The sequence below is a fragment of the Molossus molossus genome, unplaced genomic scaffold (assembly GCF_014108415.1).
Source record: "Molossus molossus isolate mMolMol1 unplaced genomic scaffold, mMolMol1.p scaffold_m16_p_3, whole genome shotgun sequence".
Taxonomy (NCBI): Eukaryota; Metazoa; Chordata; class Mammalia; order Chiroptera; family Molossidae; genus Molossus; species Molossus molossus.
Window position 1 is genome coordinate 31,266,964 of NW_023425366.1, and position 144,179 is coordinate 31,411,142.

Consider the following 144,179-nt stretch of genomic DNA (forward strand, 5'->3'; position numbering starts at 1 on the left):
TCTTGTACTGATGAAAACCATTAAGCTCTGAAGTTGAATTTCTTTTGTTATCCTCTTGTATGTTTTCATTACTATCAGATATTTACTGAGAGCTTATTCTGTTGAATATGCTGTCTTACACCTGGGAGATAAACAGGTCCAGCAAGTGAAAGACCTGGTTCCTGTTGCCAAAGAAAATTAGCATTGAATTAGGGACTACTGCCTAATTTTACTGAGAAAGAATCTTTTTTACCATCTCACTTGGAGAACCCATATAATGATTGCCATTACGAGTGCTCAGATGGAACTTTGAAGTCTAACTATAATTTCTGGATTTCTTAGGTTTACATTTTCTTCTGGACAATAAGTTAAGCCTATGTTACTTTTTGGGGCCCGTGGGTGCTGTGTTTCTACTGCTGCCCCCTTTAATCCACTCACCACCCGGCTCTGAGTCCAGACTCTGACACTTTAGTTCATAGTTACATCAACACAATTTGACATTGATCCTAATAATATTTTAATTTAAATTTTTGAGCAGTTATTCAAAAGCTCTAAAGTAACACAGCTAACATTGTCCAAGCACTAGCTGAGTGTCAGGCGCTGTTCGAAGAACTTGATGCATATTAACTCATTCAACTCTCAGCACTCGATGAGTAGGAGCTGAAGAGGAAAACACTCAAGTTCAGTGAGTTACCCAGTTTCCACACCTCAGAAGTAACTGCACTCAGTGTCTGGCTCCAGGCTGTGCTAGGAACACTTCTCAGGTCACAAGAGAAACTTTAAGTTTCCATCAGAGGTGCACTGCTCCCTGTGTTTCTGAGTTTGATGGGTGTTTAACCTCACCTACCCCTCTTGATGCTCCCCATGTCCCATTTCTTTGGGGGTAGGGGTAAGGCTCACAACTGTGTCCCTACTCTGCACAGTGCCTCACCTCCTTGTTAGTAAGACCATGGGGACCACTCCCTTAACCTGTATAACTTCCAGGTAGTCACTGAGAGACTGAATAGGCAAATGGACAAAGGCCAGACCATATATGACAACAGCACTCTGACCCACAGTGTGCTGCAACCAGCCCAGAAAGCCAGACCACAACCTCTGCAGCAATTGGCCCAGAATGGTCAGCACTTAATAACTGTCAGCTTCTTTAATTTTTGACTGTGCTTCCAATTTAGGACCAACCAGAAAAAGACAAATGTGCTCCTCCTAACCAATTACTAGGATGCCCCTCTTCTAGTTAGCTGCTTCAGCTTCCCCAGGCCAACAGCCACCAATCAGCACATTTGAAGCCGTCCCTTTTTCCACTACGAAGCTTTCCCCACTCCTTTGCCCACCTTTGAGTCTCTGCCAAACAGGAGAAAGGGCTAACTCCTTTTATTTAGCAAGCTCTGAGTAAACAGACTTTGCTGTTCTCATTTGGGTGGTCTTTTTAGTTGTCACTGGTCCTCATATCTTTCTGTAGTGCCCTGCCCACCCTGCCCTTCAGATAACCTTCAACCATTCTCTGAGCCTATCCCCACCTCATCTTCAAATCTGTCCCATTTGACAGGAATGACCCTGCCCAACAAGCATCAGCTTTTTCCTGCAGTGACTCATCAATTTCCTCATCAGGCCACTGTGTTCCACCGCAGGTGAGATCTCCAATCACTGTGGTGACACCCACAGAGCCTCATTTTAGCCCCAGCACCGGGGAGCAGTTGCCATAGGGATAGATGCAGCAGGCGGGCGAGAAAAGTGGCTCACTGCAGCCAGCCCACGTCAGGGAGAGGCCGGGCCTGCTGCTGGTCCTTGCTGCTCAACGCCCACCCCCACGTCCTCCTCCTTCCCCTCTCACCTCCTCCCAGCTCCACCCTCACCCCCCAGAGCAAAAAAGGGCTGGGGATTGTCCACGTCGGTCTGTCCCGGATCCTTGTCTTAGCACATCCCCCACGTAGCCTGCTACTGGTTGTCGTCACTTGGTTGTGCAGCTCAGACTCTGTTGCTTAGCAACGAAATAACAAACAACGTAAATCGAGTCTCTGTTGAATCGGCGTGAATGCCTTGTTAACGTCTTCTCAATCTCAGTGCCGCAGCGCCAAGGTTGGGGTGGGGGTGGTCTAAATCTTTTAGGATTAACACATACTGTAAAAGTGTACAAAGCCTAAACGCACATCTTGATAAATTGTAACACCCAGGAACGCACAGAATTCCCTCCGGCACTTCCCATTCAATACCCAATCCCACGGATATTAACGTGACTTCCATAATCATCAATTTGTTCTGCTTTTGAACTTCGTCTGAATGGAATCAAACAGTAAGGACCTTTGGCGTCTGACTTATTTCAATCATCGCTACAACCTTTGGATCCCCTCATTGTTGCCTCCTGCTACACATGCAGCACGCCTCCACCAACTTTTTGTTTTTCCCTGTAACATATTTATAGGTACTGGGGATTATAAGGTAGACATCTTTGGAGTGCCGTTTATTCTGTCACAATGTATTTTGTATATTGTTAAATAATAAACAAATTATTTTGGCAGTAAAAGATGTGATAAGACGGTCTAGATGGACAGCCTCTTGTTCACCCCTGAAACTCTTGCAGGCATCTGACACCAGCCCTTGAAAGCGTCCCTGCCACTTTGGCTGGAGGGCAGCAGAGGGAGCAACTTGTGACATGGTGGCCCAAGGAAGCCCCAAAGGCCAGCCGCCCGGGTGAATGGCTCCCGAATGGGCAGGGGGCAAGATATCCCCTATTTGCCTGCCTCTACGATTCCTGCAGCTGGCACGATTTTTAGAGGCAAAACTAGGACAACCATGGGGCACCTGGGATGTGGTTTCTATTCGAGTAGATGGATTGCAAGCACTCGGTGTTGGTGTTGAACCCGTCTCCGAGCATCTTATGCACGCAGCATCTAGAACTGCTGCCTCCCTTCGAACCCCCTCCGCTTCTTGGCGCACACCCAGCCTGCCCTGCCCACGTTGCCCACCTCCCGGGGCGCGGGTCCCTGGAGATCCCGCCGCTCCCTCTTGCCACACTAGCCCTTGGCCGCCTCGTTTCTGCCTTTTCCGCGCCCCTCTGAACCCCTGCTGCTCCGACACTCTCATTTGCTTTTTTCCCTAACAATAATATTTCGGGTTTTCAAGCCTCCCACCCCTTGCGGTCCCTTTGATTCTGAGCCAGGTCTCACTCGGAGAATCGGACAGATTTCGCTGACTCGGCACCCGGTGTTAGTGCTCCGGATTTCTTTCCCCATCTCCCCCCCTCAGTCTCGGGGGGGCCCTTTGGGGCATCATGCCCATCCAAGGACACCTCCCGTCTTGGCCCTCGGCAGCTCCCACTACCCCCCCCCCCCCCCCCAAGCCTGAGGTCGGCAGCGGCTCCAGAGGGACGGGATCCAGGTGCGGGGTGCCCAGTGGTGGAGCAGGCTGAGGGCCACCACCCTTGGCCTCTGAAACGACCTCTCTGGTCTGGAGGTTCGGTTTTGGTATGTTTCAGAATCTTCGGAAGTTTCTGGGGTGCGTCAGACCCCAACAGCTCCGTTAGTGTCAGGTGCCACCCTATCCCGGGACCGCAGCCCCTGGGAGCTGAGCAGTTGTGCAGGCCCACCCCACGTCTCGCAGGGTCGCCTGGGACCTGTCCTGGCCGCAGGTGCGCATCTCCTTGCGGGCAGCCTTCCCTTGCAGTGGGCAAGAGGCTCTTCACCACCTCCTGCAACTCTGAAAACTCCACCCTACCCTGCTGGAAAGGGGAAGAAGAAGGGGAAACTGAAGCTTGCAGAAAGGGCGGCAGGCCGAGTGCCGGAAGCGTTTTCCAAGGCGATTTACTTGCGCTTAGAACAGAAATGACATACAATATACGGACCTCTGGATACCCTTTGACAGTGCTCAAAAGATTTATTTTTGACCTCTTTTTGGAGCTATAACTTACATATCATAGCATTCAATTCAGTGGTTTAGCATATTCACAGGGGTGTGCAATCATTACCACAAAGAAATTTGAGAACGTTTGTCTCTCTGTAAATATAAACCTGTACCCATTAGCAGTCACTGCTCATTTCCTCCTCACCCACTAGCCCCTAAATGAAATCATATAATATGACATTTTATGGCTGCCTTCTTTTGCTCAGCATAACGTTTTCACAGTTCATCTATGTTGTAGCATGTATCAATAATTCATTCTCTCTTTTTTTTAACCACCAATAATAGCATTCTATTGTTTGAAAATAGCATTTTATTTCTCCATTTATTAGTTGATGGACACTTGGGTTGTATCCACTTTTTGGCTATTTTGAATAATGCAGCTATGAACATTCATGTATAAATATTTGTGTGGGCATATGTTTTCAGTTTTCTTGGCTATATACCTAGGAGTGGAATTGCTGAGTTATATAGCAACTTGAAGCCGAACATTTCAAGGAACCATCAAAGACCTAATTTTAGATCTTTTGGAAAGAGGGGGCTGGGGCCAGTTCAAAAAGCAATTGAATGGATCTGCAACCCAGGTGTTGATGAAGAACCTTCTACACAGAAAGCCTACTATATGGAGACTTAAAAGAGACATTGCTCACTATATTGAGAGGAATAGATAGGGCTCAGGGAGGACTGAATCCAGTGAGGACATCCTCCTCCACGTGAGAAGGAGACAGACATCCCAGCTCCCATCTATAACCCATTCCAGAGGCTTTGCACAGAGAGCAGAAGTCCACAGAAACACCCAGTGGTGGTTGTTTGGAGTGGAGGCTCTGGTGAGGGGGTTGGGAGGAACACAGCTTTACAGCTGTAAGCTGTAATAATATTTACCTCCACATCTGAAAGACTTTGCAGCAGGGAGCAGGGAACAGCATGGGGTAAAGCCCAGCCACGGGAAGAGTGTGTGGTGAACTTGGCAGTGGTGAAGAAATTGGGAGTGGAGGAGACAGGTCCAGAAGGGTAAACTGAGGCCTGACTTCCATGCCAGAAATTCTGGACTTGAACCTATAGGCACGTTCTTCTCAAGAAGTTATTGGAATTAGTTCAGATTGCAGACGGGGTCAGAGGTCTGCATGGCCCTTGTCCCCATTTGAGCATACCTCTTTATTGACAGAGTGTGGCAGGTTTGGCAGTCTGTGGAGGCAGAGGGCCAAGTCTGAGTTGTGTGCACAATGGTTGTTATCCTGCCTTTGTGCCTTCTGCTCCAGGGACCTGCCAGTCTTCCAGCTCTAGTTCCAATTTATGTTCAGGTTTGCCCACATCCTCTTAAGAATTGGATCTTTTCATAATTCTACAACTTTGTGAACTGTTTAGAAATCAGGAAACCAGAGAGAGTTGATATACAATTAGATAATAATAGAGCATTTTAAAATAGCTAATGGATTCCACATTACTTTTCTCTTCATTGATGGCTAAAATCCCCATAAAAACCACAGTGTCAGATGGCTCTAGCTCATCTATAAGTGGTTTCCAATAGTTTTAAAATAAGAATGAATTACATGAAAGCTGGGATGATTACAAGCTTCTGACCCAAAATATATCTTTAGTCTAATTTCATTCAGTTTACAGTTTCAGAGCCAAGAGCTAATTTAATGAGTGTTTATATGAACATTAAACATCATTAATAATAGTGTGGTGCACTGTTAAAGTCATGGCCCCGTAATAGGGTCCCTATGTCCTCATTCCCTTGTAATGTGACTTTGCTGCTCCTCCCTAAATCAAGAGGTGCAACCTATTTCTCCACCCCTGGACTCTGGGCTTGCTTTGGCCAATAGAATGCAGCAGATGTGACACTGTGCAACCTCTGAGACCAGGCCTTAAGAGGTATTGTAAAGTCCATTTTTAATCTCTTAGAACCCATTCTCAAGAAGTTATTGGAATTAGTTCAGATTGCAGACGGGGTCAGAATACCCAGAGACCATGTGGAGAGAGAAGCCCAGCAGGCAGGCACGTAGCCAGACAGACCAGGGCTCCAGAGAAGTGAATGAGGCCATCTCAGACCTTCCAACCTCAGCATTTCCACTGGCTCTTTGAGCTAGAAGAGACCCATAGAAACTTGAGAAACAGCACATTGTTGTTTTAAGCCACTAAATTGTAGGGACATTATTTATGTAGCAATAGATAACTAATACAAATAGTATCCTATATGGTGACAGAATAGTCTTTTTCTATAAAAACTGACCTCATCTCTAAAAACAAATGAGATATTGTCCCATTTTTCAGAGCAGTAAGGGAGTGTTTTCATCTTTGAAATTAAAAAAAAAAGCAGTTCAAAAAAGTTTGTGGGTTTAGATTTGATTGCAAAATACACTAATGTTCACCCATTTTAAAAAAAAAAACTGAGGTGTTTTATTATTCAGACTAAGAGCTGGTGAGGGAGAAAGGATAAGAAATTGATAAATGAGTTCATTGATGGCTTCTTGCTTTGTCTTTATCAGTGCTTTTGCTTGCTTCTGACTCAAAGGAGTTTGAATCCATCTCCCTTTGCATTTGGCTTTGAATTAGCAAAATTGTGCTCTCTTTTCACCACCCTTTCAAGGCCAATGCTTCCTGCACAACAGCTCTCACCACACTGGTATACCACGCTCTCTCCTTGACATCATGACCTTTCTCCGTTGTGGACATTTTCATGAAAACGTATCTCCCAGTCCTGCCTGTGTGTTGAGCGTCGACCTATGCACCAAGAGGTCCCTGGTTTGATTCTTGGTCAGGGCACATGCCCAGATTGTGGGCTCGATCCTCAGTATGGGTGTGCAGGATGCAGCCAATCCATGCTGATGCTTCTACCTCATAGATATTTCTATCTCTCCCTCTCCCTGCCTCTCTCACTCTCTAAAAAACATAAAATAAAAATCTCCCAATATCAGGATTTTAGGAGTGACCTCTTTATTCTTTTATTGTAAAAGCAACACATGATCGGACAAAACTCCTTTTATGGGTTCTTTTGAAATTAAGGAATTGATAACAGAATGTATTCCTCTGCTCTCCAGAATAGTGGGCAACAGATAACTAGAGAAAAAGAATGAATTAAGAAATTACAGTTTATACTTTTGATATTGTCTCTTTTATGTTTTTAATTATATGAATTTCCATACTGTAAATTTTTTATATTTTATTTTTAATTTTATTTTTATTACAGATGTTTCTCCTTTTTTACCCCATTGACACCCTCCTCCTCATCCCCCCCGCCCCATCCCCGGCTTGGTTGTCCATGTCCATTGGTTATGCATACATGCATATAAGTTCTGTGGTTTATCTCTTCCCACTCCCCACCATCCCCCTCTTCTGAGGGTTGTCAGTCTGTATCCTATGTCTGTGTTTCTGGGTCTACCCTATTCCTCAGACTGTTATATTCATTATATTCCATATATAGGTGAGATCATGTGGTATTTGTCTTTTTCTGCTTGGCTTGTTTCACTTAGGATAATACTTTCCAGTTCCCTCCATGTCGTCTCAAAGGATAAGAGATCTTTCTTTCTTGCTACTGCATAGTACTCCATTGTGTATATATACCACTGCTTTTTTATCCATTCTTCTACTGATGGACATTTGGGCTGTTTCCAGATCGTAGCTATTGTAAATAGTTCTGCTATGAACATGGGGGTACATATATTCTTTCTGATTGGTGTTTCAGGCTTCTTAGGGTATATTCCTAGAAGTGGAATCACTGGGTCAAATGACAGTTCCATTTTGAATTTTTTGAGGTAACACCATATTGTTTTCCATAGTGGCTGCACCAGTCTGCATTCCCACCAGCAGTGCACTAGAGTCCCCTTTTCTCCACACCCTGGCCAACACTTGTTTGATGATTTGTTGATGGCGGTCATTCTGACCGGTGTGAGGTGATACCTCATTGTTGTTTTATTTATTTATTTTATTTATTTTTTTGTTATCCTCACCGGAGGACATTTTTTTTTGTTCAGATAGAGTGGGAGGGAGGGAGAGAAAGAGAGAGAGAGAAACATTGGAGTGAAAGGGACACATTGAGTGGTTGCCACCCACACGACCAACCAGGGCCAGGGACAAACTGCAACTGAGGTATGTGCCCTTAGCGGGAACAGAACCTGGTTCACTCTGGATTGCAGGCCAAAGCTCCACCCGCTGAGCCAAACCAGCCAAGGCTCATTGTTGTTTTAATTTGCATCTCTCTGATGATTAGTGATGTCTAGAATTTCTTTATATGTCTCTTGGCCATTTGTATGTCCTGTTTGGAGAGGTGTCTATTCAGCTCCTCTGCCCATTTTTTACTTGGGTTCTTTGTCTTCCTTTTGTTGAGTTGTATGAGTACTCTATATATATTGGAAATTAACACCCTTATCTGATGTATAATTGGCAATGATGTCCTCCCATACAGTGGGTTGCCTTCCCATTTTGATAGTTGTTTCTTTTGCTGTGCCGAAGCTTTTTAGTTTGATGTAGTCCCATGTGTTTATTTTCTCCTTGTTTCTGTTGCCTTAGGTGATGTATCAGTGAAAATTCTGCTGTGTATGATGTTTGAAATTTTGTTGCCTACATTTTCTTCTAGAATTTTTATGGATTCATGAGTCACATTTAAGTCTTTTATCCATTTTGAGTTTATTTTTGAGTTTAATTTTTTGCATGTAGCTGTCCAATTTTCCCAACACTATTTATTAAAGAGGCTGTCTGTACTCCACTGTATGCTCTTGCCACCTTTGTCAAATATTAATTGAGCATATTGCCTTGGGTCCATTTCTGGGTTCTCTATTCTGTTCCACTGGTCTATATGCCTGTTCTTATGCCAATACCAGGCTGTTTTGATTACAGTCGCTTTATAGTATAACCTGATTGATATCTGGTATTGTTCCCACCTACTTTGTCCTTCTTTTTCAAAATTGCTGTGGCTATTTGGGGTCTTTTTTGGTTCCATATGAACTTTTGAAGTATTTGTTCTAGTTCTGTGAAGTATGTCATTGGTATTTAGATGGGGATTGCATTGAATCTATAGATTGCTTAGGGTAATATGGACATTTTAATGATGTTAATTCTTCCAATCCATGAAGAAGGTATGTGCTTCCACTTTTTTATATCTTTCTCTATTTCTTTTTTCAATGTCCTGTAGTTTTCTGCAAATAGGTCCTTTACTTCTTTGGTTAAATTTATTCCTAGGTATCTTAATATTTTGCCGCAATGGTAAATGGGATGGTTTTTCCAGTTTCTTTTTCTGTGAGTTCATCATTGGTGTATAAGAATGCCGTCAATTTCTTGACGTTAATTTTGTATCCTGCTACTTGCCAAATTCATTTATTAAGTCTAATAGATTTTTGATGGAGTCTTTAGGATTTTCTATGTATAATATCATGTCATCTGCAAATAATGACAGTTTCACTTCCTCCTTTCCAATTTGGATCCCTTTTATTTTTTCTTCATGTCTGATTGCTGTGGCTAAGACTTCCAGTACAATGTTAAATAAGAGTGGTGAAAGTGGACATCCCTGTCTTGTTCCTGTTCTTAAGGGAAATGCTTTTAGTTTCTGCCCATTGAGTATGATGTTGGCTGTAGGTCTTTCATATATGGCCTTTATTATGTCGAGATATGATCCCTCTATTCCCACATTGCCAAGCGTTTTTATCAGAAATGGATGCTGGATGTTGTCAAATGCTTTTTCAGCATCTATTAATATGATCTTGTGGTTTTTATTCTTCATTTTATTTATGTGGTGTATCACATTTATTGATTTGCAAATATTGTACAAGCCTTGCATCTCTGGGATGAATCCCACTTGGTCATGTGAATAATTTTTTTAATGTATTGCTGAATCCGATTTGCTATTATTTTGTTCAGGATTTTGGCATCTATGTTCATCAGGGATATTGGCCTGTAATTTTCTTTCTTTGTAGTGTCTTTTTCTGATTTTGGAGTTAGAATTATGCTGGCCTCATAAAATGAGTTTGAAAGTCTTCCTTCTTCTTGAATTTTTTGAAATAGTTTGAGGAGAATGGGTGTTAGTTCTTTTTTGAATGTTCGGTAAAACTCCCCTGTGAAGCCATCTGGGCCTGGGCTTTTGTTTGCTGGGAGAGTCTTGATTACCTCTTCAATTTCCTTAGTTGTTATTGGTCTGTTCAAGTTTTCTATCTCTTCCCAGTCCAGTTTTGGGAGACTGTGTGTTTCTAGAAATTTGTCCATTTCACTTAGATTGTCGAATTTGTTGCCATATAATTGTTCATAGTAGCTGTTAATGATATTTTGTATTTCTGTGGTGTCAGTTGTTACTTTTCCTTTTTTATTTCTGATTTTGTGTATTTGGGTTCTCTCTCTTTGTTTCTTGGTGAGTCTAGCTGAGGGCCCATCAGTCTTGTTTATCTTTTCGAAAAACCAGCTCTTTGTTTCACTGATTCTTTGAATTGTTTTTTTTGGTCCCTATGTCATTTATATATGCTCTGATCTTTACTATTTCCTTCCTTCTACTTGCTCTGGGGTTTTCTTTTTGTTTGCTTTCTAATTCTTTAAGTTGTGAGATTAGACAGTCAATTAGAACTTTTCTTGTTTCTTTAGGTAGGCCTGAAGTGCTATGAACTTCCCTCTCAGAACTGCTTTTGCTGCATCCCATAGATTTTGTGTTATTGTGTGTTCATTTTCATTGGTTTCCAGAAAGTTTTTAATTTCTTCCTTGATCTCCTTGGTAACCCATTCATTGTTTAATAACATGCTATTTAGCCTCCATGTGTTCAAATGTCTCTGCATGTTCTTGTTGCAATTGATTTTTAGGTTCATGCCATTGTGATCTGAGAAGATACTTGATATGATTTCAATTTTCTTGAACTTGTAGAGATTTAGTTTGTGTCCTATCATGTGGTCTATCTTTGAGAATGTCCCATGTGCACTTGAGAAGAATGTGAATTCTGTGGTTTCAGGGTGTAATTCTCTGTAGATATCTATTAAATCCATTTTGTCTAGGGCTTTATTTAGAGCCTCTGTTTCCTTGCTAATTTTTTGTCTAGAGGATCTATCCAGTGGTGTCATCAGGGTGTTGAAGTCCCCTGCTATGACTGTGTTGCTGTCGATTTCTCCTTTGATGTCCTCCAGAAGATTTTTAATATATTTTGGTGTGCCTATATTGAGTGCATGTATGTTTATCACAGTTATATCTTCCTGTTGGATAGATCCTTTCAATATTATGTAGTGACCTTCTTTGTCTCTAGTTATGGCCTTCATTTTGAAATCTATTTTATCAGATATGAGTATTGCTACCCCAGCTTTTTTTTCTTTTGGTTTGCTTGGAAGATTTCTTCCCATCCCTTCACTTGCAACCTATGTGAGTCTTTTGTTTTGAGGTGGGTCTCTTGTAAACAACATATAGATAAGTCATGTTTTTTATCCAATCAGCTACTCTTTGTCTTTTTATCGGAGCATTCAGTCCATTTACATTTAAGGTGGTTATTGATATGTACTTATTTATTGCCATTGGTTGATTTTTTGTGTAGTTTGGTTGTATTTTTCTTCCTATTTCTTTTACTAATTATAGCAGTCCGTTTAACATTTCTTGCAGTGCTGGTTTGGTGCTAATGTATTCCTTTAGCCTTTTTTTGTCTGGAAAGCTCCTTATTTGACCTTCTGTTTTGAATGACAGCCTTGCTGGGTAGAATAGTCTTATATTCAGATCCTCATTTTTGGCATTTTGATTACTATGTGTATTTTTGTGGGCCTGTTTGGGTTCTTCTTACTTGGGGCTCTCTGTGCTTCTTGAATTTGAATGCCTTCTTCCTTCACCAAATTAGGGACGTTTTCTGAAACTATTTCTTTAAATATATTCTCTAACCCTTGCTCATTTTCTTCTTATTCGGGAACTCCTATAATGCAAATATTATTACGTTTCCAGGTGTCCCACAGTTCTCTTACACTGTCTTCCTGTTTTTTAATTGTTTTTTCCTTTTGGTTTTCTGATTGGTTGATTTTTTTCTACCCTGTCTTCTAATTTACTGATTTGGTCCTCAGTTTCCTCTACTGTGCTGTTTAGACCTTCCAATGTGTTCTTTATTTCTGATATGTCATTCTTGATTTCTTCTTGGTGGTTTTTAATTTTCAATTGGTTGATTTTCAACATTTCTATGTTCTTACTCATGCTGTTAAGCTTCCTCAAGATCATGGCTCTGAATTCTAGCTCTGTTAACTTGCTTAACTGCTCCACATTTATCTCATCTTTGGTAGAGGTCTCTTGTGGTTTCATTTGGATTTTGTTTCTTTGTTTCACCATCTTGGCTATCACAGTGGGCTTTCAAGCCTGCCAAATTTTCCCTGTGGGTATTGGTGTTCTGCTATTTGTTATTCCTTCTACTGGGTTTGGATGAGTGAGGGAGGGCACACGTTAAACACCACTGTCAAGTCTTACTTTCCTGGATAGAGTTGCTAGCCCAGGAATGGTACAGTTATCTTCTAGCTTTTTGCCTGGAGGCTATCAGTAGCAGTTACTTGAAGAGCTTTGGTTTCTCAGTTGAATGAAAAACTACCTCAGGTGCTCAGCATAAGGGGATTTCCTGAGGGTGCGGCAGATGCTGGTTGTTAATGAGCCTCAATTTGCATTTCAATGGCCCACCTGGGTTTGGTTGAATCTCCGAGGGAGGGGCTGCCACCTCTCCTCAGAGCCCTGGGAAGAAGTAAGATGGCCACCGTCCTGCATGGCTGCAACTCTGCAAAATCTCTGAGCCCCCTCCAAATCCCAAGTGTCCCCACACAATTCCAGTCCAGTCCACTCTCCCTCTGCCAGAGCCCAAGGTGAGTGGTTGTGGCTATTTTAGCGTCTGTCCTGGCTCTGCACTGTAGAGCTGCTTGGGAGTTGAACCCCAGGGCACTGCTCACAACTAAGGCTATTGCTGTCTGTGGGCTCCCAGCCCCCACTCTTGCGCCTGCACAATCCTACCAGGATAGAGTCAGTGTCCCTGGTTATATGATCCTTGCAAGCTGGTTTTTTGTTGCTTTTTAACTACGATCTGTCTTTATTTTAGTTGTAATTCCAGTTTGGTTGTGGTAGATGGTCTGTGTAGCTTCCATTCACTCTGCTGCCATTTTGGAATCTTCTAAGTTTTTCATTTTGGTGCCCAGTTCTGTATGTTTCAACATATGTGGAAATATGTGTATCCATCATCATAATCAGGACAAAGAACCTCCTACCTCAGAAAACTCCCTTGTGTACCCTTCTGTTGTGAAACCCTCTGTCAACCCCCTGTCCCTGGCACCCACTGGTCTGTTCTCTCTTCCTATAGTTTTGCTTTCCCAGAAGGTCATATAAATGGAATCATTTAGTATGTATCTTTTAAAGAGTGGCTTCTGAAAATGCATAAAAGAACCTGTGAATTTTTATTTTCGGAAGCATGTATCTTAGTCTGTTGAGATCTTGCTTTCAGGTATATTCTCTGTTTGGCTCAAATATATTTTTATAAAAATTCTTTACAGGTCTGGACATTCTTACATAGACAAATTCTACCTTCATAATTCTAACAGCACACAGTATCATTAAATTTTTGTTTGTTACTGGATAAGTCACTTGCTATTTTCTTTTTGTTTGTTTGTTTGTTTTTTAATCCTCACCTGAGGACATTTTTCTATTTTTTGTTCAGATAGAGTAGGAGGGAGAGAGAGAGAGAAAGAGAGAGAGAGAGAGAAACATCGATGTGAAAGAGACACATCGAGTGGCAGCTACTCACACAACCCAACCAGGGCTGGGGAGAAACTGCAACTGTGGTATATGCCCTTAGTGGGAACTGAACCCAGGTCTCTATGGACCACAGGCTGATGCTCTAACTGCTGAGCCAAACCGGCCAGGGCACCACTTGCTATTTTCATTCTCTGTTTCCTCATTTACCAAACAAGTAAGTTAAATTGGAGAATTCAAAAATGGCAGCAGAGTGGATGGAAGCTACACAGACCATCTTCCAGGACAAAACTGGAATTACAACTAAAATAAAGACAAATCGTTGGAGAAAACCAACAGAAAAGCAGCTAGAGAGGCCCATATAACCAGGGACAGAAAAAAAGGACATCAAATCAAGCCTGGTAAAAACTGCAGAGGCGCAAGAGGGTGGGCTGGGTGCCCAAGAACAGCACCTGTTTTAACTGGGAGAAGCTCCCTCAGGGTTAAAATCCCAAGCCAGTTCCACAGTGTAGAAGGCCAGGACAGAGCACTAAATTAGCTACAGCCATTCACCTTGGGCTCCAGCAGAGGGAGGGCAGACTGGACTGGAACTGTGTGGAGAGACTCGGGATTTGGAGAGCACTGGAAGTTTTGTGCTGACTCACTCCCTCATAGGACAGTAGCCATATTACTCAAAGAGCCCCAGAACCCCAGGGAGAAGCTACAGCTGTTCCCTCAGGAATTTAACATTACATGGCCATGCCAAAAGAATGCAAGTTGAGGCTCATTAATAGCCAGCAAGCCTCTGACTCACCCTCTGGAAATCCTCTTACCCTGAACACCTGAGGGATTTTTTTCCAACCCAAGGCTCATTAAGTAACTGAGACTAATAGCCTCTAGGCCAAAAGCCAGAGAATAACTAAACATTTCCTGGGCTTGCAAATCTACCCAGGAAAGTAAGACTTGACAATGGTTTTAACGTGGGTCCTCCCACACTCATCCAAACCTAGTAAAGGGAGACACAATCAGTGGAACACCAACACCCACAGAAAAATTTTCTCAGGCTCCAAAACCTACCAAGATAGCCAAAATGGTGAAACAAAGAAACAAATCCCAAATGAAAGAACAAGATAATTTGACAGATGATGAAATAAATGAATGGAAATTGAGCAAGATATTTGAGGGAGAGTTCAGAGTAATAATCGGGAGGAAGCTGAACAGCATGAATAAAGATATAGAAGCAATGAAAACCAACCAATTGGAAATGAATAATGGCAGTTCAGAAATAAAGAACACATTGGAAGGAATAACCAGCAGAGCAGAGGAAACTGAGGATCAGATAGGTGAATTAGAAGACAGGGTAGAAAAAAAATCACCCAGTCAGAGAACCAAAAAGAAAAAACTAATAAAAAACAGGAAGAAAGCCTAAGAGAACTGTGGGAGAATATGAAACGTGACAACATCAGCATCATAGGTGTTCTGGAAGAAGAAGAAAATCAGCAAAAGTTAGAGAATATATTTGAAGAAATTGTGACAGAAAATTTCCCTAACTTGGTGAAGGAAAAAGGAATACAAGTTCAAGAAGCACAGAGAGCCCCAAGTAAGAAGAACCTAAACAGGTCCACACCAAGGCACATGGTAATTAAAATGCCAAAAATTAAAGACAAAGGGAGAATCCTAAAAGCAGCAAGAGATAAGCAGCAGGTTACCTACAAAGGAACCCCCATAAGGCTCTCAGCTGACTTCTCAACAGAAACACTACAGGCCAGAAGGGAATGGCATGAAGTAATCAAGGTAATGAAAAACAAGGAACTGAATCTAAGACTACTCTATCCAACATGGCTATCATTCAAAATAGAAGGTGAAATAAAGAGCTTCACAGACAAAAAAAAAAAAAAAAGGCTAAGGAAATACATTAGCACCAAACCAGCACTCCAAGAAATGTTAAGAGGACTGCTGTAATTAGTAGAAGAAAGAGGAACAAAAATATAACTAAACAAAAATGACAATAAATTAGTACATATCAATACTAACCTTAAATGTAAATAGATTGAATGCTCTGATCAAAAGACACAGAGTAGCTTTTGGGATGAGAAAGCATGACTCATCTATATGTTGTTTACAAGAGACCCACCTCACAACAAAAGACTCACAGGTTGAAAGTAAAGGGATGAAAAAAAATCTTCCAAGCAACAGAAAGGAAAAAAGAGCTGGGGTAGCAATACTCATATCCAATAAAATAGACTTCAAAATGAAGGCCATAACTAGAGACAAGAAAAAGGCCACTACATAATATTGAAAGGATCTATCCTACAGGAAGATATAACTTTGGTAAACACATATGCACCCAATATAGAAGCACCAAAATATATTTTAAAACTTCTGGAGGACTACAAAGGAATAATTGACAGCAATACAATCATAGCAGGAGACTTCAACACCCTACTGACATCACTGGATAGATCCTCTAGGAAGCAGAGACTCTAAATCATGCACTAGATCAAATGGGTTTAATAGGTATCTACAGAGAATTACACCCCAAAACCACAGAATTTACATCCTTCTCAAGTGCACATGGGACATTCTCAAAGATAGACCACACGTTAGGACACAAACTAAGTCCCTACAAATTCAAGAAGATTGTAATCATATCAAGCATCATTTCAGATCACAATGGCATAAAACTAGAAATCAATTACAACAAAAACATTTAAACACATGGGGGCTAAATAGCATGTTATTAAATAATGAATGGGTTTAAGGAGATCAAGGAAGAAATTAAAAACTGCCTGGAAACCAATGAAAATGAACACACAACACAAAACCTGTGGGATGCAGCAAAAGCAGTCCTAAGAGGGAAGTTCATAGCACTACAGGCCTACCTCAAGAAACAACAACAAAAAAATTTTAACTGACTATCTAACCTCACGACTTAAAGAACAAGAAAGCAAACAAAAGAAAAAACCCAGAGCAAGTAGAACGTAAGAAATAGTAAAGATCAGAGCAGAAATAAATGACATAGAGACTAAAAAAAAACAATTCAAAAGATCAATGAAAAAAAGAGCTGTTTCTTTGAAAAGATAAACAAGACTGATGGACACTTAACTAGACTCACCAAGAAACAAAAAGAGAGGACTCAAATAAACAAAATCAGAAACAAAAGAAAAGTAACAACTGACACCACAGAAATACAAAGAAAGGATCGTTAACAAATACTATTAACATTTATACGCCAACAAATTGAACAATCTAGCCAAAATGGACAAATTTCTAGAAGCACATAATCTCCCAAAACTGAATGGCAAAGAGATAGAAAACTTACACAGACCAATAACAACTAAGGAAATTGAAGATATAATCAAGGAACTCCCAGCAAACAAAAGCCCGGGCCCAGACAGCTTCACAGGGGAGTTTTACTGAACATTCAAAGAAGTAATACCCATTTTCCTCAAAGTATTCCAAAAAATTCAAGAAGAAGGAAGAGTTCCAAACTTGTTTTATGAGACCGGCATAATTCTAATTCCAAAACCAGATAAGGACACTACAAAAAAGTAAAACTACAGTCCAATATTCCTAATGAACATAGATGCCAAAATCTTTAACAAAATATTAGCAAATCGAATCTAGCAATACATTAAAAAAATTATTCAACACGACCAAGGGGGATTCATCTCAGGGATGCTGGCTGGTACTATCTTCGCAAATCAATAAATGTAATACACCACATAAACAAAATGAAAGATAAAAACCATATGATCATATTGGTGGATGCTGAAAAAGCATTCGCCAAAATCCAGCACCCATTTCTGATAAAAAATGCTTAGAAATGTGGGAATAGAAGGATCATATCTCGACATAATAAAGGCCAAATATGAAAGACCTATAGCCAACATCATACTCAATGAGCAAAAGCTAAAAGCATTTCCCTTAAGAACAGGAACAAGACGGGGATGCCCACTTTCACCACTCTTAATTAACATAATACTGGAAGTCTTAGCCACAGCAATTAGACATGAAGAAAAAGTAAAAGGGATCCAAATTGGAAAGGTGGACGTGAAAGTGTCATTATCTGCAGGTGACATGATATTATACATAGAAAACCCTAAAGACTCCATCAAAAATCTACTAGATTTAATAAACAAATTTGGAGTACAGCCTCACTAGCTGCCACTTTCAGAATCTGGCATTATGGCTACCGCCATATCCCACTCCGTTTTTCTCTCCCCACTGTTTCCCTTTTTCTTGTTCCTCCTCCTCCTCCTCCTCCTCCTCTCCACTCCACAGGGCAGCAGCGGCCTGCACACTAAGGGTGCCCTGACCCTGGATTCAGTCCCTTTCTACAAGGTCATTCCCAAAAGCAAGTTTGTCTTGGTGAAGTTCGACACCCAGTACCCATACGGTGAGAAACAGGATGAGTTCAAGCATCTGGCTGAAAACGCAGCCTCCAGTGATGATCTCTGGTGGCAGAGGTAGGGATCTCAGATTATGGGGACAAGCTGAATATGGAGCTGAGTGAGAAATACAAGCTGGACAAGGAGAACTACCCAATCTTCTACCTCTTCCGGGATGGGGACTTTGAGAACCCAATCCTATATAGTGGGCGGTTAAGGTGAGAGCCATCCAGCGCTGGCTGAAGGGGCAAGGTGTCTACCTAGATCTGCCTGGTTGCCTACCTACATATGACACCCTTGCTGGAGAGTTCATCAGGGCCTCTGCATGGAGGCCCGCCAGGCCCTCTTGAAGTGGGGGCAGGACAACCTTGCAAGTGTGAAGGAGACTGAGAAGAAGTGGGCCGAGCAGTACCTGAATATCATGGGGAAGGTCTTAGACCAAAGTGAGGACTTCCCAGCTTCAGAGATGACCCAGATCACCAAGCTGATTGAGAAGAACAAGATGAGTGATGGGAAGAAGGAAGAGCTCCAAAAGAGTTTAAACATTTTGACTGCCTTCCAGAAGAAGGGGGCAGAGAAGGAGGAGCTATAAAAAGGAACTCTAAGGTTTTCCAGAGTTTGGTGGGAGTGAAGAGGGAGATTACCTGCTGGCTGTGAGACCCTCTTGGGATATAAAAAATTTGAGCATGCCAAGACATTAATGGTGATATATGTTTGGGACATCTCTGTTGCTACTCATGTACAGCTAGAAAACTGATTCAGAAGCCTGTAAATTTCCCTCTCAGAAGGAATTGGTGCTATAAAGAATGTACTGCCCACATCGTTGAAAGGTGTAATTCTGCTCCAATTAAAGTTTCCATGTTTTGGTTAAGTGGAAAAATAAATTTAAAAAATAAACAAATTTGGCAGGGTAGCAGAAAACAAACTTAACATCAAGAAATCAATGGCATTCTTATACACCAATAATGAACTCAGTGAAAGAGAAAACTAAGAAAACAATCAATTTGCTATTGAGGAAAAAAAAAATTTTTTTTTAAATACCTAGGAATAAACTTAACCAAAGAAGTAAAAAAAAAAAAACTATTTGCAGAAAACTACAGGATATTGAAAAAAAGAAATAGAGGAAGATATAAAAAAGTGGAAGCACATACCTTGTTCATTAATTAGAAGAATTAATATCATTAAAATATACATACTACCCAAAGCAATCTATAGATTCGATGCAGTCCCCATTAAAATACCAATGACATATTTCACAGAACTAGAACAAATACTTCAAAAGTTTATATGGAACCAAAAAAGACCCCGAATAGCCACAGCAATCTTTAAAAAGAAGAACAAAGTAGGAGGAATCACAATACCGGATATCAGATTATACTACAAAGCCATTGTAATCAAAACAGCCTGGTACTGGCACAAGAACAGGCATATAGATAAATGGAACAGAACAGAGAATTCAGAAATGGACCCAAGACATTAAGCTTAATTAATATTTGACGAAGGAGGCAAGAGCATACAATGGAATAAAGACAGCTTCTTTAATAAATGGTGTTGAGAAAATTGGACAGGTACATGCAAAAAAAATGAAACTAGACCACCAACCTACACCATACACAAGTACAAACTCAAAATGGATAAAAGACTTCAATGTGACTCATGAATCCATAAAAATCTTAGAAGAAGCTGTAGGCAACAAAATTTCAGACATCATAAGCAGCAGAATTTTCACTCATATATCATCACGTAAGGCAACAGAAACAAGGAGAAAATGAACACATGGGACTACATCAAACTAAAAAGCTTCTGCACAGCAAAAGATACAGCCATCAAAATGGAAAGGCAACCCACTGTATGGGAGAGCATAATTGCCAACGATACATCAGATAAGGGGTTACTTTCCAATATATACAGAGTGCTCATACAACTCAACAAAAGGAAGACAAATAACCCAATTAAAACATGGGCAGAGGAACTAAATAGACACCTCTCCAAACAGGACATACAAATGGCTAAGAGACATATGAAGAAATGCTCAACATCACTAATCATCAGAGAGATGCAAATTGAAACAACAATGAGGTATCACCTCACACCTATCAGAATGGCCACCATCAATAAATCATGAAACAACAAGTGTTGGTGAGGGTGTGGAGAAAAGGGGACTCTAGTGCACTGCTGGTGGGACTGCAGACTGGTGCAGCCACTATGGAAAACACTATGGTGTTACCTCAAAAAATTAAAAATGGAACTGCCATTTGACCCAGTGATTCCACTTCTAGGAATATATCCTAAGAAGCCTGCAACAGTAATCAGAAAGAATATATGTACCCCTATGTTCATAGCAGCACTATTTACAATAGTGCTGGAAACAACCCAAATGTCCATTAATAGATGAGTGGATAAAAAAGCTGTGGTACATGTACACAATGGAACACTATGCAGGTGTAAGGAAAAAAGATCACTTATTGTTTGAGATGACATGGAAGGACCTGGAGAGTATTATGCTAAGGGAAATAAGCCAATCAGAGAAAGACAAATACCACATGATCTCACTTATTTGTGGAATATAATGAACAACAAAAAAAGCTGATGAACAAAATAGACCCAGAGATATAGAAAGCAGTACAGTTCAGATTGACAAACTTCAGAGGAGGAGGATAGGGGGTAAGGAATGAGATTAACCAAAGAACTTATATGCATGTGTGTGTAACCAATGGCATAGACAACAATGCTGGGGGGGGGGGGGGGAGGCGGCAGGGAGAAGGGTATCTGAGGGAAAAAGGAGAAACATCTGTAACAAAAATAAATGAATGAATGAATAAATAAATAAATAGAGATAGACTGGCTTCTTTTACTCACCCTTCCACATTCGGGAGTATACAAATAATTTGTTGTTTTTTATATATGAGTAATATTTCATTGTATGGATGTATCACCATTTGTTTATCCATTCACTCATTGAAAGAGTTTTGGAGCCCTGACCGATTTGCTCAGTGGTTAGAACGCCGGCCCGTGCACCAGAGTCACAGGTTAGATTTCAATCAAGGGCACGTACCTCAGTTATGGTTCACCCCGGCCTTGGTTGGGTTGTGCGGGAGGCAACCAGTCGACGTGTCTCTCTCACATCAATGTTTCTTTTTCTCTCTCTCCCTTCCACTCTATCTGAAGATAAACAAAAAAATATCCTCAGGTGAGGATTAAAAAAAAAAAGAGTGAGCCCTGGCCGGTTTGGCCCAGTGGTTGGAGCGTTGGCCTGCAGACCAGAGAGTCCCAGGTTGGGTTCCCGCTAGGGGCACATTCCAAAAAAAAAAAAAAAAATGAAAAAAAAAAGAAAGATGGTTGGATTGTTTCCAGTTTGAGACAACTATGAATAGAGGTGCTATAAATGTCTCATTTTATTATTTAAATTTTTTTTTTACATTGATTTTTAGGGAGAGAGAGGGGAATGATAGGAAGAGAGAGATAGCAACATCGACGAGAGAGATCATCCATTGGCTGCCTCCTGCATGTTCCCTAACAGGATTTGGTCCACAATCTGGGCATGTGCCCCGACCTGGAATCGAACCCGCGACCTCTTGGTGCATGGGTCAATGCTCAACCACTGAGTCACATCGGCTGGGCTAAATGTCTCATTTTAATTCATAAAAATGTAATGCTGTTTATTTCAAAACTACTTTATCAGCAGAAATATTAAAACAGCTTATGATACTTTGATATTTATTAAAAGTGTATATTCTAGTAGTTTTAGGGGGGTTAAAGGTGCATTTTCTTTGCTTTATCAATTTTATTCGATAAATATCTTTTATAAAATAACTACCATTGCCCTGGCTGGTTTGACTCATCGATTAGAGTGCTGGCCTGCAGTCAGGAGACACCCGGGTTTGGTTCCTGCTAAGGGTATGTACCTTGATTGCAGTTTGTCCCCAGCCCTGGTTGGGTCGTGCAGGTGGCAGCCACTCGGTTTGTCCCTTTCATATCAATGTTTCTTTCTCTCTCTCGTCCTCTCTCCCCCTCCCACTCTATCTGAACAAAAAGTGGAAAAATGTCCTCGGGTTAGGATAAAAAAAATAATAAATAAATAAAACAAAATAACTACCATAACTTAATATGTCCCCACTAATTATGACAATTCAAGACAAAGTATGATCAAATCCATATAACAGACACAAACACAGTAAAGTGATATATTGAAGCATGTCAATCTTACACACAATCTGAAAATAAAGAGATAATAATAAATTTTTGTTTTAATTTGATGCATTTTTGGTTTGACCTTAGAAAGTACTCAATATGTTGGCAACTAGAAATGGACAAAGCATGACATAGATTTGTTGATATGTTTTTTGGCATCCTTGAGGGTAGTTTTCAGTACAGAAAAAACTTTCAGGTGTTCATTTTGGCTTTACATTTTAATTTTCAATATATGAAAGTTACAAATCCTTATTATTTTATAGGTTATTAAAATTGAGGTTAGGGTACACTCTCCCTCCAGGGAGTGTACCCCTGCCTTTCCCTTCCTCCTCTTCTTCCCCCACCGGCATGCACCCTCTAAACTCGAAGGGTCCTCAGGAGATTTGCAACCAGGAGAGGTTGTCCCAGGAGAATCCCCTGAACCTGACCCAAGGCCCCCTTTTCACTGAGTCTCCAGTGAGCTGTAGCAGCCTGGTTGGCTCCCTTCTTTCCAGAGAGTCAAAGCAGCCCCGCTCACTCTCTCTCCTGCTGCTGCTTCTAGCTCAGGCCCTTCCTTGTTTCACTGTCCGCAGCTTTAATAAACTTACTTTCAAAAAATGTGAGGTTGCAGATCTCGTTTTTCTTATTATACACCTAGCAAATCTGAGGCATCAGTTTTCAAAAGTCCGGATAATACGTGGTCCCATTTACTTGCTTAGTTAACCATCTTCAAAATTTTTTGACTGCATTTATAAATGGAATGTGACTGATTTCCTTCTTAAAGTATTTTGTCATCTGAATTAACAACAACAAAGAAGTCCCTGAATTCTAAATAATTATAGGCATTCTAATAAATTAAATTTACAAAGGAAGCAAAACTTAAGTTCTCTTCATTGTTTCAACATAGTATATAAACTCAGTAAGACTTTAACCTCAAACCACAGGTCTAAGGTAACTATTAGGTGCACATTTTAAATCGGTGTTACATGGCTGGTCTTCCAATAGGTCAACTTCTCTTAATCCTTCCAAGTACATAAAGTACCAAATATGCACATATCCTACTTAACAAATTTCATAGTAACACTATGGTTTTGATTCTCTTAAAGTTTTTGATAATTATAAGTCTTCCCTGATTAAAAAACATTTACCCACAGGAGAGGATAGCACCCTCCCCATTAACTGAGGCTACTCGGGCCTAGGGCTTCGGGCAAACATGAGTCCTGATGTTGCTGAAGATCTCACGTGGATTTTCTCACTGCCTGCCAGTCACGCATAGCCCTTTGTACAGTTGTTTTGGCAGTGACTCCATAGCCTCAAGAAGGTGTGTTGGTGTTACCCATATAAATATGCTTCAGTCACACACGTTGCTAATTCAAACACTGTTGACTTTAACAGGAATCTCCAAAGATGTAAATGCCCACTTCTTTCGACATGAAAGAATGTAAAACTTTTTGGAATCTTGCTTTCTCTTATTTTTTTCAGACCACACACAACTTTTATGGGTATTTGAAATGTTATCCAGTTGAATTCTGAGTATCAGACATATACCAGTTTATGAGGTTATTCCATTTAGTCTGATGAGAAAAACGGGAGTGGTAGAGGAATGAGTTAAATGGACACTGTGTTAATTATTTATTACTGAGCAACAAATTGGCCCAAAACAGCTACCTAGGCAACAATGAAAAGTATCTCACAGTGTGGTTCAATGCCTTATATGATCTCTTCTCAGAAGGTAAAAGCTGTCACATTCTGTTTATTAGAAATGAGTCACTAAGTAGAGTCCACACTCAAGAGGAAGTTGCATCTTTTGAATAGGAAGAATCAAAGAATCAGTGGACGTAACTTTAAAATCATTAGCGGGGTTATTTTAGGTTAAAAGAAATAAAGGAACCAAAAGCAATGTGTGAATCCTGATAGTATATTGGAGTTTTTAAAAAGCCATAAAAGTTATTTTGGGGACAATTGAGAAAACATGAAAATGAAATAAATATTAGATGAATTAGGAAATTATTGATAATTTTCACAGGTGTAATAGTAGCACTGTGGTAGTATGAAAGAAGGTCCTTATCAGAGGATGCAGACAGAGGTAACTAACAGTGCAATGTCATGATGTCTGCAACTTACTTTCCAACGGGTCAAAAAAAAAAAAAAAGAGAGAGATAAAGCAAATGAGGCAAAATAACAACACTTGAATCTTTGTGGAGAGTATAAATGTGATCATTGCACTAATTCTTAACTTTTTCATACTTTCAAAATAAAAAGTAGATTAATATATTAAGATAATTCAGGGTGAAATCTCAAATTCAAGGCTGAAGAATTAGATTATCATCCTTAAGAAAAATGAGAACCTCCACTTCTAAGTAAACATTCCTGGCATGTTTGCAGGGATCCTTCTGCTAAACCAAGCAACAAAGCCACACTGAAGACATCAAAGACACAGGGGAGAAGTAGAACAAATCAGAAATTGGGGTGGAGAAGAAAAGCCAATTTACTTTACAAATCAGAACATCCGGGACTGTCTGTGGAAGTCTGAGGAGAAAGAATGAGACATAGGGGTGGGCAAGGAAAGCCCCTCAAATGATTTCAAAGTCCAGGGCTTCACAGGAAACCTGTCTGTCAGACACTGAAGGACACGTGGAGGAACATGAGGGGAGAATTGTCTGAGGTCAACGAGCAGATGAAAACCTCATTATGCCTTCAAAAGCAAGCCCACACCCTTTACTTGAGAGTACCCAGAGGAAATCCTATGTATTAGAATTTATGGTTAGTGATGAAAATGACTAAATTAATAAAACAATATTGCAGCATTTCATCATGATTTAATAAATCCTATTGACACAAATCATTTCATCTATTTAATAATGTGGTGTTATTTTTAGCAACTAGATATTAATTTAAAAGTCACATTTGATTCAAGTCCACCAGAGAAAAGCCAACAAATCAGGTCAGAACGTGGAACTTTCATGACTCAATTTCTAGATTAGAAGAGCATTAAGGAAAAATAAACTCTCAAAACTTGGAAATAGAAATGGATGACTCAATGTCCTGTCCTTTCAATATCGTGCTGGGGCACTAGCACTCTGGGGGATGCAGCTTAACTTCAGACTATTTATGATTAATTAAAATATTTTACAGTTCTTGGAGAGATGATAACATATACAAACCTGACAATGCAATGGTTACAGAAGTTGAGATAATTTTGTCTGGTAGAGATGCAAATGATTTGTCTGGTAACAAAAATCAAAAACGTTCTGATTATCAGCTGTAGTGCTTTGGAGTTTATGAACCAGGTTTTTTTGTTTGTTTTGTTTTTTAATCCAACTTAGTAGTTATTTTCCAGTGCCTATATATGCTCAGTCTCTCAAAGTTTCTTTCAACCAACTTAGCCATTCTGCTGTTTTTCTTATTCGTGAGTTAATGAAATATTTGATACCTAGTTCCTTTATGTTTATGGAAGACTCAGATTTAGTCTTTTTAGAAATTCTACTTTGAAAAGAGACTTGAAAAATTTAACATCAAAGCAATATGTGGGCCTTATTTGGGCGCTGTCCTCCAACAAACCAGTTGTAAAGACATTTTTGGGGGGAGATGGAGAACATTTATAAGGTAGTCTAGGTATTAGATGTTATTAAGAAATGATGGTTGTCCAGCCAGTGTGGCTCAGTGGATTGAGCATTGCCCCACGGACTGAGAGGTCCCAGTTTGATTCCTGGTCAGGGCACAGGCCCGGGTTGTGGGCTTGACCCTCAATGGGGGTGTACAGGAGGCAGCTGATCTATGTTTCTCTCTCACATCAATGTTTCTATCTCTCTCCCTTCCTCTTTCTCTAAAAAAAAAAAAAAAATCAATAAAAAATATTTTTTAAGAAAGAAATTATTGTTATTTTTGTTAGGTGTGAAGATGGCATTGTGGTATAAAGGAAAAAAATATATATTTTACTGTTTTCATTATATAGTATATGTATAAAAAATTACTCTAAATCACTATAGTATTTTAAATGTAGGCTTTATTATTATTTAGGTATGGCAAGTTCAACAGACCAAGAGATGCCTGCCATTAAAAACATAGTTTATTGTACTCACACATCCCAAGAGAAGGGGGCATGTTATGCTACAGGCGGGTTACATGGGAAACCAGTGTCAGTTTGGAGGCAGAGAGTCAGGGGAAAAAGTGGGCAAGAGCCTTTAATGTGGTTTCCACAGGGAGGAACAGGTGAGGCAGGGTAGGCAGGTTTAGGATTGGCTGGTCTGAATAATTTCAGTGGCTCTGAGGTACAGGGTTGTCTCTCGTTTTCTGCTACCTGGCCCTGGGGGTGATTAATGCAGGCAGACAGTGGCCAGAGTGTGAGAACCTGCACCAGTCTGATAAAGAAGTGGTTGGGTGTGGGCTCTGAAAGCATGCGCTATCTCTCTGGAATTGGCTAGTCCTGGGAGGGACAGTCATTCCAGGGTCAGCAAGGCCCCAGATATCAAAGCATCAGAATCACATGATTGATATACATAGTGACTTAAAACTTTTTAGTATTTTATACAGTTTCTGAGAGTCAGGAATCTGGGAGTGGCCCAGCCAGGTGGTTCTGTCTCAGGATCTCTCAGGAGCTCAGATCTGGCCAGAAGTGCAGTCATCTGAACCTTGACTGAGGCTGGAGGGTCTGCATCCAAGATGGTCCAGGCGCATAGCTGTCAGAAAGCAGCCGCCATTCTTTGCTGACTTTGGCCAGTAGCCTCAGTTCTTCCCCAGGTGGGCCTCTTTATAGGTCTGCTTGCTTCTCCTAAAGCAAGTGATCTGACAGAGAGAGAGAGAGGTAAGCCACATTTACAAAAATAAGTTAATATCAGGAGTGACATACTACCAGTTCCTTTGCATACTAGTGGTCACACAGACTAATTATGGTGCACCTGTGGGGGAGGACTACACAGAATGTGGACACCAGGAGGTGGGTATCAATGTGAGCCAACTTGCAGACTACCACCATCCACCAAAGACTCAGGTTCTTCCTACGTGCAAAATATAGTCAACCTCTTCCAGAGTCCCTAGAAGTATCGTCCTATTAGAGCATCGGCTCAATGTTCAGAATCTTATAATCTAAATTAGGTCCACATGTAATTATATGTCCTTAAATACAGTTCCTCCAGTGCAGTTCCTCTTGGCAAGTTATCTGCAGCCACCACCCCCTCTGTTTTAGTCAGCTTGAGTTGCTATAACAAAATACTATAGATTCAAGGGCTTAAACAAGAGATATGTATTTCTCACAGTGCTGGAGGCTAGGAGTCCAAGATCAGAGTACCACCATGGTCAAGTTCTGGTGAGGGAGGACTCTCTTCCTGGTTTGGAGATGGCTGCCTATTTGACGTGTACTGACATGGCAAAGAGACAGCTAGCTCTACGGTTTCTTCTCAGAAGGGTACTAATACCATGACGAAGACATCACCTTCATGGCCTCATCCAAACCTAATTGCCTCTAAAGATTCCATCTCCAAATACCATCACATTGGGGATGAGGGTTTCAATTTATGAATTTTGAGGGGACATATTCAATCCATAACACCCTCCCCTACTGAACATATAATGGGACATAGAATAACCACTCTAAACCCTCCTTCTCAAAAACAGAGAAAATGAGAGCCATGAAGAAGTTGCTGGTCCATATAGATTCTAGAATCTAGCCAGGAAAATATAAATTCCTTAGTTATGTCTCAAGGCTTAGACACTGCTGCACACTCTAAGGCTCCAGGCTCTGATCTCTGGGCTCTTGGTTCTTCCTTGCGAATCATTTGTCCTTTTTCATAAAAGATATCAGGTATTTGCAGCTGAGCAATATTCTCAGTCTACTTCCTGTCAGTAGAATTTTGAGGGTACAAAGGCCACTTTTTATTTGGTACTGTCCCTGTCCTTTTCAGTCCAAGCTGATGATGATTCTGTACATGTAATTCTCTTTAATCTTTTGAATTTTCTGTGAATCTTATTGGGATCCACTATCTTAGACAAAGGCAATGCCCACAATTCTTTTTGAGATAAGCCCTTGTCCACACAGAGCTTCTGCAGACAGCTTTGGAATAATAAAGCTAAGCTTTCTAAGAGCATGATCCTTTGATTGAGAAGGTCTGGGAGTGTCTTAGTCAGTTTGGGCTGCTGTAACAAAATACCACAGACTGGGTAGTTTATAAACAACAGAAACTCATTTCTCATAATTCTGGAGGCTAGAAGTCTGAGATCAGGGTGACAGCATGATCGAGTGAGGACTCTCTTCTGGGTTGCAGACTTCTTGTATCCTCATATGGTGGAAGGGGAGAAAGAGTTCTCTGGGGTCTCTTTTATAAGAACTTCAATCTTGTTCAGAGGGGTTCCATCCTCATGACCTAATCACTTCCCAAGTCCCCACCTCCTAAAACCATTACACTGGGGATCAGGATTTCAATACATGCACCGGGGAGAACACAAACATTCAGACCATGGCAGTGAGGCACCCCTCTGATCTCTTTAGAGGCTCTGTAGTCTGACTGAACAGTACTCAGGGTACTACCTCATATCTTTCTGAATCTTTTAAAAATGATTTTACAGGCACACTCTAGAGTTGCTCTCTGGTTCATAGTGTTTCTGGCAGAGCCCTGAATTTGATCTTTGCTTGGAAGTCATTCCTTAATTCTAGCATAATTTGCCATCTGGGAAGGCAAGTAATTTTCAAACCCATCCAATCATAGCTCCTTTTTAACATCGCTTCCTTTCATTTATCTCTCTCCTCTGTAAGCAATTAGAAGAAACTAGGCAGCACTTTCAACACACTGGTTCAAAATCTCCTTAACCAGATCACGAGTTTCTTCGATTCATTTTCTTCTGTCCACATAACTGCAGGCAACAGCATGACCAGATCGATCCCCTTTCTTCAGCCCTTAATAGCATTTGCCTCACTTTCCTGCAAGTTTTACTTGAATCTTTAAAGACGTTAACTCTGTTGTTAAAATTTCCTTCAAGGCATTTCTTACTAACTTTTTTTTTTTTTAAATCCTCACCCGAGGACATTTTTGCATTTTTTGTTCAGACAGAGCGGGAGGGAGAGAGAGGAAGAGAAACATCGATGTGAAGGGACACATCGAGTGGTTGCCACCCGCACGACCAACCAGGGCCGGGGACAAACTGCAACCGAGGTACGTGCCCTTAGCGGGAACCGAACCCGGGTCTCTCTGTACCGCAGGCCGATGCTCTAACCGCTGAGCCAAACCGGCCAGGGCCCTTCAAGGCATTTCAATTGCTGTGTCACAATGTAGCATAAAATTTAGCAGCTTGAAACAATAGGAATTATTGCACAGTTTCTGTGGGTCAGGAATCTGAGACTGACTCCGCCAGGTGGTTCTGGCCCAGTGTCTCAGGAGGTTACCATCAGGGTTACATTTCAGAAGGCTGGAGTTGCAGTCATGTGAAACTTGACTGAGGCTGGAGGATCCGTGTCCATGATGGCTGTAGGTCAGAGGCTTTTTTTGCTACATGGGTGTTTGTGGTGGTACTCATGACATTGTAGCTGACTTCCCCAAAAGGAAGTGATGAGAGAGAGAGAGGAGAGAGAGAGAGAGAGAGAGAGAGAGAGAATAATATGGAAGTCACAGTGTCTTTTATAACCCAATACTAGAAGAGACATGCCATCACTACTTCTGGATTCTACTGGCCACACAGAACAGCCCTGGTACAATGTGGGAAGTGTTATGAGTCATTTTAAAGGCTGACTACCACAAAATTATTTATGGGCAAAATGTCATGTTGTCTATAATTTTCATACTTCAGCAAAAAAGAAATTGATGAAGCAAATTTAGCATACTATTAATACTTATATCTATGTCTAGGGTATATAGGAGTTTATTTTATTCTTTCTACTTTTCTTTATATTTGTAAATTTTCATCATAAAAAGGAGGGAAAGCTAATTTAAACTTTCTGTCTGTCTGGAGGTGATGGCTTATTGGTTCAAGAATCTTCTAGACACCAGCTACTTTCTTTTTTAAAATTTTTATATTCTGGCCCTGGCCAGTTTGGCTCAGGGTTGGAGCCTCAGCCTGTGGATCAGAGAGTCCCGGGTTCAGTTCCCGCTAGGGGCACGTACCAAAAATAAATAAATAAATACATACATACATACATACATAAAATTTTTATATTCCGCCCTGGCCGGTTTGGCTCAGCGGTTAGAGCGTTGGCCAGCGGTCCCGAGAGATCCGGGTTCATTTCCCGCTATGGGCACATACCTTGGTTGCAGTTTGTCCCCTGCCCTGGTTGGGTCATATAGGTGGCAGCCACTCGATATGTCCCTTTCACGTCAACGTTTCTCTCTCTCTTCCTCTCTCTCCCTCCCACTCTATCTGAACAAAAAAAAAAGGAAAAATGTCCTTGGGTGAGGATAAAAAATTTTTTTTATATTCTTCACCTGAGGATATTTTTCTATTTATCATCAGATAGAGTGGGAGGGAGAAAGGGAGAGAGAGACAGAGAGAAACATCGATGTGAGAGAGCCACATCGACTGGCTGCCTCCTGCATGACCCTGACCAGGGCCAGAGATAAACCGCAACTGAAGTCCGTGCCTTGACTGGAATCAAACTCGAGACTCATTGGACCTCGGGCCTACGCTCTAACCACTGAACCAAACTGGCCAGGCCAGGACCTAGCTACTTTCTTTTATACCCAGCCTCTGACCTGCCTTCGCCAGCAGTACCTGCCCTACACACAAGACTCAATGCCTTCCCTGCTGGCTCCCTACGGCTGCACTCGTTGGGTGGAAAGCAGAGTCAGCACCATCACCTCAAAAATGGTAACAGGTAAATTGAAACAGGTTCTCCCTTAGGTATTTTGAGATGTTCTGAAACACACCAGCACTTTTTCTGATTTTGATCCAAAATTTCTTTATTGGAGCAGTTCCATGAAATACTTGTCTTGACCTTTCCTTCAAGATCAGTGTTAACCACAAGGATTTTACCAGAGTCAGCAGTTTTTTCAAACTTTGCCTTTGCTCTGTTTGTTAATTCAGCTTGGGTTCATTCTGTCCCTGGAATTTAGTCCCTTATTTCATAATGAAAAATAAAACAACTTTGGAGGGATAACCAGCTGTGACTGCTGAGTCATAGCTGTTTAATTTATTAAGAAATTCTGTGAAATCTTAGTGTCCACTTACACCGAGTTTTTATAAGAATGTAACGTTTAATTCATTTTTATTCTTGAGCCTGGGTTAAATATTAACTTGTGTGATGAATTTTCCGGAGGAGTTTGGAATTAAAATAGCTGAAACACTGCCATTTGGCGGTGTTGCAAGCAGTTTGTGCATTTTAGGATAGAAACAAGGATTTGTGCCCTGGCCAGTTTGGCTGAGCCATTGGAGCGTCGGCCTGCGGACCAGAGAGTCCTGGGTTCGGTTCCCACTAGGGGCATATATCAAAAAAAAAAAGAAAGAAACAAAGATTTGTTCCTGGTCTTGGTTTGCTCTGGTGATAACACTCTGGTGACTTCTTTTTTTTTTTTCTTTTTCTTTATTGATTTTAGAGAGAGACAGAAACATCGATGAGAGAGAACATCAATTGGCCGCCTCCTGCATGCCCCGCACTGGGGATTTGGTCCACAACCTGGACATGTGCCCTGACCGGGAATCGAGCTGACTACCTCTTGGTGCATGGCTGGTGCTCAACCACTGAGCCACACTGGCAGGGCTCTGGTGACTTCTTTTAATTATTCAGATGTTAAACCAACAAACAAACAAAACACCTACCAATTATTTTGGAAAAATCTGAAGGAAGTAAAATAATTTGTTTAGTAAATTCATGTTCTCTAGTAAGATAACACTTTTGCAGTAGGGAGGACTGGAGAGTACCCACCATGATGCGATGGTTTGGTAATAAGCCCACTTGACAAGGCTGAGCTATTTTTCCTAGAATTCCTTTTTCTTGTATATTTCCAGTTTGAATGAGTTACAAGGAATATTCCATCCTGAGAGTTGTACCTCCCCTCCCTTCAGCTGAACCTATCACAGAAAACCATGGAAGGTTGACACTAACATGATTTATATAGATTTTTCTAGTTCAATTGTTTTCTCAGCTTGGTCCATCATAAGAGTCATCTGGAGAACTTTTTGAAATACAGATTCCCTAGTCTACCCCTAAATATTGTGGTTCAGTAGGTTTAAGCCCAGGACATCTGAATTTTACAAGTTCCATAGGTGGTTTTGATGATCAAGTGAGTCTTCAAGTCACTGCAATTCTGATCTAGGGGCTCTCAAAGTGTTGTCTTTGAACCAAGAGCATCAGGGTCATCACCTGCAATCTTGTTGGGTATGTAAATTCCTGGAGTCCACCCTGGGTGTCCTGAACTAAAGGCTCTGTGGTTGGGGCCGAGCACTCTGGTTTAACAATACATTCAGAGGGAGGACTTCCGGTCAAGATGGAGGCGTAGGTAAATGCGGTACCTTGTCCTCCCAAAACCACATCAAAGTTACAATTAAACTACAGAACAACCATCATTCAAAACCACTTGAAATCAAGCTGAATGAAAGTCCTATAACCACGGAATTAAAGAAGCAGCCACACTGAGACTGGTAGGAGGGGTGGAGGCGCGAGGGGCGAGATGGACGGGCTGGTCCCACACCCACGTGTGGTGGATAAAAATCAGGAGGATACCTTAGCTGGGAAGGTCCTCCCTGAGGACTGAGGGGTCCCCATCCCACACCAGTCACCCCACTCAGGGTTCCCGTGCCAAGAAGAGAAGTCCCCATAACTTCTGGCTGGAAAAACCAGCAGGAACTGAGGCTCAGGGAAGCTGAGGCGGCTGGAGCCCCAGGCAGCTCCTCTTAAAGGGCCTGCGCATGAACGTATCAGACTCACTCCCTCTAAGCTTGGAGGGAAGGCAGCTCAAACACAGAGGGAAGAACTGAGCTGTTTGGCATTGGAGTGAGGGCTGGAGAGGGGGCTTTCTCCTGGAGAGACCTGCTGTCAGAGGCCTTTGTTCCTTTGTTGAGCCCTTCCCTGGGGCGGCAGACAGAAGCCATATCTGGGACTCCAGCAACCTGGCTCACACTGGTAGCCCCACCCTGGTGATTCCCTGAGGCCCCGCCTCACCCAACTCTCAGGCCCACCGAAGCTGTTGCCACTTGCTTAACCATAGGATTGGCCTGTTTTGGATCCTGCTTAAATTCTTTCAAACAAGCAGCATCTGGTCTCAGCTAGCCCGATACCTCTCATTAAGTAATACACTGAAACAAACAAAGGGAGGCAGCCAAAATGAGGAGACAAAGAAACAGGTCCCAAATGAAAGAACAGAACAAAACCCCAGGAGAAGAACTAAGTGAAATGGAGATAAGCAACCTAAGAGATGCTGAGTTCAAAACACTGCTTATAAGGATGCTCAATGAACTTAGTGAGAACCTCAGTGAACTTAGTGAGGGCCTCAAGAGCATAAAAAAGGACCAGTCAGAAATGATGGATGCACAGTCAGAAATGAAGGAGGCTTTAACTGAAATAAAGAATAATTTACACAGATTCAATAGTAGAGTAGGTAAAGCCAAGAAGCAAACCATCAATTTGGAATATAAGAAAGCAAAAAACACCCAATCAGAACAGCAAAAAGAAAAAAGAATCCAAAGAAATGAGGATTGTGTAAAGAGCCTCTGGGACAACTTCAAGCATGCCAACATTCGCATCTTGGGGGTGCCAGAAGGAGAAGAGCCAGAACAAGAGATTAAAAACCTGTTTGAAACAATAATGGCAGAAAACTTCCCTAACTTGGTGAAGGAAACAGACATACAAGTCCAGGAAACACAGAGAGTCCCAAACAAGATGAACCCCAAGAGGCCCACACCAAGATACATCATCATCAAAATGCAAAAGGTTTCAAGACAAGGAGAGAATCTTAAAAGCAGCAAGAGAAAAGTAGTTAGTTACCTACAAGGGAGTTCCCATAAGGCTATCAGCTGATTTCTCAAAAGAAACTTTGCAGGCCAGAAGGGAGTGGCAAGAAATATTCAGAGTGATGAAAAGCAAGAACCTACAACCAAGACTACTCTATCCTGCAAAGCTGTCATTTAGAATCGATGGACATATAAAGAGTTTTCCAGAGAAGAAAAAGTTAAAGGAGTTCACCACCACCAAACCGTTATTATATGAAATGTTGATGGGTCTTTTTGAAGAAAAAGATAAAATATATGAACAAACAAAATGGCAATGAATACATATCTATCGACAATGGAATCTACAAACAAAATGAACAGGCAGAACAGAAACATTCTCATAGATACAGAGAACATTTTGTTGATTGTCAGATGGGAGGGGGTTTGGGGGAATGGGTGAAAAAGTTGAAGGGATTAAGAAATACAAATTGGTTGCTAGACTGACAAACCTCAAAGGGAAGGGGGTTGGGGGCTGGAAAGAAATAAACCAAAGAACTTATATGCATAACCAATGGACACAGACAACAGTATGGTAAAAGGCAGGAGGGGGGCGGGAGTAGGGAAGAGGGGGTCAATGGGGGGAAAATGAGGAACATCTGTAATACATTCAACAATAAAGATAAAAAACAAAACAAAACAATACATTCAGGGGACTCTGCTGCATGCTAAAGTTTGAGAACCAAATCTGGTTTAATCTCCCATATTATAGTTAAGAAAACTGAATGCATACAGAAGGGACATGTCTTGAGGTTAACAAAAATTGACGAGGCCAGGAGGCATCCATTCACTGAGCTCTGGTGTTTCAAGGGGAGAATATTCATAGCTTCTGTCTAGAGAAACCTCAGATTACTATATATGTGAAAACAAGGCTCAATGATACATGATCCTGTTGATGTAAGAATGTCCAAATCTATAGAGAATTTTCAAGAGAGTTTATTTTAGCCAAACCAATGATGTATTCTGGGAAACAAAATCTCAAATGCTCCGGAGAATAACAGTTTTTCAGCTTTTGTTGCATTTGAAATTAAGCAGGGAACATGAGGAAAATTACCTGGGGGCAGGAAGAAAGCAAGGCAGGGGTTAGATTATGTACTCTCTTGAGGGTTAATATTCCCTTTGACGGTGATTATGTCTGGTATTTCAAAGGTATGCTAACCCAGATGCATAAAGAGCATACACAGCCCACTTAAAACCTTCTACTAAAGTTATAGCCCTGGGGCATGACTGCCCACCATGATTTGCCTGGTTAGGAATTTTTTATCAGATCACCTTGTTAGGTTACTTTCCAGAGAAACTTCTCTCATCCACAATCCAGTGACCCAATTTACAGTACAAAATGCCAAAGGGGTCCTTTTTCAGGAATGCAGATGAGGGAATATCAAAAGAGTTGTAGCACTTGTGGACAGAAAAGGAGCCACAAACTAAACCTAATAAACTCAGGGGAGGCCTGTATGGTAGTTTTACAAACTCAGAGACCATATGCTGATAACTGTTGAAGTTGAGTGATGGGCAAAAGAGGGTTCATTATTTTCTCTACTTTTATATATATTTGAAAATTTCCATAATAAAAAGTTAAACAAAAATAAAGTGCCTGGGAACAATTCAAGGGAAAAAATTCAGTCTCAGGGTAGACATATGAAACAGAAAACTTTTGGAGGTTGGAGACTGGGTGGGGAGGTGGAGGGATTGAACAAAAAGGAAAAAAGAGAAGAAAAAACTCATGGACAAGAGTGTGGTGATTGCGGGGTCTGGGGAAGAGGGAGGTGGAGAAGGTTACAGGGGTATAAATTGTGATGAATAGAGATTTCGCTTAGGGTGGTGAACACACAATACAGTGCACAGGTGATGTATTGTGGAATTGTTCACCTGAAACCTGTATACTTTTGTTAACCTGTATCACCCCAATAAATTCAATCAAAACAAAAATAAGTAAAACAGAAATAGTCCTTAGCTCTTAGAGATAAAAAACAAAAACAACAACTCAGAGAGATCTCAAGAGAAGCAAAAAATCTGGGAGTGATTAGGAGGTGGAAAGTTAACTGAAGCCTTCAGAGGAAAAAGAAAAAAGAAAAACAAAACCAAAAAGAAGTGAAAACAGAAAAAAGAAACAAACAAACAAAAAGAATAAAGGGAAAAAAAGAGTAAATGAGGTCACTTAGGAATAAACAAGAGAAAGGAAGTTAAGTTAGAATCCTGAGTAATACCAACAGTTAAGGGGATGGCAAAGGAAGCGTTGCTAATAAGAGAGTGAGTCATGTAGGCCAAAAGAAGAACGTGTTCCAAGCAGGAGATATTGTCTGTGTTGTCAAATGCTGCTGAGAGGTCAAGAAGGGAAGAGCTGATCAACATCTTTTGGGATTTAGCCAGATGAAAATCATTGGTGACTTTGGTGCGAGGCTTACCATCTCCACGTGCTCTAAATGTTATTAACTAATCCTGTACCAACCAAAGTAAAAGAAGTATGTGTCTCTCATTTCATTTTTTACCCAATCCCAGAGATTTGCCCGTTTGGCTTTTCTCCTGCCCCTTAATCTACTACCAATAAAGTTTACGTAACTCTCTTTATGGCTCTTCCTTTTATTCTAATACACAAAACTGCCATTCTCTAGAGCATTTTCTCAGTCCCTTGAGATTTTGTTTCCTAGCCATTGTCCTCAGTTTGGCTCAAATAAATGCATAAAAATTCTCTACAGGTTTGGACGTTTCTTACAAAGACAATTATCACAACCTTAAATGACCAGAAAAAAACATGGAGTGGGGGTGGTGTGGGGGAGGGCAAGTATAAATATGTAATAATTTATTATTAAGAATCGCCTCATTTTGATTTACAAAGAAGTTCCAGGTCTCAGGAGCCCGGCACACTTTGTAAATTTCACAGGCTAGCGGTCTACCTTTTCCCGACCTCCTTCCCGCCCTCTCCTCCTCCCTTTTCACCTCCTTCAGCCCTCCCAGTGGCCCTCTCCACCCCTCCCACATCCCGCCTCCCCTCCGGGTCGGGAGGCTGGGAATCCCGGACTGGCACTGGCCCGCAGGGAGCCCGCTGCCCTCGGTCACCGCGTCCACTTCCGCCCGGGAAGGAGGCGCCTCCCACTCGGCTCCCCTCTGACTGTGGCTCTGGGTTCTGCGGGGCTGCGGGGCTGCGGCGCTGCTCTCTCCGGGTCTCACCTCCCGCGCGGTGCACCGTTTCCAGGCGGCGACGAGGTACGTGCGCTTCCCGGGCACAGAAACGAGCCCCATGCTCCGCTCCACTAACTCGATCGGGTGTGTGCACGAGGCTAAGAAGGTCTTTGCCATGTGCACAGGTAATGAGCCTGTCACGTCCATTTTCAAAACCTGACTTTTATCAAAGCAGTACATTGTTATTGCAGAAGAGCACCCCCACCATTCCACCTGAGCACAGTTTCCTGAATTGTTTAGCCATACATTTAAAAAATAGTTGAAATCATACTGTATATAAACTTGTGTTCGTTTTTTCACAAAGGCTTGTCAGAAGTCTTTCCTTGTGCCCTTAAATACTCTTTGTAACTATTTTCCTACAGTGAAACATTTTGGTTGTATAGTTTTTTACTACCAGTAGAAAGCTGTGGGGGGAAATGAGCATATTTGCGTCAAGATGACTGTCCATATTTGGCAGTATTTTTTAAGGGTGGATATTAAGAGAGGAGGTACTGGTGCTAGGAGTGTGATGTCCTGGCTGCTGGGTACTTGTTGCCAAGAAAGACACAGTACACACCCACAGCCGTATGGGTCGGGAGGCAGAAGCGTCGCCTTGCCCAGGCATTGCTAACATTGGGTACTGCCATTTAGGTTTCTCGCTGATGGAAAATGCCACCTGTTGCCGTCAAAGCCCATTTAAAATGAGGTGGTCAGAAGTAAGCCTTGCAGAGTATCTGGGTAAATCCTATCTAGGCCTGGAACCGCCCAAGAAAAGGTCAAAGGCAGCTGCATAATTGTTGCGTTCTCAGGCCAGCGTGTGCTCATCACATCTAGCTTTCTACTTGATGCTGTCTGGACCAAGTACCTTGCAGAAAATACAAGCATGATTGCTGAAAAAATAGATAATTGGAAGTGACGGTCATAGAATCATCTAAGGAGAAGTAGGGCCCTGTCTACCCCTGCAAGATTGAAAATCAGTTCCCAGGCACGTTCCTACAATGTTTACCCAGTAAAGGAAAAACGCCCAGCCTTCCCAAGTAGCCACCGCCCTTCAGTATTATCTTTCAGTGTTGCTTTTGTAGCCCTTGCAGGTGGTTTCTATTTCTAAATCTCCGAAGCTTCCAGAAATTTATTTCTAGACTTCTTTGCTTGTTAAAACCCCATCTTCGCCAATCCCCTTCGCTTGTCAAAATCTATTCTCTACTTTTCTGGCGGTGATCTTTATTGCGTAGGGATGTATGACTTCCAAGTTATTTAGATCCTTGGGGGTGTGAAAGCAGGAAAACCACATTTGCTCACCATCCTTTACCACCCGTTTCTCGCCTATCTGACTTCCTGTGAGAAAAAGGGAATGTCGTTCAATTATACTGTTAGAAGATAATTTTCAGCAAAAGGTGAAGTCATTACTCTCGTACAGATATAAGAATGTGCACGTATTAAAGGTTCTGTTTTATTCATGAAAGAGGGAACCAGGCAGATATTATCACTGGTAAAAAAAGAAGTCAACCTGGCCAGTTTGGCTCAGAGGTTGGAGCATCGGCCTGCGAACCAGAGAGTCCCGGGTTCGGTTCCCGCTAGGGGCATGTGCCAAAAAAAAAAAAAAAGAAGAAGTCAAGAAGCACACATTTCTGTGGAGGAGAGGAGAGGAGCCAGGACTGGCAGCTTCTTGGGATTTGCAGATCAAACACGCACTGCTGATCTCCATGGGTGTTGACTTGTAATTTTATGGAGACATTTGCTGTGTGAAGCAGGGCTGGAGGCTGTTCAAGAAAAAATTATTAATTCATTACACTTGTTAAAGATTGTCAGGACAGCCTAGCTGGTGTGGCTCAGTGGTTGAGCATCAACCCATGCACCAAGAGGTCGCCAGTTCGATTTCCGGTCAGGGCACATGCCTACGTTGTGGGTTAAATCCCCATTGGGGGGCATGCAGGAGGCAGCCAATCTATGTTCTCGCTCATCGATGTTTCTATCTCTCTCTCCCTCTTTCTTTCTTTTGCTCTCCAAATCAGTAAAGAAAAAAAATTTTAAAAAAAGATCGTCAGGACAGATTTTATTTAGGACCATCGAGACAGGTGTAGGTACCACTGCAATGGGATTTTGTAGTAGGAAATCCATTGGGTTCAACTCTGAACACAACAAAGAAAAGTGGGGATTTATAGCCAAGAAGCAGAGTAGGGGGTCAGTGGGTGGAAAATTACTGAGGAAGCATCAGGGTTAGGGGAATCCAGCTAAACTGACTTGACAGGACATTTGGCAGAAGACAAAGCCAAGGTGATCAGATATCACCTGGGAGATGTCGGAAGGAAAGGATCTGAATCAGATATGGAGGGTCTGGATCAGATATGGAGGATGGAGGATTCTGCTAAACTGACTTAGCAGGATTCTTACTAAAGTGGACAATGCAGAGACGAACTTGGAAGCCCAAGTTAGGTTGTAGGTGAGAAGAGGGTTCAGAGGAGTTTGGTCAAGGAGAGAATCTTTGTCAAGGGACCATCAGTCTGCAGGGGGTGGGCTTGGTAGGCATTCACACAGGTGTGGTATCTTGGTGAATATTATGGGGGAATCACAGGCATCAGTGTGAATTTAGTGTGGCACTGCCATTGAATGTGCCCATCAGGGTGTCCTCTGCAGGAGCATGTCTTCACCAACCCTGGTGCCATAAAGAGGCCCCTGACTTCCAGAGGCTTCAGCAGTGGGGACCAAAGATCAGCTCTTAGGGTGGCAAGGATGTGTTGCCAAGTCCACCTGCCATGATTCAGAAAAGCCTTTCTGGATACACATTTTAGGAGGACCCCACCATACATGTCAGACTGAAATCATATCACTCACAATGAATGGCTCTATAAGGTCATATAGAAAAAAACTGTTTTAATGGAAAAATACCCATTGTACACATCCTTCTGGGCTGTATGATTTTAGCCCTGTTCATTGTATGTAAATGATTTTGCAATTCCTTGAAAGTTATGGGTTAACTGATAGATTTGTAAATTCTGTCCTGTCTCGTAGAGAATTAATTGGCTTCTTCCCTTCCGTGGAAAATCAGTTTTATCTCCACTTTCATTTCATCTCAGTCTTCCCTAACGACATATAAATTTGTGTTCTTTTCTTTTTCCCTTTGAACCAATTATATACCATCTGTCTCATTCTCTCTTATCATATGTGTAAAATAAAATCTTTAATGAGTTCATTTTTATATCTATAAGGGTTATGGTTTTACTTTTTTCTCAAAATTACCTTTTGACAAATGTGTCATTTGATGGGAAGGAGCCGAAATCCTAAAAGTTATATGCATATAGAAAATGTATTTATAGTACAGTCAGTAGAGCATCAAGGGTATGTTCCTTGAGGCTCTCACCCCAAGGGGTACAGTCTGTAGAAACTGCCCTGCCCACCATGACCTTGGCCCTGGTCACACAGGCTGCTGTGCAACGTGAAGGGTCTGGCAGGAGCCCAGCCTTCCATACACAGCAACCCAGGCCTGTCCTGGCCACGTCCCCTTTCTGCAGTAGAATAACCTTGCAGGATCAGTCCAGAGGGTGGGTCTCCTGGTTGTAAACATTCCTTTTGGAAAGTGGATATCAACTGAAGATAAAGTGAAAAGATTCAGATTCAAGGCTAATTTGGAATGGCCAGGATTTTCTGTGATTTTCTCGTCCTCAGGACAGCCCAGGTAAGAAATCGGCCCCAGGAATCAGTTAACAACAGTACAGTGGACATAAAATTCACTATTACTGATATTGGATTGTTCTGACTTTCCTTACTAATCATAATTCTATATTGTAGCTTATGAACAACAACAACAACAACAACAACAAAAACCATAAAAAATAGAGTCGTTTCATCTGATCAAATGGCTAGCTTTTAATTTCTCCTTAAAATTGTTGTTATATTCTAGTTATGAACATTTAGAATGTTCTGCAAACTATATGATATAACAACCACCCATATTCACAACCCAGATTTCTAAAAACATTCTTTTTTTTCTTTGTACTTCAAATCAAAACTTTAAAAAGTTTGTATTGATTTTAGAGAGGAGAAGAAAGGAGAGAGAGAGAGAGAGAGAGAGAGAGAGAGAGAGAGAGAGAGAGAGAGAGAGAGAGAGAAATATCAGTGAGAGAGAAACATCGATTGGCTGCCTCCTGCACATTCCCTACCGGGGATCGAGCCCATACCAGGGCATATGCCCTGACCAAGAATCACCTGGCGACCTCCTGGTGCATGGGACGAATGTTCAACCAACTGAGCTACATCGGCCAGGGCTAAATCAAAACACTGTAAGAAAATAAAATATAACAAATACAATTAAAGCCAGCAATATCCTTCCCCCACCAATAACCACTGTCTAATAGTGGTGTTTTATTCTCTTGAGTTATATTTTTAAAACCCAATATTTATTAATAAAATATGTCTTATTTGGGGGTTTTAGTATTTACTTAGCATCAAAAAAGCTATTGTCTTTGTTATAGCATTATGTTTTTGAGATTTATATATATGAGTATATGGTGGATTTTTTTGTATCCTAGTGTTGCCATAACCAATTATCACAAACTGAGTGACTTCAGACAACAGAAGTTTATTCTCTCAAAAATTTATTCAGTTGTGGACGTCTGATGTCCTAAAGGAAGGTGTGGGTAGGACCGTGCTCTTCCTGTAAAGGAGAATCCTTCCTTGCCTCTCTCCCAGCTTCTGATGGTTGCTGGCCATCCTCATTGCTCCTTGGTTTGTAGATGCATGACTCCAACCCCTGTCCCTGTCTTCCTTCTCTCCTGTGTGTCTGGTCTCTATATCCAAATTTCCCTTTTCTGATGACAACAGTCATTAATTTTTTTAGCACCCACCCTCATCCAGGATGACCTCATCTTAACTTGATTACTCTCTTCAAAGACCCCTTTAATGAATAAGGTCCCACTCACAGATTCTGGGGTTAGGACTTGACCTGTCTTTTTTGGAGGTCAGAATTCAACCCACAACAATTAATGAATTACAGTTTATTCCATTCTCCTCCTGATGGTCAGATTGCTTCCAATTTTTGCCATTACATCTACGCAACCGAGAATACACTTCTAAACTCACCCACCACATGGGCACATGCGCATGCACACACATGTGAATTTTTCTAGGGAATACACTGAGTGGTAGGATTTCTGGGTTGCAGGGAGGCGTCATCATTGCTAGACCTTGACATATGTATTTCTAGATTTTATACGAGTTTACATTCCATGGGCACAATCTCATGGTGTTAACAGACTTAATGACAGTCTGCGAGATGTAAAATGGTATGGCATTGATGCTCTTTGTACAATTTCCTTAAATACTAGTGACCTTGACTATTCCCTTTTGTGAATTGCCTGTTCATATCTTTGGAGCATTTTTCTATTGGGGTTGTCTTTTTTTTTTTCCCTTGATTTATAAGAATTCTTCTTATATTTTATCTAGAAACGAAATCTGCTTTTGAGAATATCTTGTCCTAGCGTGTATCTTGTCTTCTTGTTTTGTTTATCTTATTTTTAAAATTTTTAATAAAAATTAAAAATTTTTTGTTGTTGTTGAGGAAAATCTTAAGCATATATTAAAGTAGGGAGACTAGTGCCAAGGATGCTCCTGAACTCACCACCCAGTTCCTAGGCTGGGACACAGGGACACTCTCCTTCCCACCTCCACCACCCGCTGGGTTATTCTGATGCAAATCCCAGACCTCTGGTCATTTTATCTGTATGGACATCTTTGAGTTCTGTGTTCCCAGGTTCTCCTTTCTGATGATGCCTCGACATCTAAAAATTCAATTTGAGACTTCGTCTCAAATAGTGAATTTAATCTATATTTATTTGGATCCATTTCAGCCACATTCTTCCTTTTGCAGTTAATAAGTTTTAATTTTTCTTTCTTCTCCTTTCCTGATTTGTGTTTGTTTGGTGAAGCTTGTTAGAGGTCCCTTCCTGATTTTCCCCTATGCTGTCACCATAATTTCTCCTCATGGTTTGTCTGCAGCACTTCCTCTTGTTTAGCGCTGTATAGTGAGTTCCCTTTCAACAGGTAGTTTTGGGCCTGGATTGTGAAAGTTTCCTTATAAAGTAGATTGACTTTTGTGTCTGCCAGGTGACCAGGGCCAATTATTATGTTAATTTCTCAGCCCAGGTTTTCCTACTTGAAAAGGACCTTGTAAATTGGGGGGATGGTTTCTGTTTTCCCTTCCTGGGCTTCCTTACCATAGTCCTTGTCCAGGTTGGCAGTTCTTGTTTGTTGTTGGTTGCTTTTTATTTTTCCCACCAAATCTGAGCCTTTGAGGCCTCTGATGTTATGTGGAGAGGTCTCAGCTAATCCTTGGTCACAAGGCCTCACAGGATCCCAAGGCCTCACTAGACACAGAATCCAGGCTGTGTTGGGGTTGGTCCAGGGTCTAGACTATCTGCAGCCTCCCGGGGCTCTCAGCATCTGCTCCCGCCATCCTGACCATGGTTTCAGTTTTCTCTCCAGTCCTGGCTCAGGTGCTGTTCCCTTTTTCCCATGAACAGTCACTTTTTTTTTTTCCAGTCCTGGCTCAGGTGCTGTTCCCTTTTTCCCATGAACAGTCACTTTTTTTTTTTTTTATCCTCACCCGAGGACATTTTTCCATTTTTTGTTCAGGTAGAGTGGGAGGGAGAGAGGGAACAGAGAGAGAGAGAGAAACATCGACGTGAAAGGAACACATCGAGCGGCTGCCACCCGCACAACCGACCAGGGCCGGGGACAAACTGCAACCGAGGCACGCGCCCCTAGCGGGAACCGAACCCAGGTCTCTCAGGACGCAGGCCGACGCTCTAACCGCTGAGCCAAACCGGCCAGGGCCACTACTTTTTTTTTTTTTTTGACGGTTACATTCCCTCCGGTATTTCTAGTGTTTGCAGTGGGAACAGAGTCTTATTAGCTTCCATCTGTAGTGTTGCCAGAACCAGCTTTCATCATTGATTTCTTTTCTTTTTCTTCAAGAACATAGATATTGCCCAGCCGGTGTGGCTCAGTGGATTGAGCGTCATCCCATGGATTGAGAGGTCCTGTTCAATTCCCGGTCAGGGCTCATGTCTGGGTTGTGGGCTTGATCCCCAGTAGGGGGCGTGCAGGAGGCAGCTGATTGATGTTTTTCTCTCACATCAATGTTTTTCTTTCTCTCCCTAAAAAATCAATAAAAACATATTAAAAAAAAGAAGAAAATAGATATTAAAGGTGTGCCTATAGATACTACACATGTTGAAGTTATATAAGAACATATTAAGCTAATATAAAATTATTTCCTATCATTTCTTGCATGAGCACATTAGGAGTAGAGTTTAAATTAATATTGTTCTTGTTATAATGTGCCAGCAAGATAACCAGAGTCGCACAGCCAAATTATAAAAGAGCACAATTATAAAGGGGGGGGGGGTACAGCTTCCCCAAATCCTCAGCAAGGATTCTTCTTGCTCGTCTGATTTTATTTTATTTTATTTTTTTAAAAATCTTTATTGTTGAATGTAAAATGTATTACAGATATTCCACATTTTTCCCCCATTGACCCCCTCCTCCCCACTCCTGCCTTTTCCCACACTATTGTCTGTGTCCATTGGTTATGCATATAAGTTCTTTAGTTTATTTCTTCCCACCCCTTCAACCCCTTTCCCTTTGAGGTTTGTCAGTCTAGCAATGAATTTGAACTTCTTAATCCCTTCACCTTTTTCACCCATTCCCCCAACCTCCCTCTCATCTGGCAACCAACAAAATGTTCTCTGTATCTATGAGAATGTTTCTGATCTACCTGTTCATTTTGTTTGTAGATTCCATTGTTGATAAATTATGTATTCATTGCCATTTTGTTTGTTCATATATTTTATCTTTTTCTTCAAAAAGACCCTTCATCATTTCATATAATAATGGTTTGGTGGTGATGAACTCCTTTAACGTTTTCTTGTCTGGGAAAGTCTTTATATGTCCATCGATTCTAAATGACAGCTTTGCAGGATAGAGTAGTCTTGGTTGTAGGTTCTTGCTTTTCATCACTCTGAATATTTCTTGCCACTCCCTTCTGGCCTGCAAAGTTTCTTTTGAGAAATCAGCTGACAGCCTAATGGGAACTCCCTTGTAGGTAACTAGCTGCCTTTCTCTTGCTGCTTTTAAGATTCTCTCTTTGTCTTGAACCTTTTGCATTTTGATGATGATGTGTCTTGGTGTGGGCCTCTTGGGGTTCATCTTGTTTGGGACTCTCTGTGTTTCCTGGACTTGCATGTCTGTTTCCTTCACCAAGTTAGGAAAGTTTTCTGCCATTATTGTTTCAAACAGGTTTTCAATTTCTTGTTCTGGCTCTTCTCCTTCCAGCACCCCCAAGATGCGAATGTTGGCACGCTTGAAGTTGTCCCAGAGGCTCCTTACACTATCCTCATTTCTTTGGATTCTTTTTTCTCTTTGCTGTTCTGATTGGGCATTTTTTTGCTTCCTTATATTCCAAATCGATGGTTTGCTCCTTGGATTTACGTACTCTATTATTGAAACTGTGTAAATTATTCTTTATTTCAGTTAATGCCTCCTTCAATTCTAACTGTGCATCTATGATTTCTGACTGGTCCTTTTTTATGCTCTTGAGGCCCTCACTAAGTTCACTGAGGTTCTCACTAAGTTCATTGAACATCCTTATAAGCAGTATTTTGAACTCAGCATCTGTTAGGTTGCTTATCTCCATTTCACTTAGTTCTTCTCCTGGGATTTTGTTCTGTTCTTTCATTTGGGACCTGTTTCTTTGTCTCCTCATTTTGGCTGCCTCCCTGTGTTTGTTTAAGTGTATTACTTAACGAGAGGTATGGGGCTATTGGAGACCAGATGCTGCTCGTTTGAAAGAATTTAGAAAAAACCTGAAGCAGGATCCAAGACAGGCCAATCCTATGGTTAAGCAAGTGGCAACAGCTTGGGTGGGCCTGAAAGTTGGGTGGGGTGGGGTGGGGCCGGGCCTCAGGGATTCAGCAGGGCCGGGCTACCAGTGTGAGCCAGGTTGCTGGAGTCCCAGATATGGTGACTGTCTGCCGCCCCCGGGAAGGGCTCACCAAAGGAACAAAGGCCTCTGACAGCACGTTTGTCCCGGAGAAAGCCCCCTCTCCAGCCCTCGCTCCAGTGCCAAACAGCTCAGTTCTTCCCTGTATGTCTCTGGTGCCCCTCGAGCTGCCTCCCCTCCAAGCTTAGAGGGAGAGAGTCCGATAAGTCCGTGCGCGGGCCCTTTAAGGAGCTGCCTGGGGCTCCAGCCGCCTCAGCCTCCCTGAGCCTCAGTTCCCACTGGTTTTCCAGCCAGAAGTGATGGGGATTCTCTTCCTGGCACTGGAACCCTGAGCGGGGCACCTGGTGTGGGACAGGGATCCCTCAGTCCTCAGGAAGGACCTTCCCAGCCGAGGTGTCCTCCTGATTTTCATCCGCCACACGTGGGTGTGGGACCAGCCTGTTGAGCCTCCGCTGCCCCTCCTACCAGTCTAGATGTGGCTGCTGCTTTAATTCCGTAGTTGTAGGACTTCCATTCAGCTTGATTTCAGGCGGTTTTGAATGATGGTTGTTCTGTAGTTTAGTTGTAACTTTGATGTGGTTGTGGGAGGACGCGATACCGCGTTTACCTACCCGCCATCTTGACCGAAAGCCTGCTCGTCTGATTTTAAAGACAGAAGCCCCATCCCCCCCTTTGCCACCCCGCCCCCCATCAGTGGACCAATACAATAGTGGGAGTGACAGTGATTACAGAAGTAAAAATTAGCATTTTCACCTGCGCACAAGTACCTGCAAATACCCATACAGAAACTGCAAATGCCTCCCAACACATGGGGCAACTATAATCTTAGGCAAAATTCCTTTACTTCTAGGGGTAGTTAACCTATTATTGGAAAAATATCGAGGAAGGTCCACTGATGATAAAAATGGAGTTATTTTGTCGCCTTAGGCAAGAGGCCTATATAAGAATAGAATCTGGTGGCCTTAGCCTCGGGGCCCAGGTCATTCTGTAATCTTGATTTTAGTTTACATACTGTTCCTAATCTTCAGATTTGCACCATTCAGAATATAAGGCATGTTTCTCTCTCTGCAGCCTGACTTAAAATATCTCCAATGGCTAACGAAGCTCACCCTTGTCCCTGTGACATTGGCCACAAGATGGAATATGGAGGCATGGGGCGTGAGGTTCAAGTTGAGCACATCAAGGCTTATGTCACCAGATCCCCCGTCTATGCTGGCAAAGCCGTGATCGTCATTCAAGATATATTTGGCTGGCAGTTGCCCAACACCAGATATATAGCTGACATGATTGCAGCAAATGGATACACGTTCGTATAAAGTTCTGTTCCTTTGCTTAAATCCATGTAAATTTCTGTGATCTATATTTTGTTCCCTTCAGGGAAAACAAAAACAGAACCAAAAAACCCTGACTGTACTCTTTTATAAAATAACTTTGTTTTATTGTTGACACTATTAACAATAGATGTCCCCATTTTCCCCACCTTTGCCCACCCCCACCCAGCCTCCACCCCCCTCCCCTGGCCTTTACCACATTGTTGTCTGTGTCCATGGGCTATGTCTATATGTTCTTTGGCTACTTTCTACTCCTTCTTTCATCCAATCCCTAATTTATATTACCTACTTCCTTATCTCTCTGGGGTGAGGGTAAATGGTAAATGAAACTTAAAATAACCTGCTGGCCAATAGAAGCCACCAGCTCCCAGCCCATCCCTGGGCTTCAGGTCTTCCTGGGAGTGCCCTCAATGTGGGGCCCTGCTGGACAGAGGTACAGGACATGTGTCCTTGGACATACCGCCCAACTGTGGAACGGACCCATGACTTGGCCCTCGGAGCATGTCAGCCTCACTCTCTCATGGCCCTGTCTGAGTGGGACTGGGTCCAGAGCTGCCACAGAGAGACCCCCCATCTCCCAAAGCCGTGCCTTTGCCCAGCCGTGTGGGGAATGCTGCCACCTGCTTGCTTTCACCTGCCCTGGTATTGGTTACAGCTTCAGTGAAGCGTGGAGAAGAGGAACCATTCCTTCCTCTCCAGCTTCAGAAGCATAACACCCAGCAGGACCTGAGTTTGGAGCACCCCGATTTTCTTTGTTTTCTCAAAAAGAGAAGCTGGAAATCAAAGGGTACATTTTCCTCTGAAGAGAACCCCATGTAAAGGAAGCAGACCCCTGCTGTGTGATGCAAATTTACTGTTGACTGAAAAGAGGGCTTTCACCTGATTTTTCACTTTTTCATGCCCCCCAGTTTCTTTTTAAAGATGAAGCAATTTGCCGTGGCCAGTTTGGCTCAGCGGTTAGAGCGTTGACCTGCAGACCAGAGAGTCCCGGGTTCGGTTTCCACTAAGGGCACGTACCTCTGTTGCAGTTTGCCCCCCGCCCTGCGTGGGGTCATGTGGGTGGCAACCACTCCATGTGTCTCTCTGGGGTTGATGTTTCTCTCTCTCTCCCGCTCTATCTGAAGATAAATGCAAAAACGTCCTCAGGTGAGGATTAAAAAAAAAAAAAAAGATGAGGCAATTTAACATCCCAGCAGCAAGCCCAGTGTAAAACAAAGGACAGACATCTGCAATACTCTCAAAGATAAAAATAAATTAATGAAAAGAGAGATGAAAAACAAAATGAACCAACAGTAGCCAGCTCTGATTGCCTCTGGCTCAGCCAGACCCCAGTGAAGACCGTTACAGGGCTCTTGCCCTCCAATGTCCCCTCCAGGGTGGCACTGTCATTGTTCTCATTCAGATGAGTAGGAAACTGGGGCATGAGGGGGCATGAGGACGGAGGTGCAGTTGCCTCAGGTCACCCGCAGCAACCAACAGATTGAATGGGGTTGCGGCCTCTCTTGTCTCTGGTGGTTCCTTCAGCAGCTCAAGTTTAGCTGGTGATAGAAAGAGTAAACGTGCTTGTGATTACGAAGCCCTTTTACACTCGTACAACTCATTGTGCCCTCAGGATAATCCTATGAGGTTGGGCGGTGTGGGGTGCAGTCTCTACTTGTCAGATGGTGAAAATGAGGCTAACAGTGGTTTAAATGACTTCAAAATGCAGGGCAGCACTGGGACTGGAATTTTTAGGGTTTTCCGATCCAAATTTCAGTGTTCTTTCCGCCCCTGTAGGAGGAGCTGTGTTTGGGTGGCAATGGCTCTTTATTTTAGAAACAGGTCTCTGGCCAGATCAGTGTTGGCCTCACCCTCCTGGGTTGACTTGCATGGAAGATTGTGAAAAGGAACAGAATAAGCCACCCTCAAAATGTGTCACTTTTATTGTCCTGGGACTTAATCTTCCCTTTGAATCCCTTTCCCAGTCCTTAGCTGAGGATGACACATGGGCCTCAATTGTCTGACTGACTGCCGTTGAGTCTCATATTTTTATGAGGCTCCCCGACATGCGAAATTGTTGACGTAGGAAGCATTCAAACCTGTAGAAAACTTTTACAAGTTATCTGAGCCAAACTGAAGACATATGCCAGGGAGCCAGATCGCAGATGCTCCCGAGCATGACAGGAATTAATAAGTGGCGCATTTCAGAATTCAGGAGGGAAAGTATAGATTACACGGAGGAGGGAGAAGTACGGCGGCGGGGTTGAATTACAGGAGGGTTAACAAGGTCATGTGCTTCCTTGAGGCGGTTATGCTTATTTCAAAGATATGTTAACCTAGGTGCCCAGAAACAATGGACAAGGCATGTTTAAGGGAAAGAAAAACCTTTTATTAAAAATGCCCTGGCCGGTTTGGCTCAGCGGTTAGAGCGTCGGCTTGCGGTCTGGAGAGACCCGCGTTCAGTTCCCGCTAAGGGCATGTACCTTGGTTGCAGTTTGTCCCTGGCCCTGGTTGGGCTCGTTTGGGTGGTAACCACTTGATGTGCTCTCATACATCGATGTTTCTTTCTCTCTCTTCCTCCCTCTCTCCTTCCTGCTCTATCTGAAGATAAATGCAAAAATGTCCTCAGGTGAGGATAAAAAAAAAGTGACTACCCACCATGACCTTTCCAGTTAGGAATTTATGATCAGATCACCGTGTGAGGTTACTTTCCATAGAACCCCTTTTTAAATTCACAAAGTAGAATTTGTTTTTCACCTGTTCATCTGTCTGTCAATATAATTACTAGCTAGACCAGCCAAAGAACCTAGAAGGGAAGGAGGGAAATTTTTTCTGCCCCTACCATCGACAACGGACACAGGCAAGCTGGCTGTCCTGCTGTGGTCCCTGTTAGAACCCGCTTTAGACTACACCATCTAGGCAGGAAATTGTGCCCTGTTGGCATGCTGGGCGGAGCTAGGGAAAATTGCTTGGTCATAGTGACTAGACATGCTAACCAGGTGTACCCTTCTGACCTGAGGCTAATGTGAAAGGTCAGTTTGAAGGTTTGGGGACAGTAGGGGCCCACCTTGCTTCAGACCCTCCGTGTTGGGTCCCCTTGTCCTGTGCGGTAACATCTTGTGGGCTGTGTGCACTGCTGAGTCGCCTTGTCATTTCAGATGGGCTGGGCTATAAACAGGCTGCCAGAGGCCCTGCATCTTTGGTTGTGAAATCCAAGATGGTTTGGCCCAGTGCCAGTTGGCCTGTTTGCTGTGATCAAAGTTGGCCCTTGTGGCCATGACTTCTCTTTTTCTGAGAGTGAGAATCACCCATGTAGCAAGTTTCTTAATGAATGTAAGCAAATGCCAGGTCCCAACAGCAATGGAACTAAGATCAATTAATGTCCCTAATTTACAGGACCATCGTTCCAGACTTCTTTGTAGGGCAGGAGCCATGGCACCCCTCTGGGGACTGGTCCACCTTTCCGGAGTGGTTGAAAACAAGAAATTCCAGAAAGATCGATAAGTAAGTTATCGGCGGGTATGGCTGTTTGTGGCATCCCCCAGGCCACCGAAGAGCAGAGTCCTGAGGGAGAGGTGGGTCTGGCTTCACCGCAGACTCCTCCTCACTCTTCTTCCAAGTAGGACTTGTATGGCTGTGACCCTTGAATTAAGTACATTGCTTCTAGTTGAAAATGTCGTCTGAATTTTTCCAAGTAACCAATTTGCAAATGAACTGTTTGCAAGACAAGGGTCACTGTCCTTGGTCCCCTCATGGCTTAAATAGTTCTGGTGGCTTTCCAAATCTCCCTGTGTGCTTTGGGTGGGGGAGGAGACAGGCAATGCAGAGTGGGGTGTTAGGCGGGGCAATGAATGTGCCAAGTCAGAGAGTTTGGGGAGCTGCCCAGTTGCATCTGGTGCCTGTTGAGAGGAGAGAGGAGATTGGGGTGGCTGGGCAGAGGCAGATCTTGGGGTCAGGTCTTAGAGCCATGCTGTGACCTTTGGCCTTTACGCTGAGGCTGGGGAAGGCTGTCGCTCAGCTTTTAGCTGGGAGTTGAGCTGGTCAGATTTGCCGGTCTTTTGGAAAGAGCCTGCCTGCAGCCCTGTCAGGTGGCTGGAGGAGCTGGCCTTGGCAGGGAGACTTGCCAGGAGGGGTGTCACTCATCACTTGGGCAGGAGGTGGTGAGGACTGAGCTCAAAAAGTAAGAATCTCAGAACTTCAAGGAACAGCTGCTGATAAAGCCCTGTTACCTGCCTAGTGCCCTTCCCAGGGCCTCACAAAATACCTCTTGATTCTGAAATAACGTTTCTTTCTGTTCTAGAGAGGTTGATGCTGTCCTGAGGTATCTGAAGCAACATTGTCATGCCCAGAAATTTGGCGTCGTGGGATTCTGCTGGGGAGGGGTTGCTGTCCATCACATTATGATGAAGTACCCAGAATTCAGGGCAGGAGTGTCCCTCTATGGTAAATCTGCCTTGTACAGATTTATACAGTGAGAACAGGAGGGTTCGTGGGTGACCATACCATGAGTCTCTTCTCAAGCTAAGGGTCCCAGGTGTAACACAAAACCCAACCGTCATGAAATTGGCTTTAAAAATCTGAAAGTCAAGGTGAAGGTTTGTGTTGCAGTAACCAGAGGATGTCACCGGGTGTGGGGAGACCTGGGTCCCAAGACTGTTATTTTGGGAAAGTCACCTAACCTGATGTCTCAGTTTCTTCACTTAGGATGAAGAGGATAACATTTATTTCTGTAATAATGGTTAATACTAAGCATTATTTCCATGAGGAATGTGTAAGAAAAGATTTTTCCAAGATAGAAATTATTCTCAACTGCACATATGTACACACTATAAAGGAAGGAAAGGAAAACATATTCTAAAATAAAAATAGCAACAGAAACATGCCACCCCAAATAAACCAAAAGTATTATAGCATTGATACGAACATTCTGTGTATAGAAATGGCATACTAAGTTCACCATATAGAAGCATTCAGACCACAGAAAATAAGAGAGAATTTTGCCTTCTTTAATTTCTTATTTGGCTTCATGGTTCCTCACTGGTATTTTTCCACTTATTTTTAGCATTTTAAAAATCCCTTTAAGTATTTACTTACACCAAAGGAATAAATTTCCAGTTGTCACCAGAGTTGCTAGAACATGCAGTCCCTTTGTGTGATTTGGCAAAAGGTGTTCCTGGGTGGACAGCTCTCTGGCTCCCCCTTCTGGCCACTGTTGCACAGTGCGGAGCTTGGCGGGACTAACGGGGCATCAAATCGCTGTGCAGCCAAACGGTGGGGCAGGGAGCGTGGCCATCTTTCCTGTGGCTCTCTGACTCCTAGAGAGGACTTACAGATGAGGGGAGCTTCTCTAGGTTACTCAGCTTCATTGTGCTGCCAACAGGAAATGGGGGGGGGGGGAAGCCACCCATTACATTCTCCCTCCTACTGACTAGGACTCTCTATGACCAAACTTGAGTCAGGCACCTCTTTTCCTCTCTGAGTGGGCTCCAACTTCGGCTCTGTCCTTGGCCTACTGGGTCAGGTTAGCGGGAATCCCTTGCCTTTAATATCTGATTAAATTCATCCCCATCCTTTGTATCTTATCATCTGGCCTGCCTTCAGCAGGAGTCCTGCCAAGTTGTCTGGGCAGAATCCCTCTCACCCCAATGTTTCCTCTTAGTTTTCCATCCACGGCCCCCAACTTGCTCCTTGGCCATGAATTCCCACTAGTTAAGCTCCTCTTTGAGACTAATTTTATAGGGCAGCCCACATCTGTGGAATTGCTCGAAAAAGGAAAATAAACAGAACCCCCAAAGCACATAACTTACTTTGAAAAAGCCAAATCCATGTAGTGTTCCGCAGCATGTGTGTGGATGAAAGTCATCCCCAGTGACCTGTCCCCATCCTGCAGGCATCGTGAAGGATTCTGAGGACGTGTACAGTTTGAAGAACCCAACGCTGTTCATTTTTGCAGAAAACGATGCTGTGATTCCTCTTGAGCAAGTACGTTGGCATCTTTCCTCTTTGCATTTTTATACTTAATAACACAATTTGACATTTGGGGGAAACATGTTAAAGGGTACATTTGTTGCTCCAAACACATTTTAACATTAATTTTGTAAAATTTATTTAAATTTTGTATTTTTAACATTAAGTTTTAAAGTTGGGTTTCATTGAGGACTTGGAGTGGGATCGTAACCCCTACTCCCTGCCAAAAGTGCCCTTGATGTGACCTGGTTGGCCCTGAATTCTCTCCTTTGCCAGAGGTAAGGACTATGTTGGTTATAACATTAAAAGTAAAAACATCATTATGGCTATGGAACTTAATGGAAAGCATTGATGTTGAATCTCTTATGAGCATTCACAAGAGATTTAGAGATTGGGAAATATTACTAAAGGGTTAGAATCATTTCATCGTGAAAATCTTTGCATACCAGGTCTCTTCACTGACCCAGAAGTTGAAAGAACACTGCAAAGTGGAATATCAAATTAAAACATTTTCCGGACAAACTCATGGGTTTGTGCATCGAAAGAGAGAAGATTGTTCACCTGAAGACAAGCCCTATATTGACGAGGCAAGAAGGAATTTACTCGAATGGCTGAACAAGTATATTTAGCAGTGGCCAGTGCAAACTTTTCTCAAGATAGCTTTTGTCCAGAAATTGGCTTTGAAATACTTAGATCGTTTCATTTAATTTCCACTTTGGAATCCTGAAATTCATGATTTCAACTGCAACTCAGATTCAGTAGGAAATGTTAATGTATGAAATAGTTTAATTTTAATATGTACCTAAATAAAACAATTAAAATAGGTTAGTACCTGAAGAATTAGACTGACAGAGTAATATCCTAACTATTAGTAAACACCTGGGACCAGCTGATATCTCAGGTGTGGCCTTTATGGTCTTTAATGGAGGATGTCTCTTAAAATGACTAATGTTGTAAAGCCATGAAAACATGAACTGTAAACTCAGGTGGATTAAAAGCCCAGTTTAATTAGATGTTTATCTTTGTCTTAATACAGATGAATTTCATGTTCATATATTGCACTATGAGAAAGATTAACATAGGGTTCTATGGGCCTAATTACATCAAGCTAATACTTTTTGAGTTTTTTAATTTGTGGGTTTATCTACAAGGTATTAAAAAATAATAGATTGGAGTTACCATCCAGCTATCTCCCAGCATTTTTGGGTCTCATGCATTCAATCAGAATTATAATAAAATCAAATAAAAAATGCAGCTCCTCAGTAGCCCTGCCACATGTTGGGCGCTCAGTAGCCATGTGTGGCTAGTGGGAACTGTGTAGGGCAGAGCTCACCTACACCAGTGAAGGTGCTTCGCATCCTCTATCCTCTAGCTGCCTAGCCCTGCAGTTGGTCTTCCTCAGTTCCTGCTGAGAGTTTGGTTACTTGGCAGCTAACCAAGCCTAGACCAGTGAGCTGTCCCTCTCATTGGATCATCTCTGTTTGCAGACACCAGAAGGGTTGCTTAGTTTCCAGCCCACCCAGGCCTTGGCCCTTAGGTAGGCTCCCTCCACTGGGTAGGAGAATGGGGAGGGGGTGTTTGCTTGGGTCCTGGGTGGAGGGTGGGGATTTCATCCCCATGTGCCAGGGCCAACTTGGGGCCATTTCTTGTCAGCCCTGGGGCTCCTGGATAGAAACTCATGGAAGTTGGGGAGCAAGGAGCCCTGTAGCTTCAGGAAGCTACATCTACTCTCCTTTCATTGCTGAGTGGGGCTACAGGAGTGACAGATGGGCCCTCTGGAGAGGGAGGGAGAAGCGAGCCGTGAGTCCTGACCCCAGGGCGGGGAATGGAGAGGAGGGGTTCCAGAGCCATTAGGACACAGTGAACTAGGTATCTGAAGTCAGCTTAGAGACAATCCAGGACAGGGGATACTGAAGAGAAGCAGAACTTTGGAGAAAAGTTTGGATTTGGTCAGTTTGGGGTATCAGTTAAGTTCCTGGGGCTGCAGACAACGGAAAGCCTAACAGTGGCTCGACTAGCAGTGGCTGAGAAAATAACATGCAAGTCTCTCCCACAACACCCCACAACGGTTCCAAGCGGCTCAGGGCTTGACTGGTGTCAGAACATGGTTAGGCGCCTGCCGTCCCAGGCCCTCCTCGTGGGCATGGCTCTGGGCCTCAGCCTCATACCCCACCACTCCTGGCAGGAAGGGCGGAAGGGCGGCAAGGGCTCTCTTCCTGTACCTAGTTTTGTTTGGGAGAAAACTCTTCCCCAGAAATCCTCCAGCTGGTTTCTCATGTGTCATGAGGGGCCGGGCGTGAGCTTGAGTTGGAGTGGGGAGGTCATGGCCAGGACTGACTGGTCCCCAGGCTGGGCACAGAGAAGGGGGAGTGGAGATCTGGTGGGTGAGCAGCAGAGGCAGCCCCATGTGGACCTATAGTCTTGGGAGCCACCTGCCAGGTGTGGGCAGAGAGGACATGGGACATAGAGGGGAAGGGCTCAGTGCCCAGGCCCTACCATGTTGATTTTGGGCATGTACCTACATTGTTTTTCTCAATGTAGAATCTATGAAATGAGAAAAATGACATTACTTTGCAGGGTTGTTGGGGGGAATACAGTCTCATGTTGAAAGTGTTAGTACTTTGTGCTTGGGTCAGGGTGGGAACTTCACATACCCTGAGAGAGGAATGAGAGGAAGGAGTCAGGGATGCACAAAGACAACTAGACCATTCATGAAAATCATGGGAGAAGTTCCAAAAAGTTAAAAAAAAAAAGGCTGGGGAGAGAGCATCACCGAGACAGAGACCTCTTTCTCTGCGGGCCATTGAGGACAGCGAGTGGCTGTCTACACGTTGGTAAGCAGGCCCTCACCAGACACTGGACCTGCCAGCTCCTTGGTCTTGGACATCCCGCCTCCAGAACTGTGAGAAATGTTTGTTGTTTAAGCCACTGTCTGTGCCATTTTTGCTACAGGAGCCTGAACTAAGACCATTGTTCTACTGAAGTGACAGGTTACTATATCCAGTTTTGAGAAAATGTGTTACATATCCACGTCTGAGTAACCAGTCATGTCACCCTTTGAAGTAAAAATAGTGTCCCATTCGGGCTAGTTCAGCTGAGACCACCACCATACTCGATGCATGAATCTTTATTAAATACTTGTCCCAGAACACTAAAAAGCTGTGCACTCAAGGGCTGAGATCCAATGATTTAGTGATCTGTATTGCTTGATCAAGGCTATCCTTCAGTGAAAATGGATTTTAGAGTGTGGTGGTGAAGAATACGACTACTAGCTAGTATGATTTTGTGCCACTGCCAACCCACGTGAACACAAAAGCAATTTTAGCTCTGGCAGGTGTGGCTCAGTTGGGTGGGCATCATCCCATGCACCAAAAGGTTTCAGGCTCGAGCCCTGGTAGGGGATGTGCAGGAGGTGGCCCATTGTCCTTCTTAAATCCATGTTTCTTTCTAAAAATCAATTAAAAATCTTTTAAAAAAATCAATTTTACCTATCATTGCCTTTGTACAATCAGTGCAAATGTCTACACAGTGAAAAAGGCAAATAAACTTCGTATGGAAATACTTTTGCCCTCATGGCTGCTTGAAAGGGTCCAGGACCCCAAGGGTCTATGGACCACATCTTGAAAACCACTGTTAATATCTATAGAAAACATTTATAACAGCACTTAGGACACTCCAAACGTCTAATACTATCGCTGTCAGATTCTCCCCACTTCTGCAGAGCCCACACATTTTCTAAGTAGCCAGCTGTCTTTGCTACCGTCTTTTCCTGTGATTTAAATGATCCTCACCTTGCAAGACTGCCTGCAAGACCACCTAAAAGGAGAAACACTTCTTGGTGCTTACAAATAATTTATTATTTATCACCATTGCCTCCAGTCCCAAACCCCCAGTCCTTGGGTGGAGCTATTTCACAAGAACTGAGAAAACCAAAATGATTAGAGAAATTCAGTCACAGGTAACAGATTAGCCTCTTGGCCCTTCCAGAGGCATTTGTACTTTTGAGTGGTTGTTTATAATGATCAGACTATTTAACAAACATCTAACAAACGCAGCTGGTGTAGGAACTGGGGGCCAACCGGAAACTGGTGGATCCCGTGACTTTAGTTGCTCAGAGGAGGTAGGGTAACCTACAGTACAAGGAGTGTGAAACTTGACAGGTGACTCAGAATCTGAAGATAAGTAACGCTGCCTTGAAGAGGTGCTTTTAATGAAATAAAACCAATAGCTGTGCAACATCTCTACATGGTTTCCTACTTATAAGCCACATAGTTTCTTCTCAACCACAGAAAGCACCAGGACCATTTGTGAGGTTCATTTTTGGGAGAAGTGTGGTTTAGTGGCTCTTCTCACACAACCATGAACCCCTTCAGGCAAGAGACTGGTCCAGAGCAGGCTGCTCTTCCTTCTCTGTAGGCTAGAATCAGTCCTTATAAATCAACTCATCTGAACTACCACGTCACTTACCTAAGCAGGGCTGTGTCCAGTGGGAACCTACTCCCAGAACAGGTATATCTGGAAGTGGCACTCAGAATGCAGTGGCACAATTTGTAACAATGTCACTTCACAACCCATGGTGTGATGAAATACTCCATTTCCATAAATATTCCAAAATAAGGAAGACTGGTATCTGTGCATATTCCAAAATGCAGAGTATACTTGTTTAGCAAAACCACCTATGCATTAATGTAGAGAACATGATGACCCAATGGTTGACTGGTCAGTGTCCAGGTTCACAGAAGGCAACCCTGACACTTGAGTCATGAAGAATCACTATTTCCTGATTTTAGGAAATGTGACCAAGCCTTATCAGCAAATCCTCTACTCCTGGTGGCACATAAGTGAACTTCGTCATCATGATTCTATGTAAGAAACATCCTTCTAGAAAACCTAGAGAACCACACAAGCAAAACACAGATGGGAGGGGAATGCTGGAGTCAGACTGCCTGTGTGGCCTGGCTCTACAGCTTACTGGCCATGAGACGTCTGGCAAACCGTCAGCTATCACCCACAGGGTGTGAATAGTGAGAAACCTAATTCCTTCACAGGATGATGATAATTGAGCAAACTGACCTGGCCTGAGGTAACGCAGCCACTGTTGGCCATTATTTCAGTATAGAATTAATTCAATAGCAGTCAACCTATTCATGCCAATTGCAAGACATTTCCTTCCACTTGATCCATTTCTCCCTATTTTCTAGAATTCACTCTAACTTCCATTTGTTCTGTCCCTCTGATAAGAAAACCTCAGTTGGGTTCTGACTTGTCCTTCCAGGCATCTGCAGGTGCTGCAGGGTGGGCCAGGGCTAGTATAAAGCAATAGGGACTACATGAAGATTAAACCCTGCTCTTCAGCACTGTAACAGCATCCTAGGTTATGTCATTGTAACCTAACTGCACCTAAGACAGTCCATAATTTTGTGGTAGAAACACTCACTTGTGATAGGTCTCTATAATAAAAAGATCCACCCATTTAGATAGCATGTAAAATATTGAATAGGATCAAGCCCATACTCCTCTGTTAAAACAAATCTCCGGAACAATCTCAATGTTTAAGCTGTTAAAATAGTTCCTAGAGCTTACTTAAAAAACCACCACCACACTCCCTGAATACAGGCAGCATGGGGTTACAATGAATGCTTAATAAACGTAAAGAGCAAAAGATAAAAATGGTTTTTAAAGAGATCCCTTTAATATAATGAATACAAAAGCTTGTGAGACAGTGTTCCTACAATTACACGTCTTTGAACAAGTGAAACTATGATTACCAAACAACTATTTTTATTATAGCATCTACAGTGTCTGGAAAAGAATGTAATAATAAATAACTGTAGATGCACAAGACACCCTTTTATTTAATCACAACAGTGGTTCTTACTACTACATTTTATTCTAAATTTCTTCTTTATTCTTCAGATTCTCCAGGCTTACGGATATCATCAATCTTCAAAATCATTCTAACCATTTGTGTTGCAAGAGAGATCTGTTGCTTTTTGCCAATCAAGGTTTCTATGACATGCTGTTGCTTCATATCTGGAAAATATAAATAAATCAATTATCCTAAAATAGCATACATTTAATATTGAAAACTTGTTTTGATGAATGAATCAGACTAAAACTTAGAAATTACAAATGTGGAAGGCACTGCCGTTCTCATGGCAGAGGAAGAGCGATGGCTCTTAGCAGACACATGTACCACTTCCACTCTAAAGGTAGCGTGGCCAAGCACAGCATCATGCTGCTGGGAAGTACAGCTTTTCCATGTGCCTGCATCACGGTGTATGAACTGATGTGTGTACATGAATCAGAGGAACGGAGAGGGAGTCTCATTCACTCTTCAAAAATTTTGGATGAGGAATCTCAGGCCTGGGAAGGGGGAGTGATTTTCCTGCTGTCCACTACCTGCTTTGGGGCATGTCTCTGATCTTAGGTTTTCTTTTTTTTTTTTTTTTTTTTTTTTTTAATCCTCACCCGAGGATATTTTTCCATTTTTTGTACAGATAGAGTGGGAGGGAGAGAGAGGAAGGGAGAGAGAGAGAAACATCGACGTGAAGGGACACGTCGAGTGGCTGCCACCCGCACAACCAACCAGGACCGGGGACAAACTGCAACCGAGGTACGTGCCCTTAGCGGGAACCGAACCCGGGTCTCTCCGGACCGCAGGCCGACGCTCTAACCGCTGAGCCAAACTGGCCAGGGCGTGATCTTAGGTTTTCTTCCAGGGAGTCACCACCTTGATTTGTTTGTATGAATGTATTACAAATGAGAAGAAAAATGGGGTAGCTCAATTTGATTGCAGTCTCTTTATATCTTGTACCAAAGCAAAATACATGCCAAAAGTAGCTATATTTTACTGACGCATGAAAATTAATGCTTCTGACTGATGTGTTCCACCCTCAACAAAGGACTACTATGTAGAAGGAACAGAAATAATTTGTTCTTTGTCTTTTTTTTGTTTTAATTGTCAGGGACACTCATAGTGGCTATGTTTAATTGAAGGAATAAACTTGGACTGTTCATTCCAAAAACAACGAAACAAAACAAAAAACAAATTTGGAAGCCAATTAAATTCTGAGGAATAAATTTCATTATTAACAAGGGCATTCTGGAATTTGAAGCTGGTTATTACCAGAAAGCTGGGGTGGGGAGGGGAGTAGAATGGGGGTAGGGGGCACCTCTTTGGTTATAAGCTAAAATGCTAGGTGACTAAATAAAAGGTAAAACATTTCAGTGACACCTTGCCCCACAAAGTACCCAACACCATATAATTTAGTAAACCTGAAATAAGTAAAATCTGACTGTACTTGTAGTGTAAGATAATTCCAAGAAAGACCTAAGAATGGCAAATTTAAATACAACCAGGCATTCAAGTTGAAAAAAAATTAAATATCTGATAAAGAGTTGCTGCTGTTATAACATCCTTGGGCTTTGACATGAAGAGCAGAATATCTATCTTCTAAGTAAAAACACAAACTGTCTGATTCTGTGGTCAGGTCTGACTGCAGAACTCCAGACACGGGTAAGTAGCACCACCATTTCAACAAGCTCATGCCATACTACCTTTTCAGCAGATGACCTATTCCTGTGGCCCCAGTGGTTACAGTACATCACATTTATAAAATGTCCCATAATTTATGGGATACAAGCACAGAATAAGCTGTGAATTAAAAGTCACTGTGACAGACATTTGTGTAAAAAAAGCAAGACGAATTATTTTCTAAAACCAGAGATGAAAATGGAAACCACCTTTGGTGTAAATACCACATTGTAGTTGCAAATATCTGAAATTCAGGACTTACATCTCAAGTGTGTTTGAGTACTTAAAAAGCTACAATAACCACACAGTAAGCAGTGCACACTATATAGCCATGCAGGATGTAACTACTTCATGTAAATCAAACCACAGTCCTACATACAGTCGCAGCAGCTCCTCACCATTTGTACCCTTGTGCAAACAGTCAATCCCAAGGGCAGGATTCTTCTCCTTCACTTGTCTGGCTCGAACTTCAGTCATTGTCTGGATAGGATTCATGCCAGTGTTCTCAGCAAGGGCCATGGGGATGACCTCCAGGGCATCGGCGAACGCTCGCATGGCATACTGCTCCAAGGTTGGGCACTGGAGGGAACAGGGCTATGGTAAGCGTGCTTGGCGAAAACACCACCAGAAGCAATTTAAAGGCATAAATTATATATTTTGAAACAAAGAAACTCATGAAGAATTCTAAGCACAGACTATCTTTAAAAAATTTCTTTTTCTTTTTCTTTATTGATTTTTAGAGAGGAAGGGGGAGGGAGGGAGGGAGAGAGAGAGAGAGAGAGAGAGAGAGAGAGAGAAAGATAAAAACATGAATGAGAAAGAACACTGATTAGCCACCTCCTGCCTACCTGGGCATCAGGCCCACAACCTGGGCATATGCCCCGACCGGGAATTGAACCAGCAACCTCTTGGTGCATGGCACCATGCTCAACCACTAAGCCACACCGGCCGGGCGAGACTATCTTTGTTTTGAAAATCCTCACCCAGCCCTGGCTCAGCGGTTAGAGCGTCAGCCTGTGGACCAAAGAGTCCCGGGTTCGATTCTGACCAGGGGCACGTATTGCAGTTGCGGTTCGTCCTCGGCCCTGGTTGGGGTCATGTGGGTGACAGCCAATCGATGTGTCTATTTCTCTTCTCTCTGTTTCTCTTCCACTCTGTCTGAAGATAAATCCAAAAATATCCCTGGGTGAGAATTAAAAAAAAATTCCTCACCCAAGGATACTCTTCATTTATCTTCAGATAGAGTGGGGAGGCAGCGGGGAGAGACATTGATGTGAGAGATACATCAATTGGTTTCCTCCCACACGACCCTGACCAGGGCCAGGGATTGAACCACAACCAAGGTATGTGCCCTTGATCCGAATCGAAACTGTGACTCTTTGGTTTGCAGGCCAACTCTCGAACCGCTGAGCCAAACTGGTCAGGGCGAAGCCCAGGCTATCTTGATTATATTTAATCTACAAGAATATTAAAATGTCATCACAGAAAAAGAATGAAGAAAGTATAGACACTGAGAGAAGTCTGAGAACTGGCTCTTACTGATTTGTTTGTATTATGATATTTAATTAATTTTGAATTTCAAATACGAAGCTGAGAAATGCTAGTTTATGACAGTAACCTGAATTTGACTAATGGGCATGAGAATAATCTCAAATAAAACACCTGTTTTGTTCACATTGCATCTAGCCTCCAGATGGTTTGCAGCACCACTGCCTCACATACCAGGACATCTCCTTGGTGCGTCTCCATGTGTACTTTACCTTATCTGCTGCTTGGCTAACTGCCAAAGCACAAGCGATTTCAGCAGCGCCTCCACCATACACCACACGATTATCACGGATGAGGTTGCGGATGACACACAAAGCATCGTGAAGGGATCGCTTTGCTTCCTCGATGATCTAGGGAAACAGTTCTGCCTAAATTAGTGTAATCATAATTCATTCATTTTAGAGCCAAATACCTGACACCTCTAGTTTAATCCAAGTGCTTGCTGAAAACATTCCTAACTCCCCATTAAAACCACTTGGTTAAAACAAGTGGAGAGAGGAGAAAGGCTCTTCCTTTCCACTGGCCACAGCCATCAGGTCAGCTAAGGCGGGTGCTTACAAGTACACCCAGGAACTAGTCTGATGTAGTGCACTTCCTTCTCAAGGTGTGCCGCTCGCAGGACTGCCCATTCTCTGCGCTCCATGGGGATCTCCCCTGTCCTACCTGGCCTGATGAAGTGCACAGGCTAAGTAAGCAAGGTTATGCCATGTATCGGATTTTGCGTGTACCATGGTGGTGGCAAACACCCTGTTTCTAAGGAAGACCTATGGCAAGCCTGTCCATCATGGTGTTAACCAGCTAAAGTTTGCTTGCAGTCCTCAGTCTGTTGCCAAGGAGCGAGCTGGATGCCACTGTGGAGCTCTTGAGAGTCCTGAATTCTTACTGGGTTGGTGAACATTCCATGTACAAACTCTTTGAGGTTATCCTCACTGGTCCATTCCATAAGACTATCAGAAGACATCCTGACACCCAATGGACCACCAAATCAGTCCACAAGCACAGAGAGATGTGAGGGCTGACATCTGCAGGCCACAAGAGCTATGGCCTTGAAAAGGGCCACAAGTTCCACCACACTATTGGCAGTTCTCACTGTGCAGCTTGGAGACAGCCAACACTCTCCAGCTCCACGGTTATGGTTAACATAAGTAATGTTTGTAAAATTCTTATCTAATAAACAATTTAGGGCAGTCAAAACAAAACAAACAAACAAAAAAATAATGAAGAGAGCCTGCCAGAATATTTGTTATCAGATGGTTTCCATCTTTACCTCTTCTCCTTATAATCAGTAATAAAAAAACAAGAAACAGGCATCCAGTGACTCATTCCAAGACACACAACCAAGTCAAGGGGTCAAACAAAACCAAACGGACAAAGAAAATCTTCACAATGTGCCATTTATTGTGATGCGCTAGAAATCCATGCTAGGAAAACGGGGAAATTGTCAATGGTTATTTATTTTAGGTTCCCCATTTCTATCTAAGGGACTGAAGAAAGGCAATGTGCCTTGTAGAACTGACAATGAAACATAATCAGTAATTTTATGCCATATGTCATTGTTTCTTTGAGAAAAATAACCCTGTTTTACTTATGGTAACTGTGTCTCTATTAGTATGTTATGGGCAAAGCCAGACCATATACCAAAACTGGAAAAAATGTAGGACAAACAAGTGAATTCTCACCATCTTATTTCCTCCTCTGATGAAAATGGTTACAGCTCTGGAGTTCTTACACTGTTCGATGACCAGCATCTTGTCTTTAGTTGTCCCAAATGAGATCTCTTTGACAATGCCAGCAAAGCCCAGCTTCTCAGCTGTGAGCTCTGAGAAGCGAGGGACAATTCGCCCTCCTGTTGCAATAGCGATCAACTAATTGGGGTGAGTCAGGCAGAGAAGGAAGACAATGTTGGTCAACAATGAACTTTCACAACTGGATCACAAATGAGCTGAACTTGATCTATGATCACCTTGTTAACTAGAACTGCTGCCCCACTCTAGCCAAAAACATTCAAGTTCAACCCCAAAAGCCTTGATAAATAAACAAGGTTCTGAAGAACTGAGTGTCTTGGTCTGGCTCTGATGCTGTCTGACTCTATCATCCTGCACACATATTGCCACAGTTCTCGACCTCATCTCCTGACTCTGCCTCTGAATCAGAGGCCTGCACAGCCATCCCTCTGCAAATAGGCTGCAGTCAGGACCAACAAGGCCGGTGTGTATCCAGGTACAGACCATATCTAAGATGGCTGTTAGTATTCGGCTGACACGGAAGTGGGTAAGACCACCTTTGAGAGCCACAGAGAGGCCAAATGATTGAATGAAACATGGAAAGCATATGCCATAGAACACTGGAAATAGATGGTACCGTCAGTAAAACAATAAAAAAGATCCTATCACTTTTCTCTTTCCCAGATCATCCTCTAATCTATAAAGCCTCAGCATGACATAGTAATTTAAGACAAGCACTATCAAAGCAGCCCCAAGATACAGAAATGCATTGTAAGCTCTGCCCCTAAGTTCATAAGTCTTTTTACAAAGAAATTCCTACCTCGATTTCAGGTCCTCCTACCCAACGAACTGCAGGCAAGTTATTCTGAAGAAGTAAATGATTTGCTTCATCATCAAAACCCCACTGGCAAATAGCTAGGTTAGCACCAGTTTCTTTAATCTGGGAAAAGAAATACCGCAATCGTGTTAAAAAATGTATTGTGCTCTAATGTTTGAAAAAAGTGAGATGCATAGTTGGGTAAGGTGCACTTAAAATAAAGCACAGAAAAGAAAATATACAACTGTCTACTTCCTGTCAGCTCCATATTCTACTGATTTTTTTAGAGAGAGAGAGAGAGGAAGGGAGAGGGAGAGATAGAAACGTCATTGAGCACCGACTGGCTATCTCCTGCCCGCCCCATACTGGGGATCAAGCCCACAACCTGGGCATGTGCCCTGACTGGGAATCGAACTGGTGACCTCATGGTCCACGGGTCAACTCAACCACTGAGCCATACTGGCTGGACATGTCAGCTCCATATTCTAAATAATGAACATACATCTTTGGGAATCACCTCATGCTTAAACTATGTTTTAAAAGTCAGTAATTCATATTGAATTCCATTGTTATAGTGAAGCAATGAAAGAGTCATTAGTGAGAGAGTCAACAAAGCTAAGCACCCTGCCAGCTCCCAAGAAATCAAGGTTAATAGCTCAGTCCTGCCCGGCCGGTGTGGTTCAGTGGTTAAGCATCGATCCACACACCAAGAGGTTGCTGGTTCAATTTCTGGTCAGGGCACGTGCCTAGGTTGTGGGCCAGGTCCCCACTGGGGGGTGTGCAGAAGGCGGTCAATCAATGTTCTCTCTCATCTATGTTTCTCTCTCTCTCCCCCCACCTCTCTAAAATTTAAGAAAAAAAATAGCTCAGTCCTGTCAAATACCTATAAAGCAGTTTCATTCTCTCATGCTTTAACAAAACATTTTATGATATACATTGCTCTGTAACTTGCTGTTCTCACTTGCTATCCTCTAGGGATCCATGGATACAGACTTGATGACCTGCAATAACTGTGCCATGGCCCACGGCACCATTTCACCTCTGTCTTCACCACAGACTTGGAGGTCACCTTCCCCAACTCTCTGGAACTCAGTCCATTACCAGAAAATTCCTTCTTGCAATACTCTATTACATTCTTAATGTGAAACAAACAAACCCTGGCTACCCCTGCACTCCTACTCAAATGGCTATTTTCTTCTTCCATGTGCTCAAAACGGGGGAGGGGGGTTTCTTGCTCCTGATCCCTCCTATTGCCATCTCCAATATTTCTCGAGTCATTACCTCTCACTCTTTAAAATGTTAGCATCTAGCCCCCTCACCATTCCCGTTATCGTTCCTGGCGATCCGCACATCTACCAACACAATCCATCCAACTCCTTTGACCTCTCAGTTCCCATCCTCTTTTCCACTGTATCTTGGACAGCATTCCTATGGCCACCCAGGTAACAAGCTTTTATTTACAAACTCTTGCCAGTATGCTCCAACCCCTCATTCATAACGTTTTCTGCATATACCAACCACATTCCTGCCTCACCCGGATATGCTGCTCTCATTTCCCCCAGATCTCTGCCCAAACATTACCTCTTCAGAGGCCCTCTCTGACCAGCATCTGTAACAGAGCCCCTCCCACTTCCCTTATTCTGCACCTTAAGACAAGAGCTCTGCTTTGTTCACCACTTTATCTCAGTGCATACAACAGTACATGAGTTAAAGTAGGCAGAGAACTGTACCACTAAGGACTGAATGATTCAACACTTGCCCTAAAAACAGACATCAAACTAACCTCTTGTTTTTGCTTGCCATGATAATGTCCATGTTCATGTATCTATAAGTTCTCTTGCTTTAAATTCCCAAGAACAGAGTCCCAAAGAAGAACTGCTATGCCACAAAGCATGCACATGTAAAACAGTAACAGCCAGAGGGGGAAGGAGGAAGGTATTTATACAAAAATACTGACTTGCATGAGCAAAAAGCTGGGATTCTATGATTGCATTCGGGTTTAATTCTACGTGCCCAGTAACTTCTTTGTGAGTTACATTTATTTATTTTTTTTAATCCTCACCCGAGGACATTATTCCATATTTTTTTTGTTCAGATAGAGTGGGAGGGAGAGAGAGAGAGAAATATTGATGTGAAAGGGACACATCGAGTGGTTGCCACCTGCACGACCCAACCCAACCGAGGTACGTGCCCTTAGCGGGAACCCAACCTGCGTCTCTCTGGATTGCAGGCCGATGCTCTAACCGCTGAGCCAAATCGGCCAGGGCAGTTTACCTCTTATTTCTGTACCATTTGATTTGTTCTCAATGTGAATATTTGTAACTTTTAGGATTTAAAAGTGAAGAAAGCCTATGTCGTTAATGCTTCTTATAATCACATAATGAAGTATCAATAAAGTACAGATTAGTGCCACACATAGTAATTACCTATAGCTGCCTAATTGCATCCTGTAGGAGCTGAAAAGTCACTAAGATATATGGGACGACTTACTTGCTGAATCATCTCTTCAAACTTCTCCTTTTCGTATTTCTGAAGGGCTTTATAGTCTTCCACAGAGGTTACATCCAGCTTATGCTTTGTCTTTGGTTTCGGTGGTTCAAACGGACAGGTGAGAATTGCAATCTTGGCATCTTCTACTCGCTATGGGGAAAAATAGAAACATCTGAATTGGTGGCTTTAAGAGTTAAAAAAAAAGTCTGAAGCTGTTAAAGGCAATGACTTACTTTGGGCATCTGTGGGTGACTGAAATCCTTGTCCACAATCACTCCCTTAATAAGTTTAGTGTCCTCCAACCTCCCGCCCACTTTGCCTTCTACTTTGATGAGCTCAAAATCAACATCTCTGCGCTGCATATCTGCCACAGTGAGAACAGCATTCACAGCAATCTCAGCCATTTGTTGGTGACAGCTGTTAACCCTGATGAAAATATGCAAAACAAACTCTTAACAGTTAGTGAAACCAAAGCAGACCATATAACGCAGTATGATAACTCAAAAAAAAAAAAAATTGTAACTCAAAGATATTTTATAAAACTAATGAAGTTCAGAGTCTCAGGAAGGAATGCCATCACAACCTATACTTTCAACAGTCTGGACAGGGATTCTTAACCTAGGATGTAAAGGGAATCAAAAATTTGGATGGAAAAATAATTTACATCTTTATTTCCACTAACTCTAAAATTTAATATTTCCTTTCATACAAATGTACATGAGACTACTTAAATCTGGCAAGAACAAAGATTTTGCTACGTTTTTTCCAAACATCTGAATAGACTGCTCAATAAATTTACTTTTGATTCTGGAAAAATCAAAAGGGAAATCAAATACTTGAAATGGTGTCTGAAATCTTAAATCATTTAGAAAGATAACCTTGAAACTAAAAATGTTGTTAGTATCCTAAGTAGGCACTTTATAATATTTTGCTTTATGTTCAATACTTCTATACCTACACTAAAAACAAAGCAAAACTGCTCTGGCTGGTTTTGCTCAGTGGTTAGAACGTCGGCCCGCAGACCAATGAGTCGCAGGTTCAATTCCAGTCAAAGGCACGCACCTCAGTTGCAGTTTGTCCCTGGCCCTGGTTGGGGTTTATTTGGGAGGCAACTAGTTGATGTATCCCTCTCATGATGATGTTTCTCTCTCCCTCCCTCCCACTCTACCTGAAGCTAAATGGAAAAATATCCTCAGATGAGGATAAAACAAAAAATCAAAATAACAGAAACAGAAAAAAACGCATAAAATCAATATGAAGTCACTGAAGTCAAGTCCTGTTTCCTTTAGGAACAAGTAAACTTTGCCACCTATAACACTGAGAACATACACTTTGGAGCCCAGCGTGGTTTTCGCAGTCTGAATGAGGGGCTCAGGGTTCTGCATGTCAACTAGGACACTATCGCTGATGTCGTCCAGGTACTCGATAGCAATGCGGGCGGCTTGCTCATAGCCATCAGCGATCCTGATTGGGTGAATGCCACGGTCTAGCAGCTGCTCAGCTTCTTCCAACAAGGCACCAGCCAGGACTGCAGACAAGATAGTGCACAACCAGTTCAGGAAATGTTAAAACTTTGCTATGGAAATCTGAAGGTTCCAGAATTAAGATGAAAATATCTTAGAGGATGAGACCATCTAACCTAATTATTCTTTTTAAATGTTTTTTTTTTTTTTTTTTTTTCTTTATTGATTTTTAGAGACAGAAAGGGAGAGAAGGAGAGAGGGAGAGAAACACTGTTGAGACAGAACATCGACTGGCTGCCTCCTGCATGCCCCCAACTGGGAATCAAGCCTGGAACCTCTTGGTGCATGGGTCTATGCTCAACCACTGAGCCACACTAGCCAGGCCATCTGATCTATTTTTAAAAAGAGAGAGCTTCTTATTTTAGTTCTAGGAAAGGTCCTAATGATCTCCCGTTATAGATGGATGTTCAGATATCAGTGATGTAAAGAATATAACTAAAGATTATAATGTGAAAACATTTTTATAAGGGGAAAAACTCTGTTTCCTGGACCAGGAATTTCTATTCTGTGAAATTCATGTTCATGATAACAATTTATTATTTATCTCCCACTCCCACCCCACTTTAGTGCTACAAAGACGAGCTGTCTGTTTTAATACTGCTACACTCCATGCACATCTAGAACAGTGTTTGGTACCCAATTAAGATTTCTGAATAAATGAATTAAAATCCCATCTGCAGAAAAGGTAACATTACAAATACCTCTCTTTAATCTTTCCGAACATTTTAACATTTCAGAACTTCAGAAAAAACACAAAAACAGTAAAATGAACATTACTTATTAATAATATTTTGTCACACACACGTTGTCTCTGTAATTGTTGTAGAAAGCATGGCATGTCACCCCTAAATATTTGAACACACAGCTCCTAAGAACCAGGGCATTTTCTACATCAATGCAATGTACCTGTCACTCAAGGAAGTTAACCCTGAAAAAAAATACTGTGTTGTGATACACGATCCACAATCAAATCCCCCTAATGTCCTAAACATCCCTCACAGCTTAAATAAAATCTGGCATCTGATCAAGTTTTATGCATTACAGCTGGCTGCCATTTTTCTTTAGGTACTTTAATCTAACTACCTCCCTACTCCCGTTCTTTCATGATACTGATAGATTTGAAGGGTCTGGGCCACTTGTTTTGTAGGGTGTCCTTCAACGTAGATTTGTGTGTCTCCTTGTAATTTGATTCAAAGTAAACATTCTGGGTAGGCATGTTAGCCCTGTAATTCTAAATAACATCTATTAAATGAGAAAATATATTTTTTCCGTTCTTACCAACCACTCCTGTGGTTCCATCTCCAATTTCATCATCCTGTGATTTGGCCAGTTCAACCATCAACTTGGCAATCTGATGATCAACATCCATCATGCTCAAAATGGTGGCACCATCATTAGTTATAGTCACATCACCATCCTTATCCACCATCATTTTATCAAGCCCTAAAAAGACAGCAATGCTTAGATTGGCTTTGGGGGGTGGGAGTGAGAGGGCGGCAGCCTATACCAAAATCTGTAAAAAGTTAAATGTCTTGACCGAGGCCCTATCTAGACATTTATCATAAATATTCAACACAAATAAAAAACATTTTAGATTGGTTAATACAAAGTAAAACATTGTATGCTATTTAAAATGACTAAAACCAGAGAAATGGCAGAAAAATTATGGAGCACCACAAAAGATAACAGCTGATTCGTAATCCTGCAGGGGTCTTATATTTCACAGGCATCTGGAAATCACAAGATAATGAACTCTAAGCCCTGTGGTTTGGACTCCATACATTGCGGCAGAGGCCAAAGGCCCACTCCTGCATTTTCGTTAAAAAAAAAAAAAAATATATATATATATTTTGTTTTACTCTGAAAATTCTAAGATGAAACATCCCAAAATGAAATGTAAGACAGTGCTGAAGGATGAGATTTCTAGGTAGGAAAGTACTCAAACAATTAATGGGGAAGAGCAGAGAACAATTACAAATAGCGCTGTTGCTAATGACACAACTAAACCAAAGCAAAAAGGATGCCTAGTGGCTCATGTGTACAAAGGCAAGAAGAAATTACGATGCTGCACCACACATACAATAAAAACATGTAAGGTTAAGAAGCATGAACCAAAGTAAACGGGAAATTGTAAAGCAAGAAATGGAACGTCTCACCATTGCAGTGCTCAGTGTTAGTGAACTATAATAGACTGGAATGGGACATTTCCAGTAGTATTCTGCTCTGGAAATAAGCTCAGAAGAAAACAGAGTCAAGATGTAGCACAGGCAGGCAGTTAGGGGCTACTTTGCAAGGTCTGACAAAATAATACCAATTAGATTTCTAGGAAAACCTATGAACATAACCATTATTTAAGCCCATGATCCAATTACAGAGGCTAAAAATGAAATTAAAAGCTTTTATGTAGCTCTGGCCAGTATGGCTCAGCGGTTAGAGCGTTGGCTCGCGGACCAGAGAGTCCTGGGTTTGGTTCCCACTAAGGGCACGTACCTCGGTTGCAGTTTGTCCCGGGCTCTGGTTGGGGTTGTATGGGTGGCAACCAGTCGATGTGAGAGAGACACATCGATGTTTCTCTCTCTCTCGCTTCCCCCCTCTCTCCCTCCTGCTCTGCCTGAAGATAAATGCAAAAATGTCCTTGGGTGAGGATTAAAAAAAAAAAATTTTTTTTAATATAAATGAATTCAAGAAAAAAAATTGATCACACATCAAAACAAGACATACTGATAATTATAGGTGACTAAAACAAACAAAAAAGTAGGAAATAAAGCAGAATCAAATGTTGGAAAATTCAGACTAGGGGTCAGAAATGAAGCAGGAGATTGATTCATGGATTTCTGTGAAGCCAAAAACTTGTCCATCGCAAGCACATGGTTCAAATAACTGAACAGGTGACTGTACACATGGACATCACAGATGGTCAACATAGAAATGACAGACTATGTAACTGGAAACAGAAAGTGGAGAAGCTGTTATGTTCTCTCCCAAAACAAGACCAGAGCAGACTGTGAGCATGAACTGCTAATATCAAACATCAGGGTAAAGGTGAAGAGCAGTAAAAGAACTGTAGTGCCAAAGTATAATGTAAATAACATTTGTGATGGATTTCAAGTCCACATAAAGAACAGATTTGTGCCCTGGCCGGTTTGGCTCAGTGGTAGAGCGTCAGCCTGCGGTCCAGAGAGACCCAGGTTCAGTTCCCGCTGAGGGCATGTACCTCGGTTGTAGTTTGTCCCCGGCCCTGGTTGGGTCGTGCGGGTGGCAACCACTCGATGTGTCCCTTTCAACTGATGTTTCTCTCTCTCTCTCCCTCCCACTCTACCTGAATAAAAAATGGAGAAATGTCCTCAGGTGAGGATAAAAAAAAAAAGAATAGATTTGCAGTATTAAACTTAACCGACCGATAACTGTGAACTGTAACTAGAAATATTAGTGAAGAATGTAAAAACACAATGCCACAAGTAAAAAAGAAAAAAAAAAAACAACTCAAGATGGATGACAGAGAAATAAACCCCTAAAAATGGTTAAGATACAGAAGAAGCAAAAGGTGACAAAAGCAGGGTTAGAATTCTGAATGCAGTTTTTCAGTGACTATCATATAGAGATAAAGAAAACTATTATAATATTACAACAGTCAATGTAGTGAGAACTAGTAGAGAACAAAAAAGTAAAAACAAGAGCTCTATACCAGAAGATTCAAGAAACAGCCCAGCTGGTGTGGCTCAGTGGTTGAGCATTGACCCATGCATCAAGAAGTCACTGGTTCAAATCCTGGTCAGGGCCCATGCCCAGGTTGTGGGCCAAATCCCCAGTTGGGGGCATGCAGGAGGCAGCCAATTAATTGATGTTCTCTCTCGTTGATGTTTCTAGCTCCCTTTCCCTCTCCCTTCTTCTCTAAAAATCAATAATAAAATTTTTAAAAAAAATTTAAATAAGCCCTGGCCGGTTTGGCTCAGCGGTTAGAGCGTTGGCCTGCGGTCCGGAGAGACCTGGGTTCAGTTCCCGCTAAGGGCACGTACTTGGGTTGCAGTTTGTCCCCGGCCCTGGTTAGTCGTGCGGGTGGCAGCCACTCGATGTGTCCCTTCACGTCGATGTTTCTCTCTCTCTCCCTTCCTCTCTCTCCCTCCCACTCTATCTGTACAAAAAATGGAAAAATATCCTCGAATGAGGATTAAAAAAAAAAAAATTTAAATAAAAAAATAAATAAACGAGAAATTCAAATCTTGATTAGAAATGCTGCACGACCAACACGAAAACACATTATCTGACCAGGAGAAAATAATGAAAAGGTGGAAACAGTATACTGAACATCTATATAGAAGAGATAAAAGGATGACAGACACTTCTGAAGAAGATTTCTATGAGGAAGAACATGCAATTCTAGAAAACAAAGTGAAAGTTGCCCTGAAAGTATTGGGAGAAAATAAATCACCAGGGGTTGATGGGATACCAATAGATTTATTTCAAGCCAGAGACCGAATCTGTCAAAATCCTAAAAACAATATGTCAACATGGAAAACAAAACAATAGCCTACAGACTGGAAACACTAAGTATCCCAGTGTTCAAGAAAGAGAGTGCAGTAACTACAGGACTATTGCTCTAATTTCCCACACAAGCAGTCATGTGTAGGGTGATGCAGCAAAGGCTTCTACCCTATACAGAGCAGGAAATGCTGGATGTTCAAGCTGGATCAGAAAACAGGCTCCTGAGATCTAATTTGGGCACCCGCTGAATACTGGAGTGCTCCAAAGAATTTCAGAAGGCTACTCTATGTTTTAGACTACAGTAAAGCTTTTGACTGCATTGATCATTAAAAGCTGTGAGTTGCTCTGAAAGAAACAGGCATGCCTTAGCACTCGATTATCCTGACGCATAACTTGTATTGTGAAAAGGAAGCTGCTGTCAGGAAAGACTATGGAGAGACAGAATGGTTTCCTATGGGCAAAGGTGTCAGACAAGGGTGCATTTTATCTCCGTATTTGTTTAATCTGCACACAGAACTGGGTAAGATTCAGAGGAAGGAGGAGTGAAAATTGGTAGAAGAAATATTATTAACTTAAGATATGTAGTAAGACACCATCTTACTGGCAGAAAGTAGCAATGACTTGAAAAGACTTCTGATGAAACTGAAAGAAGAAAGTGCCAAAGCAGGGCTGCATTTGAACATCAAGAAAACAAAAATCATGACCAGAGAAGAAATGTACACCCTTATCATAGACAATGAAGACGTTAAAATTGTTAAAGATTTTGCTTACCTCAGCCCAGTCATCAATGCAAACGGAGACTCAGCCAAGAAATCAAGAGCAAGTTGAAACTAGGAAGGGCAGCAATGTAAGAATTAAGAAAGATCACCAAGAGCAAAGATGGGTCTTTAGAGACCAAAGTTAAAATCATTTATTTACACTCTTGCATTCTCAGTTACCATGTACAGATGCAAAAGTTGGACAGTGAAGAAGGCTGATAGGAAAAAAACGGAATCATTTGAAATATGGTGTTAGAGGAGACCCCTACGGATACCTTGGACAACCAGAAAGATGAATGGGTCCTCAAGCAAATTAACCTTGAAATATAGCTGCAGTTGTTCCTACTTTGGGCATGTCACCAGAAAGCAGATTTCTTTGCAAAAGACAAAAATGGTGGATAAATAGAAGACAGCAGGAAAAAAGAAAGACTGAACATGAGGTGGAATGACTCCATAAAAGAAGCCATAGGCATAAGTCTACAGGAGCTGAGCAGGGCAGGAGAGGACAGGACATTGTGGACAACTCTCTGTCCATAGTGTTGCCAGGAGTCAGAGCTGACTCAAAAGCACGTCACACATACACACGCTTTGAAAAATGCTAATGAAATGATGTTACATGGAAATAAAAAAATCTGACCTAAAATTGTACACATATGACTATAACCATGTTTAGAGTATAGAATACATCAAAATTTGGGCTCCATTAGGGGTGTAGGATGGCCCCCTCTATTCTCCTCTTCTATAAAGAGGTTTTATTGACTAGTTTCTGACTTAAAACTTGTGTTAAAAAACTTAGAATGTTAGTCTCTTACCATTTGGTCCAAGCGATGTTCTCATTGTATTTGCTACCGCCTTTGCTGCCATTATATGAGACTAAACAAAACAGAAAAAAGCAAATATTCAAGTTACATATAATTTTTTTTTTTTTGGTATGTGCCCCTAGCGGGAACCGAACCCAGGACTCTCTGGTCCACAGGCTGATGATCCAACCACTGAGCCAAATCAGCGAGGGCAAGTTACATATAATTTTAATAGTTTAAACCATACAGCTGATTGAGTATAAAATCAATCTGCAATGATAACTTCATGTGAGAGTCTAGTCGTAAAGATACAGCACCTTGAATGCTCACATGGTGGTTTATTGCAGAAATATACTCTTCTTCTCAATGGCCCAGCCTACATATAACTCATACACAAAGAGTCATCTTTGCTTGTCACCTGCCAAGGGTACCAATACTGAAAGAAATGGAAGCCTGAAATAATCCATTCCTGTTTCCACACATAATTAAGTAAATTTTTCTTCCATGTCTTGTTTCCTCTCTATTCTTGCTGTCACAACCTAACCTAGATCCACAGCACACTACAGAAATCCAGGGTTTCTTACCTCACCTCCTATCCTTCAGACTCATTCTACACCCATCTACTTTTCCATCGCTTATCAGTATCCAAATCTTAAATGCCTCCCACCCAATGCCTCAACATGCATGTCTAAAAGCTTCAGCTTTTCAAAGCCCTCCACAAATCTGAGACTTAGTTCCCTTCTAATGAGGATGGTCTATGCCTGTCCCCTAAACATGTCCTCTGACCCCTGAACTATGGACACACAAAAGGCCCTCTCACTACCCACCAAAACACTGACCAACTTTTAAAGTAGTTCAAATGCACATATTCCATGAGGCCTTCCTTCCCTGGTCACTCCATCTGGCAGGTAACAAGACACAAACTTAATTAGATCTATGAAAATGTTGTGATCCTTAAAATATACTTGGCCTATAAGTCTGTATAATGAAAATTTTAAAGGATAATCATCAAAGAGAGGTTTCAGGGGACTTTTGCCCGCAGGAGACATTTGGCAATGCCTGGAGACATTTTTGGTTGTCAAATTGGCAGTGAGAGAGACAGAGGCCAGACAGGGATGCTGTTAAACATCCTACACAGAGCGTGTTCACCACAAAGAATAATTTGGCCCAAAATGTTACAATGCCAAGACTGAGAACCCAGGTCTGGACCACTGGTTTTGGAGTCAGAGAAAGGTGGGCTACTACCATAGCCCGGTTCTTCACTAGCTCTGTGACCTTCAGCAATTACTTAACTGCTCTGGGCCAAGTTTCCAATTCTATAAAATAACACCTGTGTCAAAGTATGAGGATTAGTATGAGTATGAAATAATGAACGTACTTAACACAGTGGCCGATGCAAAACTATAGCTTCTATTGTACTGTTTTATTGGGTGCATGTGCTGAATGTTACTTTCTCTGCTGGTCCTTCAGTGAAAAATGGAGTTGAATATGTACTACAAGTGGGCCTGAGTATCTGCCATGAATCAAACACTGTGTGGTCACTCCTTAGGTTACTCCATTTAATTCTCACTCTCAGTCTGACAGAGGTATATTATCCCCACTGAGAAGAGGTTCAGAGAGGTTGTGTAACTTGTCCTAAAGCAAACAGTCTATGGAAGGGCCATACTGTTTCTGAATATAAGTAAAACCTCAAGACATTAAGTGAACAGGGACACCTCAGACCCAGTGGCAAGGTCTATGGAATGTCCTTGGATTACTTATGTCACGGATTACTTCACTTTATAAGAAACTTTGAAGTCAGTGTCCACTCAAAGGTTCCCTTCTTCTGTACTTTCAATGTGCTCAGATGACCTGTCCTTACCTGGACTCCTGCAATGGTGTATTTGACTCCCTGGTCTTCCTAATTCCCTTCAGTCCAGCCCAAACTCTACTTCCTAAGGTAGTTCTACTTAAGTTGTGACTGCTCAAAACTCCCTCCTTCCCCCGAGATAATATCTTGACTGTGGGGGCATTCAAGGGCTTCCATCTTTGGAAATTAGTGTAACTTAAAGCAGACTGTGCCTGTCAAAAGTCAAAATCAGGGTGCGCTCTCCCCCAACAACGTACCATTCCATTTCCTGCCCAGGCCTTTGCTTTTACTGTTTCCCTTCTCCAGGATGCTGGCTCAATCTCATTCAAAACATGACTCCATCCCTGATCAACAGCCACCTCTATCAAACATCTGAAAGGGCACTCTCCAACTTTAATCTGCATCCTCCCCAGTAACTGGTGATTCTGGTCACACACAACCTTGTATTTTGGTTCGTGGTGTCCATTTCTCAACGTTACGGCAGTATTTTCTTCCTTAAGGGTCTGCTTAAAATTTTTTACGACACTGCATCCAGAAAAATGCCATGCCCATGGACACCAAAACATGAAATACTTTGTAAATGACCAAGCCTTTAGGAAGTGACAAAATGAACCTCCATTTTTTCTAAGGCTGTTGCAGGTACACTAACTGAGGGTTAAGCAGCAGCCTTTTAAACGTTCAGGTGACCTGAGAATACTTTCTCTGCATCTAACTGACGAAAATACTGGGCCGTACGGCTACCAGGCTGGAGGACCGAGCAAGACGCGGTTGGACCGCCTGTGACTTAAAGCTGTCCTACCCAACTCTACAGGGCGCTTGCAGCTCACCCTAAACCTTAAAGGCTTACTCGGCCCCTCCCGAGCCCTAACAGCGGGGTGCGGGACTGGACTCGAAAGAAATTCCCTCGGCCTTTCCGCGCAGCACATGGCAGAACAGGTCCTAAGCTTGCGCAGGCGCAGAGCCACTGGGCTCGGCCGCCTCCTCTCATCCCACTGCCAGTGTGCCCCGGTCCCGTTACCTTGAGAGCCTCCAGTCCCATAAGACGAGTCTTGCGGTCCTGATCCTTGATGATGAGGAAAGGGCGCCCATATTCATCGAAGGCGAGAGTCCCCACGGACGCCATAGCGCAGCCACAGGAGTTACTTTCCCGAAGCCGGTGGAGACCACTCCGGAACCGAGAACTCACCTTCCGCTCGCGAGAGGACTTAACAGCTCGCGCATGCGCGGCACAACCTGCGTGAGACTTATTTTTCACTTGAGACTAGTTTAACGCCAGACAGTACTTTCTGGAATCGGCGGCTTTCGGAAACTTCTATCATCTAGGAAGCCGTGGGGGTGGGGGGAGTTCGAAGTCACTGAAGGGAACTTTAGGACCCAGAAGCCAAGAGCAGGCAGAATTTAGTCATTTTGTGAAGTTATACAATTGAGAGTTTTTTGATAGTGGATCCCAACAAAGCACTCATTTACTTAGAGCATTTTTTCTCCCTCCTTTCTACCCCGGCTCCAAAAAGATGGTAGAATCCTTTTTCGGGTTTTTTTTGTTTTTTTTTTTCCCTCTCTGCCGGAAGTCTCGCGATGGAAGGAGGAGGAGGTGAGGTTGGCTGGGCTTGGCGGGCTCCTTGGGTGCTACGTTGTGTACAAGCACAGCGTAGGCTCGCTGTCTGCTGGGGTCTCCTCCACGTAGCCCGTCCTTGTCGGGTGCGGGCGGGAGTGGGAGTCCCTAGAGCTGTTTTTCACTGTCTGGCATTGGGTGCACAGTGCTCAGGCTCCCCGCGCCCCTACTCCCTTTGGGGCTTGCTTGCTCCAGTGCCCCGTTGGGGTCGTGGGCTGCACGTGAGTTTGCTGGTACTGGTATCTACTTGCTAGGAACTGTTCTAAACACTCTAGGGTGAAGAAGTCAGCTAGTGCTTGTCACGATCTTAATGTGACATGGGTACTGGAGTCACACTAGGTGTGAACCAGCCCTGCCGTTTTGCTGGCTTTGGGGCAGTGACTTGAATCCTTTCTGGGTCACAGTTTCCTTGTCTGCAAAAATGGCAATCATATTGTAGTATGTCCCTTACACAGCTGCTGTACAAATTCTGGGAGAACAGTGTCTGGCTTTTAGCAAATTCTGTTTAAGTATTAAAGAAATGCCGATTTTGCCCAGCTGGTGTGGCTCAGTGGATTGGGACTCCTCCCATGGACTGAGAGGTCCCAGAATTCCCGGTCAGGGCGCCTGCTAGGGTGCAGGCTCCATCCCTAGTGGGGGCATGCTGGAGGCAGCCCATGATGTTTCTATCTCTCTCTCTCTAAAAAGTCCATAAAAACACTAAAAAAGAAATACCCATTTTGCGCAAATGGCCTAATAATTTGCCCAACGTTATACAAGTAGCTAGTAAGAAGCAAAATTACACAACCTTGAGCTAAGGGTCCCACTGTGAAGCCCTGCGTTGTGCTGCCTGGAAATCCTAACTAAGTAGTACCTGGTCTTCTAAATCCCTTACATTGCCTTTTCTTTACAGCACTGATCATGACCAAATATTTTGTGGGCTACTTATTTGTTACGGGTTTCCAGCCTTCCTGCACCCCAACTGCCAAAGAACACAGACTTACCCCTGTTGTATTATTCCTAGTTTTTATTGGATTACTCAAATGTTGAAATGAATGCATGCGTTATAACATGGTTAACCCTGGCCTGGAAGTCAAGAACTGGCTTTGTCACTGGAGGGTTGTGATCATTTAACCTCTCCTAATGCTTGGCCTTTTTATTTTCAAGACAGAGTGATGATCTAAGGACATTAGATTTCGGAGTCAGGTCTCAATTCAGTTTAACTTGGCCAAGTCAGCATTTTCTTACTCAAAATGGTGAATTCTGAGATTCCTTTGGCTCATTAGATTGTTGTGAAGTATAGGGAATGTCTGATGATGTTCTCTCTGTACTTTATTTTTAATTCCTGTCAAAACATTGGGGGTAGGAAGGTGGGGAGGTTGGGAGGTTTTTCCTGGTATCATTAGGTGCTGTATATCAAAAAGACACAAATGACATTGGACCAGTATAAGCAAGGCTTTTTAAGGGACCAAAAATATGTAAAGGGACATAAAACATATGCTGTAATTTTTCATCTGGTATGTGAATACAAGTACACAGTAGCCCTTAAATATAAACCCCACTTTAAACACATGTGGTAGGTGACAGTTCCAAACAGCTTGTTCTTTCTGGCCTCTTTCCCTTCATTTGAACTTGAATGAGAACCCTGTCTACTTTTTTTGTGCATATCAGTCACAGCTTCTAGCTTTAGGTGACCCAGGTCTGTTCCTGAAAATTGAGATTTTTCAACCATTACCAGAAGTCAGTAACTAGACAAGCATGGGGACAACAGAAGTTCATCTCTTTCAAGTCCTTCGCTTTCAAGAACTAACTCCAAGTGCTCAACAAAAATAGCCAGTGGCCACCATATCTGTTATCTAATGGAATGGCTCAGTATTCCAAAGAGCACAGGCGACAGAAGTCTTTGTCATTTATTTATTTATATCATAACAAATAGTCTTATGATTCTAAGTGTGTTCCATTAAAAGGATTAGGAATTTGTAGAAACAGTCTTGATTTTAGTTTTGAATCTTAGGGACTAGGTTTCACTGATAAAAATCACTCATTTTATTATTGAATGAGGGTAACAATATAGTCATATATTGGATTTACATAATAACTTCAAAAGCTCATACACATTTTTGTAAAGTTAATCGAGCTGGGGTGTAAAAACTTATGATAAGAAATTCAGTGATTTATGTTGCCTTTCTTAAAAACACAAATATAGTGACTTTGTTAAAAAATTTTTTATCCCAGTGCACATGAATAAAATATGCATTTAGCCTGCCATACAGGTCTCACGTTTGCCTTCCCATGCTATACCATTCTGCTCAGCCAATGGTTCCCCCATCTTCTATGCCTTAGTTCTAAGGCTGCTTCTCAGCAACCTTATGCACAGCTCAAATTCTGTCTGTCAACACCTTCCTGGTTCCATCACTAGAATCAATCTTTCCTCCACCTCCCTCTGTATTCCCACAGCATTTTGTACACCTTACAGCATTTCTTACAACCTGCCTTGTGTATGTCTCAAGTGGCCCCTGCCATGCACACAGGTTCGATGGGAAGCCCTGAAGACAGGAGCTTTTTATTCTATCTTTGCTAGTTAAATTGAAGGGTACAACTCTACACAGGTGAATTAGAACTTGGGTTGTCTAGTTAACTGTCTACTGGCGTATGCTGACTAGAGAAACTGTCCATTACTAATGAACAAACAATGTTATATCCATACGATGGAATATTATTTGTCCATAAAAGGGAATAAAATGCTGATGTGTGGTACAACATGGATGAATCTCAAAAACATTATGCTAAGTGAAAGAGGCCCATCACAAAAGATCACATACCATGTGATTTCACTGCTGTGAAAGTCCAGAATAGGAATTCTATAGAGACAGTAGGTTAGTGATTGCTTAGGGCGAGGGAGTGAGGGGGAGCACAGAGAGGTGGTAATTCAAGGTTAGGGGGTTTCTTCTTGAGGTGTTGAAATGTCCTAAAATTGACTGTGACATATTAATGAGTATACTAAAAACCTTTGAATTGTACACATTAAATCGTATGGTGTACGAATTACATCTCAAGAAAGTTAAAAATTATTGATCCCCTCACAGCCTCCCATGATGGTATTGAGACTATTAATAGCAGCTAATAGTCATCACTTAGTCTTTTAGGCTTTATATGCATTATTTATTTAGCTGATTCAATAACCCTATGAGGATCTTATTTCTTTTTTTATTTTTAAAATTAAAAATATTAATTTTTTCCTTTTTATTGAATTTATTGTAGTGACACTGGTTAACAAAATTATACAGGTTTGAGGTACACAATTTCACAACACATCATCTGTACACTGTATTGTATGTTTATCACCCCAAGTCAAGTGATAGTATTATTTCTAAATCTTACAGGTGAGGAAACAGCCTTAACTACAACTTACTTAATGTCAACCAACTAGTTAAGTTCTGAGACTCTAGAACTATGTGACTCAAATCCTCTTGGCCACTGTGCTGTACAATTGGGATACCCATGGGATAATTTTACACAAGGCGTGATGGATATGCTCTGAATATTTAAAAAATAATCAAATGCATGACTACTATAGCATGTAAAATCCTCCATACACTGCTGAAAATTATAACTGGCAATGTATTTAAAACTAGTGCTTCCTATTGAAACCATCACCTTCCTAAACTTTACTTTTATTTTACCTCCATCCTAGCACCAGCAGTAGGCTTTTGTTGTTTCTCTTTCTAAGTTGGTTTTAAAGTTCACTTTAGGGGACCTCAGACATCAAGAAGGACAAAGCTCCATTTTGTGGGAGGTACTGATGGTTGGTCAGCTACTCTGGAGCAGGGTCTCACTGCTGTGAACTAGATTTAGTGTGTCCTATGCTCATATTTGTACCCCCCAAAATTGTAACAGATCACCACATTTCATGACTATGGTAGGTGGAATAATGACCTTCCCAAATAGGTTTATGTCCTAATTCCCAGAACCTGTGAATATGTTATCTGAGAGATTTTTGCAGATGGTCTTAAGGACTTCGAGATGGGGAAATTATCCTGGATTATCTGTGGGTCCAGGATAATCACAAGGATCCCTATAAAGGAAAGAGAGGCAGGAGGGTCAGAGAAGATGTCATGATGAAAGCAGAAGTGGAAGTGACATGGGCCACTGGTTAAGGAATGTGAGCAGCCTTCAGAAGCAGGAAAAGGCAAGCAAACCCATCTCAGACAGTTGACCTCCAGAACTGCATGATAATAAATGTGTTGTTTTAATCCAATAAGTTTGTGGCAATATAGGACACTAATCCAATGGGCCTTTTAAAAAATTTTTTAATTTAATTTAATTTTTTTCTTTATTGATTTTAGAGAAGGAGGAAAGGAGAGAGTGAGAGAGAGAGAGAGATAGAAACATCAATTGGCCGCCTCCTGCATGTCCCGCACTGGGGACCAGGCCCACAACCTGGGCATGTGCCCTGACCAGGAATAGAACTGGCGACCTCTTGGTGCATGGGTCGATGGCTCAAGCACTGAGCCACACCTGCCGGGCAATGGGCCTTTTTAAAAAAAATTATTTTATTTTATTTTTATCCTCATCCAAGGACATTTTTGCATTTATCTTCAGATAGGGCAGGAGGGAGAAAGGGAGGAACAGAGAGAGAGAGACACACACACATCGACTGGCTGCCACCCACCCAACCCCAACCAGGGCCAGGGACAAACTGCAACCAAGGTACGTGCCCTTAGCGGGAACCGAGCCTGGGTCTCTCTGGTCCACAGGCAGACACTCTAACCCCTGAGCCAAATTAGCCAGGGCCAGTGGACCCTTTGAATAGCTTGCTAATTACTGAAACTGAACATTAATGCCTTCAAATGACAAAAATCTGTTGTTCTCCCTCCCTCTTGCTCTCCCTGTTTCCTACAGATTCTGTTTTTGGTCTTAGCTCCTCAGGTAGACAGGTCACTGCTTCAGGGCAGGAGGGTCTTGTTCCCTGTGGGGTTCAGGCACTGTTCTGAGTGCTTTAGCTGCACCCACTCATTTCTTTCGCACAATGACCTGGCGTCCCCACTTTGCAGATGAGGTAAACAAGGTTCAGAGAAGTGAAGGGTCACACTTAGTAAGGTATGTGGCTTAGCAAGATGTCAGCCGGGGTCCAAGCCTTCCTTGGCAGGCTCATGCTGTTAACAACTATGCTAGTTGTTAACTTCAAAATTAATTTCAAATCAATTTGATCTGAAAAACTTGAGATCTTAAGAATGTGTTTTAAAGGATAAAATCCAAGGGGAGGATATTTAAGATACTAGTCATTTCTCCCTAATCAGTGATTGGAAATTTTTTTTGCTTTATTCCATATTTGTGATAGCATTGAAATGATGATTTTATTTTTTGTTCTTTTTAGATCTGCTTTAAAAATATCATTATTACCATACTTAAGATTTTTAGTAAAACCCGATTCTTGTCTCCTGTATTACTTCAACTTTTGTATTTGCAACTGGATTAGAGATACCTGACCAGTTTTAATGTGAAATCCTTTCATCCTCTTTGAAATAGGGTAATAATTAGATATTTTACATGCTTATTTGTTTATGAGGCTTTGTTCTGAACCATAAGAATATGGAGTTCATGGTAACATTGTATTTTGGATATTAAATTTGTAAAATTCCAAATAATCTTGAATACATTGTTTTCTTTTTCTTTTTTTTTTTATCCTCACCCGAGGACATTTTTCCATTTTTTGTACAGATAGAGTGGGAGGGAGAGAGAGGAAGGGAGAGAGAGAGAGAAACATCGACGTGAAGGGACACATCGAGTGGCTGCCACACGCACGACCAACCAGGGCCGGGGACAAACTGCAACCTTGAATACATTGTTTTCTAAGGTTGACTCCTAGAGACAAAAAATAAAATGTTGGAAAGAAAAGATTTTAGTTTTTCATTAGTATTAAATAATTTTCTCTAAAACACCTTCGTTTACTTCATGGAATTTAGAACTCTGTGGAATCTTATACTTGTAATGTAAACTGTATTCAGCTAAATTATCTTTCTTTAAAAAGCATGAGTTTATTTGTCAATAAGAATTGTAGAGAAATACTTAATTTCAGATTTGGTGCTACCTATATTTTCTGCTTGCTCTCAATCTAGGTATACTCCCAGAAAAACTTAAAGAAGAAAGTCAGTCAGGGTATGTTCTACCTACAAGTCGTGAAGCCGGTGGTTTGAAGAAGAGCAGCTGGGGCTTCTTACTTACTGGGATTGCTGGTGGGACGCTGGTGGCTGTGTATGCCGTGGCCACTCCATTTCTAACACCAGCCCTCCGAAAAGTTTGCTTGCCTTTTGTGCCTGCAACTACAAAGCAGATCGAAAATGTCGTGACAATGTTGCGAAGCAGAAGAGGACCTGTGGTGGACATTGGTAGTGGTGACGGTCGGATTGTGAGTTATGCTAAGATTTTAAGGTTTGGCGCCTGAATTGTTAAAATTTTCTCTCACATTGCTTAAGAGGTTTATGCAAAGACTTGCTAAACCTGATAGTTTAATAAAGTAGGTGTTTTACTTTGTGTTTGTTTGGCTGAACTATCAAACCCTCCAGCATGAATTTGGAATGTAATTTTCTCAGATTTAATTTTTTCTTAAAGGAGAAAGTACTCTGTAGATACGCCAGGTAAAAAGGAACAATTAATTGTTAATTATGAAATTGCCTGTGAAGAAACTTGGGCCAGTAGGGGTGGCATAACTAAAAGAAACGTGTGAAATCATGGAGTTTCACATTATGTGTTTGCTTCTACATTTATCTCTACTTACACATGTATAATCCCTATGTGATAACATAGAATTAAAATAGGGAATGGCATTAACCCCCACTTTTCAAAAGGTCAGACTTTTAGTGACCTCAGCTCACTCTGACCCCCACCCAGCTGGGAAGCTGTGTTACTTACTCAAGGCCACTGACTGGCCAACGGGCGTCCCAGACCGAGCTCCTCCACAGACAGGGTAGCACCTAAGGACTCAGGCCTCCGGTCAGTGATGAGCTGGGAGTAAGGAGGTGGTGGTCAAGCTGGTATTATGGAAACACTGCCTGTGGACACCAGGCTACGATGCTCTTCGCTAGCCCCTGGCACAGAGGCCCTGCAGTTTCATGTTGACCTGCAGTCATCAGGAAGAGGTTAAAAGGAGTCATGTGTTTTTAAGAAATCAGTGTCCAGTCGTCCCTCGCCACTGCCTGCTCGACGTCCAGGCTTCACTTTGTCGGGTTTTTCAAGCGGTGAAGCCGCGGACTACGTGGCGAGGGACGACTGTGTATGCTAATTAGGAAGACGTTTTAAGATCCAGATTTGAATGCTTTACATATTTGAATAGTACCTGTATGATTTCTTCTCAAGGAGCAACACTGTCTACTCTGGGATTACCGAGGTGGGAAGCTCCTTCGGGAGCGCCCCTTGAAGCTGGTCCAAGACCCCAAGAGCGGACAGACCGACAGACCCGGGCAGCCCGCGCTCCCTGCCCTGACGTGGGCGGTGGCATTCTGCGCTGGCTTTATTCCGGCTCGGCTCAGTTTACTTCCACCTGCTTTCAGTTTTGAGTGAGCAATCTTAAATACTAAGGAAATATGTAAAAATTGCAGGTTCTTTATCGAGAGGTTATTTTTATTGCATATTACAACTAGCCCACCGTACATTCTCAGGTACGATTGTTTTGCCTGCTGGTGTGCTATTTCTGATGGAGAGAGACTGGGTTTTCCGCAACTTTTTGTTAGGCTGACTCCGAGGTTTGGCCAATCCAGAATTCATTACATCGTTGTCTTAAGGAAACTGGACTACCTGTTCTCATGCTTCAGGTGACATCTTTGACAAAAATGTGAAAACGGAGTTAAAATTGGCTGGCATTATTTGGTTTACAAAGCTACATAACTTTAGAGATCTATCTTTAAATATACCTTGAACAAAGGAGGTGCCTTTTGATTGGACGTTTTATGATTATAGACCATAAATAGGAAATATTCATATCACTTTCTCAGGTAAGTTGATGCTTTTCTTTTTATCTTGAATAAATACCGGCCTCTTTCTGCAGGTGATAGCAGCTGCAAAGGAAGGATTCACAGCTGTTGGCTATGAATTAAACCCATGGCTAGTTTGGTACTCCAGATACCGTGCTTGGCGAGAAGGGGTACAGCATTTGGCCAAATTTTATATTTCAGATTTGTGGAAGGTATGTAAGGTGGAGAGAACAGTCCTAGGAAATTCCAACTGAAACTTTATAATGCATAATTTACGACTGCAAACTGAAAAAGGTATTAAAAGAAAAATAATTAAAATACAAGTGTGTATTTTAGCATAATGAAATGTGAACACTTTTTAAATGGATGGATTTGCAAATTGACTACTTTAGAGTATAAGCTTAAGGTTTACGACATGATAGATCATGTGAATTCCAAGAATTTGCTCAATTAAAAAAGTTCTCATTTCTATTTATTACAAAATGAGACTTTTGATCTCATTTGGAAATCTTATAGGCATTCACTTATTAATGTTGTTCTTGGTAAATAGTAGATTTTTCTGTGTGTATGTGTGTGTGTGTGTGTGTGTGTGTGTATTTAGAGCAAGTCAGAGATGGGTGCAAAGAAAAAGAATCCACCAGCCGTGCTGTCACGGATTGTCCTGATAGTCATGAAGTACAAGACACTTCCAAGTTTACTTGTACTCTAAAAAAATTTGCCCTGTAATTTTGCTTTAGGAATGCTCCATAAAGTGCTTTTTCTTAAATAAGAATTTCCTATTGTAATGGTGTCATCAGTAGCTTATAAAAATTCACTTGAGTTTTGCTTGCATTTTTTATACCATATATACATAAACGATCCCTCTGTAGAGTAAATATGACTTTTATTGGGCAATAAGAATTTTGACTGGCAAAGCACTTTTCCCCCCAGTTTTTCAACTAAAGACCATTTTATTGCATTTTTCACTTAGTATTTTAGAGAAGAGGATGGGACTAGAATTTTAAGGATGGTTCAAGATAAACTGGTAGTCCCTCGAGTTCTTGCAGAGCTATTTTGGTGTACGTAGAGTAGAGTAGGAAAGTGTGGAACAGGGGCTCAGATGGTCCAGATGGTCATTGTGTTGGTGGCAGCAGGAATGGTACTAGGTGTTAGACTGGTAGGGTCAGACCACCTGGGTTCAGCCACTTGGTATTTGAGTTCTGGCTAGGAAAGAATTCAGAGCCAAGACTCAAACTATAAGAGAACATTTATTTGGAAAAATCACAGAGGTAGAAGAAATGGGCTTAGGAAACAAGCTATAGAGGTAAAGGAAGGGCCCTTGGAGCTTAGAAGTGAGGAAGGTAAAGGTAACTTGCCTGGGACAATGAGAAGGAAAGGGAGAAGGGAGGGAGAGCTCACTGGGTCCTCTATCCTAAGGGTTTTAAGGGAGCAGAGTTTAGGGGAGGTCCCAGGGGAAGATCTCAATAGAGTATTTAGCAGCTTTCCAGGTGTGTCCTTTCAGGGGCTAGGTCTATACTGATTGATTGGTCAGCACCAGGACAGAGGGTCATTATCCAATGCAGCTGGTCCTGCTTGGCATTGCTTGGCATTCAGCCATGGCATTGTCTGGTTTTGCTGCTTTTCTGGTCCTGGAGCTGAAATACAACTGAGGCCTGGATGTTATCTCTAGGGAGGAAAGGTCAGGGGATTCAAACTGCATGACCAGTGCTATGCTGGCGAGGAGATCCCACCCTACAATCCCCCGTTGCTAGGCACTGGGGGCTTTCCACCCTGCTGACCTTCTGTACCTGGCCCATCATCTTTGCTCTGCTCCTGTCTGTCTACCACAATTGGATGAGTCACTGGCCTTTCTGACAGGCGACCCCTGGGGCAGGCCCTTTGTGGAGGGGAGTTACTGTGAGGATGAGATGAGATGACTTAATGTGGAAGCTTTTGGAAAATTGATGGATTGAATTAAAATGAGTGAAAGTGTGCACATGGTATTTTTTCCCATGAAATTTAAAAGGGGACCACTCTGTGAAAACCTACTGTTTGGTGAAATGTAAAATTGCTACTCATTTTGAAACAAAAGTTCAGCTGGATGTTTGGCTTTAAAAAATTAATCTATGAATTGTTTCCTTTTCTTCTTTAGGTTACTTTTTCACAGTACTCAAATGTTGTAATTTTTGGGGTGCCTCAGATGGTGAGTATGCAGTCTTTTGTCCCCTGTCTGTTTGGTTTTAGGCCATGAAGGCCTTTCCAGCTATAACAGGTCACCTGTCTATGGCTTGCTCATCCATGTGCAGAATGATGGCCTTCCAGACATTCTGAGGGGACACTGGATCTCAGTGTATTGGTTTAACAAAATACTTCAGGGCCTTAAAAGGTTAATCATAAAAGATTCAGTCTTATTTTTAAACTTTTGCTTCAGATAAAAATCTCAGTTACCTATCTAAGCCCTAAAAATTTCAGTCTGAAAACTGCTTTGTGAGCTCTCAGTGTCTAATGTAGCTGGAGATTTTCATGGCCGCTCACCTCCATCCATCTGAAAGTTAATGGGTTGTTTGAATTGATCATTCCTCTGATTTTGCAGTAAGATAATTTTCAGGGCAGATGAGCAATGACTAGTTTCAATTGACCTCAGATGACTGATTTGTACTGAACTTTGATTATGTACTTTCGAAAGTGAAAATACCACAGTACTCCGCTGAAATGGCCCTCAATTTAGCCTTTGGAAAGATGACCAGGATGGGATGCTTTTGTTGTAATTGTTGGTTTACAGACCATGGAAAGAAATCCCTTTTCACTTTTCAAAGTCTGTAATTGTAGCCATAATAATCTTGGTGAAATTGGATGTTTGCTGAAGTGCCACTATAAAATTGATATGGTTTTCAATGGAAAAAAAAAAGAAATATACTTTTTTGTTGTTTTGTTTTCTTATTCTTATCTTAATTTTCATACAGGAACTTCTAATGCTTGAGAAACTTACTCTTATCACTAGAGCCTTCTGTGCAATGCCATTTTCTTCTGCTTTTTTTGAAGTCGAGTTAGAAGTGTTTTGTTACATAGTCTTGAAAGTGATTGGATTCTGTATGTTTGTAATTTTCGGCAAGCCTAAAATTAAGCTGAAACCTGGGTGTCTACACTTTTGTTACAGAAATTAAAAGAGGTAGAAGGGCGTGATCCTTGGTCATTCAAAACAAAACTCTTTAGGACCATAGAATTGCTATGGAATTTGATGGTTATTTGTTAGTTACGATGTTTAGATAGTCCTTCAGAATAATTAGCATTTGGGGGCAAACAACTTTAATTTGAAATCCATGCTTTCTTAAAATAGAAAGTTGATAGTTACTGGGACTTCCATGTAGTGTTGAGAGGCCGGATGATGGCCTGAGGTGTGGGTTTATGAAGCCACAGCCTCTGTGTCCCAGCGGGGGGCAGCAGTGGCCTTTGGTAGCCGCTGCTGCTGCATAATCTGTGTGCTCCAGCTCCTTGTCCTCTTATGTCAAGTACAGTCTGATTTTGGAGCTGTTCACTCAGGGGAAATAAGAGTCCTATTATTTTGATTAATGCTTTTGCAATTGTTGTTTATTCTTCTGTGCGTAGAGAAATTCTTAAATAAGGAACCTGTAGTATTTCACTATTCCCAAGAAAAAGTGGAGCAGCTGAAATGCAGGAAGCACCCCGTTCCCTGGAATGGCAGGGATTCAGCTACCTTGCAGTATTCCATGAAGGTGGATCGATCACAGGTGCAGAGGACCCAGGTGGCTTCTGTAGGTCTGGAGCCCCAATTTCACATGTGGAGGGCTTCCCGCTTTCCGCCCTTATCAAGCTTTGCCTATGTGAGGATGTCAGTGGGAGGGGAAGTACTGGCTAGGGAGCCAGGGGCCTGGTCTGCCCTCAGTGAGGTAAGTCGTGTGAGTCCTGAAAAGTCCTTTTTATCTGTCTGGACTTCATCATTCACTCTTCTGTTAAAATATATTTCCCTTCCCTGAGCACGAGTTGGTAGTCTGGTCATGCCTAGGTGGCCTGACAAAGCCAGTGCGGTATGAAATGTTTCCTGGGGCAGCTGAAGCACACATAGGTCATGAGAGAGCCAGGAGGACCCTTAAGGAACTTCAGAGGTAGAAACCCTAGTGTTCTAAATCCTCACCCTGCTTCTGACAGTGGACTGATTATTCCTAACAGCTCTTTGCAGTTGTAGCTCGAAATTAGAGGTGTCCTAACATTTCAACACTGGTGTGTATATAACATACAGGAACAAGGAATTATTGGACCTAGTCAGTCCTGTAGTAGGATTGTAAATACCCACATTTAAGACTAGCTTTTCTACTAAGAGCATCTTTAAAATGTAGAACAGATCATTTGTATCCTTGTTTAAAACCCTTCTGTGTCTTCTTATTGCTTAAAAGCAGTGAGGATAAGGCCTACACCCTCCCTGAGGCCTGGCATGGATTGGCCCCTGCTACCCTCAGCTGCCTGTGTCCAGCCCTCGTTTTCCTCTTGGTCCCTGGGTTCCACTGTGTGTCCCTGAAAACGGGACGTGGAAATCAGGGAGGGGGCAGTGGGTCTGTGCTGGGAAGGGGAGAACAGCACTCCAGACAGGAACAGCTACTTTGAAAGTACTGGAGCGTGGTGCCTGCTGGGTTCCAGGGCTGCAGGGAGGTGGGTGTGGTAGGGGCAGGGTGAGTGAGGAGGTGAGGCCAGAGAGAAAATAGGGCTGGGACGTGAAGGACCCTGGGCCCTTGAAAGGCGGGAGCCATCGGGGTTTGAGCAGAGGAGTGGAGGAACAGAATGGACTGGGGCTGAAAAGGAGCACAGGCTGCCCTGGGGCAAGAGAAAGAGAGCAGTCAGGGGTGACTCCCAGGTTTTTGGTCTGAGCAACTGGAAATACTGTGAGTTGCTGTTAGTGAGCTGGGAAAGGTATAGGCGGAGCAGCTTGGGAGAAGATCAGGAATTCCGGTGACCTTTGAGATGTCTGTGGGGAATGTCAGGTTGGTAGTGGTGGATGGAGGCATCTGGGCCCCAGGAGAGAGGGCTGGAGATCTGGTGTTTAGGCATTAGCACCCAGAAGGAGTTGAAGCAGAGGGGTGGTTGAGATCACTCAGTGAAGGGGCAGAGCCATTCAAGGCCTGAGCCCTGGCCTCTGACAGCTGAGGGGCACTCAGCAAAGGATTGCAGAGAGGAGTTGGGGAGGATGAAAGTAGGGGTGGGGCTGTTAATTAGAAGCCAAGTGAAACCAGTGCCTCAGGGAAGAGGGGGTGATGAAGGCGCTCAAGGCTGCCCATGGCCATGGCTAATTTGTCTGATAGACCTTTGAGCTGGTTGCAACATATGTTTAAAGTTTTGAAGATGTAATTAGACTATGATGAGTTTGTATCACTTTGAAACCTGTAATTGTATGAATAAGTTTGAATTCCATTAGACATACATGACATATCACTGCTTCTCTTTGTGTGTGATATCAAGACCTAGATTTGTTGCATATTTATGTGTAATGTAGTCAGTTAATTTCTTATGATTGCAATCACTCCTTTCATTTTTGGGTTTATCTTGACTTAGCATATGACAGTCATTTGAAAATAAAAGAAAGTATAAAAGAGAAAAGAATAATGATAATATGAGTACACTTACAATTATCCTTTTTATGAACAAAATTACCATAAGAAACCCCTGATATTTTGGAAGAACATTCTTTGCTTATTTAATTTTTCCCTCAAGGAACAAAACATTAAAAAAAATAAAACAAAACAAAACACAAAACCTCATTTTTTCCTGGCAGTTAAAAGACTAGATATATTCCATCCTTAATGGAATTTACTCTTTGTTATCTTGGTATTAATGCTAATGAAGAATCAGAATTCTGGCTCACTGTAGCTATAGGTCATGTAGAGGAGTTTTTCCAAGCCACATTAAAAAAAATTATCATTATTATTGAAAGTATTACCGATGTCCCCCCATTTTCCTCCCCATTGGACCCCTCTTCCCCGCTCCTGTCCAGACCCTGCCTTCACCGCAGTATTATCTGTGTCTGTTGGTTATACATATATGCATATAAGTTCTTCGGTTTGTCTCTTTCTGCCCCCCATCCCCAAGCCACTTTTTAAAGGTATAAAAGGTATAAAATCTTCATAGAAGTATTGTCGATTTGTTTGTCTCAATTTACTTTGGTACTTGGTTTCTAAATACCGTTTCCCACTCAGAGGAACCAGGAATATTTGAGAAATGGCTTATCCCAGGGCTGAGGAAGGGAAGATACAAAAACCTGGGGCATTTTGTTGAGCCGGAATATAAGGAAGTGCTCAAAATATTTGATAGGGGCAAAGGAAAGAAAAGCCTGCTTGAAGAGGCTCCCAGGGACCAAACTGGGACCATTTGAGCATTAGAATAAATGAGACAGTACTGCATTATCACCCATTGAATGAAATAATCTAGGAGTTCATCCTATAGTGATAGTACCTAGGTAGAAAGAGAGAAGGGAAAGCCATTTCTTGTACTAGAAAGTAGAATGCCATCTAGGAGGAATGATGGGATTAGCAAATCCACACTTTGCAGCCATTATAGGACAGCTTGATGAGTAATAGGATATGTACATCTTGTCAAGGTATTCCCCTACAAATTATTCATTATAAAGAAGAACAGTGACCACACTGTGGAGACACCAGATACCACCTCAGCTGAGTGGTGACCATCACCCTCAAAGCAGGAGGACCGATGGGTGTCTAACTGTGGGGCCCTGAGATGTTCATGGACCCAGTGATGGTCATTGCCAAGGACTCACATGCTGAGTCATCACAAGCAAACAGCAGGGGAACCCCAGTGAGGGCTGTTTGGAAAAATAACTGGGTCATATTGTAAAGGATGTTATTGTCATGAGAGGCAAAGAAAGATGGAAGACCTGTTCCAGATTAAAAGAGACCAAGGGCCCTGGCCAGTTTGGCTCAGCAGTTAGAGCGTTGGCCTGCGGTCCGGAGAGACCCGGGTTCGGTTCCCGCTAAGGGCATGTACCTCGGTTGCAGTTTATCCCCGGCCCTGGTTGGTCGTGCGGGTGGCAGCCACTCGATGTGTCCCTTTCACATCGATGTTTCTCTCTCTCTCTCTCTTCCTCTCTCTCCCTCCCACTCTACCTGTACAAAAAAATGGAAAAATGTCCTCGGGTGAGGATAAAAAAATAAATAAATAAATAAATAAATAAGACCAAGGAAACATTACAGCTAAAGGCAATATGGAATCCTAGATGGGGGAAAAATGTTATAAAGAACATTTATTATTAAGACATTTGACTAATTGAAATGTTACATTAGAATTATTTTATTGGAATATAATGCAAAATTTTCTGAATGGGGTAACTATGCTGGGGTTATTTCTTGGAAAATATTTTCTTATAAAATGCTGAAATGTGAAGGAATAAAGGAGCATGCAACCTATTCTCCAATGAAAAAACATGTTCATAGAGAGGGGAAGAGGGCAAATCAGATAAAGCAAATATGACAAACTTTTCTTGCAACTTTTCTGTAAGTTTGAAATTGTTTCAAAATAAATTAAAAGGAGAGAATGGAAAAAATATTCTTAGGAGGTGGACATGGTAATACATTTTTAGGACCTGAAGATAAGTTTTAATTGATTATTAATTTGCTGATGTAATTATAATGTCAATATTTTTAGCAAACAATGAAATGTTTTCTCCACAGGAAGAATGGCAATAAAATGATACAAAAGTGATAAATAAGAGGATTTTACTGTTTATATAAGTTATGTCGACTGGCAAGAAATAGATTATTGGTATTTATTGATATATATTTTAAAAGTATGAAATATTTTGTTATATTTCAAGTTGGTAGAATGTGTATTTTTTTTGTTTGTTTTGTTTTGTTTTTTTTGTTTTAATCCTCACCCGAGGACATTTTTCCATTTTTTGTTCAGATAGAGTGGGAGGGAGAGAGAGAGAGAGAGAAACATCGACGTGAAAGGGACACATCGAGTGGTTGCCACCCGCACGACCCAACCAGGGCCGGGGACAAACTGCAACCAAGTTACATGTCCTTAGCGGGAACTGAACCCGGGTCTCTCCGGACCGCAGGCTAACGCTCTAACCACTGAGCCAAACCAGCCAGGGCGAATGTGTATTTTTTTATAGTCTTATTCTATATTTCATTGAATCTAGATGCTATTGATTTTAGCTGTGTCTTTGCTATTGAGAAAGAAAAAATATTGTCAATTATAATTCTAAGACAATGTCAATGGTAAGATGTTAAAATGTGGAAAAATACATTAAATAGTTGAGACAGAGTAGATTGAAATGTTTAGGTAGGTAAATAATTTAAATCTGCTTCTCATTTTAATTATTGCCACATCATAATTTCAGTTAGAAAACAAGAAATCTGTGATACACATTTGCTAAAAAAGGGCATATTTCATCATTGATACTAGATGTTCTTATAATTGTTGTCAATGTGACTTCTGTATTTTGATGGATTGTTTGATAATGTACTTCTGCCCAGAAGTGATCTTTTTCACAATGAGCAGTTTTTGCACAGGTATTTTCAGGGACTCAAATACAGAAGGACATTTGAGAATCATTTCTTGTGACTTGTTGCTGAAATAGTGACTGTCATTTTCCACAGATGCCGCAGTTGGAGAAGAAACTTGAGCTTGAACTTGAGGACGACGCTAGAGTCATTGCTTGCCGGTTCCCTTTTCCGCACTGGATCCCGGACCAGGTCACCGGAGAGGGGATAGACACTGTGTGGGCTTACAACATGAGCACTTTCAGAGGGAGTGAAAAGAGGCCCTGAAGGTCCATGTATTTCCCGTCAGTCATTCGAATATAAAATTTATTGAGAGTCTTTTGCTGTAGTGTTGGTGGTCTTTGATTTTATAGAAACCTCTAGTTGTGTGTTTAGCAAAGAATATATTTTTGTTTGGCATGGCATGAGAAATTTCTGTTATTTGTCTTAATTTTTGGAGAAAACAAACAAGAACGTCAGGTAGATTTAAAGTCCCCTTTCAAGGTATATTCTAAAAAATGTGCTTACAGCTTTTCATGCACTTGGATATATGAAAATATGTGTCAGTGATGGATTTTGGTGGGTGGGGAAGGTGTTGACAGCTGTTCACATGGTAAAGAATGTGATTTAAGGCCACAGATGAGAAGAAACAATTTTAAAGAGGTATGTATTAGTGTTTGCAGTTTCCTATAACTTGATTCATACTTAAGATTTATCTCTTTCTTCTCTGTACATCATGACAAAAATTAATTTTCTAAGGGATTTAGAGAAGCATTTATATTTTATAACATTTATTAGGAATATTTTGTTCCTAGGCTAGTAGATTACTGTATTTTATTGAATCTAAGATGTGTATGTGTGTATATGCATATTTTAGCATTTCTGAAATTGTGAGGTTCCTTTCAACTGATTGTGTTTTATAGCTGTAATGGGCAGCGTTGTACGTAATCGGTTGCTGTTGATAGAATCTCAGGTTTGATGAAATAGGGTATTCAGAGAAGATACATGACGCAGTGGAGTGGTTGACAGTGATTTAATAGTAAAATAAATGATCATTAGCTTCAGAGTAAGCTGGACCTGGGTTTGGATTCTTGCTGGACCCTCCTCAGGAGGCCCTGGACAGTGGCTTAAGCTCTCAGAGCCTTGGTTTTCTGAGTGTCCCTGTCATTGGGATAATGATGTATTGAACAGGGGACCCATTTGTAAAACTCATGGTTTATAGTCTTTGGTCTGTAAATAGTATTTATTATTAATTTAGATGCTAATGAAAATCTTATTCACTGAAGTTGCAGATTATTTCTGCTAGTCACTTCTTTATTTCATGAAAGCAGCCATTTATTTAATATTTCTCATTTATGAGAAGAGACTTGACTGATTTAGATAAAGACAAGTTAAGGAAAACCTTTGAATTTGAGCAGACAGGCTTCATATATCTGAAAAATTAATATTGAATGGTGGCTCAGCTAATCTCTGCTTATTACAGAAAAGAATTGAACTCCCAGCCATACAACTTGTAACGTAAATACCAGATTGTCTTAGAGATCCGATAAAGTGAGATGGTTTGTGTCTTTTACTGAACTGATAAAAATGTCATCAATTTGATAATTTTTATTTAAATGAGAAGCAACTGGGACTCGTTAATTCATTCAGCAATACTTATTGAGTGTCTGCTGTGTAATGAGCTTTTCTGATTCTGGTGAATGGACGGGCAAGGGCCCTAATCTTATGGAATTCATTTTCTGGAAGTGGTGAGACACAGAAATAGGTGAGTGAATGTTAGTATGTGTGAAGTTCTTGGAAAGAAATAACTGTGATAGCATAGAGAGCAGCTGTGTGTGTTGTGGGTGAGGGGATGGGATGTTGCGGATGTCTGTCAGGGTTTTGGCTGCCACCATCTCTCCCTTTCCCACTATGCCCTGATATGCTAATGAAGAATGAATTCTCTGCCATGGTGTGTAGCTTTGGTGACTGCCCCTCACTGTCACCTCTGCTCTGGCCAGCCCTATTACTTGGCTGGGCACGCTTGGAGAGGGACCCATTGTAGCTCATCACCAGGATGGTGTGGTGGGCAGAGGGAGACGTACTCCTGGTGGATTTGTAGAGGCATCAGGTTATATGCAGAGTCATGTATAATTTGCCACTTTGGGGATTTCTTCTTCAGCTTCCTCCAAATTAGATGACGCTTGATCCTGCAACCTCAGAGTAAAACAGACCATTTCATAGAAGTATTGTGATTCATGGAATCTGCAAGATCTTTAACTGTTTCTTAAAATTGTACCTTTCAGTAAGAACTATTTTATAAAGTTTTTCCTGTAGAGTTTATTGTGGCTTCCCTGACTGGCTAGTTTGAATTTTTACCAGTTACTAGATTAAGGACATTGATCAAATTTGCACATGGCACAGGTAGGGAATGACAGGTACCATATTTGATGTCAAAGATAGGGTTAAAAAATGTCTGTGCAGATTGAAATCAGGGATAAGTACTAATCTGGTAAAATTTGAAGTTAAAAAACAAACAAAAATAGAAATATCGCTTAGGGATGAAACAGCCTGACAGAAGCCATTGTGAACAGAGACCTGCAGGGTCCACCAACACTCAGGTCAATGACTTGAGCTCATTTCCATCTGAATGTGTCTTTCTCCAAAAGCATGGCCTTAGGATCACACCCTCGGTGTGCCAGGTGTGTCTCACGAGACCCTCAGTCAGTCTGGCATTCAGATTTCTTGAAATGCTTAGCCCCACATGTGCACGTGAACCCAAGTTTAAAAGATTTAAGGAATGAGACTCTCTTCTATGTATACCGTGTTTTCCATTGCTGAGTGACTGGCATATACCATGATAAGTTATAACCAAACAGAATAGAAAAAAATGCAAGATTCCTGACAGTTACACCACATATCCAGGTACTACCCCTCTGCCAAAGTACTTTCCCTGGTGGCCAAATGTACGAGAGACCTGCTGTAAAGAAATAAGTCTTCTCACGTCCAGGAGTCTTCTAAGCTCATGCCACAACCTGAACTTTCTAGCTTGGGCCTGGCTTAGTGCATTCCAGGGAAGACCTCTAAGTCATTGCAGTGTATACTACAGGAGTCTGCTTACGTCTGTCAGGCAAACAGGAAGCACATGGCTTGGTCGTGTGGTGTGTGTTTCATCTATTGGGGCCACAGTGTGTACCTAGCTCTTCTTTAAGATGTGGTGTCATCTGAGTCATGGTGGCCAAGTCTGCAGGCCTCTGACCCAGGCCGCCTGTGCTGGAGCAGAGGACATCACACTGCTCTCTCTTACCCAACAGTCATCGCCTCTCTTCCTCAGTAACAGAATCCCTAATTTTTCAGGTGTCAGGCATCAGTGTGTTCAGGGACGATGGGTCCTGCTGGTTGTTTGGTCCCATCTCTTGGGCATCAGAGTGAGTGGTAGGTATGTGACCCAGTTCCTGCCGGTGAGGTTTGAGGGACATATGCTGGGAGCTTTGGGAAAGGGTTTGTTGCTGATAGAAGGAGATGCTTGAGGAATGAGCATCCTTCTATCTCTGGACAGGCTGCATAGGGTAGTAACACCTGAACTTTTAGCAGCCACTAAAGATGAAGCCAAGGTTCTGAGGCTGGAGGAGCAGAAAGATGGAAAGACTCTTGAATCTTTGACGATGCCGTTGAGTTGCTGAACTGACTTGGAGCCTTCCACTTCAAGACATTTTGTTAAGTGAAGTAATAAATACGTGTTGTTTTTAAGCTGCTTTGCCTTGGGTGTTGTGTTATTTGCCCCATGCAGCACCCTGACAGTGATAGGAGGGTGTCAGGCTGAATTGGGGAGAGGGGAGCCCAGCAGTGTGTGATGGCAGGCATCTGTGTGAGCCCACTCTTCCTGCCTGGGGAGCAATAGAGGAGGTAGCACTTGTTGGCTAGGTCAGAAGGTGCATCTGGGTGGTCGAGAGGGGTGGAGAGCGCTGGGTGTGGGGAGACCCATGCTGAGAGTAGCTTCCAGAGTGGTGTTTGGAGAATTTACCGTCAAGAGGGCTGTGAGCTTGGACCTGGCCTTCAGCGCTGACATGAGTCATCTCAGGAAAGCATCCTGTTCTTGAAGACATGGGCAGGGCTCGTGAGAAATAGCAGAGCCTCAGCTGTGTGCCTGCACTGGGGAGTTTTACAAGGGGGAGAGATGATTTCTCAGGATTAGTAAGGAATTCAGACTGTCTGTGGCCAGTAGGGTTGCCAAGTAGGGAAGCTGTTGTGGACTGTGCATTTGTATTTCCCGAATTTGTACATTGAAATCCTAACCTTCAATGTGATGGTATTAGGAGGTGGGGGCCTTTGGGTGATTAGGTCATGAGGAGGGACCCTTTATCACTGGAAATAGTGCCATTATAAAGAGACCCCAGAGAGTTCCCTCACCCCTTTCATCCTCACAGGAGGAAGCCGGTCATTTATGAACCAGGAAGCGATTCTCATCAGACACTGAATTTGCCAGCACCTTGATCTTGGACTTCTCAGTCCCTGACCATGAGAAGTGAATGCTGGTGTTTAAGCCCCCAGTCTGTGGTGTTCTGTTAGCAGCAGTTGAGCTGACCGAGACAAGCTGGTAACTTGGAAGAGCCACACCCAGCACTACCCAGTCTTGTCTGCATGTCCTTAGCCAGCATGTCTTTAGCCAGCACGAGGACAGGTGGTTGGAGGGAGCCAAGCTTCATGAGGATTCTCCATATGCTGGCTGGGCAGGGTGGGTGCTGGCTGGGCAGGGTGGGTACCATCCCCCGATGTGGTGGGCTGAGTTTAGGGTACAGGTGGTATCATGCTCAAGGGAAGGCCTTTCTGGGAGGGATCTCCTCTGTGTCACCCTCCTGGCTCACAAGGCAGATGCTTCTGGCATGGTTTGCCCCTAAACTAACATGGGTGATATTAGAAACTAGAAATAAAGGAACAGATGAAGCCACAATGAAAAGCTGAAACAAATTCTAGATGGTAAAAGGTCCTGAAAACACCCTAAAAGACAAAGAAGTTGTGGATGTTTGCGTGGATGAGAGAAAGTTTGAAGGAAGAACACAGAAGCTTTCCAGTAGTCGAAGGGCTGCCAAGCAGAAGAGTGGGCTCATGAGCATGACCGTGTGCCCCTGTTCCCACCCTCAGGGAGAGGCACTGTCTTCATGTTCTTTTTTTTTTTTTTTTTTTTTGACCAAGGAGAGTTGTCACCTTGCTCAGTCACATCAACACAGAAGCACGGGGTCTTACTACTCTCATTTGCTTCCCTGAAATTAGATTTGCTTCCCTGAAATTAGACTTGCTCTGACTAGCTCTGGGTGTAAACTGCCATTGGGTGGGTGCCAAAGGGACATGAAGTTTAAGCTCATGTCTTAAAGTCATTTAAAGTTAGAATGCATTGCCTCTGGACATGGTGAGTTTCTTGTCACTGGAGATGCTGCAGCAGAGGCTGGGCAGCCACTTGGTGGGGATGTTGTAGAAGGGATCCATCTTCAAGCAGGTGCAGAGTCCTAAAATGACCTGAAATGATGGTCATCTCTCCAACCCTCCCAGGGCCATCTGCTTGCATCCTTTCAGCCGACCTCTGGGTCTGTGAGGCATCAGAGTTGTGATCAGCAGTAAAGTGTTCCACTCCCACATAACTTGGCATCCCCCGAACACGAGGAGGCCGTGGCAGCTATTGACTCTGATACTGCAAAACAAAGTGCAGGCGTACCTTGTGTCATCGCACTTCGATTTGCCGTGCTTCACAGATGTGTTTTCTACACTTTGAAGGCAATACCCTCCACCAGCAAAACGATTACTACTCACTCTATTGCCAGACTCACTTTCTCACGGTGGTCTGGGACCGGTGCCACGTCTCCGAGGTATACCTGTAGTTGGACTATTAGGAAAGCTGATGAATGAAGACAAGCTGTATATCTGAATTCCAGCTTAGAAGGGTGAATGCTAGGAGAAGAAAGTTGGAATCTATAAAGCCCCGGAGGGCCTCGCTATAGAGAAGAGTTGTATCCCTCAGTGCTGATTAGAACCAGGAACTGTTCTTGAAGTCCTGGGAGACGCATGGCCCTAATGGTGCCTCATCTTCTTCTTAGTGACACTCTCCCACCCAGAACTCCCTGACGCCTCTTCAATTGATAGGACCAGGGTTGGGCATCTGAGCCAAAGGCAGGCTGTAGAGATGAGATGAGTCCACGTTGAGAATTTAAATGGGGAAACAAAGATTGGGGACATCTAGGTGGAAGATAAGGTCATGAAGCTGAGGTTAGAGGAACTTGGAGGGCTCTGAGAGACAAGAGGATAACAGTCATGTTTCTCTCTGGGTCAAGGGTTCAGTCCAGAGAGCAGGCCAGTTCTGGGGGGTAGGACCCTGCCAGGGACCCACCCCCATCCCTGCCAGCAGGGCCAGAGGACCAGGGCAGCAGGAGCAAAGCTGTCCTTGTCCCTAGAACATCTCAGCCTCCACATCCCATTCAGTGGAGTGTCATGTTCCTTGTAGAACTCCATTTAGGAAATAGGTTATTTTATGATGAATGAAAATAGTACTTGTCATAACAGGTATTAAAACACAAGGAACTTATTATCCCCAAAGATGGTGCGGGCCATATATTTAAATGAAAAAAAGGATTTTAAAAATATAAATGTAGGAAAATCTCCATCTAAATAACACAATAAAGTTTCTGTGCTCAGATAGAAAACTTGAATCATCCGCGTCTCTTAGGCAGAACACCTCCCTTCAGAGTGAAATGTTCCAGTAATAACGACAGTTATATTGGAATGGGCACACTTTTGATCTAATGGACTGATGCAAATTGAACATGAAAAAAAATTCACATAAATTTTATAGGTGAGAGAAACTTGATGTCTTATTTAATTTAATATTATGGTCTGAATGGTATCCAAGAAGGACTGCTAAAACAATAGCTCGATCATTAGGTTTAATTCAAGGATGGGAGAGAAGAATCAAGTTAGTTTTCTTCTCTAATATTGTAGGATGAAAAATTGGGCAGTGGAATTATTTTTTATCAGAATGAATCCTAATGCCAGAGTAATTTAACAAAACTTTATGTTTAACCCAAGCTTGGTGGATACATTTGTGTGGGAAGGTCCCACAGGGTTTGCTTTGCAGTGCTGTTTGTGGGGAACATGATAGCTAAGGAACAAACTGGGTCTTAAGGCATTAGACAAATACTGGTATAGCATAGCTAGCAGCCAGCAAAGTTGTAAGGCAGGTGAACTTCCTACAGTTTCAGTGAGCTTCCCTTTTTGCTCCCCCCACACCTCCCTGTCCCAGGCACTCACCCTTTATCATTTTATCACATGCCCCCCCCCCCCCCAGTCCACTCATCTTTGATTTAAATGTTACATTATGGTTGGCCAGTTTCAAGGGTATTTGTATTTTGTTAAGGAATGCTTTATTTTTTATTTTATTTTTTTTTATCCTCACTCGAGGACATTTTTCCAATTTTTATTCAGGTAGAGTGGGAGGGAGGGAGAGGAACAGAGAGAGAGAGAGAGACATCGATGTGAAAGGAACACATCGAGTGGCTGCCACCCGCACAACCGACCAGGGCCGGGGACAAACTGCAACCGAGGTACGCGCCCCTAGCGGGAACCGAACCCGGGTCTCTCCAGACTGCAGGCCGACGCTCTAACCGCTGAGCCAAACCAGCCAGGGCAAGGAACGCTTTAATAAGACTTTGAATTTTAGTGACACTGAAAGAGATGGGTTTGTAATGGAGAAATGTCAGATTGCTTGTTTCCCCTGGCCCTTACTCCAGTCCAAACTACCCAACTGGCACATCTGGGACAGCTCAGAAAGGCAAATGGTTTTTCTTGACCTGCAAGTGTTAATGATGAATGGAAATTCGTAGTCCAGAAACTGTGATAACAAGGCTAGCTCTCATGTATTGACTGTCTGTCATGTTGAAGGACTTTAACGTACATTATTTTAATGCTTATATTAGTTCTGCATTGTGGACATGATCTTTCTCAGTTGGACAAACAGAGGCACTTAAAGAGTAGTTTGCTACGTCTCATGCACTAATTAACCAGAAGTGGAGCTGGTACTCTAATCCAGGCCTGCTGGACATGAAAACCCGGGCAGTTTCCCCTATTTCACTACCTGGCCAGAGTGTGGGGAAAGCTCTCCGGCTCTGGAATCGATCCCATCTATCCGGTTAGAGTAGACATTAGCAACATCTGAATAACTCTGAAGCTTAGGTCCCAGGCCTCTTTGAGTCGGAATAACTCTTTTTCATAAGCACAAGGTGCTCCCTAAGTTAGAAGCATCAGCCTGAGAGAAGGGTAAATCAGCAGATTTCCAGAATTTTGTTCTGCTCACTCAGGAGTAGGTAGATAAAATAGTACCTTCTAACAAGTAGGACTGAATTACCACCTACCTTTAGGTCTACTCTACCTAAGGGTAGGTTAGTGCAAACAGTTATGGGATTTTTTTTTCATGTTCAGTTTGCATCGGTCCATTAGGTCACAAGTGTGCCCATTCCAATATAACTATGTCATTATTACAGGAACATTTCACTCTGAAGGAAGGTGTTCTGCCTAAGAGACGCGGATGATTCCAGTTTTCTATCTGAGCACATAAACTTTATTGTGTTATTTAGATGGAGGTTTCCTAACATTTATATATAGCTCCCTTCCTATTTTTTCATGACAAACATAACATGTACGTTTGAAAATAAGCATTTTTGTGAAAGTACACATCTGTATTGGTTTGCTCAGGCTGCCGTAACTAACTACTTCAGATTGTGTGGCTCAAACAACAGACATTTGTCTCCTAGTCTGGAGGCCAGAAGTCCAAGATCAAGGTGTCAGCAAATCTGGCTTCTCCTCAGGCCTCTCCTTGGCTGGCAGATGACTGCCTTCTCCCTGTGACCCTACATGATCTTCTCTCTGTGTGTGTCTGTGTCCTAATCTCCTCCTCTTTTTTTTTTAAAAAAAATTCTCCCCGGAGGATATATTTATTGATTTTAGGTTGGGGCGGGGAGAGAGAGAGGGAGAGAAACATTGATGTGAGAGAGAAACATCGATTGCTTGCCTCTCATATGCACCCAGAGGATTGAACCCAAAGCTAAGGTATGTGCTCTGACTGGGGATCAAACCCACATCCTTTTTGGTGTGGGAGACTACACTCCAACCAACTGAACCACCTGGCTGGGGCCTAATCTCCTCTTGTTAGAAGGATACCAGTCCTATCTATATGACCTCATTTGACTTTAATCACCTCTTTAAATGCCCTGTCTCTACATATAGTTACATTCTGAGGTATGGGAGTTAGGGCTTCAACATATGAATTTTGGGAGGACTATTCAGTCCATAAGAACATCTTACAGCATTGTCTTTGTTTTTGTTTTAATCCTCACCTGAGGATTTTTTTCTATTTATCTTCAGATAGAGTGGGAGGGAGGGAGAGAGAAAGAGAGACATCGATGTGAAAGAGTCACATCAACTGGTTGCCTCCCACATGACCTTGACCAGTGCTGGGGACAAACTGAAACTGAAGTACATGCCTTTGACCGGAATCAAACCGGAGACTCACTGGTCTGCGGGCTGACACTCTAATTGCTCAGCCGAGTTCGCCAGGGCTTGCAGCATTGTCTTTAAAAGTAAAAAACTGGGCCCGGCCTCAATGTGCACCAGTCAAGACTAGTTAAGCACATTTTGGTGGACCTGTAGGGAACAGCTGTGAAAAAGACCACAGGGACTCATGCCAACGCACATGTCATTTCCAGATAGACCCACCTCTGTGGCAACACACTCTGCAACAACGCACACTAAGCATAACTGGCTTTATGGGAAAAGGAGCCTTAATAAGAGACCACTCAGAATGAATGCAACCTCAAAACCACTGCATTAATGGGACAGTCATTGGTACCTGGAGATTACTTGGACGGTTGCAGACAGGCAGCTCTGCGGTGCTACAGACTGCCTCAGGGGAGAAGAATAAAATGAAATAGTGTGGGAAGGCTGCTTTGGGGGACCGACAGAATGCAGATGAGCACTGGAGGCCTTCCACCCTGCCGCAGCCCAGGGCTGTGCAGGGCGCATGTGCACATGTCCTGCCAGAAATAACCTATGAATACATGAGAAACTGGTAATAGCTTTTGCCTCTAGGGAGGGAGGGTGGCGATTAGGATGTAAGGTGAGAGGAAGACATCTTTCATTACATATTTTAAAGTATTTTTTGCACTTTTTATTATATATATGACTTCAATGAAAAGTTAATATTTTACAGTTCACATGTACAGGTAGAAGGTTAGCTTCAATTTCCATACGAGATGCCACTTTTTCAAGCACGTGTGAGAGAACGACTCGGCGAGGATGTGGGATTGAGATGAGCTGTTGTAACTGTGGGCACTGGGAAAACTGGAAATCAGAGATGGGGCATTTCAGGGCAAATCCACCTACACTCAGCTTTTATGAAGATGGAGAACTGAATTTCAATTACTTGTGTTGGTTAAATATTGTTAGTTCCTGATTTTTCTTTCTTCCTCCAAGTCGTCCCCTCCCTCCCCCATGTATGTCTTTATCATAAAATGGAAAGAGAGAAACACGTGATTTGTGAGATTTAGGTCAGCAGCTTAAAGAACCCAAAGTTAGAAAGGCAGTGAGAGACAGGAGGTGGTGGGTGGGGCGTGGCCGTGGACTTGGCGTGGAGGGATGAGAGGAACAGCTCTGGGCAGGCACCCCCTCCCCTGCGATACTTTCCCCTCCACCCTGCTCCTTCCTCACCTGCTTATCCGCTCCTCCAGGTCCTGTTTATCCTCCTTCCCCCTGGCCTTCTCCCTCATTGTTCTTTCTTGCCTTCTCTGAGAGTTTATCCCTAACTGTTACGACTGGTTATGCCCAATACCAAATTTTGACAAGTGAAAAGCCACAGTACTTTCTCTTTTGCATTTTATTTAGTCTAAAAAAGGACACGTTGGGTAGAGCAGCGATTGACATAGGCAAACATGCTGAATAGAACCTTTAAGATTCTGACTCTGAACACCCATCAACCTTTGCCCACCCATCGCTGGTGGGGAACATTTCCTTTGTGGTTATGGAGCCCTGTGTGAATGCTTCAGGGACCCACAGTTCACTCCCAACCCTTAAGGCAGCCTATTTTACCCAGTGCACCCCAGTTGAAAATGCCCTCCATATACCTGGCTGAAACCTGGCTCCCTAGCACTTCCCACCCACTGGCTCTAATTTTACCTTTTGGGGACCACCCTTAACAAACCTAATGCTTCCTCTATAGGATAGAACTGCAAAGATTTGAAGTTCATTGTCCCCAATGAATCTTCTATTCTCAGTTCTTCATATAACCCAACCCTCCCCAGGCTGCTGACTCTCCTCTTAACAGCAGAAGGTTTTATTTTAATTATTTAATTTAATTTTATTGTTGAGAGCATTACAGATGTCCTCCCTTTTTGCCCTCATTGCCCCCCTCCACCTGGATTCCTCCCCACCCTAGGCCTTCACCTCACTATTTTCTGTGACCATGGACAATGCGTACATGTATATAAATTCTTTGGTTAATCTCTTCGTGCCCTCCCTCCCCACTCCCTCCAAGATTTGTCTGTCCTAAGCTTCCGTGCCTCTGGATCTATTTAATTTGTCAGTTTATTTTGTTCATTAGATTCCACATATGAGTGAGATCATGTGATATTTGTCTTTCTCTGACTGGCTTATTTTGTTCAGCATAATAATCCCCAGGTAGGCTTTACATTATCTTTCTGAAGTGTGGCTCCTAGAGCCAGGCACAGCCCCCAGGTGTAGTCCGACCAGCGACCAGTGCAGAAGAGAACAGACAACCATATTTCTGGCTCTTAAACTTGCCTTCAAATAAGACTGACATAGCTACTCCTGACTCATGTGGAATTTGTACTTAATGTTTCTAAGTCATCTGCTCCATCTTATAGTCTAATACAAAGCACATCTGTGGAGTTATATTTTTTGACCCAAGTGAGTTTTAAGTTTTTGAAGCAAGTGAAGAACCTTAAATATATTCCTTTATAAATTTTACATTAGATTTGCTCTACTGCTATGGGTTTTTAAGGATCTGAAATGGTTGTCCCTGTAGACTTTATGCTACACACAACTTTAGTAACCATGTTATCCGTGTCCTGATCCCGTTGCTTGAAAGGAGTAGCAACAAACTTTGAATGTCAGAGCTCTGAGACTTCCCCACCCTATAAACCATACATACATACAATTTGATGAATCTGAACATAGCATACCTCTGTGAAACCGTTGCCAGTCAAGTTCATAAACACATCTGTCATCTCCATAAGTTTCCTCCTGCTCTTTTGTTTGTTTTGTTTTTGTTGTTGAAAAGAACACTTAACATATGATCTACCCTCTTAACAAATTTTGACGTGTACAATACTGAATTGTTACCTCTAGGCGCTATGTTGTTGAGCAGATCTCTTGAACTCAGTCATCCCAATGGAGACTTCATACCTGTTGAAGAGCAGCTCTCCATTTCTCTTCCCCCAGCCCTGGCAACCACCATTCTACTCTGCGTTTCTGTGAGTCCAGTTATTTTAGATTCCTCATATGAGTGAGATCATGCAGTGTTTCTGCTGTGACTGGCACTTCACTTAGCATAGTGTCCTTCTGGTTCACCCATGTCTTCACATACTGCTGGAGTCTCTGCTTCCTTTGTGCAGGTCTGCAGAAACCCTCTAGGCCAGTCTCTGGGGTAACGCCATTCTCTCTAGTCAGTAGTTTTCAGAATTGATCATCCTCACCTTTTCAAGACTTACACTGATGTTTGCATACCACTGTGGTTCTCTGGCACCTCTCCTGTTCTACACAATATCTCCAGTATCCCCCCTAAAAATTTGGCTGTCTCATTTACACATTTTCTCATTTTTCTGGGCAACATTTTGTTCTAACATGCTTGGAGATTTAGATTCATTTAGAGCAGTTAACTGACAGAGCTGTCTCTGGATTAAAAAACCCAAGTTGGAATACATTTTATTGTTTTTTAAAGCTTTCTTTTGCTTTTTATGCCTATGAAATTCTCATAGTGCTGGTTTCTTCCTGAGTAAATGAGTCTAAGTTGAATGAAAAAGTTTTCTCTTAGCATAATCACTCATTGAGAGAACCTTTCTCTCTAATAATAATTTCACATTTATAATATGTCAATTAAAAACTAAGTTTTTTAGGAATGGTGAATTTCAGATATAGAACAATGAATTTCACATTTATCACATGTTGGGGATGGTGAATTCCAAATATAAAATGATGAATTTCACATTTATCACTATTAAATGGAAAGTTTTTTCCATTTAATAGTGCCCACCCCCCATCCATTAGTTCAGCTGGGCTGACTTCTCTCCTGTTCCCACTGACATTCACCTTCATGTTTTTGCTGTCCCGATTCTCTTGCATCTTGAGCTCTGTGGGTCCTGGCTTGTGCCTCGTGCTCTTTCTGTCCTTGATGAGGTCTTAGGCACCTGCCTTTCCCCATTTTAATTTTCTCAAATACAAATTTTGATTGCAAAATTCATGCCCTAATAAAGCCTCTTGTCATTTTGTTTTGTTCACATTTAAGTAGGCGTCATCTTGTTTTTTGTGTGTTTTATTTTGTAACCTATCTGCTGATGCAGCATCACTTTTGTTTCCAGTAAATGAAAGGAAAACATTTCCACCCACTTAGTAGTTAGGCAAAGAGAAGGAAAAGGCTTGAGTGCTCAGCAGTTCTTGAGACAAGTATGTGATGGATTTACATTTTATGCTGCTCCATGGTTTGGTTCACATGTCGGCATTTTGTATCTTCAGTAGTTTGCTGATTATTTGTTCATATTTTTACTCAATGTTTTTTAAGACATGAATTTTGATCCTATATAAAGAGAATTTCTATCAAAACAAATTTCTCTTGGTTTTTTTTTTTTTCCCCAGGCATAAAGAATTACATTGCTACAGAACATAGTGGATTATGTTTAGACTGATGTGAACAAACAAGTATTTCAAATTATCCTTATGACTGTTGGTCAAGTCCTGTAAACCACTAGCAAAGATAAAAATAATTCAGACCAATCATGATGAATTCTTTCCCAGAATCAAATGAATTATTGCTGGAATTAAAATGAGAAAGAGAATTTTACAGTTCAATTTGTATGTGGAGGGAAATGATGATGGGCAGTGATTTACTATTTACATTTTTCCCCATAGTAGCAGAAAGTTTCAAAGTTTCAACGTGGGCTTGATATATTTTCTTTCAATCTTTAATCCTTTGTTCAGAAAAACCAATATTCTGGCCTAAGAAATGAGAAATATCTTCCAAGTGTAGGCTGATCATGATACCATCTATAAGCACTATGCAGAAATGTTTTAATGGTAGAGTATGAAAGCTATACACTTTGAAAAATTTTGAGTGTAATTTGCATACAGTGCTGTTTTTAGTTTACACGCTGTTTTGATAATGCATTCAGTCACATATCAACCACACAGTCAAAATATAGAGTAATCTCGTTACCTACAAAATTCCCTCTGGGCAGCCCTTTCCCCACCCTACTCCCTGGCAACCACTGATCTGTTTCTTTTCCCTATAGTTTTGCCTTTTCTAGAGGGTCATATAGATGGAATCATACAGAATATATCCTTTGAGCTGGCTTCTCTCACTCAGTGGAATGCATTTGAGATCATCCAGGCTTGTTCGTTGCTAAGTAGGGCTGTATGAATGTACCTGTCATTTATCACTAGAAAACCATTTGGATTTTCCCCAGTTTTTTATGATTATGAACAAAATCACTATTAGTATTTGTACACAGGCTTTTTTTGGTGAACATACATTTTGTTGAAGTTGGGTGAATACCTAGGAGTAGGATTGCTGGCTTGTATGTTAACTTTATGAGAAACTGCCAGACCTCTGTGCCATTGGCATCCCCACCTGGATGATGTGAGTCCAGTTGCTCTGCATCCTCATCAGCACCTGGTTTTCTCAGTTTTCCCCTTCCATTCTAATAGGCTTGCATTGGTTTCTTTTTTCTTTTTTAATCCTCACCCGAGGACATTTTTCCATTTTTTGTTCAGATAGAGTGGGAGGGAGAGAGAGGAAGAGAGAGAGAGAAAGAAACATTGACGTGAAAGGGACACATCGAGTGGCTGCCACTTGCAGGACCAACCAGGGCCGGGGACAAACTGCAACCAATGTACACGCCCTTAGCGGGAATCGAACCCAGGTCTCTCTGGACTGCAGGCCGATGCTCTAACCGCTGAGCCAAACCGACCAGGGCTGTATTGGTTTCTTATTACAGTATCATTTTGCATTTTGTGGAGTATCTTCTTGTAATCTTATTTGCTACCCATGTATCTTCTTTGGTGAAGAGACTGGTCTGTTTAAATCTTTTACTGGTTTTAAAAATGATTAAAAAAATTTTTTTATTGACTTTATTGAGGTGACATTGGTTAATAAAATTATACAAGTTTTAGGTGTACAATTCTATAATACATCATCTATATATTGTATTGTATGTTCACCACCCCAGTCAAGTCTCCTTCTATCACTACTTATCCACCCTGCACCCTCTTACCTTCCCCCAGCCCCTTTCCCTCTTGTAATCATCACATTGTTGTCTGTGTTTATGAGTTATTATTATTTTCTACTTACTCCTTCACCTTTTTCACCTAGCCCTCAAGCCCCTCTCCCCTCTAACAGCTGCCAGTCTGTTTTCTGTTTCTACGAGTCTGTTTCTGTTTTGTTAGTTTATTTTGTTCATTAGATTCCACATATAACTAAAATCATATGGTACTTGCCTTACTCTGACTGGCTTATTTCACTTAACATAATATTCTCCAGGTTCATCGATGCTGTCGCCAAACTTAAGATTTCCTTCTTTTTTACAGCCAAGTAGTATTTCACTGTGTGAATGTACCACAGCTTTTTTATGCATTCATCTACTGATGGACACTTGGGCTGCTTTCAAATCTTGGCTATTGTAAATAATGTTGCAATGAACATAAGTGTGGGTATATTCTTTTGAATTAGTGTTTCAGGTTTCTTTGGACATGTTCTTAGAAGTGGAATCATTGTATTATAAGGCAGTTCCATTTTTAATTTTTTGAGGAAACTATGCTGTTTTCCACAGTAGCTGCACCAATCTGCATTTCCACCAACAATGCATGAGGGTTCCCTTTTCTCCACGTCCTTGCCAGCACTTGTTGATTTACTGACACGTGTGAAGTGATAATCTTATTGTGGTTTTAATTTGCATTTCTCTGATGATCAGTGATGTTGAACATTTTTTTTATATGTCTATTAGCCATCTATATGTCCTCTTTAGAGAAGTGTTTATTCAAGCCATTTGCCCTTTTTTTTTTTTTTTTTTCACCCAAGGACATTTTTGCATTTATCTTAAGAGCAGGAGGGAGAGTGGGAGAAAGAGAGAGAGAGAAACATCAAAGTGGGAGAGTCACATTGACTGGTTGCCAACCAACAGCCCCAACTGAGGCTGGGGACAAACTGCAACTGAGGCACATGCCCTTGGCGGGAATTGAACCCAGGGCTCTCTGGTCCTCAGGCTGATGCTCTAATTGCTGAGCCAAACCGGCCAAGCTCCTTTGCCCATTTTTAATTGTATTGTCTTCCTGGTGTTGAGCTTTTATAAGTACTTTATAAATTTTGGATATTAAACCCTTATCAGCTGTATCACTGGCAAATATGTTCTCCCATTTAGTGGGTTTTCTTTTCACTTTGTTGATGGTTTCCTTTGTTGTGCAAAAACTTTTTAGTTTGATGTAATTACATTTGTTTATTTTACTTGTGTTTCTCTTGCCCGAGGCAATATATCAGAAAAAATATTGCTATAAGAAATGTCCGAGATTTAACTGCCTATGTTTTCTTTTAGGATTTTTATGGTTTTAAGTATTACATTTAAGTCTTTAATCTATTTTGAGTTTATTCTTGTATATTATGTAAGAAAGTGGTCATGTTTCATTTTTTTTTGCACACATCTACCCAATTTTCTCAATACCGTTTATTGAATAGACTGTCTTTACCCCATTGTAGTTTTTGCCCCTTTTGTCAAATATTAATTGACCATAAAGGCATAGGTTTATTTCTGGGCTCTCTATTTTGTTCCATTGATCTATATGTCTGTTTTATGTTAGTACCATGCTGTTTTGATTACTCTGGTCTTGTAGTAGTTTGATACCAGGTAGTGTGATTCTTCCAACTTTCTCCTTTCTTGAGACTGCTGTTACTATTTGGGGTTTTTTGTGGTTCCACATAAATTTTTTGGAATATTTGCTCTAGTTCTGTGAAGTATGCCATTGGTATCTTGATAGGAATTGTGTTGAATGTATAGATTGTTTTGGGTAGTATGGACGTTTTAATAATATTAATTTTTTCTATCCATGAACACAGTAAATGCCTCCACTTATTTGTATCTTACCCATTTTCTTTCTTTAGCATCTTATAATTTTCTGAGTATAGGTCTTTTACATCCTTGGTTAAATTTATTTCTAGGTATTTTATTCGTTTTGAAGCAATTGTGAATGGGATTGTTTTCTAATTTCCCTTTCTGGTAGTTCATTATTGTGCATAAAAATGCAAATGATTTCTGGCTATTTATTTTGTGTCCTGATACTTTACTAAATTCATTGATCAGTTCTAGTATTTTTATGGTTGAATCTTTAGGGTTCTCTATATGTTTTCATGTCATCTGCAAATAATAACAGTTTTACTTCTTCCTGTCCAATTTGGATGCCTTGTATTTCTACATGTCTGATTGCTGTGGCTAGGACTTCCAGTACTATGTTGAATAAGGGTGGTGAAAGTGGACATTCCTGTCTTGTTACCAATCTTAAGGAAAACACTTGTAGTTTTTGCCGATTTAGTATGATGTTGGCTGTGTGTTTGTCATATATGGCTTTTATTATGTTGAGATATGTCCCCTCTATTTCACTTTGCTGAGATTTTTTATCATAAATGGGTGCTTTTTCTGCATCTATAAGGTACCCCAAAAATCTATACAGAGAGTCTGTAGATTCTATTACATTTTGAAAATAAAATGCATTTTGATAAACACTGGCTTTATAATTATTCAAAATCGTGTATAAATTTTTTTTGGATACTCTATATTGATATGATCATGTGGTTTTTGTCCTTCATTTTGTTTATGTGGTGTATCACATTTATTGATTTGTGACTATTGTACTAACCTTGCAACCCCACAATAAATTCCACTTGGTCATGGTATATGATCTTTTTAATGTATTGCTTGATTTAGTTTGTTAATGTTTTGTTGATGATTTCAGCATCTATGTTCATCAGGGATATTGGCTTATAATTTTCTTTCTTTGTAATGTTTTCCTCTGGTTTTGGGATTCGGTCAATGCTGGCCTCATAAAATAAGCTTGGGAGTTTTCCCTCCTCTTCAATTCTTTGTAATAATTTGAGACAGATAGGTTTTAGTTGTTTTTTTGTTGTTGTTGTTGTTTTTTGAATATTTGGTAAAATTCACCACTGAAACCATCTTGTCCAAGACTTTTGTTTGTTGGGAGTTTTAAAATTTTTATTAGTGTTTCAATTTTACTAGTTGTAATCTGTCTATTCAGATTCTCTGATTCTTCCTGATTCAGTTTTGGAAAATTGTATGTTTCTAGGAATTTATCCATTTTGTCCAGATTGTCCAATTTGTTGGTATATAGTTGTATGTAATATTTTCTTATAATCCTTTGTATTTCCTTGGTGTTAGTTGTCACTTCTCCTCTTTAATTTCTGATTTTATTTATTTGGTTCCTCTCTCTTTTTTTCTTCATGAGTCTGGTTAAAGGTTTGTCAATCTTGTTTATCTTTTTAAAGAACCAATGGTTTCATTGATCTTTTGTACTGTTGTTTTAGATTTTATTTAACTTATTCCTGCTTTTATCTTTATTATTTCTTTCCTTCTACTCACTTTGGGCTTTGTTTGTTGTTCTTTTTTTCAAGTTCCTTTAAGTGTGAAGTTATATTGTTTACTTGAGATTTTTTGTTTGTTTCTTGAGATATGCCTCTAATGCTATACATTTCCCTCTTAGGGTTGCTTTTGCTGTGTCCCATAGATTTTTGGATTGTTGTGGTCTCATTTTCATTGGTTTCAAGGTATATTTTGATTTCATTCAGCTGAGAACCCAAGGATCTTCAAGTGAAAGTGATTAATAGCCTCTAGGAAAAAAACTAGAGAAAAACCGAACCCTTCCTGGGCTTTCAAATCTACCCAGGAAAGTAAGACTTGACAGTAGTGTTTAACATGGGTCCTCCCACGCTCATCCAAACCCAGTAGAGGGAGCCACAACCAGCAGAACACCAACACCCACAGGGAAAATTTGGCAGGCTCCAAAACCCACATAGATAGCTGAAATGGTGAAACAAAGAAACAAATCTCAAATGAAAGAACAAGAGAACTCTAACAAAGATGGGATAAATGAAATACAGTTAAGCAAGTTATCAGAGGTAGAATTCAGAGCCATGATCTTGAGGAAGCTCAACAATATGAGTAAGGACATCAACACCATGAGTAAAGACATAGAAATGTTGAAAATTAACCATTTGGAAATGAAAAACCCCAAGAAGAAATGAAGAATGACTAGTGGAAATAAAGAATACATTGGAAGGACTAAACAGCAGAGTAGATGAAGCTGAGGATGGATCAGTGAATTAGAAGACAGGGTAGAAAAAATCAACCAATCAGAAAACCAAAAGGAAAAAACAATTAAAAAACAGGTGGACAGCTTAAGAGAACTGTGGGATAATTGGAAACATAATAAAATATTTGCATCATAGGAGTCCCCGAACAAGAAGAAAATGAGCAAGGATTAGAGAATATATTTGAAGAAATAGTGACAGAAAACTTTCCTACTTTGGTGAAGGAAGAAGGCATTCAAGATCAAGAAGCACAGAGAGCCCCAAGTAAGAACCCAAACAGGCCCACACCAAGACACACAGTAATCAAAATGTCAAAAATTAAAGACAAAGAGAGAATCCTAAAAGCAGCAAGAGATAAGCAACAGGTTACCTACAAAGGAACCCCCATAAGGCTGTCAGCTGATTTTTCAACAGAAACACTACAGGCCAGAAGGGAATGGCATGAAGTAATCAAGGTCATGAAAAACAAGGATCTGAATCCAAAACTACTCTACCCAGCACTGCATTCAAAATAGAAGGTCAAATAAAGAGCTTCCCAGACACAAAAGGCTAAGGGAATACATTAGCACCAAACCAGCACTGCAAGAAATGTTAAAAGGACTTCTGTAATTAGTAGAAGAAATAGGAAGAAAAATAGAACCACACTAAACAAAAATGGCAATAAATAAGTACATATCAATAATCACCTTAAATGTAAATGGATTGAATGCTCTGATAAAAAGACACAGAGTAGCTGATGGGATAAGAAAGCATGACTCATCTATATGTTGCTTACAAGAGACCCACCTCACAACAAAAGACTCACATAGGTTGAAAGTGAAGGGATGGAAAAAAATCTTCCAAGTAAACAGAAAGGAAAAAAAAAAAAAAAAAAGCTGAGGTAGCAATACTCATATCTAATAAAATAGATTTCAAAATGAAGGCCATAACTAGAGACAAAGAAGACCACTACATAATATTGAGAGGATCTATTCAACAGGAAGATATAACCTTGGTAAACATATATGCATCCAATATAGGAGCACCAAAATATATTAAAAATCTTCTGGAGGACTTCAAAGGAAAAATCGACAGCAATACAAACATAGCAGGGGACTTCAACACCCCACTGACATCACTGGATACATTCTTTAGATAAAAAATTAACAAGGAAACAGAGACTCTAAAGGAAGTACTAGACCAAATGGATAATAGATATCTACAAAGAATTACACCCCAAAACTACACAATTCACAATCTTCTCAAGTGTACATGGGACATTCTCAAAGATAGACCATATGTTAGACAAAAACTAAGTCTCTACAAGTTCAAGAAGAATGAAATCCTATCAAGCATCTTCTCAGATCACAATGGCATAAAACTAGAAATCAATTGCAACAAGAACATGCAAAGACATTTGAACACATGGAGGCTAAATAACATGTTATTAAACAATGAATGGGTTACTGAGGAGATATAAAAAGAAATCAGCTAACAGTCTATCAGAGTTTTCTTGTAGGTAACTAACTGCCTTTCTCTTGCTGCTTTTAAGATTCTTTCTTTGTCTTTAACTTTTACCATTTTAATTATGATATGTCTTGGTTTGGGCCTATTTGGGTTCATCTTGTTTGGAACTTTCTGCACTTCCTGGACTTGTGTGACTTTTTCCTTCACCAGTTAGGGAAGTTTTCAGTCATTATTTCTTCACATAGCATTCTCGATTCCTTGCTCCCTTCTTTCTCCTTCTGATACCCTTATGATGTGGACGTTGTTACACTTCATATTGTCTCAAAGGTCCCTTAAACTATTCTAATTAAAATTGTTTTTGGTTTTAAATGCTCACCAGAGGATATGTTTTCCTCTACCCACTGATTCCAGAGAGAGAGGAAGGGAGAGAGAGAAAAAGAGAGAGATAGAAACATCAATTGGTTGCCTCATGCACATGCCCTGAATTGGGATTGAACCCGAATTATGGGTATGTGTGACAGGGAATCTAACCCATGACCCTTTAGTGTATGGGATGATGTTCTAACCATTGATTCACACCACCCAGTGCTATTCTCTCTCTTTTTTTCTTGCTCTGATTGGGTGTTTTCTGCTACCTTATCTTCCATGTCACTGATTTGATCCTGTGTTTTATCTAACCTACTGTTTATTCCTTCCAGTGTAGTCTTCATTTCCGACTGGTTCTTTTTTTATATCATGTTATGTCCTTTTTTCATTCATGCTATCTACTTATTTAAGTTCTCATTGATTTCATTCATTCTTCTGCTAAGTTCCTTGAGCATCCTTATAATCATTGTTTTGAACTCTATATCTGGTAGATTGTTTGCCTTTATTTCATTTTGCTCTTTTTCTGGAAATTTCTCCTTTTTTTTTTTCACTTGGGGTATGTTTCTTTATGTCCCCATTTGGTGGCAGCTCCTCCTCCTCCTCCTCCTCCTCCTCCTCCTCCTCCTCCTCCTCCTTCTTTGTATTATGTAGATCTGCTGAATTTCTCAGTCTTGGTAGGATAGCTTTATGTAGTAGGTGTCCTGTGAGGCCCAGGGCACTGTCTGCTTTATCACCTGAGCTGGGTGCTCCAGAAATGCCCTTTGTGTGGGTTATGAGAGGCCTCCTGTTGTAATTTTGTGTATGAGCTGCTATATGGGTGCTGACCACATGAAGCAGAATTTGCCTCAGCAGGGTTGGGAGCAATCTGAGATCTCCCTTTGTATATGTCACTTGTGAAGCTAATTGGGTCCTGCCTTGATGTTTTCTGAATCTCACCACTGGATATGTTGGGTCTGGGGCCTCTTGAGAGGGACTCTTGTGCAGCTTAATGTCAGATGTTGCTTGTGACTGGCCCTGGGCAACTTATTTGGAGCTATAAAGTGATACAAGTTTGTGGCTGCATCTGTTGGGCCTGGGTGTGTGTTGGAAGGACCAAGCTGTGCACCAAGGTCAGTTTCCACTAGTACTGAGTTTAGGGGCAGGTCAGCAAAAGGCCCAAGGTTCCCTGAGATCTCTACTTGCCTCTGCCTGACAGCAGCTTATTAGGCTCAGTCACTAAAAGAACCTCTGGTGGTACTTGAGTCTCCTGGTAGGGTTGAGTGGTATTAACCACATTGATACAGGTTCATTCTTGGTGCCAATGCTGGGTGTGAGGCCCCCTTCTGGGTGCCTACAGACCTTTGTGGTATGGCAGGGTCTCAGGATATTATCAGGGGGAGACCAACAGAGTTTATCAGGCCAAATCAAATAAGATTTGGCCATGTGATTGGAAGGCTCTTCACCTGTTGGGCATGCCAAGGAAAAATGGCCTCTGTCTTGGAGCCACACTACTCATTCTGTCCCAGATTCTGCCAGGAGCCCCAGCTCAGCAGGGCAGGACTTCCTGGAGTCCAAAGGTTGGGGCTAGTGGATCTCCTGTGAGGGGGAATGCAGATCAGGCTTGGGGGAAGGAGGAAGTAGTTGCTCCAGCCCCAGATCCACACAATTCAGTCAGTGACTGAAATAAAATTTAGTCACTGACACTGCCTGAGTCAGCCTGGATCTCCACACCTGGCCCAGGCAGCTGACTCCTCAGCAGGTTGCAATCTTCACAGGGTGATGTGGCTATTGTATTCTTCCAGGATGATGCCGTAAGGAGGGAGTGCTCCATCCAAGAAAAATGGCGTCTGTGGTATGGGAGAAGGACTCAGCACAGGGATCCTGGTGGCTGTCCCTTCTTCTCTCTCCCAGAGTCACAAACCCCAGTCTTCCTCAGGTGACTCTAGTCTGCTCTGCCCCCCCTTTGCTGGAGTCCAGAGTGAGCGGCTGTGAACAAGATTTTGTGGTCTTTGCTCTCAATTATATTATTATGGTGTTCTACAATGATTGATTTACATATATTGAATAAACTTTGCCTTTCTAGGGTAATTTTTTTATATTACTATTTGCTAGTATTTTGTTGAGGATTCTTGTGCTTACAGTCCTAAGGAATATTGGTCTATAGTTTTCTTATCTTGTGCTTCTTTGTCTGGTTTTGGTATCAGGCAATACTAGATTTATAGAATGAGTTGGGAAAATGTCCCTTCCTCTTCTATTTTTTTGGTAGAGTTCGTGAAGGATTGACACAAATTCTTTAAACATTGGGTGGAATTCACCAGTGAAGTCAGTGGTTAACTGCTGCTTTTGAAAAAAATAAAATCTGTATTTAGTTTTACATACATCAAGGACCAGTGTATTAACTGTTTATGTCATAGTTTGCTTATCATCTTAGTAGTTTGCTTATTTAGCTATATTTAGAAATAATTCTTCTCCCACATGAATTGTTAGAAAATCAGATCCATCAATAAATGGCTAGATGCAAAGTTTAGTCAGACCAAGGAGTTATGTTTGATAGACTCAGTTCTCTTTAAACTGATTAAAACCATTAATTGAACAAACCCATTCATTCAGTAGACATTTATTGCATATCTATTATGTGTTAGATTTAGAAGGGATCTTTTGACATGAGGATAATGTTATAATTTGCTGCTGCTGGAGAGACTTTAGCTCTAATGTGCATAATCAGTTGTGCCCTGGTAACAGTGAACATTTTTGATCACCCAAAATAAATTTTAATTTGATAATGGATTTTAAAAAATTACTATTTTAATTTGCCCTACTCTTTATCTCATTATTGGGTAATTAATTATTTATTCCTTTTTGAAAACCTGGTCACTGATTTCCACTTGATAGTCTCATTGTTTGCCAAAATATAAGATAAAAGATTATTTGAGATTTCTGTTTTTTTTGAGCCTGTAATATCTGATATTTTGTTTTTTATGTAATTATGATTTAACAAAGAAGAGTTTACCTCAGAACTTTAATTAATAGACATTTGTTTTTAAGAGAATTGCTACTACCATAGATCAAGAAAGATAAACATGAAAGTAAGACTGTAAGAAAACTTCTACTTGCTAATTTGATAATTTCTTCTAGTCCACCTTATTGTTGTCTCTCCTTTAAACAAAGCCAACCATAAAGAGAGTATTTTATTTTATTTTTTAAAATTTATCATTATTGCCCTGGCCATTTTTCTCAGTGGTTAGAGCATCAGCCTATGGACCAAAGGGTCATGGGTTTACCAGTCAAGGGAATGTACTTGGGTTGCCAGTTAGATCCCTAGCCCTGGTCAGGGTGAGGAGGGAGGCAACCGATCAAAGTGTCTCTCTCAGATTGATGGTTTTTTGTTTTTTTTCTTTCTCTCTCTCCCTTCCACTATATCTAAAAATCAATGGAAAAATGTTCTCAGGTGAGGATTAAAATAATAATAATGATAATAATAATCATTGTAAATTTATCGAATTCCAAAATGGCAGCAGAGTGAATGGAAGCTACACAGACCGTCTCCCAGAACCAAACTGGAATTACAACTAAAATAAAGACAAATCGTTGGGGAAAAACAACATAAAAACAGCTTTCGAGGACCATATAACCAGGGACACTGACTTGATCCTGGAAGGATTGCGGAGGCGTGAGAGGGGGGCTGGGAGCCCAAGGACATCAGCGATATTAGCTGTGAGCAGCACCCTCGGGATTAAAGTCCCAGGTGACTCCACAGTGCAGACCCGGGACAGATGCTAAAATAGCCACAGCCACTCATCTTGGGCTCTGGCAGAGGGAGGGCGGACTGGACTGGAACTGTGTGGGGACACTCGAGATTTGGCGGGCACTCAGAGATATTGCTGAGTTGTGGCTCTGCAGGATGGTGGCAATCTACTCCTTCCCAGGGCTCTGGGGAGAGGCTGGGGCCCCTCTCTCAGAGATTCAACCTCACCCAGGTGGGCCATTGAAATGCAAATTGAGGCTCATTAACAACCAGCATCAGTCCCACCCTCGGGAAATCCCCTTATGCTGAGGACCTGAAGGAGTTTTCCATTCAACTGAGAACCCAAGGCTCTTCAAGTAACAGCAATTAATAGCCTCCAGGCAAAAAGCTAGAGGATAACTGAATCATTCCTGGGCTTGCATTTCTGCCCAGGAAAGTAAGACTTGACAGTGGTGTTTAACGTGGTCCTCCCTTGCTCATCCAAACCCAGGAGAGGGAGCCACAAATAGCAGAATTCCAACACCCATGGGAAAATTTGGCAGGCTCCAAAACCCATTGTGAGAGCCGAAATGGTGAAACAAAGAAACAAATCTCAAATGAAAGAACAAGAAAACTCTACCAAAGATGAGATAAATGAAATACAGTTAAGCAAGTTAACAGAGTTAGAATTCAGAGCGATGATCTTGAGGAAACTCAACAGCATGAGTAAGGACATCAACATTATGAGTAAAGACATAGAAATGTTGAAAATCAACCAATTGGAAATTAAAAACCCACCAAAAAGAAATGAGGAATGACATATCAGAAATAAAGAACATATTGGAAGGTCTAAACAGCAGAATAGAGGAAGCTGAGGACGGATCAGTGAATTAGAAGACAGGGTAGAAAAAATCAACCAATCAGAAAACCAAAAGGAAAAAACAATTAAAAAACAGGAAGACAGCTTAAGAGAACTATGGGATAATTGGAAATGTTATAATATTCTTATCATAGGAGTCCCCGAACAAGAAGAAAATGAGCAAGGGTTAGAGAATATATTTGAAGAAATAGTGATAGAAAACTTTCCTACATTGGTGAAGGAAGATGGCATACAATATCAAGAAGCACAGAGAGCCCCAAGTAAGAAGAACCCAAACAGGCCCACACCAAGACACATAGTAATCAAAATGCCAAAAATTAAAGACAAAGAGAGAATCCTAAAAGCAGCAAGAGATAAGCAACAGATTACCTACAAAGGAACCCCCATAAGGCTGTCAGCTGACTTTTCAACAGAAACACTACAGGCCAGAAGGGAATGGCATGAAGTAATCAAGGTCATGAAAAACAAGGATCTGAATCTAAGATACTCTACCCAGCAAGGCTGTCATTCAAAATAGAAGGTCAAATAAAGAGCTTCCTAGACAAAAAAAAAAAGGCTAAGGGAATACATTAGCACCAAACCAGCACTGCAAGAAATGTTAAAAGGACTTCTGTAATTAGTAGAAGAAATAGGAAGAAAAATAGAACCACACTAAACAAAAATGGCAATAAATAAGTACATATCAATAATCACCTTAAATGTAAATGGATTGAATGCTCTGATAAAAAGACACAGAGTGCCCTGGCCAGTTTGGCTCAGTGGTTAGAGCGTAGGCCTGTGGTCCAGAGAGACCTGGGTTTGGTTCCCGCTAAGGGCACAAATCTTGGTTGGAGTCTGTCCCCTGCCCTGGTTGGTTGTGCGGGTGGCAGCCACTTGATGTGTAACTTTCATGTAAATGTTTCTCTCTTTCTTCCTCTCTTCCTCCCACTCTACCTGAACAAAAAATGAAAAAATGTCCTCGGGTGAGGATAAAAAAAAAAAAAAAAAAAAAAAGACACAGAGTAGCTGATTAGATAAGAAAGCATGACTCATCTATATGTTGTTTACAAGAGACCCACCTCACAACAAAAAGCTCACAAAGGTTGAAAGTTAAGGGATGAAAAAAAAAAATCTTCCAAGCAAATGGAAAGGATTAAAAAGCTGAGGTAGCAATACTCATATCTAATAAAATAGATTTCAAAGTGAAGGACATAGCTAGAGACAAAGAAGGCCACTACATAATATTGAAAGGATCTATCCAACAGGAAGATATAACCTTGGTAAACATATATGCACCCAATATAGGAGCACCAAAATATATTAAAAATCTTCTGGAGGACTTCAAAGGAGAAATCGATAGCAGTACAATCATATCAGGAGACTTCAACACCCCACTGACATCACTGGATAGATCCCCTAGACAAAAAATTAACAAGGAAACAGAGACTCTAAATGAAGCACTAGACCAAATGGATTTAATAGATATCTACAGAGAATTACACCCCCAAACTACAGAATTCACATTCTTCTCAAGTGCACATGGGACATTCTCAAAGACAGACCACATGTTTGGACACAAACTAAATTCCTACAAGTTCAAGAAGATTGAAATTATATCAAGTGTCTTCTCAGATCACAATGGCATGAAACTAGAAATCAATTGCAACAAGAACATGCAAAGACATTTGAACACATGGAGGCTAAAAGCATGTTATTAAACAATGAATGGGTCACCGAGGAGATCAAGGAAGAAATTTAAAGCTTTCTGGAAACAAATGAAAATGAACACACAACAACACAAAATCTATGGGATGCAGTGAAAGCAGTTCTGAGAGGGAAGTTCGTAGCACTACAGGCCTACCTCAAGAAACAAGAAAAATTTCTAATAGACTATCTAACCTCACAACTTAAAGAACTAGAAAGCAAAGAAAAAGAAAATCCCAGAGCAAGTAGAAGGAAGGGAATAGTAAAGATCAGAGCAGAAATAAATGACACACACACACACACACACACACACACACACACACACACACAAACAATTCAAAGGATCAATGAAACAAAAAGCTGGTTTTTCGAAAAGATAAACAAGATTGATGGACACTTAGCTAGACTCACCAAGAAACAAAGAGAGAGAACCCAAATACACAAAATCAGAAATGAAAGAAAGTAACAACTGATACCACAGAAATACAAAAGATTGTTAACAACTACTATGAACAATTATATGGCAACAAATTCGACAATCTAAGCGAAAAATTCATAGAAAAACATAGTTTCCCAAAACTAGACCAGGAAGAGATAGAAAACTTGAACAGACCAATAACAACTAAGGAAATTGAAGAGGTAATCAAGACTTTCCCAGCAAACAGAAGCCCAGGCCCAGTTGGCTTCACGGGGGAGTTTTACCAAACATTCGAAAAAGAATAACACCCATTCTCCTCAAACTATTTTAAAAAATTCAAGAAGAAGGAAGACTTCCAAACTCGTTTTATGAGGCCAGCATAATTCTAATTCCAAAACCAGAAAAAGACACTACAAAGAAAGAAAACTACAGGCCAATATCCCTGATGAACATAGACGCCAAAATCCTGAACAAAATACTAGCAAATCGGATCCAGCAATACATCAAAAAAATTATTCACATGACCAAGTGGGATTCATCCCCGGGATGCAAGGCTGGTACAATATTCGCAAATCAATAAATGTGATACACCACATAAATAAAATGAAGAATAAAAACCACATGATCATATCAATGGATGCTGAAAAAGCATTTGACAACATCCAGCATCCCTTTCTGATAAAACTCTCAGCAATGTGGGAATAGAGGGATCATATCTTGACATAATAAAGGCCATATATAAAAGACCTATAGTCAACATCATACTCAATAGGCAGAAACTAAGAGCATTTCCCTTAAGAACAGGAACAAGACAGGGATGCCCACTTTCACCACTCTTATTTAACATAGTACTGGAAGTCTTAGCCACAGCAATCAGACAAAAAATAAAAGGGATCCAAATTTGGAAAGGAGGAAGTGAAACTGTCATTGTTTGCAGATGACATGATATTATACAAAGAAAACCATAAAGACTCCATCAAAAATCTACTAGACTTAATAAATGAAATTTGCAAAGTAGCAGGATGCAAAATTAACGTCAAGAAATCGACAGCATTCTTATACACCAATGATGAACTCACAGAAAGAGAAACTGAAAATACAATCCCATTTACCATTGCAGCAAAAAAATTAAGATACTGAGGAATAAACTTAACCAAAGAAGTAAAGGACCTTTTTGGAGAACATTGAAAAAAGAAATAGAGGAAGATATAAAAAAAATGGAAGCACATAACTTGTTCATGGATTGGAAGAATTAACATCATTAAAATGTCCATATTATCTAAAGCAATCTATAGATTCAATACAATCCCCATCAATATACCAAATGACATACTTCACAGAACTAGAACATATACTTCAAAAGTTCATATGGAACCAAAAAATACCCCGAATAGCCACAGCAATCTTGAAAAAGAAGAACAAAGTAGGTGGGATCACAATACCAGATATCAGGTTATACTACAAAGCTGTAACCAAAACAGCCTGGTACTGGCACAAGAACAGGCATATAGACCAGTGGAATAGAACAGAGAACCCAGAAATAGACCCAAGACATTATGGTCAATTAATATTTGACAAAGGAGGCAAGAGCATACAATGGAGTATAGACAGCCTCTTTAATAAATGATAATGGGAAAATTGGACAGCTACATGCAAAAAAATGAAACTAGACCGTCAACTTACACCACACACACAAATAATCTCAAAATGGATAAAAGACTTAAATGTGACCCGTGAATCCATAAAAATCATAGAAGAAAATGTAGGCAACAAAATTTTGGACGTCATATGGAGCAGAATTTTCACTGATACATCACCTAAGGCAACAGAAACAAAGGAGAAAATGAACACATGGGACTACATCAAACTAAAAAGCTTCTGCACAGCAAAAGATACAATCATCAAAGTAGAAAGGTAACCTACTGTATGGGAGAGCATCACTGCCATGGATACATCAGATAAGGGGTTAATTTCCAAAATATATAGAGTACTCACACAACTCATCAAAAGGAAGACAAAGAACCCAATTAAAAAATGGACAGAGGAGCTAAATAGACACCTCTCCAAACAGGACATACAAATGGCTAAGAGACATTTGAAGAAATGCTCAACATCACTAATCATCAGAGAGATGCAAATTGAAACAACAATGAGGTATCACCTCACACCTGTCAGAATGGCCACCATCAAGAAATCATCAAACAACAAGTGTTGGCAAGGGTGTGAAGAAAAGGGGACTCTAGTACACTGCTGGTGGGAATGCAGACTGGTGTAGCCACTATGGAAAACACTATGGTGTTACCTCAAAAAATAAAAAATTGAACTGCCATTTGACCCAGTGATTCCATTTCTAGGAATATACCCTAAGAAGTCTGAAACACCAATAAGAAAGAATATATGTACCCCCATGTTTGTAGCAGCACTATTTAAAATAGCTAAGATCTGGAAACAGCCCAAGTGTCCATCAGTAGATGAATGGATAAAAAAGCTGTGGTACATATACACAATGGAGTGCTATGCAGCTGTAAGAAAGAAAGATCTCTTATCCTTTGAGATGATATGGAGGGACCTGGACAATATTATCCTAAGCAAAACAAGCCAAGCAGAAAAAGGCAAATAACACATTATATCACTTATTTGTGGAATATAATGAACATAACAGTCTTAGGAATGGGGTAGACCCTGAGACAAAGTGGGGTACAGACTGACAACCCTCAGAAGAGGGTGGTAGGGGGCGGGAAGAGATAAACCACAGAACTTATATGCATGTATGCATAACCAGCGGACATGGACAACAAAGCTGGGGACAGGGTGGGGGGGATGGGGAGGAGGGTGTCAATGGGGTAAAAAAGGAGATACATCTGTAACAAAAAATAATTAAATATAAAAATTCTTTTTTTTAAAAAAAATATATTTTTATTGACTTTTTAGAGAGAGAAGGAAAGAGAGATAGAAACATCCATGTGAGAGAGATACATCAATTGGCTGCCTCCTGCATGCTCCCTACTAGGGATCAAGCCTGCAATCTGGGCATGTGCCCTGATGGGGAATTGAACTGGGACCTCTCAGTGCATGGGCCGACACTCCATCCACAGAGCCACACCGACTGGGCAATCTTTATTGTTGAAAGTATTACTGATGTGCCACTTCCTCCACTTATTGTCCCCTTCAACCCTGCTCCCCACTCAGGCCTTCCCCACACTATTGTCTGTTTCCATTGGTTATGCATATAAGTGCTTTGAAGTATTCTTAAGTGGATAAAAGCATGTCTTTCACATAGTTTAAAAAACTGAACTGATCTTTGAAAACTTTAATTTTAATAACCCCAGTTTAGAGAATTGCAAAGTATTCCTCAATCTGAAGGATATTCTTAGAGGTGGAAAGAAAGGAAATTGTGCTACTGAGTAGCAAATGAGAGTCTCATAGTGAAAAATCTGTAGCAAGATGAATCGTCAATCACTCTTCAAGGTCTAATTCTTCCTACTGAATTTTCTTCTTTTGGCCCGGTGACATATTCGGTGAAGGATCATGATTTCATACAATTAATTTCATGACTGTAAGTACTGAAAAAAGAGAGGTTATTAAAACTCGAGAGACCTCGGAGTTCTAGTAAAACCATTAAGAAGGAACTAATGTGATAATAAAATGAAAAGCAATTCAAAACTTATCAGCCTAATAAAGAATATTACCAAATATCTTGCCGTAATAAAAGTCTTTGAAAATGAAACAAAGGAAAAAATACCCCACCAGCTCAGATTAAAAATCTGTTGTGATGGGTTTGGCTCTCATTGAATTAGCCATGATGTCTCAAAGAGGATATTTAATTACCGGGTGATTTGTAACCAGATTCGTGGGAGAGATATAGAGGAATTGTAAGCATTTGATTTCAACCCCCCACACACAAAGTTTAGCCACAAACATTGTCTATCCTTTGGTACTCAACCTGGCTTTTCTGTGATTCAGTTACAAGTACATCTTTCCTCTGCAAGGAAGTGAGTCCATGTATGTGGCATTGAAATAACACCACCATTCTGCCAAGAAGCACAAAGTATTTCATGTATATGAAGGCAGTTTGATGTCAAAAAATGCTTTGTGCCAGATGGCACTATGTACAGGTTCCCCCCCCCCGCCTCCATTTTCACAGTCCTGAAGGGAAAACAGGATTACGTGTTCAACCCTGGACTCTAATTCCCCTGAGTGGACTTGTGCCTGTTCTGTCTTGTTTCCACACAAGATTATAGAGCAAACAAAGCTTATGTTTCACAACCACCAGAAAACATAAACTGAACCATCAAGAAAAATTCAAGTACCCAGGATCACAGAAATGCCAGGTGTTCTTTCCTGCTCCGCCTCACTTGCATCCCTTCCAGATATCTCCTCAGCACTCTTCCTTTCCTGGTTTGTTTCCTCCTCCCTCACTCCCTTTCTCCAAGGCTCTCCTCCTCCCAGACCCTCAAGTTACTTCTGGATGCCCAACTACACCCTAGAAGTCTCACTGTTTTAGATTCCTCTGTCCATAAAAACCATGCTTATAAAAGGTGGGCTTTCCTAAAATCATCTCTAGTAATTATAAAATTGGAATGGGCTTTAAGAAAATTTATCCAGCTCCTTCATGTTAGATGAGAGGTAACTGGGAAATGATGTGCTCCAGGCTACACAAGAAGAGGCTGGACTGGAATGGGAATGCAGGTATCTTGGATTTGTCTAACTCCCTGGTAAATTAATCCACAGTAGGCTGGTAAAAGTCAATGCTGGCGCACTGTTAAGTCCCTAAAATATTCTGCAGAATATATAGAGCCATTGGATGAATAATTATGGTATATCTTTTTTAGAGCATCAATTTGAATACAACTATTATTGGAATATAAGTACTATGCTGATTAAGCTATAGTCTCTCAGCTCCCCTTACCCTTCCATCTTCAGTCTTCAGTGTGCTGGTGTTGGGGCTGCGTATCAGCTGCTTCCTTTTAGGCTCTGCCAAGAAGTAGAACTAGAAGGTGGTTGCAAGGCTGGGGGAAGAAAGGGGATTGACTTCTTCTGTTTGTTTCCTGTCACTAACTGCCCAGTGACGGTTCTTACCTTGCAGCATCAGATGTCTCAGTAGCAATGACTGCTTTCAGTTTGCAGTTTTTTCCACATGTCCACAAGAAGTCTCACTGATCTCCTTAGAAGTGCCCACACTGGCAGTTCATGTCCTCTTTTTAGAGACCTTGGTCCTCTGTGGGGATCCTCCTTCTGCTTCTAGGGTTTAATAACTCCAACCTCTTCCCTGTGTTCCCCATTCCTGCTGTGTTAATTGTTTTCTGAATTATGATCTCTGTGAATCTCAGTGTCCCTTATTTGCATTTTTTAGGTCACCAATGCTTGATTATCAACTTTTTATGTTAAATTCTCTGTTAAAATAATGGGCCTGATTTCTGTTTCCTGACCAGACCCTGACTGATACAAGTAGAACAGAAAATTTATTTACACTTAGAAGGTGAAGCAGAAACTTCTTCAAAGGAATTTTACATCTCTTCAGAAGTTTCTGCATTCCCTTCTGGACATCTTCATGTCTTCTGGTGTGGGGAAGTTTGAGAAGCATAGATTTAATGAGCTATTCCTGAGGGCATATTAATGCCAGGATGGGGACTTCTAGAGACTAATGCCTTCATTTAAAGAGATGGAGATGGCAGTTTGGTTGGGAGGAAACCTTTAGCAGCTCTCCACAAATTTTACTTATGAGCAAGTCAGATTGTGTCTTCAGAGATTAAAAGTGTGTGGCTTTAAATGATGCTATTCAAGTAATGATCAGAAAATGGCAATGGATTGGTTTCAGAAGCACTGTTTTCCTGAGCTCTATAAAATTCTGATAGAAAGTTCCAGCTCAGGCTGAGTTGCCTACCCCATATGGACTGGGTAGCTCATGCATGAATCAGAGCTTTAACCAGCCCTTGGAGATGGCATGTCATAGCTTCTGATTGGAGCCAGAACTAAACTAGCAGCTGTGGTTTGTTCTGTTCACTGATCACTGAAGCTTCTGTTTCACATTGTAATACTCATGCATATGCTTGGTGGGCTGATGGAGTCTTGTTTGCAACTCCCAGAGAAGACATAATGGAGCATTAACTTTCTTGAGTAGACTCCCAATGTTCTTCTCAGAGTAAATAAGGCAAGAGAGCAGGAAAAGAGTACACTCTTTCTTGAGAGCGTATCAAAGATTAAATTGTTTATAATGCAGTTTGGTATCAGGAGATACATCAGTTTTGCATTTTTAAAGTCATAAACATAATGGGAACTAGATATAAATGGGTATGTAGCCTCCTTGTACTACAAAGAGAAAACTGGAGCATAGAAGTTATACTGTGGCTGAAAGTAAAGAAATCTCTAGTAGTAGTTGGGTAAGATATGTGAAATAGGCCAGAGTCAATGAGGTTGCACAGGTAAATTTGGGTCAGGCTGATGAGGTTATGGAATCTAGGTATAGGTTTCCTCTATTGTTGCATGAGTAAAGTTGAATTAATATGAATGACAAGAGAGTATGGGAAAGGAATCCCTAAAAGGACAACCTGAATATTGTGAAGAAGAGAGGAACAACTTCATACCTTTACCTGATTAATGTCAGAAGTTGAGAGCAGAGAGATTTTGCGATAGGAGACTTATCTATACAAAATATCAAGTCTTTCCAGATGAGCTGTCAGATGTCTCCCTAAGTCATGGAAGTGCAGAAGAGAAAACCTTGGCATGCTATAGCTGGTTCCCTAACATAGAGATGCCCTTCTCTAGTTCCAGGTAATTCTTTGGACTCCATGGCTCATATCCTCTAAAATAACCAAGTTTAGTTAATTTACCTGAGAAACAAAAACTTAGGCACAACATGAAATAAATCCACTTACTGAATTATATTTTTAGAAATAGAAGCCATTTTCCCTGAAGTGTATTTCAAGGTACATGAGTTCCTTGAGATGCTCCTGAAGAGTTCTACAGTGAAGAAACCTGTCAACCTTTTTATCTATCTTTTTTCAACTTTATTGGAACACATAGTTCCCCCTCTCCCTCAACACACACATAGCATCTATTAAAAACCAGCGTAACTTGCATTTTGAAGATCAGCCTGGGAAAGGTCACATATAGAAACACAAACAAAATATGGTGTCTTCTTTTTGGGTGTGGATTTTTGGAGCTTATTTTTAGGTATCCTGATCTAAAAAAATGAGTGTGATAATCAAAAGGACCGTTTACTATTATTTTTACCAGGCAGATGGTAGGATTGGACTCCCCTAAACCCTTGAAGTTAGGCATGGGCATGTGACTTGATGTGGTCAATAAAATGTGGGCAGAAGTCTCTAAGATCTAATGCATCAATTACTCCATTCACTTCTTCCTACCATAACAGTTCTAGATTGTGGAGTCTTTGTCAGACTATATTCCTTAGTGAAGATGTCACAGAGTAGAGCTTGCTCTTTGCCTCTCCACACGCTGATGCATAATGGACATGTCACATAAGAGGGAAATAATTATTTATTTTTTCTAGCAATGAATTTGTGGGGTTGTTTCTTACTGTAGCATAATTTAGCTTATTCTGACTGATAATAGAATGTGCTACCAGGAGTGGGGTGCTAACATAGCAAGAAAATTACAATTTGTTATTGGCATGAAGAACAAGTTGTAGGCAGAGAAGAAATTGTTCCAAAGTCTGGAAAAATGACAACCCATATTATGCAGTGGCGAAATATTTGGTTAAACTGTTGCCCGCAGTAACTTGGAAGGCCTAATGAATTTGTAGCTCTAGAAAAAGAGACAGGAAAACAGAATATTAATGATGTATATTGGTTTCTGTTGGCTGCATTTGACAAGGTATTATAAGAGATCAGAAGAGAATGAGCTGGACTCCAAGAAGGAGTTAATGGGAAATTTGAGGCTTCAAAATTTTGGGGAGGCTGACTGATTTTAGATTCTAAACAGCAGAAAATAAATTTGAGAGAACCTTATGGTAATAAAAAAATGTTAAATCTGAATCTTGCAGCAAAGGACATGATCTCTCTGCCTACTGTTAAAAACCATTCAACTGATTATATTTCCTTGGCTAGCACACCATTATTACCCTCTGTGAGGACTAAGGTGTATCAGAGTAAAGATCCAAATAAGATATCTTAAAGGTAGCTGTAGGTGTGACTGTGGCTGAAAGTTTTCTGGAATCAGATAAGAGGCTAAGTTGTTACAAGAGGTGTAGTCCAAAAAACATCCCGAGGTTGAACTGAAAGAGACTATAACTATTAAATATTTAAAATGGACCGTGGGCTCCAAACATTTAGGGCAGGAAGCTGTGCAGCCCTCAAGCAAAGCCGATGCCTGCTACCTACCTCAGAAAGTCAAAGAGCATAATGTATAAAGAAGCCAGGGGCCATGGGGGATTATGAAGAATGAGGCTTCTGTATTAATTAATGTCCCCCATATCCAGGATAGACCTCATGGTATTTGTCTAGGGGATTTCAGAATTGCGAAGATTGGTGTTTGCTGTTTATCTGTTTTCCTTCATCCTTGGAAATTGGGTGTTTGTGGTGTAGGTAACTTGCCTTATTAGTTCTTAAGTTTCCAGAATAAGAGGAGCCACCTCAGAGCTCTATTTAGACACTCTGTGTCGCCTCCTGTTATGGACTAATTGTATTCCCCAAAATTCGAATGTTGATGCTGTAACTTCCAGTAAGAAGGTAGGGGCAATTACGGCTAAATGAGGTCATGAGCATGGGGCCCTGATCTAATAGGACTGGTGTTCTTGTAGAAAGAGGAAGAAACAACAGGGGTGCACACAAAGAAAAGTCCATGTGAGAATATAGTGAGAAGGTGGCATCTACAAGCCAAGGAGAAAGGCCTCAGGAGAAACCCATCCTGTTGGCCCTTGGTCTTGGATGTCTAGCCTTCAGAACTCTATGAAATAAATGTATGTTGTTTAAGCCACCTAGTCTGTGTAATTCTTTTTAAATGCCAGCCTGAGCAGATTAATGAACCTCCTGATGAAGAGACTACTGGGCATTACCCAATGGTACATGACTGGATGGAACTTTTGAGTTATCTCTTTTGGGAAGGAAATAAATGAATTTTGTTTAAGGGAAGAAGACTAAGCTGATTATTTGGCAACTAGAGAGAGCTGGATGTCACTTAGTAGGACTCTTTAGCTATTCACAAACATTCTAGCATGGTAGGATTGTGTATTCATGACCCCTTGAAGACAGGCATGGTCATGTGGCTTACTTGACCAATGAAATGTGAGTAGAAGTGACAGGTGTTTCTTTTAGGCAGAATCCCTTAGAGCTAATACACAATTGACTATCTTCCCTTCTCTCTGCCACAGCATTTGTGGTGTTTCAGATGGTAGAGTATCTGTCAAACTGTGTCCCTGAATGCAGATGACATGGAGAAAGGTCCCAGCCAATCAGCAGTAGTCATGAGAGAGAATTTTTCAGCCATTGAGATTTTGGGGACTGTTTATTATTGTGGCATAACCTAGTTTATCTTGACTGATCCAGTCAATGATACGGGTAGGGAAAATTTCCAAAATTCCCATAGAATTTGTGTAATATGATCAATTAATTCAAAATATGGGAGTTTGTCCTCTCTTAGACGAAGAAGTAGAGCTGACACCAGAGGATGCCCATTAATCACTGAGCTGTCCTTTGTATTTAAAGGTGATGCTATTGCATCACTCTCAGAAGAACATGTTTTAAGTTAATTTGTCAGTAGTAGTAATGGGCTCTCTTAAAACCATTCTCATTTCTCCACTCAGCTACCTCTAGTAAGGCAAGGGTTACATGCAATCATCCACTAGAGCAAGCCCGGGCCGGAGACCCACGTCAGTTCTGTTCACTTGGTGCTGCAACCAATGGGCATGAACAGTTGAGAGCAAGAAGGCAGAACCATCAATGAATCTTCAGATTGTGTTTAGCTTAAAAGTGAACCACAAACCAGGAACAGGGATGGGCAAACCACAGACTATAAATGTTTGTAAAATTAAGATACAGTAAATCCTCATTTAACATTGTTGATAGCCTGTTGGAACTGCAGTGAAATAATGTCTATGAAACCAGTTTTACCATAGGCTACTTGATATAAGCAAGAGTTAAGTTCTCATGGCATCTCATCGATGTTATATTGAAATGATGTGTAATGAAACAGTGTTATTCAAGGGCCAGCTGTATGGTGACCCGAGGAATACCGGTTGCATGCCTTTCTGAATAATGAGATTGCCAAGGAACTTTTACTTCATGCATTTCCAATAACTCATTGATAAACTCTAAGAGTGTTGTCTGGTGCACTGTTGTAATGGGGACTTATGACTAGCTTAAAATATTCTATAGAACAGTTGTCTGTTGTATGGTTGGGTGTTTGTTCTTTAACAATACTTCAGAAAGCAAAGATTCTCAAGGGTAGTGAGAGAAATCTTGAAGAAGCTCTTGGAAAGAGTTGCTTATGAGGGAATTTTAGTCTATATAGAAGCACTGTTCCTTCTGGAAGCTGTCTTCTGCCACATATGCTTAGTCAGTCATTTTGTGCAGCATGACCCTCCCCCCCCCCGCCTACAGCAGATGGCCTCAAGGGGGTTCTTGACCCAAACTGCGCCTTTCCCCAGGAGTTTTGACTGAGGGTCTAGAGAGTTGAGCCAGTCTCTCTCAGGTAGCAGAAGTTGTAAGAGACAAAGCTTGGAGTTGCCAGAGTGGTCTTGCCCTGCTGGAACGTCTGTAATGAGAGAAGGAAGAATAAAGCAGGTGTGTAGAGGGGAAAAGATGGGTACAAAGAAAGAGGCCTGGCTGTGATCAGCGGCCTGGCTTCATGGGGTCTTGTTCTTGAGTGTCACAAGAGAACCCAGGATCTTTGTGTGTTAGTGTCCTGTGGCCTCTGAAACAAATTAACACAGACTGGGTGGCTTAAGACAACAGAAATTTATTTTCTCAAAGTTCTGAAGGGCCTGAAGGCAGAGTGAGTATGAGGGAAGGGACACTGAAATGGCAATAGAAGGATTAATCAGTGTCAGGAGGACATACTCGATTAGGATCTGAGTTTTGAGAATGGCTCAAAGGAGAGGTGGGTGCAGCAGCATATACTATTGGCTCCACAGTAAGATGTGACTAGCACTGTTGGGACTCTTGCAAAGCTTTTGAAGGCAGAGAAATCCAGCACAAAACTGCTTAAGTAAAAAAAAAAAGGGAGGTGGAATGACTGACACATGTAACTGGGGAGACAGGAGACATTATATATGAGGCAAAATGAAACACAACAGGAAGTACCAGGACACTTCTCTTTATCACTGCCTAGAAGTTAAGGATAGCAGTAATAATATATTTTTAAAAGGCATCCAAATATACTTGAACATATTGGTGAATGGCCAATACTGATATGGCACTAAAATAATTACTGCAATTATACATAATACAGGGTGGGGCAAAGTAGCTTTATGGTTTTTCTTATGGAAAACAAGATAATGATTAAGAAATAATAATACAAGAAGAGAAAAATGGCGGCGAAGTGAATGGAGGGATTCAGACCGTCTCCCAAGACCAAACTGGATTTACAACGAAAACAAAGGCAAACCGTCAGGAAAGGGTAGCTGAAGGACACCTTGGAGGACCACTTAACCAGAAACACCCACTCAGTCCTGGTAGGCTTGCGAGGACGGGAGAGGGGACCAAGAGCCCAGGGTCCGCAGCGGCCTGGGCAGGGGCCAGGGAACTAGAGGGGAAGTTAACTCTACCGTCTTTCTTCCCACCGTGCCCGGCCTGGAAACCCTGCAGCCGGCTAGGCTAGGCTCTCCGCTGGAGCCGCACAGACTCCTGGCCCCCAAGGAACTGGGCGGGACCAGGGAACTCGGAGGGACCGGGGAACTAGGCGGAAAATTAATTCTGCTGCCTCCCCTCCTGCCGTGCAAGGCCCTGTAGCCGCTGAAGCCGCACAGACTCCTGGCCCCCAGGCAACTCGGTGGGACCGGGGAACGCGGTGGAGAGTTAACTCTACCGCCTCCCCCCCTGCTGTGCACGGCCTTGGAAACTCTGCAGCCGGCTAGGCTAGGCTCTCCGCTGGAGCCACACAGACTCCTGGCCCCCAAGGAACTGGGTGGGACCAGGGAACTCGGAGGGACCGGGGAACTAGGCGGAAAATTAATTCTGCTGCCTCCCCTCCTGCCGTGCAAGGCCCTGTAGCCGCTGAAGCCGCACAGACTCCTGGCCCCCAGGCAACTCGGTGGGACCGGGGAACGCGGCGGAAAATTAAGTCTACCGCCTCACTCCCTGCCGTGCACGGCCTTAGAAACTCTGCAGCCGGCTAGGCTAGGCTCTCCGCTGGAGCCGCACAGACTCGCAGCCGGCTAGGCTAGGCTCTCTGCTGAAGCCGCACAGACTCGCAGACCCCAGGCAAATCGGTGGGACCGGGGAACGCGGTGGAGATTTAACGCTACCGCCTCCCTCCCTGCCGTGCACGGCCTTGGAAACTCTGCAGCCGGCTAGGCTAGGCTCTCCGCTGGAGCCGCACAGACTCGCAGCCGGCTAGGCTAGGCTCTCTGCTGAAGCCGCACAGACTCGCAGACCCCAGGCAAATCGGTGGGACCGGGGAACGCGGTGGAGATTTAACGCTACCGCCTCCCTCCCTGCCGTGCACGGCCCTGGAAACTCTGCAGCCGCTGAAGCCCCACGGACTCACGGCCCCCAGGGAACTGGGCGGGACCAGGGAACTTGGCTGGAAATTATTCCCACCACCTCCCTTGCCACCCTGCATGGGCCCTCCTAACGCTATAGCCTGCTAAACTCTCCGCTGGAGCCACACAGACTCCCGGAGAACAGGGGACTTGGCGGGATTAAAGTGGGTCCTCCCTGGTGCATCCAAACCCAGGAGAGGGAGCCACAAACAGCAAAACACGAACACCCACTGGGAAAACTTGGCAGACTCCAAAGCCCACTGTGATAACCAAAATGGTGAGAAACAGAAACAAAAGCCAAATGAAAGATCAAGAGACCTCTACAGAAGATGAAATAAATGAGGTGCAGTTAAGCAAGTTAACAGAACTAGAATTTAGAGCCATGATGTTGCGGAAGCTCAACAGCATGTGTAAGGACATGAGCAACATGAGTAAAGACATAGCAATGTTGAAAATAAACCATCTGGAAATGAAAAACCAACAGGAAGAAATGAAGAATGACATATCAGAAATGAAAAACACACTGGAAGGTCTAAAAAGCAGAGTAGGGGAAGCTGAGGACCGGATCAGTGAATTAGAGGACAGGCTAGAAGAAATCAACCAATCAGAAAACCAAAAGGAAAAAAAGATTAAGAAACAAGAAGAGAGCTTAAGAGAATTGTGGGACAACTGGAAACGTAATAATATTCGTATCATAGGAGTCCCTGAAGAAGAAGAAAGTAAGCGAGGGCTAGAGAATATATTCAAAGAAATAGTGACAGAAAACTTCCCTAATTTGGTGAAGGAAGAAGGCATTCAAGTTCAAGAAGCTCAGAGAGCCCCAAGTAAGAAGAACCCAAACAGGCCCACACCAAGACACATAGTAATCAAACTGCCAAAAATTCAAGACAAAGAGAGAATCCTAAAAGCAGCAAGAGATAAGCAACAGGTTACCTACAAAGGAACCCCCATAAGGCTCTCAGCTGACTTCTCACAAGAAACATTACAGGCTCGAAGGGAATGGCATGAAGTAATCAAGGTCATGAAAAACAAGGATCTGAATCCAAGACTACTCTACCCAGCAAGGCTATCGTTCAAAATAGAAGGTCAAATAAAGAGCTTCCCAGACAAAATAAGGCTAAGGGAGTACATTAGCACCAAACCAGCACTGCAAGAAATGTTAAAAGGACTGCTGTAATTACCAGGAGAAATGGGGAGAAAAATAGAACCACACTAAACAAAAATGGCAATAAATAAGTACATATCAATAACCACCTTAAATGTAAATGGACTGAATGCTCCCATAAAAAGACACAGAGTAGCTGATTGGATAAGAAAGCAAGACTCATCTATATGCTGTTTACAAGAAACCCACCTCACAACAAAAGACTCACACAGATTGAAAGTGAAGGGATGGAAAAAAATCTTTCAAGCAAATGGAAAAGAAAAAAAAGCTGGGGTAGCAATACTGATATCTGATAAAATAGACTTCAGATTGAAGGCCATAACTAGAGACAAAGAAGCCCACTACATAATATTGAAAGGATCTATCCAACAGGAAGATATAACATTGATAAACATATATGCACCCAATATAGGAGCACCAAAATATATTAAAAATCTTCTGGAGGACTTCAAAGGAGAAATCGATAGCAATACAATCATAACAGGGGACTTCAACACCCCGCTCACATCACTGGATAGATCCTCTAGACAAAAAATTAGCAAGGAAACAGAGACTCTAAATGAAGCACTAGACCAAATGGATTTAATAGATATCTACAGAGAACTACACCCCAAAACTACAGAATTCACATTCTTCTCAAGTGCACATGGAACATTCTCAAAGATAGACCACATGTTAGGGCACAAACTAAGTCTCTACAAGTTCAAGAAGATTGAAATTATAACAAGCATCTTCTCAGACCACAATGGTATGAAACTAGAAATCAATTGCAAGAAGAACATACAAAGACATTTTAACACATGGAAGCGAAATAGAATGTTATTAAACAATGAATGGGTCACCGAGGAAATCAAGGAAGAAATCAAAAACTTCCTGGAAACCAATGAAAATGAGGACACAACAATACAAAATCTATGGGATGCAGCAAAAGCAGTTCTGAGAGGGAAGTTTATAGCACTACAGGCCTACCTCAAAAAAGAAGAAAAATCTCTAATAGACTACCTAACCTCACAACTTAAAGAACTAGAGAGTAAACAAAAAGAAAACCCCAGAGCAAGCAGAAGAAAAGAAATAGTAAGGATCAGAGCAGAAATAAACGACATAGAGACCAAAAAAACAATCCAGAGGATCAATAAAACAAAGAGCTGGTTTTTTGAAAAGATAAACAAGATTGATGGACCCTTAGCTAGACTCACCAAGAAACAAAGAGAGAGAACCCAAATACATAAAATCAGAAATGAAACAGGAGAGATAACAACTGACCCTACAGAAATACAAAAGATCGTTAACAACTACTATGAAAAATTATACGGCAACAAATTCGAAAATCTAAGCGAAATGGACAAATTTTTAGAAACACATAGCCTCCCAAAATTGGATCAGATAGAGATTGAAAACTTGAACAGACCAATAACAACAGAGGAAATTGAAGATGTAATCAAGACTCTTCCAGCAAACAAAAGCCCAGGCCCAGATGGCTTCACAGGGGAGTTTTACCGAACATTCAAAGAAGAACTAATACCCATTCTCCTCAAACTATTTCAAAAAATTCAAGAAGAAGGAAGACTGCCAAACTCGTTTTATGAAGCCAGCATAACTTTAATTCCAAAACCAGAAAAAGACACAACAAAGAAAGAAAACTACAGGCCAATATCCCTGATGAACATAGATGCCAAAATCCTGAACAAAATACTAGCAAATCGAATCCAGCAATACACCAGAAAAATTATCCACCATGACCAGGTGGGATTCATCCCAGGGATGCAAGGCTGGTACAATATTCGCAAATCCATAAATGTGATACACCACATAAATAAATTGAAGAATAAAAACCACATGATCATATCAATAGATGCTGAAAAAGCCTTTGACAAAATCCAGCATCCATTTCTGATAAAAACGCTCACCAGTGTGGGAATTGAGGGATCATACCTAGACATAATAAAGGCCATATATGAAAGACCTACAGCCAACATCATACTCAATGGGCAAAAACTAAAAGCATTTCCCTTAAGAACAGGAACAAGGCAAGGATGCCCACTTTCGCCACTCCTATTTAACATAGTACTGGAAGTCTTAGCCACAGCAATCAGACAGGAAGAAAAAATAAAAGGGATCCAAATTGGAAAGGAGGAAGTGAAAGTGTCATTATTTGCAGATGACATGATACTGTACATAGAAAATCCCAAAGACTCCACCAAAAGCTTACTAGACTTAATAAATGAATTTGGCAAAGTAGCAGGATACAAAATTAACGTCAAGAAATCGATGGCATTCTTATACACCAATGATGAACTCACAGAAAGAGAAACTAGGCAAACAATCCCATTTACCATTGCGGCAAAAAAATTAAGATACCTAGGAATAAACTTAACCAAAGAGATAAAGGACCTATTCGCAGAAAACTACAGATCTTTGAAAAATGAAATAGAGCAAGATGTAAAAAAGTGGAAGAACATACCCTGTTCATGGATTGGGAGAATTAACATCATTAAAATGTCCATATTACCCAAAGCAATCTATAGATTCAACGCAATCCCCATCAAAATACCAACGGCATACTTCAAAGAATTAGAACAATTACTTCAAAAGTTCATATGGAACCAAAAAAGGCCTCGAATAGCCACAGCAATCTTGAAAAGGAAGAACAAAGTTGGAGGGATCACAATACCAGATTTCAGGTTATACTACAAAGCCACCATAATCAAAACAGCCTGGTACTGGCACAAGAACAGGTATATAGACCAGTGGAACAGAATAGAGAACCCAGAAATGGACCCTAGGCAATATGCTCAATTAATATTTGACAAAGGTGGCAAGAGCATACAGTGGAGTAAGGACAGCCTCTTTAATAAATGGTGCTGGGAAAATTGGACAGCTACTTGCCGAAAAATGAAACTAGACCATCAACTTACACCCTACACCAAAATAAACTCAAAATGGATAAAAGACTTAAATGTAACCCATGAATCCATAAAAATCCTAGAGGAGACTGTGGGCAACAAAATCTCAGACATCATACGCAGCAGAATTTTTACTGACACATCACCTAAGGCAATAGAAACAAAGGAGAAAATGAACACATGGGACTACATCAAACTCAAAAGCTTCTGCACAGCGAAAGATACAATCATCAAAACGGAAAGGCTACCCACTGTATGGGAGAGCATAATTGCCAATGATATATCAGATAAGGGGTTAATTTCCAATACATATAGAGTGCTCACACAACTCCACAAAAGGAAGACAAAGAATCCAATTAAAAAATGGGCAGAGGAACTAAATAGACACCTCTCCAAACAGGACATACAAATGGCTAAGAGACATATGAAGAAATGTTCATCATCACTAATCATCAGAGAGATGCAAATCAAAACAACAATGAGGTATCACCTCACACCGGTCAGAATGGCCGCCATCAACAAATCATCAAACAACAAGTGTTGGCGAGGGTGTGGAGAAAAGGGGACTCTAGTACACTGTTGGTGGGAATGCAGACTGGTGCAGCCACTATGGAAAACAATATGGTGTCACCTCAAAAAATTAAAAATTGAACTCCCATTTGACCCAGTGATCCCACTTCTAGGAATATACCCTAAGAAGCCTGAAACACCAATCAGAAAGAATATATGTACCCCCATCTTTGTAGCAGCACTATTTACAATCGCTAAGATCTGGAAACAGCCCAAGTGCCCATCAGTAGACGAATGGATTAAAAAGCTGTGGTACATATACACAATGGAGTACTACGCAGCGGTAAGAAAGAAAGATCTCTTGTCCTTTGAGACTACATGGAGGGACCTGGAAAGTATCATCCTGAGTGAAACAAGCCAAGCAGAGAAAGACAAATTTCATATGATCTCACTGATTTCTGGAATATAATGAACATAACAGTTTGAGGACAATCCCCTAAGGAGTGGGGAGCTGAGAGAGGGATGAACAACAGAATTTATATGCATATAGGCATGAACAGTGGACATGGACAACAATCGGGGGAAGGGGCGGGGAGGGAAGGGGGAGGGGGGAACCACTGGGGGAAAAAAGGAGAATCATTTGTAACAAAAATTATTCAATAAAAAAAAAAAAAAAAAAAAAAAAAAAAAAGAAATAATAATACAAGAATAAACTCTGTATTTCATGTACAACTGTAGAGCTACTTTTCCCCACCCTGTATTACAGGGGTCTGAAGAAAGAAGAAACTTTTTGTTGGAATAGTTAGAAAAGGTTTCATGGAGGAGTAAAAATAACAACTATATTTGGTGAATTGTAAACTGAAGCTGGAATTTTTGGGCTTAATTATATTGAACCCCAGTTTTAGTTGTGTTATTGGAATTCAAATAGACACCGTTCAATGGAGGGTATCCAGTCAGACACCCAATTTCTAGACAAGGGTGAGAATGGTGGCAAAGTTGGAGAATATGGATTTTATTCACAAGCAGTCAAGGTACCCCTTCTTGTTTATTCTTTTTTAATTAGAAAGAAGATCAGAAAATAGTTAAATCAATCTCTAGAACTTATCAACCAAAAGGCAGTGGTCACTTTAGCTGAATAAGATAAAGTGCATGGGTTTGAAATTTAAATAATCCTATATTAGAGTAACACAAGGAAACTTTGAAATCTGAACCCTGTTTCTACCTCGTCTTTGGGGATATAAGGAGAGAGTTTTAGATTCTAAATGAATGTAAGAAATTAATCTCCAAAAAGATGAAATAGATATTTTCCAAAGTACACTAACAGAATGGTCAAGTTCCCTATTTCTAAGTTGCTTTAAATTTCAGGAAGAAAAAAAAAACAAAAAAACAGAAAGAGAGGAAAAGGGAGGAAAGCATGGTGTCTTGTTTGTTGATGCTTCTCTGGCGTTTCAAAATGATTATGGTATCTTATTAATTAAGTAGTAGTTTTTAAAATACTGTATGTAAATGATAGAATATTTATGAATAAAAAGGGTACTTGGGGCAATGTAGTCCTACCTTCCACTCCAGATTTCCTAATTTTTTCTCAAGGTTCCCCAAGGTCACTGGTTTCATATGCCTTTGTTATTCAAGTGGTAGCATACAATATAAATAATTTGAATTTTTTTTCACCTTGAAGATCAGTCCATATGGATCCATGAAGCACTGTACAATTTTTTTAGAGAGAGTGGAAGGGAGGGAGGAAAAGAGACAGAAACATTGATGTGAGAGAGACACATTGATTGGTTCCACCCTGCATGACCCTGACAGGGGCAAGGGATTGAACCCACAACCCAGGTACATGCCCTTGACTGGGAATTGAATCTGTGACCCTTTGGTCCAAGGGCTGATGCTCCAACCACTGAGCCAAACTGGTCAGGGCAAGCACTGTGCTTTTTTCATGGGAAATGGACTTCTACCATATGAATGCATCACGATATATATATATATATATATTTTTTTTTTAAATCCTCACCCGAGGACATTTTTTCCATCTTTTGTTCAGATAGAGTGGGAGGGAGAGAGAGGAACAGAGAGAGAGAGAGAGAAACATCGATGCGAAAGGAACACATCGAGTGGCTGCCACCCGCACAACCAACAAGGGCCGGGGACAAACTGCAACCGAGGTACGCGCCCTCAGCGGGAACCGAACCCGGGTCTCTCAGGACCGCAGGCCGACGCTCTAACCGCTGAGCCAAACTGGCCAGGGCGCATCATGATATTTTTAATTGTTCACCATTGATATACTTTTAGGTTGCTTTCAATCTTTTGCTATTAGAAACAATAAATTTTAGGAAGGTATATACATGTGTGAGTATATCCACAGGATAATTTCCTCAAGGATAAATGTGTCAGGTCGTTCAGGAAAACAGAAGCCAATCTATGTAGTACTGATGTTAGAGGTTTTAATAAAAGCAGTGATCCTTGGCAGATCCAGGGCCGTGAAGATCAGGGAAGAAGTAAATGGAAGCTTAGCCAGAACCGCTGTAGTTTCTGGGACTCTCAAAACTCTCACCATGGCTCTGTGTGCAGGGCAATGTGGGTGGCTCTCAAGAGCTTGCCAGGAGCATTAATCTGTCTCTCATCTTCCAATGTGTCTGGCTCCACCTGTGTATGGAAAATAATGGAGGATCCTCTCTGTGTCTGGTCTGCAAGGGCTTCTCCTTGGAGGAGTCTGAGTCACCTGGGATGGGTCTTCTGGGGAATAAAGCTCCTTGCTTTTCTATGATGCAGAGACTTTAGAAGGGGGTGCTGGTGACGAAGAGTTGACAACGTACAACCCAGTGCAAACAATGTGCAGAGAAGTGCTGGGTCAATGGGTATGTGAATTAAAAAAATTTTTTTTAATAATAGAATTTTATTTTTTCCTTAACCATTTATCCCCTCTATACCCTCTTCCACCTCCACCCTGCCCAACCCCCACAATCACCATAATGTTGTCCATGGTTATGAGTTCTCTCTCTTTTTTGCTCAATTTCTCCACACCCCTATCACACCCCAACCCACCACCACCACCAGAGCTGTCTGCTTGCTCTCTATCTATGAGTCTGTCTTTATTTTGCTTGGTAGTTCAGTTTAAACTTTAAATTTTAACTGACTACTGCTTAATTGCTGCTCAAAGAGGTTGTACCAATTTACATCTCCAGCCGAGAGGATAAAAGAGTATTTATAAGAATGCCTCTTTCCTTATACTCTTGCCAACACAATGGATTACATAAAAATTTTATCTTTGCTAAACTAATAATGGAAAATAATATTCAATTGCGGTTTGTAATCTGTATTTTTAAATGATGATATTGGGTATTTTCATAGTTTTAAAAACCATTTACCCCCATGACCTGTCTGTTTATGTCCTTTCCCCATTTTATATTATGTGGCTGTGCTTTTTCTTGCTGATTTATAGGAGCCCTTTGTCATAGTGCTGCAAGCATATATCAGTACGGCTATTTTTTTTTTTTTGGCCATGCAGAAAATTTTAATACTTTTCATTCAGATGTAAAAAAAAATCATTTATTTATAGGGTTTGAATTTTGTGTCACGCATAAAAAGGTCTTCCTTACTTTGAGACCATAAGGGAATTTATAGGTTTTTAAAAATTTAAATCTTTGACCTATTTGTAATTTATTTTGTTATGATGAGTGTGTTAGGTATCCAACTTAATATTTTCCACATGAGTTAAAGGAAAGCAGAGGGCTCTAGATTAAATCACATTCTTTTCGATGATTTCTAGAAGTTACAATTTCCAAATGTCCCACCATAGGTTCTAGCCGTCCTAGGTCCAGATGGGCAGGCGGAGGACTGGGAAGGACTCT

The 144,179-nt window shown here is 41.5% G+C and overlaps 3 protein-coding genes and 1 pseudogene across 6 annotated transcripts; 3 read left to right on the top strand and 1 right to left on the bottom strand.

The window, feature by feature from the left end:
* The first annotated feature begins 1,567 nt into the window (after positions 1–1,567).
* Positions 1,568–54,519, top strand: CMBL (carboxymethylenebutenolidase homolog). 2 transcript variants are annotated; one of them, XM_036279122.1, is made up of 6 exons: positions 1,568–1,607; positions 47,201–47,435; positions 50,836–50,943; positions 51,740–51,882; positions 53,330–53,421; positions 53,856–54,519. In XM_036279122.1, the coding sequence occupies exons 2-6, from the start codon at positions 47,221–47,223 to the stop codon at positions 54,033–54,035; spliced, it is 738 nt and encodes a 245-aa protein (XP_036135015.1). In that variant the 5' UTR covers positions 1,568–1,607; positions 47,201–47,220; the 3' UTR covers positions 54,036–54,519. The 2 variants fall into 2 exon arrangements, with proteins under 2 accessions (XP_036135015.1, XP_036135014.1); XM_036279121.1 differs by lacking the exon at positions 1,568–1,607 and adding an exon at positions 37,087–37,179.
* Positions 17,699–18,493, top strand: LOC118641680 (annotated as a pseudogene).
* A 4,496-nt stretch (positions 54,520–59,015) lies between the features above and the next one.
* CCT5 (chaperonin containing TCP1 subunit 5) lies at positions 59,016–78,228 on the bottom strand. 2 transcript variants are annotated; one of them, XM_036280057.1, is made up of 11 exons: positions 77,953–78,228; positions 75,098–75,158; positions 70,324–70,488; positions 68,852–69,050; positions 67,756–67,948; positions 67,523–67,672; positions 65,036–65,155; positions 64,171–64,356; positions 62,704–62,841; positions 61,342–61,522; positions 59,016–59,439 (listed from the first exon to the last, which is right to left on the bottom strand). In XM_036280057.1, the coding sequence occupies exons 1-11, from the start codon at positions 78,055–78,057 to the stop codon at positions 59,312–59,314; spliced, it is 1,626 nt and encodes a 541-aa protein (XP_036135950.1). In that variant the 5' UTR covers positions 78,058–78,228; the 3' UTR covers positions 59,016–59,311. The 2 variants fall into 2 exon arrangements, 1 of the variants encoding a protein (XP_036135950.1); XR_004961686.1 differs by having other exon boundaries at positions 59,327–59,439; positions 62,704–62,855; positions 77,953–78,057.
* Positions 78,229–78,501: 273 nt separating this feature from the next.
* Positions 78,502–95,312, top strand: ATPSCKMT (ATP synthase c subunit lysine N-methyltransferase). Of its 2 annotated transcripts, none has more exons than XM_036280236.1 (5): positions 78,502–78,525; positions 84,645–84,934; positions 86,570–86,707; positions 88,627–88,677; positions 95,099–95,312. In XM_036280236.1, the coding sequence occupies exons 1-5, from the start codon at positions 78,510–78,512 to the stop codon at positions 95,267–95,269; spliced, it is 666 nt and encodes a 221-aa protein (XP_036136129.1). In that variant the 5' UTR covers positions 78,502–78,509; the 3' UTR covers positions 95,270–95,312. The 2 variants fall into 2 exon arrangements, with proteins under 2 accessions (XP_036136129.1, XP_036136130.1); XM_036280237.1 differs by having other exon boundaries at positions 86,570–86,661; positions 88,625–88,677; positions 95,099–95,124.
* Positions 95,313–144,179: the final 48,867 nt, after the last annotated feature.

Bases quoted from the DNA above. Each gene is read 5' to 3' on its own strand.
- CMBL (XM_036279122.1), top strand. From the start codon at position 47,221: ATGGCTAACGAAGCTCACCCTTGTCCCTGTGACATTGGCCACAAGATG. The intron at 50,944-51,739 runs GTAAGTTATCGG...TTTCTGTTCTAG, and splicing joins AATTCCAGAAAGATCGATAA to AGAGGTTGATGCTGTCCTGA. The intron at 51,883-53,329 runs GTAAATCTGCCT...CCCATCCTGCAG, and splicing joins GGCAGGAGTGTCCCTCTATG to GCATCGTGAAGGATTCTGAG.
- CCT5 (XM_036280057.1), bottom strand. From the start codon at position 78,057: ATGGCGTCCGTGGGGACTCTCGCCTTCGATGAATATGGGCGCCCTTTC. The intron at 75,159-77,952 runs GTAACGGGACCG...TGTTTTGTTTAG, and splicing joins TGGGACTGGAGGCTCTCAAG to TCTCATATAATGGCAGCAAA. The intron at 64,357-65,035 runs GTAGGAATTTCT...CACCCCAATTAG, and splicing joins TAGGAGGACCTGAAATCGAG to TTGATCGCTATTGCAACAGG.
- ATPSCKMT (XM_036280236.1), top strand. The intron at 86,708-88,626 runs GTATGTAAGGTG...TTTCTTCTTTAG, and splicing joins ATATTTCAGATTTGTGGAAG to GTTACTTTTTCACAGTACTC. The intron at 88,678-95,098 runs GTGAGTATGCAG...CATTTTCCACAG, and splicing joins TTTTTGGGGTGCCTCAGATG to ATGCCGCAGTTGGAGAAGAA.